Here is a 144,179-nt window from a genome sequence, read left to right on the forward strand (position 1 = left end):
TTAAGATAGAACCAAAGGTGCAGAAAGGTTGCTGACCCCCCCCCCCCCGCCCCAAACCAAGATAGCAGATAGAAATTAGCCAGGCACATTTTGTGATTGGCACGTGTCCAACTGCGACCACACGGAGATCTCTGGATGCCAGTGATCTGGTCTGACCCCTCCACCTGTCTGGTCCCCTCCAGCAGATCAGCAGAAGAGCTTATTCATTGCATTTATATTGCACCTTTTCCTTCAAGGACTACATGGTTCCCCCCCCAAAAAAGTTAATCCCTACAACGACCCTGTGAGGTAGGTTAAGGGACTGCAACAGACTCCAAGGTCACCTCGTGGGTTTCATGACAGAGGGGGGATTTGAACCCTGATCTCCCAGTTCCTAGGTCTGTCCCTCTAGCCACTACCCCCCATTGGCTTCTTAAAGGACTTCTGCTATGAAGCAGCTCTACAAAGTCAGTAAATAAATATGAGGAAAGCAAAATGTTACGTAGAAAAGGATCTGAAATATTTTCCATGAAGTTTGAATTTTATTCTGGATTCGTTTTCTTTGCTGTTTTAATGTGTTGTGAATAGCTTTGAGATAACCCCCCTTTAAAATATAAAGCCGTATAGAAATGAAATGAACAACAATAATTTTCGCAACAAAAAAAGGCACCTAGACATTATGTTGTGGTGACCACAATGTAAGTTTTAAAGTGCCACTTGGAGATTAGCTGATATATCTGGTTTTCTACCTAGAATGAGCAATTTAGGAGGCGTCTAAGCTCAGAGTTCAAACCACAATGACTTGGAAAGGAGTCAGATTGTGGTTATTTCAATGGACAGCTTCTAGTTTCACCGTAAGGGAAGGAGAGATAAATAAATAAATAAATACACTACAACACAAGAGTCTCATACAAAACAGTGAAGCCTTTTTATTTTTTAAATTTTCCTTTGTTGTTGCGGTCGGAGGCAAGGACAGCCTTATTACACTTTTAAGGAAACCTCTCACAACTAAAAAAAAGTGAATACTTTAAAAAAGGCATTGACAGTTTTACACAGGACTTGAGCAGAAAAACAGACAAGTTTTCACTTTTTTTTTTATAATTCTTCTTTTAAAAAAGGGTTATAAAGTGTCTGGACCTCGTTGGCGTCTACCAAAGTGATGCTTGCCCGATATAAAAGCACTGGGTATAATAGTAAAAACCAACAATAATAATTTAGCTATGGCTCAGAGGAAAAACGAACAAGCCAACAAAAAAAAAAATTGCCCCAAATAACTGTTCTCCGCCTAAAACAGCCTTCCCCAACCTGGCGCTCTATGTTCCGAATTACAACTCCCAGCTGAGGGCGGGGCTGATGGGAGTGGCAGGACGTCAAATTAGGGAAGGCAGACCAATGAACTAATGGCGCACCAAGTTTTTAAAAAAGGGAGCCATGGAAAATCCCACTGCTGAAGGCATCAGAAGGATCCTACGATGTATCTTTGGGAAAACACATTTAAAAAAGAAACATATTGAAGCCAGGCGTACCAGTCTGGAAACATGCCCCCTTGTGCCCTCAAGCTTACAGCAGGGATTAGAAGTTGCCCTCGATTAAAACATTAACCTTTCGCCAGCGATTTCACCAAGGTTTAATTCGCTTCCCCGCCGCCAGGGCAAGGCAAGGTGGGAGCTGTTTTTCCGTGACATCTTCCCACACTGGCCTGGGAACATTGGTGTGCCAGGAACGCTCTGCGTCGGGGCCAACTGCATGGCTGCCCCCCGCTTGCTCGGCCGCTTGGGGTCAGGTGATGCTTAAGCTAGGACACCCCCCCCCGTCGCGATAGCGCAAAAGCAGTGTGGGAAGAAGCCGGCGGAATTTAAGGCGCTCCCAGGCTGCTGGAAGATTGAACGGGGGTGTGAGGTCCATGTGGCGGAAGCCGTTCCAATTTCCTTCCTGCCAGGTCTGTCCCTTTCCTCCCCTCTCTTCCCAAAAGGCTCTTTCAATGCCCCGAAAGATGCCATCGGACCCCACCGTGCTGCACGTTCAATGCAATTGTTTGCTTTCAGGTGGGAAAAACCTGCGCATGGGGAAATGTTGGAAAAACTGTACACCCATCACTTCCAGGATGTTACATCGAGGGTGCAACAGAGGAGGGTCTGAGCAATTCTCTGGTTGCCTTGGGGTGGAACGACCCTTGGAGCTATGCTGGAAGCCCCCTTTCTCCCCTGATCTCGATCTCCTTGAACATAAAACGTCATTTCATCGCAAAGTTTGCATTAGCAGTTGGAAATCCCCCCTCTGAAACACATTATTGTCGTTTTTAATAATCATAATAATAGTAGAAAACACACACACCATTTAAATTCACATTCCTGGACATTGTAATGAGCCATATACCAGAGCTAAGAGGGTGTTTCAAATCCCCACTTTGGGCTGCAATGCCAGTGCACAGCGCCTTGAGATCTGCGGAGGAACATGATCACTTTTGCTTTACAACAGTCGGGAGAGAGAAATCACCTCTCCCAGTACCACACACACAAAAACCACAAGAGGCATTGCAAATTTATATATATGTTCCCCCCACCCTCCCTGCTAGAGGATACACGCAAGCTTTCGTTTTTTAAATTTGAATTCAAGATTTCCACACTATAAGGCTATTTAAAATGCTGGTATGTCTCGTGTCTGGGCTGAGCCGGAGCTCTGAAGTAAGGTCTGAAGACATTTTATGTGCTATGATTTTTTAAATTTTATTTTTCTAAAAAGAGACCTATGGGGGATTTTTATTTTGCAAAAGGTGCACGTTTGAGGGATAGAACAGCGCTTTTCGGAAAGGATCTTTAAAAAAAGTTGGCGCTTGTGCCCTTTTAAAGAACATTCTTGATGCAGCAGGTAGATAAAAATAACTTCCCCCTGCCTGGGCTGACCATTGCTCTCCACCCCCACCCGCCACCAGGTCGTGGTCTGCACAAATGGTGGTCACTTTTAATTTGAGGGAGGGCACTGTGTTCCCAGAGACTTCTCTTGGGCTCTGGAGCAAGCTGAGTGGCGGCCAGACTCTACCGTAAAGATGGCATCTCCAGGCTATGAAGTTTCACCACGTTTGGGTACATTATGTGCTGATGGCAGAAGGTTGCTAACTAGGGGCTAAAATGAGGAGCGAGCTTCTTGAAAGACCCCCTCAACCTGGAGGCTGGCAGTGACATACATGAACCGGAACAATGCTTCTCTCCTTGGAAGGGAAAACTACAAGCAACATTTAAAAAATAAAATTTAAAAAATTAAAACCAGGAGGTCAGGAACGGTCGGGTGAAGTTGTGTTGGCACGACCACCTCTTTCCGAGGCAGGCATCCCTTTCCTAATTTGCACCACTTGAGTCTGAGGGAAGAGGAAATCCATTATCTGAATGGTTCACATGGGAGGCAGGATGGGGGGGGGGAGGAGAATCCCAGCAGTGCACATGAAAGCCATATGCCAGAAGAGGCGGGTGGGCCGAGTCTTCTTTCTCCCTGACAGGCTAGCTGTCTACATGCAAGGATCCCATGTGCGTGAAAGCTTCCGCACAACACAGCCTCTCTGCCTGCAGCCTGAAACCCTGGGGAAATGGTGCAATCCTGCTTCTGCCACAATAGTTAGCCCAAATTCTGGCGCAGGCGCAAAGCCATGCACATTTTGTGCTGCGATCTGCTTGAGTCCACCCTAGTCAGCAAAGCTCCCCGCCCCAAGTCTCACCCCCCCAATTTGGTAGAAGCTCACCCAAAGCAGCTGCCTGCCTGCCCCCCCAAAAAAACTGTTCCATCCACCAAGTCACGCCCTTTGCAGGCTGAACAATTCCCACCCTTCCTCCACCCCATAACCTGCTGGCTGCACACTTGAGCTCTCAGCACAGGAAATCGCTCCCACCCACGCATGGAAGCTGCGAGCGATTTTTCACCAAGAGGACTGCACATTTATCGTCAACCGGAAGAAAGCTTTCTGGGCCAAGGAAGACAACCTTCAAAGTTTAAAAGCAAAAATGCTGAACTTTTTGCTTGAAGGTATTAAAAACGCAACTGAAACTTCTGCTACAAAACCAAGAGGGAAGCATTAGCTTCGCGGCATCTGCACCACAGCTGTGGGGTCTCTGTGGGCTGCGCATCTCAGATTGGGGCAAGTTCACCTTCAGAGCACTAATAATACCAAGGCTTACAGGGAGAGGCAGGGCAAATCTCAGTGCACGTTTGCCAAAAGCAAAGATCCTCAATTTGCTCATGGGGACTTTAATTCATCTATTTCCGACACGGATTACCACTTCAGCCAGGGTCTTCTGCATGCAGATGAAATGTGTGCACCTCCAAACAGTTGCATGACTGTGATAACATTGCATGCCACTCCGAAGTGCCAGAAAAGGAGGAGAGCGCACAAAAAGTGGCTATGTACTCAGAACTCCCATTTTTGGTAGCAAATCAAAACCAAGTTTCTGGATCTCATGACTTTTGAGCAATCCCTGAAGATTTTCACGATTTGGAAGTGTGGCTTCAGTAGCCAAGCTGCAAAATAGAGGACTAGGGAAACCAGAATGAGGCAAGAGGGACAGAATTATTATTCCTCACCCGCCCCCCTGGCAGTCCCCTGATTTCTTGGCCCATAATATATTGGGGGGTAGAATTGTTACCGTTGTTTTTTGCACCGAGGGGCACATAGCCTTAGTCCTCTTTCAGGGAAGAGACAGTGAGCGGCTCCCTAGAACAGCCATTTCCCTGCTGAGGAACGCCGAGGCAGAACGGATGCTTTGGGGGCTGTGATTTCTGCAATGCAGGAGGTTGGACTAGTTGACCCTTGGGGGTCCCTTCCAACTCTACAATTCTACGAATCCAGTATAGGACCAGCCGCTGCTGCTATTCTCACACAGCCCATTGCTGGGGCAGCAAATCTGCAGGAACCCAGATGGCAATGGCGCGATTTAGCTGCGCAAAGACAAAATCACCAGAAATAACTTGTGCGTTTAATAGAGATTAAAAATGTTAAGCATCAAAACAGAAGGTGTGGCTTGGGTGCTCTCGACAAGGGCAAAACCGCAGCACGGAAATGGATTTTAAATCTTCTGGTAACCTCCTCACAACCTGTGAAGAGTCAAGAGAAGATTTATTACTTCTCCTGGGTCAAGCTCCCTCTGTCTCTGAAAACTGGGCCTATGAGGTCCCGGGATCTCCCTGGGTGCCAAAATTACATCGCAGGCTCATTTATTCTTCTCCCGCGAAGTGGGATCTCCTCGCAAACTTCCCGCGACCACAGGAATAGCTGCAAGGGGCAAGAGCGGTTGCTATCTCCTGGCCTGATCTCTTCAGGCCTAGGGCGGAGAGAGGAATAAATTGTGCAGTCCTCCATGTCAAAACCCGGTGTCGTTCCATGCACGAAACAGTTTTCTCTGTCTCACGCCTCTTCCCAATTCCTGAGCCCAATGCCAAACATTCCTGAAGCCCTCTGTTCTCAGACCAAAAACCATTTTTTACTAGCTCCCTGCCTCCCCTGAACTCACTCTGTTTCTCGTGCAGGTAAGCCAAACCTTTGCCAATGAGATACAACCCTAGGATGTCCTTGCAAGGAGGGGCAAGGGTGGGAAATGGATGAGAGGAATTATAGCACCTGGGGGACGAAATCTCACAAGGTAGAACTATGGTGCCTTTGGCAGAGAGCCCGTTTGCTTTCCTGATGTGCATTGCAGAGAAATTTCCCTGTACCTTTCCCAAATGGAGTGAGGAACCCCCCCCCCTCATGGAGTTAGATCAAAGAGCAGGTCACCCAAGATGACCACAGGACTACCTTGCAAGAAAGGCTACTTTGCAAGAAGGTGGCAACTAAGCCATCACCCCATTACCCAATCGATGCCATCCCTCCGACCAAAGCCAGCTTTCCACCTGGGTTCCAGAAGGCCTGGCAAAAACTGTGGTGCCCACCAAGTCAATCTGAGACACCCCCCCGAGCAGAAAGGGGAGGCAGTGGCAGAGTGGCACTGCCAAAAGACAGCTTTTGGCTTGGTGGGTCGGAACCCACGCTGGCATCAGAGAGAGGGGAGGCAGTGGCAAAGGGTCTGAGCTACAAGAAGTCTATCCCACCCAAAGCAATCCCACTCGGCCCCTGCTGGGGCCTGCCCCTGCCTGGAAAGGAAGTTTTTTTGGGGGAGGATGTGGTGGTCCCAGATAGATACACCCCCGCACCAAGGAAAAAAAGCACAATTGCATTGTGGTTTGCCATCATCGCAAGGTACTCTTGGCAAGTGTTCTGCGAAGAGAGAGGGACCGGGGGGGGGGGGGGAACCAACAACATAATTTCTAGATTTTTTGCGGGGGGAACTCAGCCACCTTCCCTCCTAGGCTCAGATCCCAGCGCTGCCAGATTTGGCGCCGCCGAACAAGGGGAATCTGGCCAGGTGGGAAAGGTAGTCACCGCCTGTGACTTCAGAGATCAAGCCCTGTGTTTGTTTTTGCGGAGTTTGTGTGTGTGTGTGTTTTGGCAAGAGGCTATTACTGAGGTTACATGATGCAGCATTTGTTCTTGTGGTTCTGAGGGTCCTTGAAGCGCAGCCGCTGCTTGGGCCGGTACTTCTCCAGGTACGTCAGCTGCTTGCTGTTGATGGCTCCGCGGCGTTTCCTGGCGAGGCGAGAGAAGGGAGGGGATACAAAAAAAGCAAAGCTTTGGCGTGCTGGTCAAAAACACCTTGCAAGTGTTTGAACAGACACACATGGCTTCTTGACACCCCCCCCCCCCGGAGTAAAACCTTTCCTGCGGTCCTGGCCTACCAAGAGACGCTCACATGCCACAAGAAAAAGCTCTTTGCCAGCCCTAGTTGGGTGCTTCCGAGGCTGTGCAGCAGCAAAACTCTTTTCTTCCGCGGAGGGTCGGGGGAAAAGGGCTGCGGGTTGGTCGGAGCAGGCCCAGCTGCGCCCTCGACTCCAGATATGGGAGGGTGGGGCTTAGAAGCGAGACCCCCTGACGTTTACGGCCATTCAGCCCCTTCCCCAAGGTCCTTGTTCTGCCAAGAGCACGAGGGAAAGACTGAAGGAACAATCCCCGTTCCGTGGCCGGAGCAGAACACGCTAAGGAGATTAGAGGAAGGGATTGAGAACAGGGCGCCCAGCTGCAGCTCCTAAGGAGAGCTGGCTGCGATGAAGGGCTCACACAGCTATTACAGTTGCAAGCCAGGCGATGCGGCCAGATGGACAGTAATCCTCGCCGGATCCGGCCGGACAGTTTTCACTGGATTCCACACACACACACACCAGGTTCATTTTAGTCCTTCCCTAACCCCAGATGACTTTCTGGCAGGGCAACAACGCCCCTCTCCCCACAAATAACCCCCCTGAAAGGAAGAGGCGTGGGTGTGTGTGCCATGCGACAGCACAATGGGCTGCACCTCGGAGGGAGAGCAGTTGCTTGGCATGCAGAAGGCTCCCAATGGCATTGGTTATTGCAGAATTCTGCAGCTTCCCTTGCCATGGGATCAAAACATCCCTGACCCAGACTGACTGTTTCTCAGTAGATTGGCAGGGTCTCTCTTTAGATACTGTTTCTGCTAGCGATGTGGGATTTGGGGAAGGGTTGTAGCTCAGCCGGAGAGCATCTGCTCAGCATGCAGAACGCTCAGGGTTCAATCCCCCAAGGGCGTCTTAGGGTGCAGCTAGAAAAAGACTCCCTGCCCGAAAACCTCAAGAATGCTGCCAGTCAGTGTAGACAGCACTAAGTTAGAGAAGACCAATAGCCTGGCCTGTATAACACAGCTTCCTATATCGATGTGATGCTGTCACTGTTACAGGATTACAGGAATCCTCTTGCATCTTTGCATGGGAAAGGTTAGCCTCTCAGGGAGAACAAGGCTAAGCTAAATCCTACTTCTTGATACGCTAGCTTTCTCCATTTAGGTTTTCTGCCGCCGTAGGAAGGGCATTCATTAGATGTGACACACTGCTTAGGACTATGAAGCGGTACAGCCACTTCTATGACTCCAGCGGAGTAGAATGATAGAATCTTAAGAGTGGGAAGGGGCCCCAAGGGTCATCCAGCCCAACCCCCTGCTACACAGGAATCTCAACTAAGCATCCGTGACAGGTGGCCATCCAACCTCTGCTTTAAAAAACCTCCAAGGAAGGAGAGTCCACCACCTTCTGAGGGAGACCGTTCCACTGCCAAACAGATCGCTACTGTCAGAAAGTTCTTCCCGATGTTTAGCAACAGGACCAGAACTGAGATCATCATCAGGTATGTCGAGAGTTGAGTTGTTGAGGACAGGAGGAGAAAGCTGAGTGGCTTGTCATAACAAAAGCCAGCCCCCTAAAGTCAGTCCATTTACAACCCAAGCAGTATATACCCATTACCTTGATCAACTATGGAAGACCAAGGATGGGGTCCAAAAGCTGCGTCTTGAGACATGGGAGTGCCCAGAAACATTTTACAAAGTGCTTTTCAAAGTCCCCTCCGTAGCACAAGAGCAATTTTGGGGAGGAGGGGGAAGACTGCTGTTTAAATTTCCATGAGCCTTGGATCCTGGCCATAAACAAACAGCTTTGTCTGTGTAAATTTGTAGATCAAGTTCTGATTCATTCAGCTAAACCGAAATAAAGAGTTAAAGAGAAGGGGGGGGGGAAGAGACACTCGTCCCAGCCTTCTTTTATGAGTCTGCACCCAATCGGCTTTCTGAGTGGAACGCACCCATGCCAGCGAGCCGCACTCTCGTCATTTTTGGTGCGTTCCTTAGGCCGAACGACCCCTGCCTTTTCCATAAGTTCTCCCCACAAGCATCAAACCAGCCTGGGAACGCTGGGCAATTGATCTGGATCAGAGGCACTTACTGTCTAATAAACTGAATGGCATCTTCGTATTTCATCCCGCTCTCAATCAGCGCCAGCGCGACAAGAACCGGAGCTCTGGTTAAAGAGAGAGAGAGAGAGAGAGAGAGAGAGAGAGAGAGAGAGAGAGAGAGGATTAAACTATCGCACTAGAAAGAAGAAAGAGGGTTCAACTAGAGAAAAACGACTGGCATTTTTAATTTTGCAGGGGGGAGGAGGAGGAGGAAGGCACAGGACTTCATTCACAGCTGCAGTAAACGTAATTAAACACACATCCCTTTCCAACTTGAGCATTTAGATATTTACAGCTGGTTAAAGCCCTGCACAGGCCCTTGTCACTCTCCCTATAAGCCTAGATGGTTGCCTCTTTGGCATTTTGCTCTATGCTTGCACCTCACACTTTTTTCTTCCTAAAAAGTAAGGAGAAATGTCTGTGCGTCTTATGGAGTGAATGCGGGAATGGAGCTGAATTGCCCAGGGGCAAAAAGCAGATGCTTTTTTTTTTTTAAAAAAAGAAAGAGCTAAAGGCTAGCAAGAGGGAAAGAGGATTGCAAGAGATCGGGGAGGGAGATAAGGGACACTAGCTCCCTTCCGCCCCGCCCCCTTGTCCAGGCCTCCATTGTTGAATGTTCTGCAGAGGGAGGCTGTTTGTTTCCCCAGCAACATGTGACTGGCTGATTGGATATACTGGCTGATTAGATTATCAGAAGCTGCAGAACTCTTGAGTTGAACAGGATTTTTTTCCCTTTGCACAGTAACCTCAACAACTTTGAGCTGATCTTTTAAAAATGGGGCTTTCCCTCTTTCCAAAAGAACCTGCACAATTGTGAGCTGACCCCCCCCCCCAAAACGGGGCTTCCCTGCTTTCCTCCTCAGAAAACTAAGTGCGACTTATGGTCCGGTGCGTCTTATGGAGCGAAAAATACGGTGTTGCCCCGGACCGGTTTGAAGCCCGTATCATGATCTTGTTTCATAACACATTTTGGCTTCCGTCATGATCTCTTCAGCTGGGGGATGGGTGGGTTTTCATCTTGGGGGGTGGGGGTGGATAGCCATCTGTCATGGACATTTCAGTTGAAATTCCTGGAGTGCCCCCTCCCACAATATGATCTAGCTGAGATAGAACTGCAGAGTTGGAGGAGTCATCTTGACCCAACCCCCTGCATTGCAGAGCTCAAATAAATCATACATGACAGGTGGCAATATCCTTCTCCAGTCTAAACAGACCCAGCTCCTTTAAACGCTCCTCATAGGGCTTGGTCTCCAGACCCTTGATCATCTTGGTCGCCCTCCTCTGCACACCTTCCAGCTTGTCAACATCATTCTTAAACTGTGCTGCCCAGAATTGGGCACAGTATTCGCCTGAGTGGTGCATGCTCTGGTTATCTCCCGCTAGGACTACTGCAATGCGGTCTACGTGGGGCTACCTTTGAAGGTGACCTGGAAACTACAACTAATCCAGAATGTGGCAGCTAGACTGGTGACTTCGAGCGGCCACCGAGACCACACAACACCAGTCCTGAAAGACCTACATTGACTCCCAGTACATTTCCGAGCACAATTCAAAGTGTTGGTGCTGATCTTGAAAGCCCTAAACGACCTCGGCCCAGTATACCTGAAGGAGCGTCTCCACCCCCATTTTTCTGCCCGGACACTGAGGTCCAGCTCCGAAGGCCTTCTGGTGGCTCCCTCACTGTGAGAAGTGAGGTTACAGGGAACCAGGCAGAGGGCATTCTCGGTAGTGGCACCCGCCCTGTGGAATGCCCTCCCATCAGATGTCAAGGAAATAAACAACTATTTGACTTTTAGAAGACATCTGAAGGCAATCCTGTTTGGGGGTGTTTTTAATGTTTGATGTCTTATGGTGTTTTTAATATTCTGTTGGCAGCCCCCCAGAGTGGCTGGGGAATGAATGAATAAATTATTACTATTACTATTATTATTAGACAATTATTTCCCTTGATCTAGTCCTGGGTTTCCAAAACGTGGGTCTCCAGCTCTCTTTGGACTACAACTCCCATCATCCCTGACCACGGGTCTTGCTAGCTAGGGATGATGGAAGCTGTAGTCCAAAAAAGACCCAAGTTTGGGAAACCCCCATCTAGTCTGACCCCTGGAAATGCAGGATTCTTCCGTCCAATGCGGGGCCTGAACCCACGACCCTGAGATGAAGAGCCTCATACTTTCCCGAGAGAAGAATGGCCCGACTTAGACTGAGGGGAGTTCCATGTATTCACAGGCTCTTTTGAGAGTGGCAAGCTCCGGCTTACCGTCCCAGGCCAGCCACGCAATGGACAGCCACACAGCAGCCGGGGTCTTCACAGAACTTTGTTTTCAGCAGGTTGAGCCAGTCGTCCACAATCTTGGTGGGTGGCGGAGCACCGTCGTCAAAGGGCCAGTCCTGGAGAAGAAGGGGCAGAGAGAGAGGGGGGGGAGTTATTCTCAGAATTACTCTAAGCACCCTAATGAGACTGATACCGATGAACTGGAAGAATAGAGATACGATTCCCCTTAATTAATGGCTTTGGCAACCTAACAACATATGAACATAACAATATACGTTGTTGTTTTTTTACAAGCAGTTTACAGTGGTACCTCTGGTTGCGAACGGGATCCGTTCTGGAGGCCCATTCGCAACCTGAAAAGGCTGCATCCTGAAGTGCTGCGTCTGCGCAGGCATGTGACATAATTCGGCGCTTCTGCGCATAGCACGATTTAGCGTTTCTGTGCATGCATGCACGCCGAACCCGGAAGTACCCTGTTCCGGGACATCTGGGTTCGGCGCGTCCGTATCCCGAAAAGATGCATCCTGAAGCAGACGTAACATGAGGTATGACTGTGTTGATTTTATATATATCATAAACACATTTTAAAACCGTAACATCTTGCTTTCCACTCCCCTTCTTGGTTCCATTATTTTATACTTGTTCATGCACGTCTATAACACCTTATATTTTTAACAATCCATTTTTAAAACCTTCTCCGTTGTGATATCAGTTCCATAATTTCTGACCTGGCAATATATCGCAAATCAAGATGCGTGTGTTTCGTGTGCTACGCGAAAAAAACACAACGCAGGAAAAAACTGTGCAGCCAGCCAATGCACAGCTCCATCCTTATTTCAGACATCGTGATATATCAGTACATCACAATACAGATGTAATATACAGAGACTTTCTTTGGATAAATACAATGATATTTGGAGTGAGTTTTACACAAACTATATTAGGTTATTGATAACTATATGTGTATTAAGGACAGGGCATAAAGTAATAATCTGAAGGCAATCCTGTTTAGGGAAGTTTTTAATGTTTGATGTTTAATCATGTTTTTAATATTCTGTTGGAAGCTACCCACAGTGGCTGGGGAAACCCCGTCAGATGGGTGCGGTATAAATATATTATTATTATTATTATTATTATTATTCCATAACAATCTATAGAAATGTAACTTTTTTCTCCTTTTCATTTTTCCATTCTTCTTTGTCACACTATCCTTCCATAAATCAAATTCTTCCAATACTGTAAAATATATTTTTAGAAGAGCTTTGGAGAGCTTCTGCCATTCAGTGCAGACAAAACTGAGCCAGACGGGACGTGGGTCTGACTATATAACACACCGTTCCTGGTTGCTAGGTGCTATGTGGCATGGGATAAATCCGTCTGGATTTCACTGTGCAACCGTGTTGGGATCATCCACGAGTTCCAGGGTTGACAAAAGGATTTCAGCCCTGGACTGATTCCACCCCTTTGCAAACAAGAGCACACACAGGCACACGAAAAACCTTCTGCACCATAAACGGCCACCGAACGAAGACAGGCTTGGATAGGAAAGGGAACAGGGAGGAGGCGGGGGGCAGCCAAGCCTGAAGAAGGCTTTCTCCCAGGGGGCCTGCGATAAATCCACTGGTTGTGCGTAATCGGCGAGGCACCGACCCAAGGAGGAGGTTTCACAGATGCAGCTCGTAAATAGTTCATTTCTAGGACGCGGCCCGTCTTCTCTCCGGGCTACGGAGACCTGGAACGCAGGCTCTTATGAGCAGCCTTGCAGCAGAGCCCGTTTTGCAAAAATGAGAAAGAAAAGCCTGTCAGCAACAACCCCCCCCCCCCGAAAAAGCAAGATTGGTGCCCTCAAAGAGGGTTGCGGAGAGAGAGAGAAAGGGAAAAGACAAAACTCCGAGTGATCTGATTTCTCTCTGGAGCCCCAAAGCTGCATCTTGCAAACAGGCTTGCTCTCTCTTCTTGCGCACAGTGAGAAAATGTTTGCAAGCTGGCCGGTGTCCAGGGGTGGACCGAGAGGCAGCTCTCGACAAGCTGCCCATTTAGAACGGGTTTGGGGTTAGGCAGGGGGAAGAGACAGAGAGAGAGAGAGAGAGAGAGAGAGAGAGAGAGAGAGAGAGAGAGAGAGAGAGAGGAGTTCACCAACCAAGCCTCTGCGGATCCTTTCCAAGGACCGGGCGGGTCGGGGAGGAAAAGGGCTATCCAAGGTAAATAGGACAGCCAGTTTTCAGGCTCCTGGCCGCAAAACGCGATGTGAGGCCGATAAGGAGGAAACCACAATGTTGCCTTGTTCGACGTGAAACGAGAACCATGTGGGGGACGCAATCCCCACCGGCACTCGCACAAAGCAGAAACAGATTCAGGTGCATGAAAGCCCCCTTTTGTTTCGTCTCTTAAGAACAAGGAAGCAGGATGTTGAGAACGTGTGTGCAGGGGGAGGGACGATCCCAGAACGAGAGTTAAAACGGCTCCACGTGTCCAAAATTCAGTGGTGGACTTTGGGCTTTGAAATTTCAGTGGTGCCCAGTGTGACGCCAAAATTGGGTGCCTCCACCTTGCCCGCCATTGTTGGGGCACCCAGGGCAGGCAAAGCAGTCAAGCACCCCTGTATTTGCCTCTGCCAAAATTTCACTTGCCATTCGTTTATTGCATTTATGTATCACCATTTTCTTCCAAGGAGCCTAAGGTGGTGCAGATGCCACACCCCCCCTTGCAAAAAATAAAATAAAAATCCATCCTCACAACAACCATGCAAAAATGCATCGCAGGGGGTTGGGCTAAATGACCCTCGAGGGTCCCTCCCAACTCTACGAATAACAGCAGCAACATACACCCCAGCACAACAACGATGTACACACAACACAACTCATCGGCTGCAACCGAATGCTATTCTCAAGCCTAATTTCAGCGAGGGGGGGGGAGGGTTGGTAGAGGGTGTGACTATGCTAATACAACAAAGAGAAAAAAGCGGGGTCAAGTTATGTGGAAGAGGGTTCCTCCATCCTCTCAGCCACCCCAACATTTCGTGCCCTGGGAAACAGTGTTAGAAACTCGGATATGTAAGCTATTTGCCAAATGACACCTTAAACCCTAGGTTATGGTCGGTACAACCAAATGTCTAGGCACAATTTTCCCCCTTGTGGGATTTTCCCCTTGTGGACTACTGCAATGCGCTCTACGTGGGGCTACCTTTGAAGGTGACCCGGAAACTGCAATTAATCCAGAATGCGGCAGCTAGACTAGTGACTGGGATCGGCCGCCGGGACCACATAACACCGGTCCTGAGAGATCTACACTGGCTCCCAGTACGTTTCCGAGCACAATTCAAAGTGTTGGTACTGACCTTTAAAGCCCTAAACGGCTTCGGTCCCGTATACCTGAAGGAGCGTCTCCACCCCCACCATTCAGCCCGGACACTGAGATCCAGCACCGAGGGCCTTCTGGCGGTTCCCTCATTGCGAGAAGTGAGGTTACAGGGAACCAGACAGAGGGCCTTCTCGCTAGTGGCACCCGTCCCGTGGAACGCCCTCCCAGCAGATGTCAAGGCAATAAGTAACTATTTTACTTTTAGAAGACAACTGAAAAACTCCCCCTGTTTAGGGAAGTTTTTAATGTTTAATGCTGTACTGTTTTAATATTCGGTTGGAAGCCGCCCAGAGTGGCTGGGGAAACCCAGCCAGATGGGCGGGGTATAAATAATAATTTATTTATTTATTTATCATCACCATCAATTTCATTTCTATAGCGCTTTATATTTTAAAGGGGAAAAAATCTCAAAGCGGTTTTCAACACCTTAAAACTTCAAATGAACCAACCTGGAATAAAACACAAGCTCCAAGGAGAATATTTCAGATCCGTCTCTAAGTGACATTTTTGCTTTCCCCGTATTTATCTCCCTACTTAATTGATAGAGCTGCCCCATAGCAGAATGACTCTAGAAAGGCAGGGTGGTGTAGTGGTTAAAGTGTTGGACTAGGGCCTGGGAGTCCAGGGTTGAGATCCCCACTCAGTGCAGACAACACTGAGCCTGATGGACCAACGGTCGGATTCAGTACCAGACTGCTTCTCATGCTCTTAACTTGCAGGAACTACTTCATTAGCCTCAGGCATCTGAATCGGCCTTTGGAGGAGCCGATTTGCTCCAGCACAAAAAACAGCAGAGATGCTACTGGATCAGGCCAGTGACCCATCGAGTCCAGCATCCTATTCTCCCGAGTGGAACAGCCCTCTCTCCCATCCTGCTTTTCCCGGGTGGGTACACATGCCTCACTCACGTGTTGCAGTAAGCAAACATCAAGCCAAACTATGGCTTACTGGCACTGTGAGGATGTGCTGGTTCCTTCTGCTCCTCTGCTGTGCCCAGGAAGAGCTCGTTTCTCGCTCACCATGAGCTGTAGCTAAGAATAAGCCTTGACAGCAGCCCACCCCACGTCTTCCTTATTTATTGAGATTTACAAACAATGACAGATCGTGAAGCTGAAGCTCCAATACTTTGGCCAGCTCATGAGAAGAGAAGACTCCCTGGAAAAGACCCTGATGTTGGGAAAGATGGAGGGCACTAGGAGAAGGGGACGACAGAGGACGAGATGGTTGGCCAGTGTTCTTGAAGCTACCAACATAAGTTTGACCAAACTGCGGGAGGCAGTGCAAGACAGGAGTGCCTGGCGTGCTCTGGTCCATGGGGTCACGAAGAGTCGGACACGACTAAACAACAACAACACAAACAATGAACCTGAAGGGACAAGCAGTACATTATTATTATTATTATTATTATTATTATTATTAGGCAGATTGTGCAAATAAAAGCTCAAAGGGACTCTGCCGCCTGCCTCTGTGCCTTCTATTTTTACCCAAATCCTGCCCTGCCTTAGCTCCTTGACAGTTAATCGCCTTATGCCAGGCTCACAAAGTCTGGCCCGTGCCTCCGGATGAAATCTTCGCTCCCAGCTACACCCCTTCGCCTTGGCTCATCTGCCAGCCACTCGTAACAACACCCCATCTTAAGGGATTTCTCCCTCCGCCCCGATAAGACTCTGAAGCAGGTTTCTCGTGCTAATTTTGCAGTGTTTATCACAATCGATATTTATTAATCCGAACGACTGATGGATTTTATTGCATTTATATCCCACTTCCCCCCCCCCCAAGGAGATCAAAGTTGCATGCTCCCCTCAATCCTCATTACAACCCTGTGAGGTAGGTTAGACTGAGAGGCTTGACTTGACTCCAAGGTCACCCAGTGAGCTCCGTGGTTGAGCTTGGGATTTGAACCCTGGTCTCCCAGGTCCAACACTCTAACTGCTAAACCACCAGTGGCTCTACCTCTCTTGAGTGGGCTATCGGTGCCGCAAGCTAAAAATAAAACAAAAATTGTGGTACGGCACAGGTGCTAAAATAAAAAATAAATAGGCAGCACAGCTGGAGAGATGGGTGCCATAAAGTATGTTTTTCTACAGAACTCCATTCCTGATGGCCGTTTCCGGCACGGGGCAAGGGAAGTTTTGCAATCTGCTCCTGGACTGCAAAAAAACGGTCCTTGGAATTGACAGCAACCCCCCGGGTCTCCACTTAGCCAAAATCACCATCGCAGATCTAACGGTTGGATAGGCACACGCAGGAGGCTACGAAGCGAACTGCGTCAAAAAAGGTATTTCATTGTTAATCTACAGGTGGAAACCTTCGATTCCAAGTCCCTTGATCTGCTCCTGGTGCGAATGCATGCACAGGTCACAATTCCTCCGCAGCACAAAAAGCGCATTGCGCGCAGAATTATCCGCTAATTTTGGTTACTTCGAAAAATGTTTGGAAGCTACTAAGTGCGCTCCTAAAATCAACATGGAAAAGGGGCTCAGCTTTCACTCATACTTTTTTTATATAAAAAAAATAAGCTTCTAGTCCATATGGCCGTGGAGATACGCTTGAAGCTACTTGGCGACGACTGCTGAAATTGCAGGAAGTGAGAAATGGTTGAATATGTTTTTGGGTGGTGGTTTTGATGCTCTGCATAGCTCTTCCCAAAGACCAACCAAACCATTTCTTAAAAATTATTGTTACAGGTAGGTAGCCGTGTTGGTCTGAGTCGAAGCAAAATAAAAAAATTCCTTCAGTAGCACCTTAAAGACCAACTAAGTTTTTATTTTGGTATGAGCTTTCGTGTGCATGCACACTTCTTCAGATACACTAGAAACAGAAGTGTCAGACCCTATATATATACAGAGGGTGGTAGGGGTGGGTGGGAATGGGAGATGGGCTGATGGGAGTGGTAAACCTGTAGATGGGTGTTAATGGCTGCTGATGGCTGCAATTAGTCCTGGGTTGAGGTGCTAAAGAAAGCTTGATCATGCATAATGAGATAAGAAATAATGAGATAAAGCTCATACCAAAATATAAACTTAGTTGGTCTTTAAGGTGCTACTGAAGGAATTTTTTTATTAAAAATTATTATTATTATTTGCAAAATAGTAAAGATTAAAAGAGTTTTAAAACCTAAGAAGAGACCTTAACTATACTTAACTGGCCAGATACCCTGTTTCTCATATTTTAAGACATACCCATAAAATAAGCCATAGCAGGATTTTTAAGCATTCAAGGAATATAAGCCATACCCCGAAAATAAGACATAGTGATAGGCGCAGCAGCAATGCCGGCCGCGGCAGGAGGAGGAAAAAAAATAAGACATCCCTTGAAAATAAGCCATAGTGTGTATTTTTGAGAAAAAAATAAATATAAGACATGTCTTATAATATGAGAAACACGGTACCACCATGAGAGCAAATACCACCTGGAATTCTGTGTACAATTATGGGCACCGCAATTTCAGAAGGGTGTTGACAAGCTGGAACCAGTGCTAGAAGGAACCAGTGGGATAGGAATGCTAGGAGCCATGTGGCATCTCCTATCCAGTTTCAAAAGGCCGGTTGGCAGTTATAAAAAGCGACTGGTGCCCAGCTCATTTCGAACGCTGAGCATATTTAGCCTGGAAAAGAGGAGATATGATAGCCATCTTCAAATCTCTCAAGGGCTGTCCCATGGAAGAGGGAACAAGCTTGTTTCTCCTGCTCTGGAGGGTAGGACTCGAACCAGTGGCTTCAAGTTACAAGAAAGGATTCTGAAAGCAAAAGCTGTTCACAGTAGAACTGTCTCCCTCGGGAGTTACTGCTCTCTCCTTCCTTGGAGGTTTTTAAGCCGAGGTTGGATGGCCATCTGACATGGATACTCTAGCTGGGATTCCTGCATTGCAGGGGGTTGGACTAGATGACCCTTGGGGGTCCCTTCCAACTATGATTCTATGAAATCTTCATGAATGATCAACAAAATGGATGTCCAGGGGCCACCACTGAGTCTTTTGCTGGGAAGGAGGCAGGTGCTTCTCGCATTGCCTAGGTACATTGGTACCTTGGTTCTCAAATGCCTTGGTACTCAAACAACTTGGAACCCAAACACTGCAAACCCACAACTAAGTGTTCCGTTTTGCGAACTTTTTTCGGAAGCCGGAAGTGCTCCGTTTTGAGTGTTACGCTTCCATTTTGAATGTTACGCTGAGGTCTGTCTGTTTCTGCTATTTATTTTGCGTTTTTGTTTGTGTGACTGTGTGGAACCCAGCTCAGTTACTGACCGACTGACTGATTGTCCTACTGCAGGACATAGTTTATTGCTTTCATTTTATGGTCTCAATTCATGTTAAATTGCTGTTTTAGGGGTTGTCTTTAAAAATCTGGAACAGATTTATCCAAAAGCGCGCCTTGGTTTTGGAATGGACTTCTGGAATGGATTAAGTTTGAGAACCAAGGTACCACTGTACTGCTTCTCAGATATTACCAAAATTCCTGTGCCTCCCGACTTTTGGGAAGCAAATTGCCCTGAGTCCGGGCTTGAAACTAGACAGAGCTGCCTGAAAGAATACTACTGAGCTGGAAGCATGCATTCTGGAGCAGGAAGCAAAGATTACACCTGAGCGAAGCCACAACCTTCTCCCACGCCGTTCCTTGCCCTGAGCACAGAAGATTGTGCCTTAATGCCGTCTTTAATTATTTCTAATTAAAAGGGCAGAACAGGCGTTTGAAAATAATCAGTGCTTTTTCTTTTGCTGACGGCTTCAAACAATCAAAGGCAACTGCTGAAACATGCGCAATTTCATTCGTTCCCTGCGAGATAATCACAGAGGGTAACGCGAGCAGCTGGTTTCGTATACAAGCCCCTTTAAAACTCTCCGCCATTCCCTGCAGAAGTCACAGGGTGAGCGGTCATCCAGCCTTCTTCCTGCTTTTGAGGGGGGCATTCCCTGAAGCAGGAGGGGGCTGCACCCACAGGTTATTTTTCCATATTGCTCATGACTCCCGAGCACAAAGACAACCGAGATGTCTCATAAAGGTAAAGGGAACCCTGACCGATAGGTCCAGTCGCGGACGTCTCTGGGATTGCGGCACTCATCTCGCTTTACTGGCCGAGGGAACCGGCATACAGCTTCCGGGTCATGTGACCAGCATGACTAAGCTGCTTCTGGCGAACCAGAGCAGCGCACGGAAACGCCGTTTACCTTCCCGCTGGAGCGGTACCTATTTATCTACTTGCACTTTGACGTGCTTTCGAACTGCTTGGTTGGCAGGAGCTGGGACCTAGCAATGGGAGCTCAGCCGGTCGTGGGGGTTCGAACCGCCGACCTTCTGATTGGCAAGCCCTAGGCTCCGTTAGAAATGTATAGTTGGAAGGACCCCCAAGGTAATGTAAGAATCTCAACTAAAGCATGACAGATGGCCATCCAAACTCTGCTTAAAAACCTCCAAGGAAGGAGAGCCCACCACCTCCTATAGAATCATAGAATCATAGAATCATAGAGTTGGAAGAGACCACAAGGGCCATCCAGTCCAACCCCCTGCCAAGCAGGAAACACCATCAAAGCATTCCTGACAGATGGCTGTCAAGCCTCTGCTTAAAGACCTCCAAAGAAGGAGACTCCACCACACTCCTTGGCAGCGAATTCCACTGCCGAACAGCTCTTACTGTCAGGAAGTTCTTCCTAATGTTTAGGTGGAATTTTCTTTCTTGTAGTTTGAATCCATTGCTCCGTGTCCGCTTCTCTGGAGCAGCAGAAAACAACCTTTCTCCCTCCTCTATATGACATCCTTTTATATATTTGAACATGGCTATCATATCACCCCTTAACCTTCTCTTCTCCAGGCTAAACATACCCAGCTCCCTAAGCCGTTCCTCATAAGGCATCGTTTCCAGGCCTTTGACCATTTTGGTTGCCCTCTTCTGGACACGTTCCAGCTTGTCAGTATCCTTCTTGAACTGTGGTGCCCAGAACTGGACACAGTACTCCAGGTGAGGTCTGACCAGAGCAGAATACAGTGGTACTATTACTTCCCTTGATCTAGATGCTATACTCCTATTGATGCAACCCAGAATTGCATTGGCTTTTTTAGCTGCTGCACCACACTGCTGACTCCTACCAAGACTCCTAGATCCTTTTCACATGTACTGCTCTCAAGCCAGGTGTCTCCCATCCTGTATTTGTGCCTTTCATTTTTTTTGCCCAAGTGTAGTACTTTACATTTCTCCTTGTTAAAATTCATCTTGTTTGCTTTGGCCCAGTTGTCTAATCTGTTAAGGTCATTCTGAAGTGTGATCCTGTCCTCTGGGGTGTTAGCCACCCCTCCCAATTTGGTGTCATCTGCAAACTTGCTCAGGATGCCCTCAAGACCATCATCCAAGTCATTGATAAAGATGTTGAACAAGACTGGGCCCAAGACAGAACCCTGTGGCACCCCACTAGTCACTACTCTCCAGGATGAGGAGGAGCCATTGATGAGCACCCTTTGAGTTCGGTCAGTAAGCCAGTTACAAATCCACTGAATGGTAGCATTGTCTAGCCCACATTTTACCAGCTTCTTTACAAGAATATCATGGGGCACCTTGTCAAAGGCCTTGCTGAAATCAAGATAGGCTACATCCACAGCGTTCCCTTCATCTACCAGGCTTGTAATTCTGTCAAAAAATGAGATCAGATTAGTCTGACATGACTTATTTTTCAGGAACCCATGCTGACTTTTAGTGATCACAGAGTTTCTTTCTAGGTGCTCACAGACTGTTTGCTTAATGATCTGCTCTAGAATCTTTCCTGGTATTGATGTCAGGCTGACTGGGCGGTAATTGTTTGGGTCCTCTCTTTTCCCCTTTTTGAAAATAGGGACAACATTTGCCCTCCTCCAGTCTGCTGGAACTTCGCCTGTTCTCCAGGAATTTTCAAAGATTATTGCCAGTGGTTCTGAAATCACCTCTGCCAGTTCTTTTAATACTCTTGGATGTAGTTCATCTGGCCCTGGAGACTTGAATACATCTAAACTAGCCAAGTATTCTTGTACTACCTCCTTACTTATTCTGGGCTGTGTTTCCCCTGCTGAATCATCTGCTCCATATTCTTCAGGTCGGGCGTTGTTTTCTTTCTTGGAGAAGACTGAGGCAAAGAAGGCATTGAGGAGTTCTGCCCTTTCTCTGTCCCCTGTTTGCGTTTTACCATCTTCTCCTCTGAGTGACCCCACTGTTTCCTTGTTTTTCCTGAGGGAGACCGTTCCACTGCCGGACAGCTCTTACTGTCAGAAAGTTTTTTCCTGTTTAGTCGTGTCACAGGCGATGCGTTGCGACTACTCTAGAGTAACGACTCTCCAGACCTTTGCCTTTTCATGCTTTTATTAAGTGCAGGCTATTTACAGTGCTAGAGCTATACAGGATACATCCGCTCAGTCTGACCCAGAACCCTGGAATGGCACGCTCCGCGTCCTCTTCCAACATAAGAGTCTGGGCACCCCAAATCTCCTCCCGCGTTTCCTCCTGCGTAATTCCGGAACCGGAGGGAAAAAGGGTCTCCTTTCCATGTTTTCCTTCTCCCCCTCTTTCCCCTCTCTCTCTTCCTGTCCCACGTGCAGCAGGGGCTCTCCTATGCTGCTAGAGCCCCGTCTCCTCCTTCCTCCTTGGACTCTTCCCCCTCCCCGCTGACGCTACTGCTGGTGGAAGAGCTGCTCCTCATGATGGGGGGGGGCTCTCTGTATCCTTTCCCCCTCACAAGTCGGAATCTCCTTTCTTGCAACTTGAAGCCATTGCGTCCCTCCATAGCTCTTTCGCTGCCCCTGCTACTATCCTTCAGGACACACTGACCACAGGCTCTTCACCACAGAATCTCAGATTCTAAGTCTTTCCAGCAAGTAAGATTTGGGGCTATGAGATATGAAGCCAAAGCTTCGAGGAGTCTGAGTTGGCAGTTTTAGACCAAGTCAAATGACTGGTCCATATAGATCAGTGTTGTCCTTCCTGGTTGCTAAGAGTTCTCCAGGCTTTCAGAGGCAGGGGTCTTTACCAGCCCTGCCAGAATCCAAGCCTGTTTGCATGCCAGCATAGGATCATAAAAGTGTACAAAAAGCTCAATTTATTGCATAAAATCTGCATTCCACTTTGCCTGGCCGGAATGTGAACAGAGAGACTCTGGATCAGGCCAATGCCCCATCTAGCCCAGCACCCTGTTCTCACAGCAGCCAACCAGATGCTTGTGGGAAACCCTCCCCTCCATGGATATGCCTAATTCGCTTCTGAAACCATCCAAGTGGGTGGCCATCACTGCCTCTAGTGGGAGAGAGTTCCACAGTTTAACTGTGCGCTGCGTGAAGAAATACTTTCCTTCCTTCCACCGATCCTGAATGTGTTCTTGAACTGTGGCGATGCCTCTGGTTGGAGGGATGGGTGTTCATGCATATTTTTAGAAGCATCCAAGCTTTACGTGGCTGGTACGAAACGCCCCCCAGGGTCACCGCACCATTCAGTTATCTTCTTTTCTCTGCTGGCTGCACATACTGTGTTTTCCCCTCCATAAGACACACCTTTTCCCTCCAAAGGAGGAAGAGAAAAAGTAGGGGGGGTCTTATGGAGCGAATGCCATAGCTCCCACCCGTCCCTCCTCACACCTCCCTGCGAGCGAGGAAAGCGTGCCTCTTTAACCCCATCGGGGCCGGCCGTATCTGCGCCGCTGCTGCTTCCCGCTCGCTGGCTCCGAAATGGTGGATGCGCTGAGGCTGGAAGAGTCGCCCTTTCCACAAGGATTGGGACACAGGTGGAAAGGGTGACTCTTCCAGCCTCGGCACGTCCACCATTTCGGAGCCAGTGAGTGGGAAGCGGCGGCAGCGGCACGGACATGCCCAGCCCCGATGGGGTTAAAGAGACTCGCTCCTCCCTCGCTCTTTGCTGGGCAGAGGCGCTGTGCCTCACCCAGAAAAGAGCGAGCGAACATGTCCATGCCGCTGCCACCCGCCTTGCCTCTCCTAACTGCTGCTCCTATGAGAGGCAGGCAGCGGCGAGAAACGGCAGCTTTCGAGGAGCGGCTGAAACGGTGCTGCTACTGTTGCTGCCGCCGCCTCTCCTGCTCGGGACCAGCGGCGGCGGAGGGGGGGGGGGATAAGCGGAAGAGGCGGCGGCAGCAACAGCATCACTGCAACCAGCCCGGCCTTGGCCCCTCCGCGCCCTCCTCCTCGCCGCCCCTCAGCTCGCCTTTGCCCCTGCCGCCTCGCCGCCCTGCGGGGCCCTCATGCCACCCTCGCCCTCCTCCCCCTGGCCGCTTCCACCACCTCCTCACTCTCCCCACAGGTTAGGCACGCAGGAGGGCGAGCCAACCGACGTTCCTGTCTCTTTTCTCTCACCCCCCTTCAATGACAGCCCTTGGAGTCTAGCCAAAAGCTGAGCAGCTGATGGGCAAGTCATTGGGAGTGAGACAAGGGACACTAGCGATAACAGAGGCTGCCTTTGGGGGAGGGGAGAGATAAAAACACATGGATCCTCAGGCCACAGCATGAACCACAAAAAAATCATACACCCACTGTTTCGTTCAGAATATTTTTTCCCATGTTTTCCTCCTCTAAAAACTAGGTGCGCCTTATGGTGTGAAAAATACGGTGCTTCCTCCTGTAGCCCCTAGTTCACCCCTGGGAAGTGGCCCTTGCCAGGCTGGCCACAAGGGCATGTGGCCCCTAGGCTGGAAAAGTCCCCCCACCTCTTGCCAAGGCATGCCAAATTCTAGAAGTCCCAATAGTCAGTCTCTCTTGTATGCCTCTACAAAAAGCCACGTTGCTGCCTTGCAAGGGATTATAGGAAATCAATGCCATACAACATTTGAGGTATCACTTCATTACCAAAATTTTTCAGTGCCGAGTCAAACCCTTTGGAAAATAAAATAATTCGCCAGTGTCCCTATCATTCTCTGCGCTTTGATTTCCGCTGCCTCGATGGTGCCACTTCCAAGATAACACAAACAAATAATTCCAAGGTATTTTAAGGCATGGCTTTGCTCTAGTTGATCCCATCTCCATTCATATTAATAGACTCTTAGAGCTGGAAGGGAATACCAAGGGTCATCTAGTCCAGCCCCCTGCAATGCAGGAATCTTAGCTAAAGGATCCTTGACACTAAGCCATCCAATCTCTGCTTAAAAACCTCCAAGGAAAGAGAGTCCACCAGCTTTCTAGGGCAAACATCCCCAAACTTCGGCCCTCCAGATGTTTTGGACTACATTTCCCATCTTCCCCAACCACTGGTCCTGTTAGCTAGGGATCATGGGAGTTGTAGGCCAAAACATCAGGAGGGCCGCAGTTTGGGGATGCCTGATCTAGGGACAGCGTTCCACTGTCAAACAGCTCTTACTGCCAGGAAATAATTCCAAATGTTTAGTTGGAATCTCCTTTCTTGTAACTTGAAGCCATTGGTTCGAGTCCTACCCTCCAGAGCAGGAAAAAACAAGCATACTGAGAGCTACGTTTCCCCCAGAAACAATTATTTTAGTCTTGGAGGAGATGGATACCTGCATCAACCGTATTTTACCTCACAGAGAAATGCCGTCATGTCAGGTAGGGGTGAGTGGTCTATCAATAAATCGCCTGAAACCAATTTGAAGTTAAGATTGCTTGGTTGGCTTCATAATGACAGTATATCACCACGAGGGGCCATCGCTAGGAAGGACATGCTGGAGCGATTGCTGGGAACCACTGGAGGGTTATTTCGCTCCTCTTGCTCCCTCCCTCCCTAGCCCAGGACCTCAACATCATGATATACTGGTGCATTGCGATAGTGAAGTTTGCGATTTATCACAATGTTGGAAACCAGATTATTGCAAAATCCTAATGTTAGGTGGCCACAATGTGAAGGTGCGAACAGTACAGAGCTAAAAAGCACTCCTTAAATAACCAATGTACACCAAAGCATTGTACGAGGATACCTGTCTGATGGCCTGTGAAAAGTAAAACAAAACCCACCTGGTTATCAGACCTGGAAACTGAAAGACGTTTGAGACGCTTCAGCCTCCCATACGAAGTCTTCCAAAGGCTGTCTATAGGACCAAGGCACTTACCATGACGGTGATGCCATCTTTCTCCAGCGGAGTCTTGTCATAGGTAACTTCGCAAACCCTCACGACTGTCGTCGCACCGTATTTCTTCAGGTCCTGCGCAGGAGGGGAAGAAGGGGAAAGGAGACTTTAGCTCGCCTGGCCCGGCCTGAATCATGGCTTCGCAGACTGACCACAAGGGTCATCTTGTCCAATCTCCTGCTGTGCAGGAATCTTTGGCCCAACGTGGGTCTCGAACCTGCAACCCCGAGATTAAGAGTCTCACACTCTGCCAACCGAAAACCCAGTTCAGAAAGCTGTTTTGCTTCAGTGAGGCAGGAGTCCTGCGACGGTCCCTTCCAACTCTATACAGTTCTGATTCCATAAAACTCAAATGCGGACTAAATAAAACAAGAGATCTCTTATTTGAGGGGCAGCCGCAGCTCGGTGGTAGAGCTTTGCACCCCGGGTTCAATCCCTGATGTCTCCTGTTAGGTAGCAAAAGAAGGCAAAGATCTTTTGTCAGTGAGCCACTGAGATACGAGAAGTCAGAAGGCAGCCTGCTTAAGTTCAGAAGGCAAGGGCATGAGCTGCATCCTGATCAAGGGAAGTTAAAGTGCCACTATATTCTGCCTTGGTCAGACCACAACTGGAGTTCTGAATCTTAAGAGTTGGAAGGGACCCCCAAGGGTCCTCTAGTCCAGCCCCCTTGCAATGCAGGAATCCCAGCTAAAGCATCCAAGGCAGATGGCCATCTGACCTCTGCTTTAAAACCTCCAAGGAAGGAGAGTCTAACACCTCTTGTGGGAGTCTGTTCCACTGCCAAACAGCTCTGACTGGTCAGAAAGTTTTTCCAAGTGCAGTTCTGGGCACCACAATTTAAGAAGGATGTTGACAAGCCAGAATGAGTGTAGAGGAGGGCAACCAAGATGATCAAAGGCCTGGAAACCATGCCTTATGAGGAACAGTTGCTGTTTTATTCTGGATTGTTTTATTTGATGGTTTCAATGTGTTGTAAACCAGTTTTAGATTTTTAAGCTTTAAGCTACAAAGTGGTAGAGAAATGAATACAGTAATGCCAATAATAAACTCCACTAAAAAAGATGAGTAGACAGTCCACTGTGGCGACCATAACTAGGTTTAAGGTGCCGTTTGGCGATTAGCTAATATATGGGGGACACCTGGCTCACTAGCAGTACATGTGAAAAGGATCTAGGGGTCTTGGTGGATCACAAGCTGAACACAAGCAGTGTGATGCAGCAGCAAAAAAGGCTAATGCTATTCTAGGCTGCATCAACAGATGTATAGTGTCTAGATCAAGGGAAGCAATAGTACCACTCTATTCTGCCTAGGGCTTGCCAATCAGAAGGTCGGTGGTTCGAATCCCCGTGACGGGGTAAGCTCCCGTTACTCAGTCCCTGCTCCTGAGAACCTAGCAGTTCGAAAGCACGTCAAAGTGCAAGTAGATAAATAGGTACCGCTCCGGCGGGAAGGTAAACGGCATTTCCGTGTGCTGCTCTGGTTCGCCAGAAGCAGCTTTGTCATGCTGGCCACATGACCCAGAAGCTGTCTGCAGACGAAACACCGTCTCCCTCGGCCTATAGAGCGAGATGAGCGCCGCAACCCCAGAGTCGGTCACGACTGGACCTAATGGTCAGGGGTCCTTTACATTTATACACCTTTATTTATTCTGCGTTAGTCAGGCCACACTTGGAATACTGTGTCCAATTCTGGGCACCACAATTTAAGAAGGACAGGCTGGAAGGTGGAAGGACAAGCTGGAGGGAGACCAAGATGATCAAGGGTCTGCAAACCAAGCCTTATGAGGAGCAGTTGAAGGAGCTGGGTATGTTTAGCCTGGGAAAGAGGAGACTGAGAGGCGATACGATGCCCATCTTCAAATATCTCAAGGGAAGAGGGAGCAAGCTTGCTTTCTCCTGTTCTGGAGGGTCGGACCTGAACCAATGGCTTCAAGTTACAAGAAAGGAGATTCCAAATAAACATCAGGAAGAGCTGTTTGACCGTGGGATAGAAGGTGGTGTCTTTTAAGCAGAGGTTGGATGGCCATCTGTCATGGGTGCTTTACTTGAGATTCCTGCATTGCAGGGGGTTGGACTAGATGAGCCCCGGTGTTCCCTTCCATCGCTACTATTCTATGAAGCCATCAGCCACAACTTTCTCCTCTTAGGCTGTGTGCACATTTTACCTTCAAATCACATTCCATGCGCATTTGCCCCCCCCCCCCAAATTATTCTGGGCAATGTAGTTTGCCAAGGGTTCTTTGGAATTGTGCCTCTACGAGGGGTAAACTACACTGCCCAGAATTCTTTGCTGGGGGGAAAGTTATCTGATTCTGCTTTAAAAGTTTCATCATGTAAACTTAGCCATAGTTCCCCCCCCCCAAAAAAAATTATAGGGGCGGTTGAGATGCAAGTATTCAGACTACATTTGGCAGGAGTTTTTGACCGCTTTGGCGGTTGAGCTTGTCCAGGCAAGATCTCTGGGAATGCTGAATTACGTCACCTGATAACCAAACCAGGTGCCTGGCTTGTTCTTCTTCCCAAAAGCACCGCTTGGTATTGAGCAAAGGGATTTTACTTTGCATGAATGTACTTCCTTCACTCTGCTTTGCCAAAGGTCCCTTCCTTTGTCTCTCATGCCTTGCCCCCCCCCCTAAAGCCCACCCAGCTCTGCTTAACATTTGCTGGGCAGCTTTTGCCCTCCCCTTTATACCTGGGCTTATGGCCAGGATGCTGTTTTTAGCTGTTAGTCTCTTCTCTCTCTCTCCCTCCCCCCCCCGGCCCCACTCAGGCCCCCAAAACAGCTCTGTTGTCCGCAGATGTTGATCTGGTTACGTGGGCAACTCGGCAAACTTGCAGCATACCTACCGGGATTAAAAATAAATGCCCTTGTTTGCCCTTTGAGAGAGAAGCAAGGAATATTGCTGCCTTCCCTGGCTGAAGTCTGTTTTCTCTAAAGTAGGACTTGGAAGCAGAACCTTGTGGAGGGAGGAGCGACTAGGCCAAGGATGGTGGACCTCAGCCAAGTGTAGCCTTCCAGACCTCTCTCTCTCTCTCTGGCCCATGAGATCTAGTAACTTCATCCTGTATTTAAAACCCATGACATCTACTGACAGCAAAAGACAGTCGTCGATGGCCCCACTTAGGATGGAAGCTGCATCGCGGGCATAGAAATCTAGAACTATAGAGTAGGGTCGTCAATCTCAACTAAGGCATCAATGACAGGTGGACATCCATCCTCTGTTGAAAAACTTCCAAGGAAGGCGAGTCCACCACCCTCCAAGGGAATCCGCTCCACTGTCCAACAGCTCTTACTGTCAGAAAGCTTTTCCTAGTGTTTAACCAGAATCTCCTTTCTTGTAACTTGATGCCATGGGTTCGAGTCCTACTCTCCAGCTTGCCAAAAGGCTTCTTAAATTGTGGCACCTAGAACTGGACACAGTACTCGAGGTGTGGTCTGACCAAGACAGAATAGAGTGGTACTATTACTTCCCTATGTCTGTTGATGCAGCCTAGAAAAGCATTAGCCTTTTTTGCTGCAGCATCACACTGCTGACTCCTGCTGGGCTTGTGGTCTTCTAACACCCCTGGATCTCTTTCACATGGCCTGCCAGTAAGCCAGGTGTTCCCTGTCTTGCATTTATGCATCCAATTCTTCCTGCCTAAGAGCAGAACCTGACATTTGTCCTTATTGGAATTCATTGGGTTAGTTTGGGCCCAGTTCTTCAATGTGTTAAGGTCACCTTGAATCCCAATTCTGACTTCTGCGGTATTAGCTACCCCCTCCCAGTTTGCTCTTCCAGGTGCAGGTTCCATTAGCAACTTCCATGACTCCCGGCCAGCAGGGCCAAGGATGGTGGGATTTGTAGTCGAGCGCCCTCTCGAGAGGCTAAAAGGTTGACCACCCCGTTTCAAATGGGCAACTTGCTGTTTTGGGGGGCTGATTGGAAACTCTCGGGGCTGAAGAATGATGACACTTTGAGCTCTTCCACTGGCTCCATGAAGACAGCTTTAACCTTGCTGGTCTAAATATTACCTTACTTTCAAAGGTAAACTCCTTTTGACTATTGACTCTGTTGGCCCAGCCAATTACAATTACAATTCAGCCAAAAAAATAATAATCTTTCTGCCAATCAGATCCCTTGTCAAGCAGGTAAGAACCACCTCCAGGAAAACAGGGGGGGGGAGGTACCACCCGCTGGGGGACACTGGGATTACTTGGGGGTCTGTGCTAAGGGGCAAGCAGGGTGCGGAATGACTTTCGCGCTTTGAAAAGCTGGTATTTATCCAACTAAATAGTTCTAGTTGCATTCTGAATGAATGTGCAATTAATTGTTACTGTTTTGAAATTCATTGTGTTATTATCTTCCTAAGTGGCTTGTGCAAAACAATATTCTGATTGACCCTTTTTTTTACAGGGCAGGCCAAGGGGCATTGGGGATGAGTTTATGGAACTGAGGAGTCCTGAAAGTGTCTGGGAACCACAGATCTATCCAAAATGGTTTTATTTTGCAGCCTACACGGAGAAGGACGAAAGTTCAGCAAGTGAGTAACTTTTAAGTAGGCTAAACAAACGGTCCCTCCGTCTAGGAGTTGGATGTGAAGACAGCACAACAAATTTTCTGCAGGAGCAACGGTGCCAAATGTTTGTGGCTTATCTGAATTGCTGGCAGCCAAGGTCCTTGAGAATATTCCAAGTACGTCAGAACTTCAGGTAATCTTCACATACTCTGGAGCAGGCAGGGGCTCCTATGGTGACTAAGGAGGCTTTCTGAACAAGGCACCCAACATTCAAACTGAATCCCTCTCAAGTTAACAGTGAGAGAAATGTTGGGGGGAAACACACCCTTCTTTGTTTGACATGAAAGGATGTGCAACTTCAATATAATATAATATAATATAATAATAATAATAATAATAATAATAATAATAATAATAATATATTATTTATACCCCGCCCATCTGGCTAAGTTTCCCCAGCCACTCTGGCTTAAGACTCTCACCCGCTGTCTTTAACTGGGACGGGAGACTCCCCAAATTCTACTCTACAGCTGTTCCAACTCCCTGAAACCCCTGGGAGCGCTTTTGGGGTGGGAGAGAGAAAAGAGTCTTAACTCAATGTGACCTTGACCTGAGATTGGACAGGGACTAGGAATCCCCTCCTCCCTTGCAACATTCCTGGAACAGACTCCTGGAAAAGTGATGTAGTTGATAACTTTTTTGGGTTGTATTCAAAGCAGTAAGTATGGGATTCTCCCTCCCTGGTTATCGCCTAAATCTGTCCTGCGGTTTCCCATAACCAAATAAAGCAGATTTGGGGGTGGCGGTAGTGTCCCTTGCGCAGGCTCCTCGCTCCCCTCGCACAATTGGCCGCTGCCCGTTGCGTTGTCCATCCCCCTCAAAAGCATCTGCTAGAGCGGAACCCCAATATTCTGGGTGGGACCTGCAAGCGGGCATTTAAAGCAATGGGCGAACGCAGAATCGGATTCGACCCCCGTGTTTCCAATTTGCTCAGGTGGACTTACCTCGATGAAGGTGTTCATAGTGGCGTTGGTTGGGTTGTGGGTGATCAGGAATCTCATGTTCTTGTAGCAAACCTCCACAGGCGCCGGGCGGTTCATGCGGGCCATGGTGGAGGGAGGAGTGGGGGTCTCAAGATTGGGTTGGAGGAGGAGGGAAAAAAAAAACAAATGCACACACACCAAAATCCAACACGCCCCCAAAGGAGGCGAAAAAGAAGAAGATGATTTGCAGGGCGAAAAAGGAAATGGAAGAGTTTGGCAAAAAGGCTAGCCTTTTCTCCACCCCCGACCAACACAAATGTTGTGCAAAATATTCCCAGCTTTGGGGAGAGCGCAGGCTGGATTCTCTAAACCATCCAGTTAAGAAAAAAAAAAGGAACCCTGTGCTTGCTGCTGAGCAATACTTCCAAAAAAATCAAAACAAAACCAAAACCTGCTGTAGTGTCAATTTCCTTTGTGTGTGCAATTTTAGACGTCCTTTGCTGCTGCTCTGCTTCCCTGCCTGGGCTCTCTACTCTCTCTCTCTCTCTCTCTTTCCCCTCTTTAGAAAGGCCTCTGCATTCGGTTAACCCCACCGGCGTCTGTCCTGTGCCATCACGTTACCCCATCTGGATATGTAGAATATTTCGGGGCAGCGATGGGGACCCGGGGCAGCTCAGGCTGGGGCAGCAGGCGGCAAAAGTCCTCCTCGGGCTGCAAGAGCCATGCACAGGAGACCTGAATGGTGAAGCCCAGCGACTCAGGGTGCCCAGTTTGGGGCGGGGAGGCGGCGTCCTTCCTTCAGCGGGCAGGATGTTGCGCGGCGCAGTGCTCAAAGCTGCGCCCGGGACCCTCCATAAATCCACAGCCTTTCAGCATACGAGACAATCTGGAAGAAGGGGAAATTGGGGGGGGGGGGGAGAGAGAGAGAGAGAAAGAAGAGAAGGGTCTCTGGTCAGTGGAAGAGTCTCCATCGATAGGGACATGTTCAAGGGAAATAAGAGTTATAGCACAAAGGTGAAAATTTAAAGCCGTCACGGGCATCTAAGGACTTGTAGTTTCACCTGCCTGCTTCATGAGCTACAGAACTGACTTTCAGCCCAAAGTCCAATGAATGCAGAATCATATCAGAGGGACATCTAGCCCAACACACACTCACTCACACTCTCTCTCTCTGAAATGAACATTTCAAAACATTCATTTAAACCTTAAGTCAATGACTTCGCTCCTTCTCTTTCCGTGGCTCATTTTGCGTACCGTAACACACCTTTACAAAAACTAAACCATCCAGTAAATCCACTGTTACATCTATCAAAACTTATTAACGCCGTTGAATTTATCTTAACACTACCAGCGTTTTTAAATGAACACAGTTTTCACCCATGTATTCAGTAAACAGGTTCCAGTTTTCTTTAAATGTACATTCTTCTTTGTTCTCTTATTCCATACGTTAAATCTGCAAGCTGCCCAACTCTCTCTCAATGCAGACGGCAACTTCCTTTTTTAGATAAAGCTCGTTTATCTATGACGTTTTTACGCCTCCTTTTCCTCCAATGAGTTTAGGGTGGTGTATGTGGTTCTACCCCCCCCCCCCGGGCGTTTCATCCTCAGTGTTCAAAATTTGCCAGGCGCCAAGTGCATTTTGTACCTGGCTATCTATCGGCCACTGAAGATGCCAGGGCGCCAGGATGGCACCTAACACTTCTGCCATCTGGAGCTGCATGCCTGGGGATCGTTGCATCTCGACTGTTTTCGCACACTAACACTCCCATCCTGTGGAATTCGATCTGTTATATTTTATCCGCACAATCGGAATGAATTTCAGGAAACCAAAATGCTTTTTCTTTTTCAGGCTGAGCAGGATCAGTCACCATTCAGGAAAAAAAGAGGCCAATATATGTGTGGACTGTCTCTAGATCAGAGGTGGCCAACTTCCAAGAAACTGCGATCTACTCACAGAGTTAAAAACTGGCAGCGATCTACCCCCTTCAGGTCAAGCTTTTTTTTTTTTAGGAAGGAAAGCCCTGTTTTGGGGGGTTCACGTAAAAGTTGTTGAGCTTCTTTGGGAAGGAGGAAAGTGATATTGGAAGGAAAGCCCTGTTTTTGGTGGTTCAGGTCATTTTAGGGGTGCAAGGCAAAGGTGCTGAGTTTTTTTAAGGGAACCAAAGTTTTTAGCTTCTTTGGGGGGAGCCACTGATCTACCTACCGGTGATCTACCACAGACATCCAGTGATCTACCGGTAGATCACAATCTACCTGTTGGACATGCCTGCTCTAGATCAAGTAGCTTTTCTTCTTTCAGTTCTCAAAGTTCTTAACCCACCTCAAGGCTGTCCTCTGAACTAGACCAATGTTTTAACTGAGAATCAAACATTTGGAAAAAGAAGACTATAGAACCGTCTTGCCCCAAAATGGCAACCAGATGTTCCATTTCGGCGACTGCAACCTTGATTTAAAGGAGCCATTTGGCACCTAGTTTATATATATGAATTTATAGATACATAGTACAGTGGTACCTTGATAATAATAATAATAATAATAATAATAATGTATTATTTATACCACGCCCATCTGGCTGGGTTTCTCAAACTTAATCCATTCTGGATGTCTGTTCCAAAACCAAGGTGTGCTTTCCCACAGAAAGCAATACAAAATGGATTGATCCGTTCCAGACTTTTAAAAGCAACCCCTAAAACAGCAACTTAACATGAATTTTACTATCTAATGAGAAAACTGATCCATAAAATGAAAGCAATAAACAATGTACTGACTGCAGTCATACAATCAATCAATCAGTAACTGAACTGCGTTCCAACCGAACAAAAAAAGCAAAATAAATAGCAAAAACAGACAGACCTCAGCGTAACACTCAAAACAGAAGTGTGGCACTCAAATCGGAAGCGTAACGCTCAAAACGGAGCACGTTCGGCTTCTGATAAAAGTTCACAAACTGGAACGCTTACTTCTGGGTTTCCAGCGTTTGGGTTCCAAGTTGTTTGAGTACCGAGGGATTTGAGAACTAAGGTACCAAGGTACGCTGGTAGGAAGCACTATCTAAACACTTCGTTGAAAACAACAACAACAACAACAACAACAGGCACCCACTTTTCTATCCAGTACGGAGGAGTGTTGCACAGCAGATAATCTCTCCCCCGCTCTCTCTCTCTTTGCTAGGAAGTGGGACCCAAAAGGTTGACATCACTAGCCTGAGCATGCCCAGCCTATTCTGCTGTCACAGGATGTGACATGAGGTCACAATATGGACCAGGGAAGCCAGCCTCTAGCCAAGGGGGAGCAAGGTCTTTTTCTCTTTTGCAAACCGCTTTGAGACGTTTTGCAACCAGGAGGTGTACAAAGTTTACAAAATGAATAGGACTAAAACGACAGAAGTAGGGGGTGGGGAGAGAATAGGTGCCTTTCTAAATCTGCCCCCGTTCTTCATCCTCCATTAATCCTGCACTGGGAAGGGGCTGGACTAGACCAGTGTTAGAAACTCAAAGTATGTAAGATAGGAATCAAACAGCTCCTTGAACCAGGGTTACGGTGACCAAAATGGAATGTCTAGCTGCCATTTGGGGGCCAGGCGGCTCAAAGGTCGTATTTTTTCAATATGACTCTTTGGTTCCTCAAATTCATTCTTTTTTATATTTAAATTCTTATTGGTTTTATAAACTTTACACAAAATCCAATTCATACACTTTTCTTAGCGATTCGACTTCCCATCCTTACATTCATGAGGTTTTCCCCTACAGATAAATTACGTACCTCTACTTACGAATAACTCTACAGTGGTGCCTTGCTTTTTGCATTGCGAGTTTTGCATTGCGAGAGGCATTCGTAAGACGACAAAATTTTCTATGACCGCCGCTTCGTGTTATGAAGCGCGGCTATAGAAAGCGGCAAAGGAAGATCAGCTGTCAGCGCGGGAAGCTGACAGCTAACCTTCCTTTGCCAGGGGGGACGGAGCCGAAACGCGGCGGTGCGGCGGCTGCCCCTGCCTGTCTTCCCCTTGGCTCGGGGAAAACAGGCGGGGGCAAGCAGTGCCCGCTGTGATTCGGCTCCGCCCCCCGGAGCCACCGCACCACCGGGGAAGACAGGCGGCGGGGGGAGAAGTGCTTCTCTCCCCCGCCGCCTCGCTGCGCACCAGCGGCATATGACGGCGCTTCGGAGAAGGTCTCCGAAGCGCCGTCTTATGTTGGGGGAGGCAGGCGGGAGGCGGCGGCGGGAGAAGCTCTTCTCCCGCCGCCGCTTCTCGCCCCGCAAATCCGGCATGGAGCACAACTTCGGAGACCTCCGTGTCGGGGGAGGCAGGCGGGAGAAGAAAAAGTGTGGGTTAAGGTCCGTAAAATACGGTAATTTTTTTTTGCTTCTTGGGGGGGGGAAGCTGCCCCCCTCACCCCTTGCTGGGTACGCCCATGGTTGCAACTGACCCATAGCCAGTTGCAAAATCATCCTGGCAAATTTCAACTGCTGGGTTAAACGACCCTTGGGGTCCTTTCTACCTCTACAATTCTGTAATGAAGGGGATCACAGCAAATGATCCGAGAGCCCAGCGAACTCAGGGAATGGAGATGGCACCATGTTTTAATGAGTCTGTGTGTCAAAGCAAGAGGATTTTGACAGTCTGAGTGCAGCTTCTCCCAGGAAGCTACTTTATACCAGATCAGAATATCTGACCGCCTAGCGCTGTCACTGGATGTCAGACTGGATGGCTAGCAGCTCTCTAGCCAAGGTAGGTCTTTGTCAACACCTTCTACCTGGTCCTTTCTCAACTGGAGATGCCTCAACCAGTGTGATGTGATGTGACCTTTGCCAGGAAGGAAAGCATCTGGACCAAGCATATTGAGATGGTTGCCTGTGGACATCACCCCTCTCCCCCTTCTTGCCTCTGCCTGCTGCCAGGCGTATGGAATGGACTTCCCAACTGCACCCGGAACCTGAAACCTGCAACGCTAGCAAGTTTGGAGCCGACTCATACATATGCAAGCATCGGTTGCAAACAGCCGTTACTGAACAACTTGCAGCTGAATATTGTAAACTGCTGACTCAGAAGAGCAAGGTGGTTCGGTGACCTCGGGTGATTTTGAAGTTTTGCCCGTGGTTCATCAGCATGCATGAACTTGCCCTTGTCAGGGATTCAAAAGATGAGGAAATAAATATGTCACCGGATGTGGGGCAGAGACACTACACTCGCTTCCTGGCAGGAGAGCTGCGGCTGTTTGCAGGAGGAAAGAGGAGGAAGGAAGGAAGGAAGGAAGAGGAGAGGAGGAGGAGGAGTGTGGATTTGATACCCTGCTTTATCACTCCCCTTAAGGAGTCTCAAAGCCGACTAACAATCTCCTTTCCCTTCCTCCCCCACAACAAACACTCTGTGAGGTGAGTGATGCTGAGAGACTTCAGAGAAGTGTGACTAGTCCAAGGTCACCCAGCAGCTGCATGTGGAGCGGGAAACGAACCCGGTTCACCCGATTACGAAGCCACTGCTCTTAACCACTACACCACACTGGCTCTCAGTGGAGGTCAGTGCGGCACAAACACACTGGCAGAGCCTCTCTGGTGCGCCTGCTGCTGCTGTGTTTGCACCGAGCTGACTTCCCTGCTACCTCCCCACCTCCCCCGGTGAGCAGCGGTGTCCACTTGCTGGGAAAAGAGAGACATATTTTCCTGCTGCTGTGTGCATACACACCTAGACCAGATCTGCCCAGAGCCGCCCTGTTTCCTTCCAGCGGAGGAAGAAGCAGCAATTTCTGCAACTGAGGCATTGGCAGCAAGGCAAGCACAGATGAAGCAATTTGAAGACGCCTGGCTGGGGTCACACTCTCACACACATCTCAGGTCAAAATTCAACAACAGAATAGACCATCTGTCCATTTCTAGATGGTGTCCACGCAACCCCACCTGGGTTAAAAAACCTGCTCAGGTAGCAGCACACCTGAGATTCTTCTCCCTGGGCCTCTGAGTGGGATTGTGAACAGAAGGAGCTGAAACAGCTTCTATGACTGTGCTGGGTGACCTTCACAAACCCCAAGGAGCCAGCCCCAGAGCTTGGCATCCACCAACAATTCCTGACAAAGAGATTATCTTCTGCCCCTTGTTTCAGGAAACTCTCTGAGGTCCGGAGTCACCCTCCTTTCCATAGCCACCAGAACCTGCCTGGTCCGTCATCCCTGCCCCCAAGGAGGTAGGCGAGAGAATAAGCTTCACCCCCTTTGTCTCTTCTTACCCTCCTTTGTCTTAGGAATGCACCAGAGGAACACCTAGTAAATGCACAGGAATGTATTACAGTGGTGCCTCGCTAGACGAATTTAATTCGTTCCACGGGTCTTTTCTTATAACGAAAAATTCGTCTAGCGAATCCCATAGGAATGCATTGAATTTTTTTTTTGCCCATAGGAATGCATTAATTGAATTTCAATGCATTCCTATGGGAAACCGCGATTCGCTAGACGAATTTTTCATAAAACGAATTCGTCTAGCAAGGCAACCTCCGCTCGAAAAATCCTTTCGTTAAGCGAAAATTTCGTTAAGCAGGGCATTCGTTAAGCGAGGCACGACTGTACATGAATCCTGCACAGTGGCAGAGCTCCTGTTTTGCATGCAGAAAGCCCCCAGCTCAATCACTGGCGTAGCACCTGCAGCTGAAAAGGACCAGGTAAGTTGTTGATGGGAAGGACCTCTGCCTGAGATCGGAGAGCTGGAGTAGACAAGTCAAATAGTCTGATCTGCTGCAAAGACGGTGTCCTACAAGTTCCAATCTTCCCAACGACCTTATATCCTGTTCTGTTCCACTTTAACTGCAACGGCTTGCAGCACGGAGATGAATTTGCCTACAGCCTTATTAAGTTCTGATTAGCCCTCCCCTACTGGGGAAATCCCAGGCCAGGAAAGTTGTGGCAATGATGTGGTATCAGACCACGTTGACGGCACCTGTAAGAGGGAACGGCCAAGAGCTTGTCAACGCCGCTTTGAACTTTTATCTCGCTCTCTCCCGAGAGCCCTGCCAAAAAAGCAAGATCTAGCCATGGCCTCATTTCTTCCTTTGAAAAGATCTCGGCCCTGGCTACATGGGCAAGAGATTTGCATCTCTCCACCGGGCCAAGAGACGGGGTGCTAATCCGAAGCAGACCAAACAGCTTCTTGGACCGGCTACAACACCGCTGGTTCTTTTGGGAGAGATGCAAGCACTGAGAAACATATGCTCTACTCGGCAGATCGCAAATATTCACACACCCCACCCCTCCAGGAAAGAATTGCTTTTACCGAGGCTCAAAGAGAGAAGCGTGGAAAAGGGGGCACACACGACATGCCCAGAAAGCAAAACAAAAGAACAGGTTGCCCGATAGCGGAGGCTCCCAGCTGTGGGGAACGGGTGTGTCCTAAAAAATTTCCTGTCCCTTCCCTATTGTTCCCGAAATCAGTCCTGGGCGAGGCTTTCCTACCATCCCATTAACCGCAGCCATGCCCTTCCTCAAAGATGCCAGATTACAGACTGTAAACCCTCCAGAACAGGGGAATTCAGAGCATGGGTATGTAAAGTAAAAATGTATAGGGTTTTTTCTTTAATTAAACAAAAAAACCAAATTTACTTATGATGAAGGATTTGCCACAATATGCCCTGCGGTGCAGCGCTATCAGTAAAGACAGGCCAGCTGACTTAGAAGAAGCCAACAACTTTTGTGTCCCATTAACACAAGAGAAAGAAAAGAAGGTGCGAGAGAAACCAAAAAAATCTTGTTTCCTATCCGCAGTGTTGATAACCACCGGTGGGTGGGATGGGGCTAGGTACATTTCAAGAAGTCTCCAGCCTCATTAATTACCTCGCGAAACTGAGGAGATGGGACCGGGTTGAATAGAATTCAGTTTATTCTGTTGCAATGAAATGTGTGTCGCCTCGGTTTCCTCTTCTGTAGGCTCAGACATGTTTAGAACAGCTTTAAACAAAAGACCCTACAAACTACCCTGTTTCTCTTATTTTAAGACGTAGTCATAAAATAAGCCATAGCAGGATTTTTAAGCATTCAAGGAATATAAGCCATACCCCGAAAATAAGACATACTGATAGGCGCAGCAGCAATGCCAGCTGCGGCAGGAGGAGGAGGAAAAAAATAAGACATCCCCAGTGTTGTTGTTTTTTTGAAAAATAAATATAAGACGGTGTCTTATTTTCGGAGAAACACGTGTACAAGCCGAAATCCAGGATGCATAATATCGGTAAGTCTCTGACCCATCCGATGTGAAACCTCTGCAATCGTATCAGAATCAGAGAGCACTGGATTGGGACCAATACAGTAATTTTATTGGTGCTTAATGACTACCCAAGCCTCACTTTGCTTCTCAAACAATGGCAGTCTTATTCTTTCCTTTGATGCTAATCACACACACACAGAGAGAGAGAGAGAGAGAGAGAGCGCTAGCTGGCTTTTCACTGCTGAAGCAAGCCTTCCTTTTTAAAAAAAGAAAAAGGAGTTGAACTATTTTAGGTTCAATGTGCTCACTTTGCAACGAGACTAGGGGCTCTGCAGAGAGAGACAGGCCCATCCTTCTCAAGAGAGGGGATGCCTTTTGAAGGAAATCACGCACCAAAAACGAGTGTGCGGGGATGACAGCCGACGGACGCCTTACCTTCCCCTGTTCAGAGATTCCCAACACAACGCACATCGAACACTGGTGTGGCAAGCCGAGGCACGCACTACAATCCTCACACGGCTCCAAAAGCACTGGGTAAGCCTCGGGACGTGGTTCTGTGAGCAGGTTCCGGGTCCATTGAGGGCAGAAGGCTCCTAAAACTTCCCAATGTTACCTTCGCTTTGCGCGAAGGTGCTTCTCCCACCTCCTCAGAGGCATTTTGCTTCCCAGTCCCTGCCTCTTCTCTTCTCTCTGAAGTAGGAGAGGCACTCCTGCGAGCGGCCAGAAAGCCTCTCCGTGCGTGGCGGAAGGAGCACCGGCAAGCGTGAGCCTCGGGTGCGCTGGGGCTCGCTCTGGCAGCGACTCAAGAGCTCTGAAGCTTGCAACGTGCTAAGAATAAGCCGGAGGCAAGCATCAGCTATGCGCGCCCCTCCTACGGAAGCCTTGGGTGTGCCAGGCCCTCGTCACACCAGCAGTTTCCTCTTATTTCCAACCCAGAAACTGCTGTGTCGAGAGAGAGAGAGAGACGAGCGCACAAACATCCGCAGACCAGAAACACGCTGAATCGGAAACGGACTGGGATCGCTGCCAGCGACGCCGGCTCGCTTGGGTAGCCAGGGCCAGGAATTGGGGTGAGAGAGAGGGGGGAGGGTTGGTGTTGCTCTAAGGATCCCAGGGCTTTTGGGGAGGAGAACCCCCTCGTCTTGCAGATTCTAAGTCTTTGTAACAAGTGGGGTTGTGAGAAAAGACAAACTGAGATATGAAGCCAAAACTTCGGGGAGTCTTGGTTTTAGACCAAGCCAGGCCACGGGGTCCATATAGATCAGTGTTGTCTGTCCTGACTGCCAAGGGGTCTCCAGGGTTTCAGAGGCAGGGGTCTTTGGACTGAACCCAAGACTTCTTGTACACCATGCATAGATAGGATCATAGAATTGTACAGTTGGAAGGGATCCCCCGAAGGTCCTCTAGTCCAACCCCCTGCAATGCAAGAATCTCAACTACCACTATTCGTTATCATTGCTGTCAAACTCATTTCAGGTAGAAAAGGAGGAAAGGATTCTGTTCTTACAGTTGTATTTTTTTTGGGGGGGGTGTATGCATGAGATCATAGAATGCTAGGTTTGGAAGGTACCCTAAGAGTCATCTAGTCCAATCCCCTGCAATGCAGGAATCGCAACTAAAGCATCCATGACAGATGGCCATCCAACCTCTGCTTAAAAACCTCCAAGGAAGGAGAGTCCACCACCTCCCGAGGGAGACCGTTCCACTGTCAAGCAGCTCTGTCAGAAAGCTCTTTCTGATGTTCAGTCGGAATCTCCTTCCTTGTAATCTGAATCCATCGATTCAGTTCCTACCCTTCGAACCAGCAGCAAACAAGCATGATCCGTCTTCCATGTGACAGTCTTGAGATATTTGAAGATGGCTATCATATCACCTCTCTGTTTCCTCTTCTCCAAGCTAAACATGTCCCGCTCTGTTCCCCCTACGGGGCTCTCCTACAATTCAAATTCTCTCCTACTAAGCGATGGACCTTCCCCAACAGAAGAACCCGCCTGGGACTTTGAAAATACCCCCCCCCCCCAACTTGGCAACTTTCCCCCCACAATGTATTTACTCCTGCTTTCCTTTTTCCAGAACCCCTACCAGCTTGCTGCAACATGTTGCTTTGACGAGCTGGTAAATTATAAATTTGGAAATCTGCAAACCCATAGCTTAGGAAGAGCTGCGTGTTAACCAAACCTGGGTTTGGTTAAAGGAAGGGAGGAAGAAGCAATTTTGAAAGCAGCTTTAAGAAGGCATCGCCCGTCCACGCAGGAACCTTCTGTTGTAGGAAGTACAAAGCGTTCGTCCCAGGGTGGGGGAAAGAGGCTCGGGAGAATCGCTCGCTGAAGTTCCTCTCCTACAATAACAGAACCCGTCCCTGGAGTCTCACTTCCGACACCCGAGGCTTACCTTTCAGAAGAGGAGCACCCCCAGGTTGCCCAAACGCCTCTTGCAGCCAGATTTTCGCCCTGCTGAGGACTGCTCAGTCCCCCTTCGAAGAGGCTGCCGGCTAAGCCAGTGGCGTGATCTGCCTGACAGCTCTTGTTTTGCAACGCTTACCTTCAGCAGGGTCATCGGCTGCTTAGCACCGCGTGCACACAGCCTCAAAATAGAACACAAGGGCTAAGCACATAAGTAAACGGGAACAGGGAAGCCGAATGAAGCGAGGGATACGCCAGCCGGCAAGGGGGACGGATGGACGAGAGAGAGAATCTTTGTCGATCGCTCCCCCTCTGCACAAAACAGCAGCAGCAGCAACGAAAAAGGAGAAGGCAACTTTTTTTGTTATAAAGAGAGTCCCATGCCAGCTGTTGTTGTTGTTGCTGCTGCTACAGGCTACTTCCTGCTGCTAGCAACTTTGCATTTTGGTGGGTGCCTGTGAGAGGCAGGCGATATAAAGGCTTCAGAATGTGGCAGGGAGGCAAATGCCCAAGGAGGAGACCCCTTCCAACTTTTGCAGCCCTTGGGAAATATTATTGCTGTTTCTAAATCCCATTAGCTTTTAAGTGCAAGCCCTGTTCATCTGGCTCACCCTTGCTACCAGTGTAGGTCATGTTAAATCTACACACACACACACACACACACACACACACACGCCAAAGCTCTAAGCTTGAATCTCAGAAGCCAGGTCTCTCTCTCTCTCTCTCTCTCTGTGTGTGTGTGTGTGTGTGTGTGTGTGTGCACATTTGCAGTAGCATTTTTTTTTTTTGCGGGGAGAGGGAGCGATTCAGTGTTGCACAAATCTAACTGCCCTCTTCTGTGACTAAAAAAGAGAATCTTGCAAATGAAGCTTACTGGTGCAGATCTGCTTATTTTAGGTAACGCGTGCAGGTCGCAAGCAATTCAGTGTTTCCAGGTGCAAAGATGAGCTCTGCGTTTGTGCTTGTAAAATGTGAGAAGGCATGCGCATGCCTGAGTGTGCACAATGCGCAAACTGTTCCACCAGCGGTCTCTAGAGTTACCCGTTCCCAGCAAGGTTGCATCCATATCCCATTTTACAGTAATTATGAGCAGTACTTATAACAACGACAGTACCTTGGAGAGTTTTACAGCGGCGATAGTAATGGAAAACCACTATTAAAAAAATTGCAAGCAGTTACTCCCAGTGGTGCTATACCACCGCCTCTGGCAACTTAGGGATAATGTTGATAACCAGCAAGCCCCAAAGGCATATAGGGCTTATAATGCTAAGGAAGAAATTATCCCTTGACCCATAGTTCTTGATGATGTGATTAAACAGCCCTACACGTGGGACGTGGAGCGGGGAGCAAACCGGGCGAGAAGTTCTGGTATCCCCCTTGGGAGAGAGGGGAGCAAAGCGGAGCTGCTTGGCCAGGGGTCTATTTATAACCGTAAATCACATCGCCGAGCCTGCCAGAGCCAGGATGCAGCCGCTGGGCTAAGGCAGCTTTGAAGGACATGCCCTCATATCCTGTGCAAACTTCTCAGGGCTGTTTGAGAAACATTGGCAGGCTCCTCTCTCGCAATGGACACCTGCCCCACAGCTGCTTGGCGCACACATCTGGCTTTTGTTTTCAAGATGGCAGGGGGAGGGAATCGCTTCGATTTTACGAAAACACTTAAAGAAGCTAAGAACAGCCCTGTTAGTTTCGACCAAATAAAATCCACCTAGTTCAGCATCCTGTTCCCACCACAACCCCTCAATAGCAGACAAGCCTATCCGGAAGCAAAGAAGAAAAGCACAAAGGGGGCGCTGTTCCCTCTTTGCTGTGCCCAGAATTGGAGAGCTGGAAGGGACCCCCGAGGGTCATCTTGCTCAGCCCCCTACCATAGCTGCCAAGTCTCCTGTATACGCCGGGAAATCCCCATTTTTCCAGCTGTTCCTAGCTGGAAAAACGGGTTTCCCCCCCCCCCGGTTTATTCTGGCGCGGCGGCCATTTTGGAACTGGGCAGAGCATGCTCAGAAGCGACTTTTGATGCTGCTCTGCCCAGTTCCAAAATGGCTGCAGTGCGACTTCTGGCGCGGCGGCCATTTTGGAACTGGGCAGAGCAGCATCAAAAGTCACTTCTGAGCATGCTCCGCCCAGTTCCAAAATGGCGGCAGTGCTACTTCCGGTCTGCTACTTCTGGCCTGGTCCCTTATTTCTCCGACAGCAACTTGGCAGGTATGCCCCCTATATGCCTATAATTCAATTGTGTCTGGGATCTACCATGAATGCAGCCTCCTGAAAATCCAAGCACGCTTGCACAGACCAGTGGACAAGCATGCCTTGAAAACTTCACCGGGTCGATGAAAACAGGAAACAGAGTGCTAGTTGGCTCCGCCGCCAGCCTCTCCAGATTTGGAAAGGGTTTATTTGCTCCTTCACCAGGCTAATTTCATCTGGGTCAGGCTCTCTTCTCTTCCTAGCCAGCCTGCCCCCCATACAGATGCACAGAGCCTGCATGGGGTTTCGTAATCCCAGCCAAACCAACAAGCGCCCCTTTCCCCACAAGGCTAAGCTTGCGAACATTCCGCTGACAGTTCTATCAGTCACAGAATGCCCACAAACATTTCAACATCACTTGCAGTAAACAAACCAGCGTCCGAACGCTTCAACGCCGGCAAAATGTACACTGTGCAGGCGGGCACAAAAGACACACACACACACACACACACACACACACATACATACATACAGGCAGAGCCAACAATGACGCCAGCTCACCACCTGCCAAGCTATTATTCATCTGGCACCTCTCTGCATGCATCACAGAAGGAGTAAGTGCTCAGGAGGACTTAGGGAAGGATCACAGGGAGATCAAACTCTTAACCAACTTGATCCAGATTTCAAACACATCGAAAGCTACTGAAGTGGAAAAGGCTAAGGAGGCATCTTCTCCCCACCGTTCTCTGGGGAGAATTTCGCCCTGAAACGTGGACTGGGGACCCCAGGGAATGCACGGCGCATGTGTTTTCTTTGCACCATGTACATTGCGTCGTGACGCAGGGTATTCCAGAGCAATATACTCTGAAATGGAGCAAACTGCATGACTGGCCCCTCCTGCAGGTCACAGAGCAAACCTCCTCCTCCTGTTGCCGCCACACCCCCTGCGGAAAACCAGAAAGCTGTCAGATAATGGGAAGCAGTGTTCAAAACTCCCATTGTTCCAGGCGCATTTTGCAGCAGGGAATTTCATTAGCGCGAGCAGCTTCTGAGCTCTGGGCTCAGTATTGGGCCTACGATTTCAGATTAAAACTGCAGAGTGGAAGGCAAGGAGGGCCTTTATTCTGCCTCCTCACTTCCAGCTACTCTGTGAAGACTGGAGAAGAGACCCTCTTAATAATAATAGGGTGTGGGCAGGGGAAGGACTAGACCATGTGGAAAATGAACATATTTTAGCTGCATTTCATTCATTTTCATGTTCTTGTTATAAAAAAAGCATGCCTAGACGTTCTGTTGTTGCACCCGTAACCTAGATTTAAGCACTTAAGACGAGCCCCTCGCCCGCCAGTGTTAGAAATTCCCCAGGCGCCAGGCACATTTTGCAACTGGAACGGGTCCAACTGCGACCATGTGGAGATCTCTGGGTGCCAGGCTGGTGACAGGTGTCTCCACCTGGCTGGTTTCTCCAGCTTTCTTAAACAGGTAAGCAGAAGAGCTTATTCACTGCCTTTATCTCCCACTGCATTTTTCTCCAAGAAGTGCCTGGTTCACCCCCCTCCTCAAAAAATCCGCACAACAACCTTGAGATGTAGGTGAAGAGGCTGTGGATGACTACAAGGTCACCCAGTGAGGTTCATGATGGAGTGGGTATTTGAACCCATTATCTCCCAGGTCGTAGTCCGGCACTCTAACCACTACAGCCCGTCAGCTTCCAACATTGCCAGGGGAAGAAGTTGCAAAAGGCTGTATTTCAAGTTTCACACAGTGGAAAGGCCTAGCCTTTCATGTCTCCTCACTACTACCCCATGTGAACTCTGCAGGAATCCTGCAACATGCACAAAAAATGCAAGCATGCACTGGCGGGAAAAAGCTTGCAGTGGCATGGAAGATGTCGATTCTCGTTTCTCCCCGGACATGTGGCCATCGAGATCAATACCTTTTAAACATTAGCAGAAATTATGCTGTTCATCATCAGCACCATGGGCCTTCCCTACCGAGCCCCTTTCCCACCAACCGGTTCTGAAGTTTGGAGACAAAAATCTGGAGGAACAGAAAAAAAACAACCATATGAAGGTACTGGAATATTTTAGCCCCGGAGGCCTGGACCAGTTTGAACATGGCTGAGAGGAAACCATTCTGCCTGCGTGCAGAAAAAGCTTTTCATCAAAGGCTGGAAAGAGGAAAACTCATCACCTGGAAGGCAGGTAGGGACTGCCCCTGTTTTGTATGCAGAAGAACAAGTTTCTGGCAGAGTCAGGAGGAAAACGCAGGACTCCGAGCCCTGTGCTTTGTCGCGAAAGGCGTTGGGGGAACTCAACACGAAGAGACGTGTGTGTTACTTCACACAACGCATTATGATTAAGAAAGCCAAAAGCAGGTTCATCTAGGGCAGTGGTCCTCAACCCCCGGGCCACGGACCGGTACCGGTCCATGGATCAATTGGGACCGGGCCGCCCAAGGAACATTAAATACAATTAAATTAAAATTATTAAATCAAAACAATATAAATAAAATATAAACAATCAACATCCCCTCCTCAGCGGGCTGTGAAACAATCAACGCCCCCCCCCTCAGCGGGCCACAGTAAAATTATCAAACGTTGACTGGTCTGCGGCGATAAAAAGGTTGGGGAGCACTGATCTAGGGCAGCTGGAAGTTTCGGGACGGATCAAAGAAAAGTCCTTCTTTATGCAGCACATAGTTCAACTATGGAATTCGCTTCCGCAAGAGGCAGTGGTGGTTTTAAAAGATCAGACAAATTCTCTATTAGCAATGGCGGCTGTGCTCTTGTCTCCACAATTGGAGAAAGCGATGCTTCTTGTGCTAGGACAGGCTTCCTCAACCTGGGCCCTCCAGATGTTTTTGGCCTACAACTCCCATGATCCCTAGCTAGCAGGACCAGTGGTCAGGGATGATGGGAATTGTAGTCTCAAAACATCTGGAGGGCCGAGGTTGAGGAAGCCTGTGCTAGGATCCTGCATGTGGGTTTCTCACGGGCACCTGGTTGGCCACTGTGAGAACAGGATGCTCTGATTCAGTAGGAGGCAGAATCCTACGTTTCTTCCTGCCTGGAACATCCATAGGCATACATCTCTGCAACTCTCCCAGTTTGAGCTCCAGCAGCTCCTGCTTGGGGAACTGGATGCCAGCCTTAAATCCTGCACAGTAAACAATGCTCAGCTTGACAGGTGAGGCGTGGGAAAGCCAGCGGCCCCAGAGAGCATGACGCCACCATGCACCTTGGCGGTGGATGACTTTAGCCTCAAAGGCCACCCTGGAAACTAATCGTCAGCCTGACAGCTGCCACAGATGTCTGCATGTCCCTGTAAACATAGGCAGCGTCGCTGGGATAATTGCAAGGTGATGGCTGTCTAGGCTTTGCACCAAGGATATAGAGGGGATCAGTGACGCTCGACAGTTTGCAGGAGCAGCTATAAAGCTGTTGCCTTCTAATGTACAAACGTCAGTGCTGACTATTGCTGGGTCAATCCAAGTTTCATGCAAGTGCCCCTGAGAGAGGTGGAAGAAGGAACTTAAACTACATCAGATTGCAATTGGGGAAGATAAATAATAATAATAATAATAATAATAATAATAATAATAATAATAATAATAATATATTTCTACCCGGCCCATCTGGCTGGGTTTCCCCAGCCACTCTGGGCAGCTCCCAACACAATATTAAAAACACAATAAAACAACAAACATTAAAAACTTCCCTAATCAGGGCTGCCTTCAGATGTCTTCTAAAAGTCAGATAGTTGTTTATTTCCTTGACATCTAATAGGAGGGTGCCACCACCGAGAAGACCCTCTGCCTGGTTCCCTGTAACCTCACTTCTTGCAGGGAGGGAACCGCCAGAAGGCCCTCGGAGCTGGAAGCTCAGTGTCCGGGCTGAACGATGGGGGTAGAGACGCTCCTTCGGGTATACTGGGCCGAGGCTGGTTAGGGCTTTAAAGGTCAGCACCAAAACTTTGAATTGTGCTCGGAAATGTACTGGGAGCCAATGTAGGTTTTTCAGGACCGGTGTTATATGGTCTCGGCGGCCACTCCCAGTCACCAGTCTAGCTGCCACATTCTGGATTAGTTGTCGTTTCCGGGTTACCTTCAAAGGTAGCCCCATGTAGAGCACATATATAAAAAGAACCCCCAAAACAACAGGAGGAAAGTTTCCATCCCAGCCTCTTCCCTGCGATGCGGTCTGCGAGGTCCCTCCAAACTCTAAAAATTATTTGATTCTATACTTGCAGGGAGGAATTACTGTTCTTGCGGAGGGAGTTATTGCTTCCTCCCACCTGAAGTAGGAACCTACTGCGTTCCTATAACAGAGCAAGATCCATTATTCTGCTCCCAATAGCAAACAGATGGGGTAGAGCAGTGTGCATTTACTGCTTTGAACACAAGAAGGGTACAAAGCTTCTCTCTAAGAGGTTGGTTTATTTGGAAAACGCAGCCCAATTGCAAGAGGAAGTTTACCATTACACCAGCCTTGTTTTAAAAAGTGTTTTCATTTGGAAGTTCATGCATCATGGTAAACTATGAACCACGCTTTACTGTACGCAAGGAAACCGAATCTGCTCAGCTTCTTGCATCTGGGAGGAGGAAACAAACCATGATGCTTAGCAATATGCCCAGAGGACGGATTAAGACCTGTAGCCAAGGTGTGTGCTTGGCTTAATGATAGTGGGGTTGTTGGAAGGGGACACGAACCACAACCCCTGGCTCAGACACAAGGCTAAAGCCAGGGATTGTGGTTTCCGAAAAGCCATGGTGATGTGTGTTCACAGTAAACCGTTAACTGTTAGTGTAACGTGCGCTCTGGACTCTAATAAGGTGTTTAGGCAAAGGAGAAGGTTACGTACTTAAATAAAATGGGGTTCAGACCAAGGTTAGCTTACGAGCAAATCCCAGGGTCAGCATGCAATTCTTAAAATTCTTAAATGTGGGACGGGATGAGAGTCGCCACACACAAATTACGTCAACCCCTTCAGAGCCTAGAAATTACTATTAATATATTTTTATTTATATACCCACCTTTCCCCCCCGACAGGGACTGAAGGTGGCTTACAGGTAAAAGAAAGAACAGCTAAAGACATAGGGGTGAAAAACCATTAATTAAAAAGCAATTAAGTCACATTCCTTGCACTTTTGCCTTTCACATAAGCAAGATGGAAAAGTTGAGCTCCCTGTTTTTTTCTGCTACTGCCAGGAGCTGTAATGCATTTTATGTGATCTTGTATCTGAAGAAGTGTGCATGCACACGAAAGCTCTTACCAATGACAAACTTAGTTGGTCTCTAAGGTGCTACTGGAAGGAATTTTTCTCTTTCATTTTTATTTTGTAATCTTGTTATATTTATATTGCCGAAACATTGGGCTTTTGGGGGTGGGGGTGGGGAAGGGGTATCCTTGTCATATTTGCTGTTGTGTTGTTCTACAGATGCTCAAAGAACCTTCCCTTAACCTGGCACCGTACAAGTGATTTGGCCTTCAACTGCCACCAGCTCCAGCCTGCAGAGCCGTCGGATTCTGTCAAAAAACCCTGTGAGATTCTGGCACCAGCAGAACAATTTTATGCCTCCTGATTTATACAGGCACAAGCAGTAATTTTCAGGTACGGACCAAGTGAAACTCCAGGAAATGCCGAGCCTTTCATTTTCTCCTTAACGAAAGGCAACAGACACGCAACGGGCAGGCTGCTATTAAGTTTTGCCGCCAGCTCCTTTTCCAGAACCCTCAAATTGGCCGTAACTGCAGAAGCCGCGAACAGGATGGGACAGGGGAGAGGGAGAGAAGAGGGTGCCATCTAAAAGCAGCCCACTCACCCTGTAACTACCACTTCCCAGATTGCCTTGCTTTGAACTAAGGTGCATGTTAAGCAGGGAGGAAACTTTCCTTTGGCTTTGCTACCCCTGCTGGGATAACCACCCAGAAAGAAAAGCAGAACTCTTTTGACCTATGGAGGGTCGGTGAAGCCCTGGGTTCAAATTCTCCCCGTCCTGAGGCAGAAAGGTACATTAGGAAATGCAAGGGAAGGGAAGGGAGCGGTGCAAGCAAGCTGTGGGTGCAAGCGGCTGCCTTATGAGGAATGGTTGAGGGACTTGGGCAGGGTGGATTTGATTTAAATCAAACTGATTTAAATCACGATTTAAATCACGATTTAAATCACTAGTCAGTAAGGCTTGATTTAAATCATAGTTGATTTAAATCATAAAGACTAATTCTTGCTGGTATAACTTTAATATGCAAGTAGATGAAGATTTTTAGAATAACAACTTTTCATATTAGTTTTTTTTTATCCCCAGTTTAATAGGTTAATCATTCATATTTGGACAACTTTACTGTTGTACTTAGGAAGGAGAAAAATAATCATTACCTTAATAATAACAATTTAAATAGATTTATTCAACTGAAACAATAACATTTCAGCAAATGTTATTTGCTTAAACAAACATCCATGTTTGTTAACTAATTTGGCTAAACAAAAACAAAATATATATATTATAAGAAACTTAGACTGTCAGCCCAGCCTACACATGAAAAACTTAAATACTGTCCACTCCAAACAATCAGAAAAATATTGTTTCTATTCTATTCACTGAACTTCTTGAAACTTAGCACTGAAGGGGTTGTTTCTGTATTCATAGGTTTGTAGAACAATAGGAGTAAGGTATTTTTCTCAACTCTGTTCATGTTATAACATTTTTGCTGTGAAGAAGAGGCATGTGATCTCTGTTGAGTCAAATTCAGTTTTGAGAACTGCAAAAGTAAACCAAGTACCTGTGATAATATCTTGTAGGCAGAGAAACTGCCCAATAATCTTACAAAAACCTCTGGAAGAGCATGACATTGTGAATGGATTAATGGAATTTATTTACCCCCCCCCCCAAATTAAACATATACAACCTTATACTACAAAATTAAAAAACTAATCTTTATTTCATGATGGAATAACCTTTGGATGGTAATATGTTTTCCTCAAAAAGCATTTTATTAAAAAAAATCCAATTTAAATTAAAAAAATCGATTTAAATCAAAAAAATCTGATTTAAATTAAAAAAATCCGATTTTTTTGATTTTTTTAAAAAAATCATTGATTTTTATCCACCCTGGACTTGGGTACGTTTTGCTTGGATACGGCGGCTGCCTTCAAATACGTGGGAGATGGAGCAAGCTTGTTTTCTGCTGCTCCAGAGGGCGAGACTGGGAAGAAATAGATCCAAATGACAAGAAAGGAGATTTCGACTAATCACGGATGCAGCGATTGAAGTGCCATCACATTTGCAAAGCGAAGCAAGGTCCGGTATGGTTCCAAATTGGCTCTCCTTCCTTGGAGCTTTTTAAGCAAAAGTTGGATGGCCATCTGCCGGGGAATCTTTAACTAAAATTCCTACACTGCAGGGGGTTGGACTAGAGGACCCTCGGGGTCCCTTCTCACTCTACAGTTCAATGATTCTATATGCGCTGCAGCTGAGAATAAATGAGGTTCCTAGCCAGCTGTGTGTGATAAAAGCAAAAGCAAAAAACAAAAAAACATGCAGCCAGGCCTCCACCTCTTGCCACAAGGCTGACCATGTTAATCTCATTTATCTCCCTGCACCCAGCTGTTGGGGAAAAAAAATCAACAAAACGTAGAACTCTGGGGAGTAATAGAAAATGCCTAGGACGAGAACAAAGGGTGAATCTTCAATTTTCAATTCCTGGAGAAGCCTGGGAAGTGTAGTTTACCCCTCACACAGTTCCAATTCCCAGCACCCCAAACTAAAGCTCCCAGGTAGTGGTTTCTTTCCTTAAGGGGGTGGGATGTGCTGTGACCGCACGGCAGGGGCATAAAGGAGGAAAGATTCATCCCCCCACCTCCAAGAATGGCAGAGCAGGAGGTTGGGCATAATATACAGTTGGAGGAACAGGAAAGATTATGGAAAACAAATTTAAAGTTTGAAGATTGTATGTTATTAAGAGAAAATTATTTGAAAATGATATATAGATGGTATATCACACTGGAAAAAATTGCAAAAGTACATAAAACAGGATCTAAGGTATGTTGGAGATGCAAAGATGTATGGTGGGAACGCAAGAAGCTTAAAGAATATTGGGAAATGATATATAATGAATTTTTTAAAATGTTGAAAAAAAACCTTTGTTAAAAAACCAGAATCTTTCCTGTTTGGGATTTTCGATTATGATATAAGAGAGGGAAACTGGAGATTGTTTATGTATGCGACAACAGCAGCAAGAATTTTATTAGCACAAGTATGGAAAACAGAGAAAACGCCAGCAAAGGAAGAATGGCAAGCCAAGCTTATGGACTACGCGGAACTGGCTAAACTGACCGAGAGGATACATGAGAAAGACAACACTGATTTCAAAAAGGAGGGGGAACCATTTATAAACTACTATATAAAAAGACAGTACAGTCAAGTACAGTCATACCTCGACATCTGAAGGCTTCGACTTCCGAAGTTGAAGCCTCTGGAAGTCCTCCTGGCGCACGTTCGGCGCATGCACAGAAGTGCAAAATCGCGCTTCGCGCATGCGCTGTAGCAGCGCTTCGACTTCCGAGGACGGCCGCGGAACGGATCGTCTTCGTAAGTTGAGGTACCACTGTATAAAGAGTTGGACTCATTGGCAGGTTTTGACTAAACTTTCACAACTATATAAGAGGTAAAACCAGCAGGGTATAGAAATTGTTTCATAAGTCAATACGGAAATACGGGGGAAGCCAAAGAGGGGGGAGGGGAGAAATATGGATATATAAATTGTTTAATTAAGATTTGTGGAAAATTTGTTGTTCTAATTTGAAAATTCAACACACACACACACACACACACACAAGAATGGCAGAGCAGTCAGGAAAGGGTGCAGCAGAAGGCAACCAGGTGGGCATCTCGCCAAAAGTATAACCTGCAAATCAACCTAGATTTGTGCATGACCCAGATGAACAAAACTTGGGTGCTCCTAAGCCATCAAGGGGGGGGGGGGAGAGGCAGCCGCATTAGCTCTCTCTTTCACCTCGCCCAGGTACAGCCACATCTTGCAAAAATCCTAGGATTAGATTGCTCACTGGAGATTAAACTGTTGAGACACAGCACGTCCGCTCATTCCTCCTTGGGCTCCAATTCCCTTTCCTCTCAAAGACGGCTTCCTTTGAGATGAAAGATTTATCTGCCCCCATCACCCTAAAGCTGTCGCAGCACAGCCTGACGAGCTGCCTCCTATTCAGGGTGGATAAAAATCAATGATTATTCTTTTTATTAAAAAAAATCAGATTGTTTTTATTTAAATTGGATTTTTTAAATAAAATGCTTTGGAAGGAAAAACCTTTCTAAAGATAGATTTCTATTTAGGTTGCATTATAGTCCAAAGGCTATTCATTAGGAAATAAGGATTTGTTTTAAGATTTGCATCATGTGTGCTGAAACTCCATCTAGGGTTTTGTCGTGGTTATTTTTTTAAAAAAGTTTAACCACATCGGTTAACAAACATGGATACATATGCTATAATGTCATTGTTTTATTTAAATAAACTGTTTAAATTGTTATGGAGGAAATGATTATTTTTCTCCTTCTAATCAAGAACAGCAGAAAAGTTGCCCAAATATAAAGTTAACTTATTAAACCTCACAATAATTTCATAATTATCTGTCAATCAATTTCTAATGGCATAACCAAATCAGTAATTTTTGATGTAACTGCAAAAGTTACTCTGAAAATTTATTATTCCAAAAATGAAACCTTCATCTGGTTGTAAATATTAAGATTATACCAGCAAAAAAAGAAAAGAAAAGTGATTTAAACCAAGTCTTACTGACTAGTGATTTAAATCGGTTTGATATAAATCAAATCCACCCTGGTCCTATTCCTCGCCCAGGTGCAGGTAAAACTGTGCCACCTTGGCGAACTTCGGCTCAACTGCATCTCAAGGCATGGCCTGGAGCCACCGCTCCCAGGGGCTCAACCCTACGCCAACGTTACAAGGCCAGAAAAGCAATAAGTTACAGCGACATCCTTCCTTTCCCCCTCCATCCTGCTATATATATATATAAAGGATACCGGGCAGCTGGAGAAGGTTCAGAAAAGGGCCACAAAAACGATCAAGCGTCTGGAACATTGGTAGGCAACCTAAGGCACGTGGGCCGGATGTGGCCCGGGAATCAGCGTGTTTTTACATGAGTAGAATTGTGTGCTTTTATTTAAAATGCATCTCTGGGTTATTTGTGGGGCATAGGAATTGGTTCATTTCCCCCCTTCAAAATATAGTCCGGCCCCCCCACAAGGTCCGGCCCCCTGCTAAAAAAAGTTTGCTGAACCCTGCACCAAAACGATCAATTGTCTGGAACAACGCCCCAATGAGGAATTCTTTCTCCGAGTTCTCCTTTGTGTGCCTCCTCCACGAGAAATCTGAAGGGTGGTGTAAGGGGGGGAAAGTACAGAGAACCTCCCCCTTGCATCAGAAGTAGCTCCTCCCCAGGCAGTGATGGAAGGAAAGAGAGGGGGAGAAGGGAGAAAAGGAAAGCATGGAGTGTAGACCCTTTCCTCCGGTTCCGGAATTACGCAGGAGAAAGAAAGGGAGGAGATTCACTGTCCCGAGACTCCTATGTTGGAGAAGATCATGTGGGGGGGGGGGGCAGTGCCGGATTCTGCATCGGAATGAGCAGACATGTTTTACACACCCGTCTCACTGTAAATAGACTGCAATAATAAAAGCTGTTTAAAGACAAGCATGCGGAGTGTAGTTACTCTGGAGTAGTCGCAAGAACCCCTGACAGGTGGCAACATGAAAACGGGCCTTTTCTGTGGTGGCTCCCCTTTTGTAGAATGCTCCCCCCAGGAAGGATCGCCTGGCACCTTCATTCCATATCTTGAGGTGCCAGGCAAAAACATTCCTCCCCTCCCAGGCCTTTGGCTGATCAACATCCAATACACTTTTGAATGTGTTTGGGGGAGTATTGATTTGTTCTTGTTGATTTATTTATTTTTATTGATTTATTGAATTTATATACCACCCTATACCAGGAGGTCTAAGGGCAGTTCACAGAAAAGATCACAACCTATAAAATCAAAATAAGAGTAATAACCCCCCTTCCCCCCCAAAAAAGAGAGCCACATTTTAAAAGGGCATAGGATGTCAATCAAGTCAACCAAAAGCCTGGTAAAAAAGGAACATTTTTGCCTAGCGCCTAAATGTGTCTAATGAAGGCGCCAGACGAACTTCCCTAGCGAGAGCATCCTACAGACGGGGAGCCACTGCAGAGAAGGCCCTGCTCTCATATTGCCACCCTCTGGACCTTGTATTTCTATGCAGTGAACAGCCCTGAAATCTATGGATGAAGAGTGGCATACAAATCTAATAAATAACAACAATAGATGTTCTGTGCTTTGTGATATTTTTAATTTTTTTAATTGGATTTTTAAAATAAAATGCTTTTGGAGACAAAAATCTTTCTAAATATAGTTTTCTGTTTAAGTTACATTATAGCCCAAAGGCTATTCATCAGGAAATATGGATTTGTTTTAAGTTTTTCATGTGTGCTAAAACTCAGTCTAAGTTGTTGTTTTTTAAAAAGAAAAACCAAACAAAGTTTAACCACTTCAGTTAACAAACATGGATACATATGCTATAATGTTATTGCTTTAGTTAAATAAATTGTTATTAAGGAAATGATTATTTTTCTCCTTCCAATGAAGTACAGCAGAAAAGTTGCCCAAATATAAACAGTTAACATTAAACCTCACAATAATTTCATAATTATCTATGTATTTCTAATACTGTAGTATAACCAAATCAGCAAATTTTTGATATAACTGTAAAAACTACTCAGAAAATTTATTTTTCCAAAAATGAAACCTTCATCGGGTTGTAAATATTAAGATTATACCAGCAAGAATGAGCATTTCTGTAAAAATAAAAAATAAAAATTAAATCCAGTCTTACTAATGATTTAAATCAAATCCACCCTGCTGAACACGCAGATGAGACCTACATGGACAACAATAATTAAGGCTGCATTTTATTTAATCTTTTTTTGCTAGCACAACTTACTCTGTTGTTGCTAAGTCTGTCAAGGGGGTGAGGAGTTCTGGAGGGGAATAAATGGGTCCTGCCTCCAGCTATGAATAAACTTAATTCAGGTGCCCTCTCCCCTTCTGTGGTTTACCACAGTTTGCCTACATATTCCCCAAATAGTATAGCAATTGTGACTGAGGCGAAAGAGGGCCAGTTCTTAATTTAGGGGCCTTGGGGCAAATGGCGGTTTCTGCGACAGCTCCTTGGACCACATCACTCTGCTCATGCAAAAATTCAGAAGCCTTGCAAGAAGACCCACAACTGACCCTCCTTGCTACCTCTTCCTCTTTGCCCTGCTTTCCTGTCCGTTTTTATCCTACAAAAACATTGGAAGAGGAAGAAAGGGCCTGGTTTTGTCCCCCCACCTGCTAAACTCTCTCATGCATGCTAATAATAGCGTGCAAGTCAAAACTGGGCAAGGTCTGATGGTACCTGGTATTGCAAACTAGCTGAAGTCAAAAGGGTGTATCGGAAGCTAATTCATAACCCAGGCCAGGGGTTGGCAAGGTTTACCGGCCATGGGCCGAATCACTCCCACAGAGATAGTCTGTGGGCCGGACTGGCGCAGCACGCTGCCAGAAATCGTGTCAGTGCATGTCCGCGGCGCCTGAAATAGTTTCTGCACATGGCCAGACGCTGAAAATCTCACTTGCACAGAAGCCATTTCCTGCGTCTGGACATGTGCAGACACGATTTCCGGTATCTGTGCGTGCGCAGACGCGATTTCCGGTGCTGCTAGGTAAGTCGTTGCGCCAGTTTAAAACAGCGCTTGCCGAGGGGCTCGCCGAGTGGGCGGCTCAGTTCGGGGCGGCTCAGGGGCCAGTAAAACGGTCTTCGTGGGCCGCATTCGGCCCATGGGCTGCACGTTGCCAACCCCTGACCCAGGCAGACAATTTGTCCACCAAGTGCGTCCTGACTGGTGGCTGCTTTGCAAGCAGAAACTGCCCTCTGTCCCATGCTGCCCGAGACCCTCTTACTAGAAAGAAAGAAGATTCTACCTAAACTACAAGAAAGAAGATTCCACCTAAACATTAGGAAGAACTTCCAGACAGTAAGAGCTGTTCGACAGTGGAACTTGCTGCCAAGGAATGTGGTGGAGTCTCCTTCTTTGGTGGTCTTTAAGCAGAGGCTTGACAGGCACATGTCAAGAATGCTTTGATGGTGTTTCCTGCTTGGCAGGGGGTTGGACTGGATGGGCCTTGTGGTCTCTTCCAACTCTATGATTCTATGATTCTAGAGATTGTCTGCAGCTGAAATTTTGGGGCTTTCTGCATTCGACGCATGTGGTATACACCACTGAGCTAATCCAGGGTTGTCCAAACTTTTTTCAAAGAGGGCCACATTTGATGAAGTGAAGGGCCGTGAGGGCCAACCAAAGTTGTTGAGCTTTTTTTTTAGGATTGAAGTTGTTGAGGTTTTTTTTTAGGATTTTACCCCAGGAAATAAACTGCCACAGGGGCCACAGATTAAACCGACCAGCAGGCCGATTAGGCCCCTGAAACGGACTTTGGACATGCCTGCGCTAATCTCCAGGTCTGGAAAGAGTACAGATGGGGAAGTATGTGGGAATCCTATGGATGTTTCCTGTGTTCCCATTAAAAAAAGAAAAAAAAGAATCTGCTGGATCAGGCTGACCGCTGTTAGAAACTCATAGTTGTATAAACTAGGCACCAAATGTCTCCTTAAACCAAGGTTACACTCACCAAAACAAAATGTCTAGTTGCCATTTTGGGGAAAGGTGGCTCTGAGTCTTATTTTTCAAATGATGGACTGGTTGCAATTGATTCTCAGTTAAACATCTGGTTAGTTTACAGCAGTTTTCAGGGGGGGATGGGATCATAGAGTTGGAAGAGACCACAAGGGCCATCCAGTCCAACCCCCTGCCAAGCAGGAAACACCATCAAAGCCCACAAGTTGAACAATGCCCACAAATTGACACATCCTTCTGAAAAAGCCAGTACAAATAAAATGGGTGGGGGTTTTTTGCACCCAAAGAAAAGAGTGTTGGAGCCCGTCTAACTTTAATCACGGGGGCAAGGCCCCACAAAAGGCAGCTCGACCACTGCTACTCAGTCACATGCACACACCCCAAATCCACTGATATATTGGGGTGTTCCTTGGGGGAGGGATCACCCTGTTCATTCAAGGCACTAATCACAATGGCTCAGTGCATCTAGCTGTTCACCAGAAGGTTGGTGGTCCGAGCCCACCCAAGGGATAGCTGTGGGCAGGATTCCTGCATTGCAGGGGGGGTCAGACTGGATGATCCTTGGGGTCCCTTCCATCTCCAAATTTCTAAAATTCTAGTGGAGCCCAGGAGGCAAGGCTATGCACCAAGGATACTTGCAAAGGTCATGAAGCAGGGAAAGGAAACCAGAAGTAATAAAATGAACCACAGTGTCAAGATATGATAGTAACCTCCAGTGGAATACAAAATAAATGGAGTTACGAATCGTATCTAGAAAGAATTAGGAGTAATGGGGATAAGAACAGACAGCATGTGGTTCAAGAGGGCATCGTGCAAATGAAATTTAGCCTGTTTATCTATTTACTGGCATGCCTTTTAACCCTGATCAGGCACACAAATTTATACTAACAATTTTATACTTTTGCTCCGATATTTACAGAAGACAATGATAATGATGTTTGGATTATTTATGCAATTGCATATTTAAAATACAGAGAGAGTTGTGTTAAAGGAAAGAGGCGATCTAATACAGTCATACCTCGGTTTAAGTACGCCTCGGTTTGAGTACTTTCAGTTTAAGTACTCCGCAGACCCGTCTGGAACGGATTAATCCACTTTCCATTATTTTCAATGGGAAAGTCCGCTTCAGGTTAAGTACGCTTCAGGTTAAGTACAGACTTCCGGAACCAATTGTGTTTGGAAACCGAGGTACCACTGTACTTATTTACGATTTGCTCTTTAAATGACCCTCTTCAATTCTGAATGGATTTTTGTGCGTCAACAGGCATAATAAAATTTAAGTTTAGCTTTTTTTTTATTAAAAAAGAGAGAAACCAAACTGGGGATGTTTTAAGAGCCGGCACAGGAGCAGCAAAGGATTGGGACCCACCCTACTCTATCCTGAGGACCTCTGCTTGCATTCACTCCGGTGGCGGCTGGATTCCTCGCTTGCAATTTCGAGGACTGTTTTGCAGACAAAAGAAAAAGGGGGGAGAGAGAGAGAAAAGGGAGAAGCAGCTGGGTGCGTCTGGCATAAGGAGGGGAGCAACAGGAAAGCAACTGTTCGGCCCAATTCCCAGTGGGTGGAAGGGCGTGGAGAGGCAGGATGTCGAAGATGAAAGGGTTAGAGGGAGTGAGGAGAGGCGGGGACCCAACCGCCCCAAACATCTGCAAGTGGAAGCCGGAAAGATGGGAAGGGAGCGCGAGAGGGGGGCGGAGGAGGGGAGAGGAAGCAACAGTGTCATCCGCCCAGACGTTTCCCCCCCTCAATGAACAAAAGCCACCAATAGCCGCAGACATCTGCCCCTCCGGCAGGAAATGTGCAGGACAGCTCCAAAGAGAGAGGGACTGTCCAGAGAGCCTCTGCATTTGGAAGCAAAAGGAAACGGCATCTGCTATAAAAAGGACGGACGTTCAAAAATGCACATTCCGAGAGTTCACCTTCCTCTCCCCACCCTTTCTCTCCTTCTGCTTCCTTTGGGGGTTTTCCTTTCTTTCTTAAAAAGCAAGAAGAAGATGACCGAACCCGCAAACGCACACCGGCGTGTGCTCACAGTGACCTGGTCGGAGGAGGAAAAGGAAGCAGAGACGCATGTACCTTCCTGTCCCTCTGGATGACTCACGAACCGGAACCTCTGTCCGGCGCTCCACCCCTGCACTCGGGAGCATGTGCCGTCCTTGGGATAAACTTCCATGTGTTAGAAAGGAGCAGGGAGGGAGTTTCGTTGCTCTGTAGGAGCCGGAGGGAGAGAAAGGGCTGGAGGGGTTGGAGAAGGGAGGGTTAGAAAGAGGAAAGGGAGCGGAGGGGATAAATAAATGCAGGAATGCATGCGCCAAATAAATGCAGGCATGCACCCATTGCTCCATGCGCCCTTCCAGGATGGAGAGGAGCACATGAAAGAGAGAGCGCTTGCCGTTATTGTCTCCAGGGGTCCACCAATGCGGTTGCTAGGGGAGGCAGTGAATTTAATTTCGGAGACTGCTGCGTGCTGGAAGCCGGTCTCAAGATGAGTCAACCTGTCTCCCCCACAAATACCTTCCTCTCCAAGACATCCACACATCTCAGACAGCTTCCTGCGCAATCACTGCGGTGAACAAAAGCAGTGGAGTGGAAAAGGGACCAGAGGGTCATCTAGCCCAGCCCCCTCCTGTGCGGGGACGAGAAGCAGCAGTCCACGCTCCGTGTTCTGCTGCTGCTTCCATGCCGCAAACTTGACGCCAGAATCACACTGTTCTGGTGTCAGGTGGTGGCAAATCCCCAGTGGGAGATTTGAACCCGGATCTCCCCGGTCCTAGTCTATCACTCTAACCCAGGCACAGGCAAACTCGGCCCTCCAGATGTTTTTGGACTACAACTCCCATCACCCCTAGCTAACAGGACCAGTGGTCAGGAATGATGGGAACTGTAGTCTCAAAAACATCTGGAGGGCCGGGTTTGCCTATGCCTGCTCTAACCATTAGACCACCCTGGTTTCCTAGACTTCTTCTGCTATGGGGCAGCTATATAAATGAGGCAGGTAACTATGTATGGAGAAAGCAACCTGCCACTTAAGAGAAGAATCTGAAATATTACCCTGGAAGCTTGAATTCTGTTTCATTCGGGATTGTTTCATTTGGTGTTTTAATGTGTTGTAAACCGCTTTGATATCCCCCCCCCTTTAAAATATAAAGCGGTGTAGAAATGCAAACAACGACAACAACTCCATGGGGGGGGGTGGCACCTAGACATTCCGTTGTGGCAACACTAACCTAGGTTTAAGTGCCATTTGGCAATTAGCTGAGATTCCTGTATTGCAGAGGGTTGGACTAGATGAAGCTTGGGGTCCCCTTTCCGACTCTACAGTTCTCTAATTCTATGATCCGAGTTTCTGTTGCTGATGATCACCTATGTTGAAGCTCTCTGAACAATGAAAGCTATATGCAAATAAAAGAGGAAGGTTTGCCGATGAAACTCGCAACCCAACAGGCTCATTCCCCCCACCACAAGATCAATAAAAGCGAAAACCATAAAATATTTGGGCAGCCGGGGGGAGAGAAGTCCCCGGGGTGGCTTCACAATAAATAAGCTATAGAGAGCAAAACGGATTAAGACAGCGAACCAGAAAATAAAAAAAGGAATATAAATAACAGCAGTAAATGGATCTCGCAGCAAAACTCAATCCCTGGCCTTTTGTCCATTTTATCAATCTAGCACATCGATTCTCTTTCATTTGTAGTCCACCTTTTCACCATCGTGAAACCCATCTCAGCAATGAACAGGTGCAGAGCTGCTTGGCTTCAGCCAGGCGGCGTGGCGTAGTGCAGATTCATGGGATTGCAGAATGGGGAGGGAACACCAACGGTCATCTAGTCCAACCCCTGGCAATGCAGGAATTGCAGCTGAAGAGTCCCTCCCTGGAAAGATGGGCATCCGGCCTCTGCTTAGAACTCTCCACCCCCCACCCCCCTTCCGAAGGATTCCTTCCTACCCTCAAACAGCTTTTGCTGTCATACCATCTCTGCAACAGACAACACTTCCTATCTCCTTCTTCTACAGCGCCTAGCACGGGGGCAACGTAAGCCTCGCGCAAGCGGCTGCAATGCTCAAATCAGGGCATGGTTGAAAGGGAACTTCCTGCAGCATGCATTTATTTCCTGCAGGCCCCTTCGACTACTCCAGCTTGTAAGAATTAAGGCTGATCCGGCAAAGGCACGCACAGCTCCGGCGCTTTGCAGAGCCTGGAAGCAGATAACGTCAGGGGAAGAGAAACCCCCACCAATGGCATTTTCTGGGATTTCCCCGCCAAGCCGCCACCCCCCCCCCCGCCTTGAGCCAACAGCTGCAAGTCCTCAACCTCAAAGGGAGAGACTTTCCCAACCCTGATAGTTCTCCAATAAATCTCCCAGCGCTTCCAGGAGGCTGTGGACGACCCGCAAAAGAGCTTTCAGAGAAATTCCGCCTGCGCACTCCGGGGACCCACGGCTGGCTTCTCCTGACGTGGCCGAAACAGGCGTCCGGACCTACCTTGAGAGTCGCCCCCACTGCAGACAGCTGTCGCTTCTGCCGCCTCCCCCCCCCAAAGCAGAGCGTCGCCTTTGGGGACGGGAACCTGCGGGGCGTCTTCCAGAGAAAAGGACGGGAACGCGAGGCGTCTCTCCGTCCTGTCCCGAGCGGCGGTGTCTGCCTTCAATTAGCAATCTCAAGTGCCAATTTGAAGAGGAAAGGCAGCGGCGGGGAGGGAGAGGGGAAGCTTAAGAAGGGAGAAGAGGGAGGCCAACTCTACGGGGAATCGTAACATAATCATTTAAACTGGCAGCTTTGCAAAGGCAGAGCACTCCAGCTCTGGGTGGCAGCCTGCCAAGGCCTGGAGCAGCAGCGGCAAGAGACAGAGAGAGAATGTGAGCTACCAAGGGGCCTGGCAGGGGGGGGAAACACACCAAGGGGGGCAAGCTGGATCCAAATCAATATGCAGCGAGGGAGCGGAGGAACAGGCCAGTTTGCTGACATGAGCTCAGCCTCCACAACTGGACAAAGCAACGCTTCCGAATCTCACTTGCGGGAAACCACGGGAGGGGAAACTAGCTCTCGCACTTGAGGGTTTTCCCTTTGCAGTATCTGCTTGGCTGCTGTGAGAGCAGGATGATGGGCCGTTGGCCGGATCCAGCAGGCTTTTCTTATGCTCTTCTGGAATCTCCATTAATTCTCCCAATCCTGGCTTCTTAGCTCCATTGGGACCGGCACATCCACTTGCCGGTTTTCATCTAGGGAAGAGAGTTCACTGCAGGGCAAGTGCTAGAAACTCATAGAATCACAGAATCTAAGAGTTGGAAAGGTCATCTAGTCCAACCCGCTGCGATGCAGGAATCTCAACTAAAGCACCCATGACAGATGGCCATCCAACCTCTGCTTAAACACCTCCAAGGAAAGGAGAATCCACCACCTTTCATGGGAGTCTGTTCCGCTGCCCAACAGCTCTTGCGTCAGAAAGCTTTTCCAAATGTTGGTCAGAATCTCCTTTCTTGCAACTTGAAGTCATTGGTTCGAGTCCTACCCTCCAGAGAAGGAGAAAACAAGCTCTTCCATGTGACAGCCCTTCACATATTTGAAGATGGCTATCCTATCTCTTTTCCAGGCTAAACATACCCAGCTCCTTCAACTGCCCCTCATAAGGCTTGGTTTCCAGACCCCTGATCATCTTGGGTCACCTTCTCTGCACACCTTCCAGCTTGTCAACATCCTTCTTAAATTGTGGTGGCCAGAACTGGACACAGTATTCCAGGTGTGGTCTGACTAAGGCAGAATAGAGTGAATAGAATAGAATAGAGTGGTACTACCGTATTACTTCCCTTGATCTTCTGGACCCTATACAGTGCTAGCTCTACTTACGAATTTAATGCGTTCCGAACGCACATTCGTAAGAAGAAAAAAATTGTAAGTTGAATCCCATAGGAATGCATTGGGAGAAAAAATTCGTAAGTAGAAGCAACCCTATCTAAAAATTCGTAAGTAGAAAAAATCCTATTTAAACAGCATCCAAGATGGCGGACGGAGCTCCATTCGTAAGTAGAGTTATTCGTAAGTAGAGGTACCACTGTACTTCTGTTGACACAGCCTAGAATAGCGTTAGCTTTTTTTTTGCTGCTGCATCACACTATTGACTCATGTTAAGCTTGTGGTCCACCAAGACCCCTAGATCCTTTTCACATGTACTGCTAGTAAGCTAGGTGTTCCAGATGCATAAGCTAATCGCCAAACGATACCTTAAACCTATTTATGGTCGCCACAGTGGACTGTCTACTCGCCTTTTTTTAGTGGAGTTTATTATTGGCATTATTCATTTCATTTCTATACCACTTTGTATCTTAAAAGTAAAAAAAAAAACCTCAAAGCAGTTTTCAACACATTAAACCATCAAAGAAAACAATTCAGAATAAAACAGCAACAAGACATTTCCACAGATCAGCCGGCTGGGCTGTCACGCAGCGGCGCTTTTTGACTGCTGGGCGGAGCGCAGAGAGACGAAACGCCCTGGTGTATCTGCAGCAGCTCAACCAGATGCCATCATGTCCCCAACTGCAACAAAACATGTCTCTACGGCAGTGTAAGAAACTCAGGTGTATAAGCTAGGCGCCAAATGTCTCCTTAAACCAAGGTTACACACACGAAAACGAAATGTCTAGTTGCTATTTTGGGGGCAAAATGGCTCTAAAGTCTTATTTTTCAAATGATGGACTAACTCTGATTGATTCTCTTTTTTTTATATATAACATTTTATTAAATTTTCCAATTATTGCACATTTAAACATACAAATTACAAAATAACACCTTAACCTACATTCTACTGTGACTTCCCTCCCTCCCCTCATCGGGTTTTCTAATCAGAGCTTATCTCGCAGTTTCTTTATTTCTTCCCCTTAAGTTCGATTCGCAGGATTTACTTCAACCCTGCAAAAGTTTTTAAACTTCTACAGTTCTTTTCCATATAATCCACATATTTACTCCAGTCTTTTAGGAACTTTGCTTCCCCCTGGTCTCGGATCCCGCTAGTGAGTCTCGCTAGTTCTGCATAGTCCATCATTTTTGTCTGCCACTCTCCGATCGTCGGTAAATCCTGTGTCTTCCACTTTTGGGCTAGTAAAGTCCTGGCCGCTGTTATTGCATATAAAAATAATACATTATCTTCTCTTTTAATTTCTTGACCTCTCATTCCTAACAAAAATAGTTCAGGCTTTTTGGGAAAAGTATATTTAAAGATTTTCTTCAGTTCATTATATATCATTTCCCAAAATTCTTTAACTTTATCGCACTTCCACCACATATGATAAAAATCTCCCTCCCTCTCCTTGCATTTCCAGCACATTCTATCATTCATTCTATACATTTTAGATAATTTCACTGGAGTTAAATACCATCTATATATCATCTTCCAAGTATTCTCTTTCAGTGCGGTACATGCAGTAAATTTTAACGATTGATTCCACAGCTTTAACCAACAATCATAATCTATGTTCTGCCCAACATCTTTTGCCCATTTGATCATCACCTCTTTTGTCAGTTCGTCTTTTGTATACCATTCTAACAACAAGTCATACATTCTAGACAATAATTTTGTTTTGCCTTCTGATTGATTCTCAGCTAAGCATCTGGCTAGTTCAGATGACAATCTTGAGGTGGGCTTTAAGAGCTCTGAGATCTTAAAGAAGGAAAGTCACTTGACTCAGGGACAGTCCATATATAGGCCTATTCAGACCTCTTTTTCTCAAAATGGTGACACGGATCATAACATTCACAACTGTTAGCAGGGCAGTGGGGTAAGTCAATCTGCAACAATTAGTTATAACGCTGTTCACTTCTCCTGCTCAGGGTGCACCAAAAAAGCAAACTGCTTCCTGAAATTCATTCTGACCGTGCAGATAAAAGGTCACTGAGAGAATTCTACAGGGTGGGGTAGTGGCGTGTGAAAACAGCCCTGATCCAATGGTCCCCAGGCATGCACCCCCAAAAGTTGGAGATGTCAGACGCCATCCTGGCACCCTGGTATCTTCACTTGGTCCCAAGCGACCAATAGCTAGGCGCATGCAAAATGCGCCTGGCTAATTTCAAACATTCTTAAGGAAATCATATCCATTCTTACGGAATATCTTTAATATTAATGGATATTAAGGAATATCCATTCTGAAGGAAATCAGCCCTGAGTGTTCACTGGAAGGACAGATCCTGAAGCTGAGGCTCCAATACTTTGGCCACCTCATGAGAAGAGAAGACTCCCTGGAAAAAAAAACCCTGATGTTGGGAAAGATTGAGGGTACTAGGAGAAGGGGAGGACAGAGGACGAGATGGTTGGACAGTGTTCTCGAAACTACGAACATGAATTTGACCAAGCTGTGGGAGGCAGTGGAAGACAGAAGTGCCTGTCGTGCTCTGGTCCATGGAGTCACGAAGAGTCGGACACGACTAAACGACTGAATAACAACAATTTCAAACAATGATCTAAAGCGACAGCAGGTGCTACGACCTTCCAACAGTCTGACTTCACCCCCAGAAACACACCCTTCCATTTTCTCCCAAGACAGATGGATGCCAACAACAACAACAACAACAACTGATGCTATAGGTCACTCTTTACCAGCCGGGTGTCTTCAAGATCTTCTGGAGTCCTGTATCAGGTCCCAAGCTTCCAAATGCTGTAAGTAACGCGCCCAGGCCTCTCCTTCTCTGCCTACTCATGTTATTCCTTCCTCTTTACACATGGAGTGTCTTTCCAAAATGCCAAGCAATGATCTGGACCTTTCCAATGCCAAGCTCTCCCACACCAATGCAAACAAATGGAAAACGTCCCTGGTTTGTTTCCTCCCAATGCTTCACTTGCCAGCTTCTCCATCTCCCAAGCTATATTTGCTAAGCATCGCCCCCTTCCAGCTTTGCGACTTTGTCATAGTCCAGCTCCAAAACTCCACTGGGGGGAGGAAAATGGGGGGCTGCGTTCATTGCTTGCCAAGTGTCTCTCTGTTTCTGAACTACTCAACTCTGGGAGCCAGTGAACAGCTCAAGAGGATGAGGAATGGAAGTGGCTTCCATAAGATATTGTGGAAAACCCATCCTTGGTTCGCCACAAAAAAAAGGATGTTGCAGAGCTGGGAAAGGTTCAGAAAAGGGCAACCAAAATTATCAAAGGGATGGAGCAAGCTCTGCAATGGTGAAAGCTTGCAGCATTTAGGAATTTTTAGTTTAGTGAAAAGGCAAGTAAGAAGTTTATGGAAAGTGGATAGAGGAAAGTTTGAAGGTCGGCGGTCTGAATCCCCACGACAGGGTGAGCTCCCGTTGCTCTGTCCCTGCTCCTGTCAACCTAGCAGTTCGAAAGCACCTTAAAGTGCAAGTAGATAAATAGGTACCGCTGCGGTGGAAAGGTAAATCCCGTTGCGCCAGAAGCTGCTCAGTCATGCTAGCCACATGACCCGGAAAAACTGTCTGCGGACAAACTCTGGCTCCCTCAGCCTGTAAAGCGAGATGACCGCCGCAACCCCAGAGTCGTCTGCGACTGGACTTAACCGCCAGGGGTCCTTTACCTTTACCAATATCTCTAAGCTCTTCACAACACATCAAAACATTCAATGAAACAATCCAGAAAGAATCAAATGCAAGCTTCAAGGAAAATATTTCAGGTCCTTCTCCAAGTGACATTTTGCTCTCCCCATATTTATTTATTAACCTACTTAAAATTGACAGAGCTGCCCAATAGCAGAAGGACTCCAGGAAGTCATGTGGCACAGTGGAATAGGACCTGGGAGATCGGGGTTCAAATCCCCACTCCGTCATGAAGCTCACTGGGTGACCTTGGCATCAGTCACAGCCTCTCCTCACCTACCTCACAGGGTTGTTGTAGGGATTAACTGAGGAAGGGGGTGAACCATGTACTCCTTGGAGGAAAAGGTAGGATATAAATGCAATTAACAGGTTATTCTGCTTACCTGCTTAGGAAAGCTGGAGGGGCCAGCCAGATGGAGACATCTGTCGCCAACCTGGCACCCAGAGGTCTCCACATGGCCGCAAATGGAGCTGTGCCATTCGCAAAACGTGCCTAATTTCGAACACTGGTGCAGACGACATAGAGTTGGAAGGGACGCCGAGGGTCATCTAGTCCAACCCGCTGCAATGCAGGAGTCTCAGCTAAAGCATCCATGGCAGGTGGGCATGCAATCTCTGCTTAAAAACCTCCAAGGAAGGAGAGTCCACAACCTCCCGAGGGAGACCGTTCCACATCTTAAAGATAGCGCCCATCACTACATTTTCTGGCTGCGAGCTCAATCCTTACTTGCTTTTCTCAGTCTCTAGACTCAAAGGAAAGGAAACTTTGTGGAAGAAGAAAGTGCTAGGTAGGAGAGCGCAAAAGCATTTTTTTTGGGTTTTTTTTTGCACCCCTCCAAATGTTGGTAAAAATATACCAGCCTTTTCTCTGCTCTTCTTCCCATGCTGGCCACTTTACTGGCACAGCGGTGTGAGTGTGTGCTATGTTTATTATATAACCCATTGTGCAATATCTAATTAAATCACAGACCACATAATTAAAACAAAGCCCAGGCTGCAGAACTAAAACTGCACCAACCAATAATTAGGGCACTCCTGTGAAAGCTGGGCGAAACAGGAAGGCCTTCCTGGGTGTTTGCAGGGCCAGGAAACTTGGGGCAGAACTGGGTTTCCAATGTAACATGCGCAAATCTGTGGTTCTGCAAGGGGCCTGCCTCAACATCCAGCTGGAAGGGACTCCCAGGGCAGAGCATAATGGATTGGATGAGTGCAAAAAAGGTAAATGTAAAGGAACCCTGGATGGTTAAGTCCAATCAAAGGCGACTATGGGGTTGCGGCGCTCAACTCGCTTTTCAGGCCGAGGGAGTTGGCGTTTGTCCACAGATAGCTTTCTGGGTCATGTGGCTAGCAGGACTAAACCGCTTCTGGTGCAACGAGACACCGTGATGGAAACCAGAGCGCACGGAAACGCCGTTTACCTTCCTTCCACAGCCGTATCTATTTATCTACTTGCACTGGCATGCTTTCGAACTGCTAGGTTGGCAGGAGCTGGGACGAAACAACGGGAGCTCACTCTGTCGCGCAGATTTGAACTGCTGACCTTCTGATCAGCAACCCCAAGAGGCTCCGTGTTTTAGACCACAGCGCCAACCGCTCCCTTTGGATGAGTGCATCCTGTATGGAGAAGAACTGGTCAAGTTCACAGAGATCTGGCCCGAAAGCCAATGGGCCACCCATTCCTGTGACCCAGTGTTTGTATCGGACATATACAGTACACATGTACACACACACACACACACACACACACACACACACACACACACACAAAGAGGGAGACAAAAGACCAACCTCAATGACCCATCTCCAAGTGACCAATGTCAAACAAACCTATCTGAGGAGCAAACTTTCAATGAAACTCTATGTGCTCTCAGCGGGCAGGACTTTCAAATCTCTCGAGACGATGAGAAGTCGTCTCAAGGGATGTTCTGCCTGGGTGGGATCCAAATTGGAAGCTTACCTCCCATGCTAAACTGACTCTGATTAAACCACACTTTGCTAGCCAGCAATGAGCATGCTGCAATTTTCAGGTGCCTGAGTAAGCAGGCGATTGTGGGAATTTTGCACCCCGGATAATTCGTCTGCTATATATTTTGGAAAGCTGCCGGGCTCTACCTTTGGACACCTCTTTTGGCACGGTGCCAATCTGAATCAAGATGGCGGAGGAATCTTTTCAGAATGGCACTGATTTTAACCGGCGATTTCAAAATCGGATCTTCTGGTTTCTGGGAATTCCCATGCAATGCCCGGCACAAGGCCGCCAGCTAGAAAGCGACTTTGCAGCCTGTCTCAAAATGGCTTGGTTTTGGTTTAACAGCATGCTCTGAAAATGCACATCCTCTCCTTTCAAATGGTTCGTGGGATTTAACAGGCAAGAACAAAACGAAAAGCAAACACGATGCTTGACCCAAACAGTGAGGTGTTTTTTGTTTGCTTTTTGCACCGCACATCTTTAACTTGGCATATAACCATAGTGAACTAAGACTGCTGGTGCCTGTTACGGTAGTACCAAAGATTCCAAGATAGGCTGCGGCAATTTTCATTAAAATGCACACTGTGTTGCAGGAAGGCGGGGGAACGCACAGGCAATAGCCCACCTCTGGCAATTTTACTGACATTTACGGCTGAACTCAGTGGTCAAAAGCAATAGTCCTCACATTGTTGACTTCAACAGTACACCTGCTAGCGTTTATTCTGATATTAGTAACAGATCCGCCGTCCTGAGGCTCTTGGAAGGCTACCTGTCAAACAAGGCTTGGACCCTGCAAGACGTATTAGTTATTTTCCCCTGCATTCCTGCAGAAACGCGAGATCACTTTGCATCCTTTTGTCTCATTTTTCAAGGCCTCGCAATGAGATTAAACACGGTGCCAACTTTCACGGTTCTGTGCACACGTCACTTAAATATAATAGCTTCCCACATACTTGCAAATCAGTATTTCTGCCAATAACCCCCCCCCCTTTCTGAATGTTTCTGCTGACGCAGCCGGGATTGGAGGGGGGGGGGGTTGTTGTCAGAAAGCTGAGAGGGAGGCAAAAGTAGGAGACGATGCCCATTGCTGCTAAGAAACACAAGTGGGGGGGGGGGTGCCATTTCCTGCAAAGTTAGGAACAAAAGCTGCCTTTGTGTCAGCAAGACCACTCCACCAATCCCTGACCTCATCTCAGTGCTATTTGCCTGAACAGAAACCAAGGGGGAATGACAGCCACGCCGAACAGGCCCAATACCATGAAGTCAAGAACAAAAGATCAGCCGCCACGGGAACCAGCAACTGTCTAGAAATGCAAATGGCACCAACTTGACTCGCTGCAGAATGAATTCCAAATCACAGAGCATCACACATGCCTGCTGGCTGCCTGGCATGTCCACAGGGTGGGCAATAGTTGCAGAGCAAGGAGCTGAAGGAGGCGGCATTCGGTAGAGCATGAGACTCTTGATCTCAGGGTCGTGGGTTCGCGGCCCACGTTGGGCAAGATTCCTGCAATGCAGCAGCTTGAACTACATCAGGGTTTCCCAAACTTGCATCTCCGGCTGTTGTTGGGGCTACAACTCCCATCACCCCTAACTTAGCAGGACCAGCAGTCAGGGAAGATGGAAGTCGTGCAGCAGACATCAATGCTCTGAAGATCCAAAGCAGCAGGGCTGTTTCTGGCCTTGCAAATTCCTCAGTTGAACCTAAATGCAATAGGTCGCAAGGCTGCAAACGACTTCAAAAACGCCCATCGGGAAAAAAACCCCAATACTTAGCTATGCATTGCAATAAACTCTCCTGAGATCCAGAACGCTAAAGAACGCCGCTTGGGACATTTGCGGACTAAAAGAGGGAGAAGAAAGACTGCGAGACAGAGCACAGAAATTAATTGTAGCTGCCGAAGATTTGGGGTTTGGTACTGTTTCCTCCAAGATCCTTTGCAGCAGCTCTTCAAGCTCTGCCATAGCGGAGCCCAACCGAAAAGATCACCACTTTGAGTCTGGAAGCCACCCATTGAAGCTGAACTTTGGAAGAATCAGGACAGGTAAAAGGAAGTAACTCTTCATGTGGAAATTGCTCCTCTCAGTCTCCTCTTTTCCAAGCTCAGCATACCCAACTCTCTCAACCGTTCCTCCTAGCAGGAGTGCCCAAACTTTTTTTTTCCAAAGAGGGCCAGATTTGATGGAGAGAACATGCGTGAGGGCCGACCAAAGTTGATTGGCTTTTTTTAGGTTTTTACCCCAGGACATATGCTGCCACGGGGGCTGGATTAAATCAACTGGCGGGTCGGATTAGGCCCCCGAAACAAACTTTGGACATGCCTGTCCTAAGGCTAGGTTTCCAGACCCTTGACCATCTTCGTCCCCCCCTTGTCTGCACACCTTCCAGCTTGCCAACACCCTCCTTAAATTGTTCTGGGAGCAGGTCTCCAGGTGGGGTCTGCCCGGGGTCAAATAGAGAAGGATGAACGAAGGGCAGGGGAGGATCAGACTTGTAGAGACGGAAGGGGGCTCTGAGGATCATCTTAGCCTAACCCCCCCCTGCAATGCAGGAATATGCAGCTGTCCACAGCGGGAATCAGCACCGTGCTCTAACCGACTGAGCTATCGTTTTTTGCCCCGTCCCATCAAGGCCACCTCGCACCTTGAAGGTTGCCCAAAAAGGGAATGCAACACCCTGCTAGGGGTAGGAAACGTTTTCAGCATTTATTTTGGTTAACTGATCCAAAAGCTGCAGGGCTTAGGCGAACGGGGCTGATGCTCCGTTCAACACAGCTCAGGTTCCCTGCGTGGTTTGTTTGTTTTTAACATGAGGTCCAGAAGGGAAAGTCCTTGGCAGGCACAGTTCCTTCTAACCCACCCAGACAGCGCTTTTCTCCTGTGATGCAACAGAGCACCCTTCGATTAATACCGTGAAAGGCACGGGGAGGTCATGCGAGGTGAAGATCGCTGGCATCCCGCTCAGAGAGGGAGCACCTGACTCAAGCTAATAAAATTGGGGGTGGGGGAATATAGGTGGGGAATACCCTCCCTTGCAAACGTTTGCCTGCTTAAAGGAATATAGCTGGCGGGGACTAGGTCAGACAAGGCCAATTTTTGGATGATCAAAGGTAGGTAGTATTGTACGTTGCAATTAGGCTCTGAAGCAGTATTCTGCAGCTGCGGGAATAAAAAATAATAATAACAACCCAGAGATGCATTTTAAATAAAAGGACACATTCTACTCATGTAAAAACACGCTGATTCCCGGATCATCCGCGAGCTGGATTGAGAAGGCGATTGGGCTGGATCCAGCCCCCGGGTCTTAGTTTGCCTACCCATGCTCTAGCCTTTAAGTGATCACAGTTGTTGGGCTTTTTTGGGTAAATGCCATACACCAAAAACTAAAAGAATACAAAAGCACGCAATGATTAAAACAATCATCGTATCCACAATCCACATCTACAAACGCCAATTGCAAGGAGGAACAAAGAGAGGGGGTCAGGGGTCGGAAAAATTCACACACACACACCCCGTTATTTTCATCTCGCGATTGATAAAGGGTCCCACGATCAACAGCAAAAACAACAACTTCAAAACGGTTTACAAAAACTATACAAACGATCAACAAGCACTTCAGACTTTCGAAAATATCAAATAGCGAAAGGTTAAAACTCGCATCAATGTTGTAAATATCTGGACAGGCTTCTCTAAACAATAATGCTTTCAGCAGGTGCCGAAAAGGGTAAACAAAGTTGACTTCCTGATGTCAAGAGGCAGGGAGTTCCACAGTGCAGGTGCTGCCACACTAACATATGGAGTTCTCACAAATGGGGAAATGGGTATTATGTGGTACTTGCAGCAGTGCCAGCCAAGTTAGAAACTCATATATAAGGTAGGTGCCAAATGGCACCTTAAATCTGCCACCACGCTATTCGTCGGGGGTTGGACTAAATGACCCTCAGGGTCCCCTGCAACACTACAATTCTATGATCTCAACTATATTGCTTGACTGTAGCTTGCTCTTACAACAATCCACTTGCCCCTTTATGCAAGGATGAAAAACACACACCACAGAGATGGAAAAGGAATTAACTATGGAATTACCAGTAGCTAACGGTCTTATTAACTAAGACAGGGGCTTTTAAACTGTGATCACCAACCTGGTGCCCAAAAATCTCCACGTAGTCATTAAATTAACTGGACCTATGCTAGCAGCAAGATGCTCCTGGCGCCTGCCTAATTTCTAACACCGGCGCCAGTTTCTCCAACTGAAGCGGCTGTGTGAGCATATATAAGGGTAAGGCGATCTCGTGATAGTAGTCATGCAAGCAGTGTGTTAGAAATTCTCCAACTCTGCAATCCTGAGCATTTACATGGGGAATGCACATGGGAAGAGCGTAACGCCTGAAAGTGGTTTTGCGCAGACAATTGTGCGCGAGCTCAAGAAACGAATGCCCTGTGCGTCTCCCGGCGAGATTTCAAATTTGGGCGCCACTGCAAAACTGTGAGAAGTACCTCGCCCTTTCAGCCGCCCATTGGTGACGCTTGCTGTGACATTCCGAAGGCGGTCTTGGCAGAATTCCAAGTTTCCCGGGTAGGAACGCATTAAGTGCCCCTGCCGGATTAAAATCAGAAGCGATCTCCGTTGACATTTAACTTTTGAGGCCGTAGCGTTCCTCCTCACATATCGACACAAGGAACATGCTCTGCGCATGCAGAAACCATGCCAGCCTCCCTGACAAGCAGGCGGTCCTATCCTACGCTCCCTGCCCTTGGCAACGGATGGCAGCGCCAAGAACTCAAGAACGACTGGCTGTTTCTCTCTCACACACACACTGCCTGTTTGCAGATTTCCTGGTCTGCATCTGGGCTGTCAACCAGAAACAGAAAGTAGGTTACTGTCTCATCATGCGCCCGGGCCTCTGACTCGAATCTTCAAGTGCCTTTTGCAATTCAGCCGGAGCGGCACTAACAGTGACAATGAGACAGTGAGGCCACAAAACGGGTCAGCAAACTTTTTCAGCAAAGGGCCTGCCCACTGTCCCTCAGACCTTGTGGGGGGCCGAACGATATTCTTTTTTGGGGGGAGAATGAACGAATTCCGATGCCCCACAAATAACCCAGAGATGCATTTTAAATAAAAGCACACATTCTACTCATGTAAAAAACACCAGGCAGGCCCCACAAATAACCCAGAGATGCATTTTAAATAAAAGCACACATTCTACTCATGTAAAAAACACCAGGCAGGCCCCACAAATAACCCAGAGATGCATTTTAAATAAAAGCACACATTCTACTCATGTAAAAAACACCAGGCAGGCCCCACAAATAACCCAGAGATGCATTTTAAACAAAAGGACACATTCTACTCATGTAAAAACACCAGGCAGGCCCCACAAATAACCCAGAGATGCATTTTAAACAAAAGGACACATTCTACTCATGTAAAAACACCAGGCAGGCCCCACAAATAACCCAGAGATGCATTTTAAACAAAAGGACACATTCTACTCATGTAAAAACACCAGGCAGGCCCCACAAATAACCCAGAGATGCATTTTAAATAAAAGCACACATTCTACTCATGTAAAAACATGCTGATTCCCGGACCATCCGCGGGGCGGATTTAGAAGGCGATTGGGCCGCATCTGGCCCACGTGCCTTAGTTTGGGGTCCCTGCCACAAAACAACACACACACAAACACACAAAAGCTGCTGCGGTTTCGCTTTCTTTGCAAGCCAGGACTTCACGCGGACTATTTTAAAGGCAGCCAATGAAGAGTTCTGCAATTTCCCATGCAAACCATACCTCGAACTCCGAATGTGCTCTGATCGGAACAGAATCACATTTTGAATTTTTGCAATACGATGTGACACTCAAAAAGTGCCCCCACCCCCAAAACAAAAATCCCTATTAGGAAAAATTATGTATAGAAATGAGCACAAGGAGAAAAGTGTGTTCAGTTCTTGCCTGCATCCCATGGCCCATCTAGTCCAGCATCCTGTTCTCACAGTGGTCAGTCAGATGCCTGTGGGAAACCGGCAATCAGGATTCGAACACAAGAGCCCTCTCCTCTCCTGTGGTTTCCGGCAGCTGGTATTCAGAAGCATTGGTGCGTGCAACGGTGGAGGCAGAACGTAGCCATCCTGGCTAGTAGCCATTGAGAGCCCTTTTCTCCTCCACAATTTTTACCAATCCTCTTTTAAAGCCATCCAAGTTGCTGGCCATCACTGCCTCCTGTGGGAGGTAGTTCCACAGGTTAACGATGCACCTAATTAGGCTTCCAGCAGGCTCACAACTGTGGGCTGTGCTTCTTGGGAGCGAGCATAAAACGTGTTACCTCCAAGGAGCTTGAGATGGTACACATGGTTCTTTCCCCCTTCCTTGTTCATTCCCAACAAAAGCTCTGTGAGGTAGGGTTAGGCTCAGAGAAGACAGAAACTGGCCAACAGTCACCCAGCGCGCTTCATGCCCGAATGAGGATTTGAACTCTGGTCTCCCAGTTCCTACTCCGAAAACTCTAGCCACTACGCAACACCTCCTCTCACTTTTAACAGGTATCTGGTGCTTGGCAAAGCATGGCCCTCCCTCAAGTTCTCAGCACGCAGCTCCCATTACCCTTTGGAACTCCCCGCCTCTTGACTCCAGGCAGGCATCTTCCGCAAACGTCATTCGTCACCTGCTAAAAACATTTTTGCTTAGGCAAGTCTGCCCATATATTCAGAATCCCGGTGTGTGTGTGTGGTTTTCTTAGGTCATTGCTGGCTTCAATTCTTTGAACATTACGTTTTCACTAATAATATTGTTTCGTAAAATGCTTTGAGGTTGTTGGTTGTTGTGTTTTAACAATCAAATGGTACGTAGATTTCATGAAATAAATCAGAGGTCAGCAAACTTGCCTACCCATGAAGTAAATAAACTGGGTGGAGGGGGGGAAGGGGAGGGGACAAGCCCAGGTCATGGGGTTACCTGTTCGGTCAGGATATGTGGGCACCTGGAGATATAGATGGGGCCAGTGGGGGGGGGGGGATAAAGACAGTTTCGTGTCTTTTAAGTGCACCAATGGTCAGCTTAGCAGAGAGCAGAGGTCTGCCACCTCATGACCTCTCAAAGCCCTGGAATGCCTCCAGGATTCTAGCAGATACCACCAGCATATTTGCAAAGCTGCTGAATGTGATTTCTTAAATGCTAGCAGCTCTTATCTGGAGAGAGACAGAGAAGTGGGGGGGGGGGGACAGAGAGACATGGGGGGGAGAGAGAAAAACAGGATGAAACACAGATGTTGAAACCCTCTGGCTGCAGACCCTTGATAATTGCTGGTTAAAAAGCAAAGCAGGAAACTCACAGCTTATACCTCTGTGTGTGTGTGTGTGTTGCTGTTTTTTTCCTCCATCCAAAAAAAGAATCACACATCCAGCTGTTAGTGACTTTTGTCAAGGCAAGTGCCAACCAGAACCCCCCCCCCCGCACACATTTAAAAATCACTTCCCCTTTGTCACAGCCAATTCTGAAATGCAAAACTCTTTTTTTTTTAAAGTGCTTAACGCCGCACATCTGCTTACATTTTTAATTCTATTTGCATGAAGAGCGGAATCCTTGGAGAAATGCAAATATCTTACGGGAAAAGAAGCTACTCGAGCGGCACAGAACTCGAAAAAGGCAGGGGGGCCTTTTGCTTCCGCAATGATTTCGGCGCTTACGGTAAAACCCGGCTGGCCCGAAGAAAAAGTCCCTGCAAATGTATGGCAGAGGACAGTTAATGAGCACCTGACACACCTCAGTGTCTGATTTTCTTGTACTTTTTGATTCATTCAGAATATTGTTTCTCTTTCATATTGGGACCTGCTGATAGCATTGGGCAAGGATAGCCATCTCAACCCACTTCCAATGTTTACGCTCACCCAATGAAGGGTTAATCCGAAGGCAGAATAAGGAAAAGGCAGCTCCAGGGGGATTTACCCTGTTTTGCGTCTAGTGAATTTGCTGATCCTTGAGCCAAAACGCCGAGAACTTCTACTGCCATGGCTACGTACAACGGCAGGTGTTTAATCTTATTGTAGGCGCTTCCGAACTGCAACTATTTGGGGGGTGGGAGTTCATTCACATACCAGCAAAACCAGGTGGCACAGGTAGGAGTGATTGGAAGGTCTTGAGCAGGGGTCGGCAACCTAAGGCCCATGGGCAATGAGCAGCTCATGGGGGTCGTTTAACCGGCCCACGAGCCACCCCCAAACCGAGCCGCCCACTTGGCGACTCCCGGCTGCTGCACTAAACCGGCACAGTGCGGCGCCTCGCTTCCACGGCGCCGGAAATTGTGTCTGCGCGTGCGCAATCCGGCCCATGGAGGGTTCTCCGCTGGCGAGGTACACCTTGCCGACCCCTGGTCTTGAGCAAAAATCCCACTTCCCCAAAAGATGATTTTTTGCAGGAAGGAAAGCGACAGGGAAAATGCACAGCATCACGGTCACTGCATCTCAGACCAGGACAAATGTGTTCTCTCTAAACAGTCAACTAACCCAGTGGTTCCCAAACGTTTTGGGGGCAATGCCCCCTCAGTGCCATAATAAACGTCATCATTCAAAAATGGCAGTTTGCCCAAGGAAGCGAGTGACACACACACACACACACACACACACAAATTTAAGCAGTGACAATTAATTGCACATTTATTCAAAATCCAAATGAAACTATTTAAGTATACAGTTTTAGCAACATAGATTTTGAAGTCTGCAGAATCCGGGACTGGCAGCCGTGGGACACCGGACGTTGCGTCGACGTAACTTCCGGTGTCGCTTTGCTCATCTATGGGCACCAAAAATGGCCGCCGCCGACACCGGAAGTCGCATCTATGCACTTCTGGACATGCATAGATGCGACTTTTGAAGCCGGCGGCGGCCATTTTTGGTGCCCATAGAAGGGCAAATCGGAAAGAAAAAAAATGGCCGCCGGCAGGAGAAAATAATGGAGAAAAACGGGAGACGAAGTGATACGGGGGACCACCGGGAAAAGTAAAAACGGGGGGTTTCCCGGGGAAAACGGGGTACTTGGCAGCTATGTTGACACCCCCACCACACACTTGCCTCAGCGCCCCCGCTAGGTAATCCCACTGCACCTCTGGGGGAGGGATGGCACCTTTGGGAACCACTGATCTAACTTCGCTGTAAACCAGGCCCTCCAGCTGTTTTGGGACTACAATTCCCATCATCCCCGACCACTGGTCCTGTTAGCTAGGGATGATGGGAGTTGTAGTCCCAAAACAGCTGGAGGGCCAAGTTTGGCCATGCCTGCTGTAAACAAATGAGGATGAACCATCTGTAAATAAGAACATCAGAAGACCTTGCTGGGCCCATCTGCTCCACTGTACTCCACCCACCCTCTTCTCACAGTGGCCAACCAGAGGCCTGCAGGAAACCAGCAAGCAGGATTCGAACACAAGAGCCCTCCTCCCTTCCCACAACCTGTATTCAGAAGCATTTCTGCCTCCAACTGCGGAGCACAGCCATCACCAACAGCTAGTAGCCATCGATAAAGACTTCTCCTCCACGGAGCTGTCCAATCCTCTTTTAAAGCCATCCCAGTTGGGTGGGTCCTTCCTGTGGCAGCGAGTTTCACAGATTAACCATGTGCTGTGCGAAGGAGGATATTCTTTTTACCTGTCCTCGAATCTTCAGCGTTCAGCTGCCTGGATCTGCCCTGCTTTCTCTTCCCCGAGCCTTATCACTTACCGGCAGATTTGGAGCAGTCTGCATGCCTCAATCCAGAGCACGAGAGAGAGAAAGAGAAAAAGACTTCCCCTAAGAGTCAGACGCGGCTGTTCGCATATCCCTGGCAGACGAACAGCCCTGCTCTTCCAGCTGCAGTGGGAGAGAGGGAGAGCCGGCAGGCGTGCGAGAACAGGAGGGGAGGACACCGGTCTAGCAAGATCCTTATCGGAAGGTCATTTGTTTGCCTCTCGCAGGAGGAGCTGTGGGAAACAGAACGCGCCTCCTGCGCCGCCAACCGCAACACAGCCTCCCCGCCTGGCACCAGGTGCGCGGCTCCAGTTAGGCAGCTTCCCGGCAGGGCGAGAACCTGTTTGAGGTTCTCCTACTTCCCCCAGCACCGCACCCCACCAAGCCACAGAGAGATCGGCACTTTGATCCCCGGCCTGCCAACTGCAACTCGGAGTCTGGCAAGCGAGCAGCCAGCCCTGTGGCTGCAGATCCCTGAGGAATGAATTTAATCAAGCCTGGTACTATTTGGCTGAGCTGGCTGGCACGCTGAACGCTGCCTGTTTCAAAAGGCCGGGCGCGCATCACAAACTGGGGAGGGGAGAGAGAACCTGCTTATATACCATATAACACCGGTCCCGAAAGACCTACATTGGCTCCCAGTATGTTTCCGAGCACAATTCAAGGTGTTGGTGATGACCTTTAAAGCCCTAAATTGCCTCGGTCCTATATACCTGAAGGAGCGTCTTCACTCCCATCATTCAGCCCAGACACTGAGGTCCAGCACCAACGGCCTTCTCAGTGGTGGCACCCTCCCAAAAGATGTCAAGGAAATAAACAACTATCTGACTTTTAGTTTGGCATGGAGTCTACAGGTTTCAAACAGTCACTGTTGATTTTCGGATCCCTGTACCACACTTGAATCAGCGCCTGAATTAGCTTCTCCACAGTCATACAGTCTACAGCACAGAGGTGACTTTTGCATATAGCCCACATATTCTCTTTTTTTATTTTTTTTAAACATAATTTTTATTGATTTTACAAATTACAAAAGATGGTACATACATATACACCTTTTCCACCTTCTTCCCACCCCCCTCCATGGGTCCTCCCCTGCCACAGAAGTATCCCACGCAGGTGAACAGTCAGAAGTGGTCCATTTTATGATTGGGTTTCTGTCCTCCTCCCCCTCCCCTGCCTCCGAAGCCCCCCCCTGCCACCAGGGAGCTCCAGTGAACCAGGGCAGTACGCAGGAGTTCATCCATCCAACCATCTATTGTCATACCAAAAAAAAAGAAAATACAAAAAGAGAAAAAGAGAAAAAAGAAAAGAAAAAAAAAGACAAAAAGGAAAAAAGACAAAAAAAAATTCATCATAATTGTTAAATTCATAATTGTTAAACCATATTTTGTGGGCTTCCCCACCCTCCCCCCTTCCCCGGTTTTCCTCCCTTATTTATCATCTTCAACAGTTTCATAGTTCATATTTTATAACATACACCTTTATATCTTGTACCACTTTTAAACTAACTATTATCATTTTCGCCTATTGTCCAATCACTGAGAAATCAAACTCCCATTTTTTCTTCCCGTGCCTAATTTTTACCCCTCTATAGGCCTCCATATTTTCACCTTTTTCCAGAATCAATTCACTTTTTAAACCTATAATTATTCCCAAACTAACCTTACACCCCCCCGAGTACTGGCTCCACCCCACCAATCCAGCAAGTTCCATAGTCAGCAGTCCAGTTATAGTCCTATTAACCCATCCTTACAATCACAACTTCACTTTCCCTTCACCCCACCCCCTGTTTACAGTCTTTTGCCATCCAGGCCTCCATATCAGACCCCTGAGCTTCTTCTCTTCTCTGCTTAATTTTTCCTTCTTCCCTGTGGTCATTCTGGAGTTCCAGTAAGTCCAATCGTGCCCCCCTCGAAGGGGAGGCACTCCATCCAACTTTTTGTAGAGTAAAATCATCATTTTTTTCGTGATGGGCTTCATTTTGTGTTAAGTCATCACAGTCCTCATCATTGTCATTCTCACATTCGTCTTCTTCAGTTTCAAAAGCTTCATCTTCTAAGAAATCATATTCTGCCATCGTCATCTGGAATTGTTGCTGTAACACTTGCCGTTGTGTCTCCTCTTGACATAGTTCTATTCTTGCTTCCCACATTAAGGTCAAAACAGTCCGCTGAAACTCAGGCGGGTACCTTTTTGTTGACATAGTTCAGTCCTGTCAAGGTCAAAACTTGTCACATGGGGTGGAATATAATCGCAGTCTATTTTCTCGACTCCATTTTAACAAGCTGGCTGCATTCTTAAAAATAAAGTTCGAACTCACATTTCAAAAGTATATAAACCAAAAAAGAATTTCCAAAAAGTCCAGAGATAAAGATAGAAATAGAATTTAACTATAAATCCTGATCAACTCACTGGATTGTCTGTAGCCCACATATTCTCAATGGGATTTACCGTACGTCCGGGGAATTCCCTGGCCAATCAAGTACCTGTATTTGCTGCTCTGTCATTACTTTCTTTGCCATTCTATAGCACTTCTGATCTGGAACAGCTCTGTGAATTAAGGAGGTAAATAAATATGGGGAAAGCCAAATATCCCTTAGGGAAGGATCTGAAATATTTCCCTTGAAGCTTGCATTTGTTTTTATTCTGGATTGTTCTGCCTGATGTTTTAATGTGTTGTAAGCTGTTTTGAGTTTTTTACCTTTGAAAGGTAAAAGCAGTATAGAGAAATGAAATGACTAATACTAATACTAACTCCACCGGGGGGGGGGGGGGGAGAGATGGCGCCTAGGCGTTCTGATGTTGTGACCGTAACCCAGGATTAAGGCGGCATTTGGTGATTAACTTATATATCTGATTTCCTAACACTGATCTAGTCCAACCCCCTTCATTGCAGGAATCTTTTGTCCAGCGTGGAACTCGAACCCACGACCCTGAGATAAACTGGCTTGAGCCTCTTAATAGGAGGCATAGGAATGTCCTCCTATTACAGCAGGAATGTCCAACAGGTCGATCTAACAGGTCGATCCAACAGGAATGTCCAACAGGTCGATTACAGGAGGAATGTCCAACAGGTCGATCGCAATCTACTGGTAGATTCCCAGGACGTTTTGGTAAATGCTGCTTTAAAATAGCGGAGGTCATATCCGTTACTAATGTACGTACAGTGGTACCTCGACTCACGAAGACGATCCGTTCCGCGGCCGTCTTCATAAGTCGAAGCCTTAGCTTGTCGAAGCGGGGCTTCTGCGCATGCGCGAAGCGCAATTCCGTGCCTCTGCGCATGCGCCGACCGCACGCGCCGCTTTGTGCAGGCACGGAACACGCGCGTGGGGCACGCGCAGCAAAAAGACTTCGGGGTTGTCGACTTCGGAAGTCGAATCGTTCGGTTGTCGAGGTACCACTGTCTATGTGAGTTTTGTACAATAAACTACATTGTTTGTTTCAATTAATTTGCACAAGGGTGTAACTGGGGACAGGCAGGGAAGAAAAGCAAGAGTTGGGGAGGGATGAGGAGGGGAGTAAGACCCCTCCCAACCCTCCCCACCACGAACATACAACCCCCTCCCCGCAGTCTCTTAAAGCTCCCCAGTGGAAAGGGGATGTAATCTGCCAGCAGTCGAGGTCGTGTGGAAGTATTTAAGATTTAAGCTCTCATAAGGGACACATTTTGCCAACCCTGCTATTCCCCAGCGCCGTTCCAATTTAATGCTGTGCCTCCCCCCCCCCCCCCCGCCTGCTCTCCCTGCTTTGGTGTTGCAGCTGCATTTCTGATGTGGTTTAATAGCTTGCTTTGAAATTCAAATCGCCAGCTGAGTCGAGGGGGGTGGTCCCTTGTGTGCCTGGATCCTTCCACCGCTCTCAGTTACGTGCACCCCAATATGACGCATAGGAATTGCGGGTTCCCTTAAGCATGTGTGATGCATTACACACAAACATGCTTAAGTTTTCAATGCATCCTTTCCTTATTGGACCCGTAACTGAATATACAGGAACAGATATGCTAAATGGGCACACCCTCCGTCTTGTTTATTTCTGTTCCGAGCTAAGCAACTTTGCCTTTTGCACACTGTATCGGCAAAGTTTCTCAAGACAGCACGGTTGTCTTTGCCCTAGGCATGGCACAACTGTCAGCAGAAAGGCCACATATTTTCGAATTGCATTGCCCTACTCAGTACTTCGCTTGACCCATCGTCAAAAATGGACTCCTTCAGTAGTTGCCACTTCTATCCCTGTTCCAATTCCATTTTTTAAAACAGAACTTTGTCTAATGTTGCTAAGTTATATTTCCAGTTCCTGGCAACTGTTGAATTCTGTTTTTCACAATTAAGCTAGTTACAAAAATCAAATCAGTTCAAGCGCCCAGGCTATTGCAGATTCAATAATCTTGTGTGTTGATCCAATGAACTTAATGCTTTTAAAAAGCACTTGACCAAATAATTTTGGCTTAGAATCATAGAATCACAGAGTTGGAAGAGACCACAAGGGCCATCCAGTCCAACCCCCTGCCAAGCAGGAAACACCATCAAAGCATTCCTGACATATGCCTGTCAAGCCTCTGCTTAAAGACCTCCAAAGAAGGAGACTCCACCACACTCCCTGGCAGCAAATTCCACTGTCGAACAGCTCTTACTGTCATGAAGTTCTTCCCAATGGCTTGTCGAAGGCCCAGCACTGGTGTATCCACCTCACAATGCAATTACCACTAGTACCCACCAAAGTCATCTTCCTTGCTCCAACTCTGACGCTCTTTAGAAAACTAACAAGGCAGGCCCACGAAAGTTAAGGTACGGCTAATATCCCCTAGGAACCAAATAGCAAGCCATTTGTTGTGCAGGGGGGGGAAATCACGTCGCGCTTCCTGACTGATAACCCGGAGAATATTCCGCTCGCCTTAGGCGAGCAATGTAACAACATGGAAGCACTCTTGGGTATTTTGGATGTGTGGGGAACCTTCTTTGCCACGGGGGCCACATTCCCTTATTGAAAACCATCGGAGGGCCACATGCCATGGCCAGGGCCAGAGGGCAAAAGTGTGTGGGACAATGAATTGAAGTTTTTTCCCTAAGTAGGCTACTTTCCACAGACAACCACAACCACGGAGGCATGTCAGTAAAAGAGTGATCTCTACCCTGATCTGCATACAAGCTGGAATCCTGACACAGAGGGAGCCAGGAAAGGGTAAGGGAGGAATAGAAAAGGGTCACAAAGGATGAGTGCAAACCTGTCGTGGGGAAGACTTTAAGATCAAGGGCCACACACCCACACCTGGGTAACCTTCCAGGGGCCAGATCTCAGAGGCAAAATTCAGCACAGCAACAAATGTGATTTTAAAAATCATTTTTCACTGGGGTTGTTTCAACAAACTCAAACACCTCTATTCTTCATATGGGGGGGAGGAATGCATGACCAGAGCTCAAGAACACCTTCCAGCCAGGTAGAAAAACTCAAGGAGGATGTGAAGCCAAAGGAGGGCCAGGCACAGAAGCCCAGAGGGCCACATTTGGGCGCAGGGCCCCCTGCTTTTGGCCCTTAGGAACATGACGCACCTTCAGGTTGGTAAAAATACCTCTGAAGACCAACACACAGGGAACCGCGTTTCAAAACTCTTTCTCCTTCTCTAACGGCGCAGAGTCAAGACAGGAAATGCCCTTGAACCGTTGCCCAGAATGCTGACCGTGGGCTGGACCCAAAACGACAAGCGAAGGAAAGATGCGCAGAAGTCAAAACTCCGTCAACACGGGGCCTGCGCATAGGAACGGCGTCAGGTGTGCTCCAGAGGCAGCGTGGACCACAACCATGTTGTTTTAATAATAAAAACATAAGTAATAAAAATAAAAGTTACTTACCTAAATCAGCACACGCATCCGAGAAAGCTCCCAACAGACTCAAATGCCGGGAGCAGGAAATTCATCTCCCTCCAACAAATTCCATGCTCAGCAGTTTCCCAGGTCACCATCCAAGCCCCACGCCTGTAAAGATATTGACAACAGGAACAATGATTTGTATTATTATTGTTGTTATTATGTTTTTGGGGACCCAGGTGGCGCTGTGGGTTAAACCACACAGTCTAGGGCTTGCTGATCAGGTCAGCGGTTCAATCCCTGCAACGGGGTGAGCTCCCGTTGCTCGGTCCCAGCTCCTGCCCACCTAGCAGTTGGAAAGCACATCAAAGTGCAAGTAGATAAATAGGGACCGCTCCGGCGGGAAGGTAAACGGCGTTTCCGTGCGCTGCTCTGGTTCGCCAGAAGCAGCTTTGTCATGCTGGCCACATGACCTGGAAGCTGTCTGCGGACAAACGCTGGCTCCCTCGGCCTATAGAGCGAGATGAGCACCGGAACCCCAGAGTTGGACACGACTGGACCTGATGGTCAGGGGCCCCTTTACCTTTTTATTATGTTTTTAGATATGCTGTAAGCTGCCAAGAGTAGATGGGGAAACCCAGCCAGATGGGCGGGGTATAATAATAATAATAATAATAATAATAATAATAATAATAATAATAATAAATAATAATAATATCTGCTAGGATGGATCTTTAGGATTATCTTTAAAATCCACCTCTGCCCTAACCACCTAACTTGGCTCACTTTTTCTGATCTTGCTGTTCTCAAGCACATCACTGCCAGTTACAGACCAAAGTAGATAGTGCACTAGATATTGCCTCCTGCTGCACGAGGCAGCCAAGGTTAGCAGAATTAACACTGCAGAAATCCTGGTGTCCCAAAACATATATTTAAAACCACCCTGCTCTTTTTCTTTTTTGCCACAAAGATTCTTTACGAAGCTGCGAGGCAAATGCATTTAGCACAATCCCAAGTTAAAATACGGATTTGCAGGGAGAGCAGAATGTACATGGATGGCTGCTGAGAAAGAGACACACACTTGACTTTTTAAAGATGGGCATGAATACAGCCTGAGATTCTATGACAGACAACAACATGGAGACACTCAAAAATTGCTACGGGTTGCAGATGACACACATGCATTTCCTGCAGTTAAGTAAGAAGACTCAGGGGCTCTGCTTCACGGCAAGGTTTCTAAACACAGGAAAACTGTTCAGAGCACACAAGGTTTTGCATGTTACATTCTATTTTGATATGGGAACACTCTTGTCCCTACGTTTAAGCAGTCGAGTGAGAATCATCCCCAACAGGTTTCTGTTCTGCGGGAGCCCATGATCTCACCTTACGGGATGCTATGGTGAAAGCTGTCGAGTCAGGTGAGGCAATACTTGCAAAACAACCTACAGCAATATAGCCCAACAGGAAGAGGCTAGTTACAAGCAAGAAACACAGATTGCAATCCCTAGCAGAGCCACGTTCATCAGAATCAGTGCCCCCTCATTTTTCACTTGAAAAATAAGACTTTAGAGCGATGTGATGACCCAAAAATAGCAACTAGACATTTCGTTTTCGAGAGTGCAACCTTGGTTTATGGAGCCACTTTGCTTATATATCTGAGTTTCTAACACTGTTGGTTTCTCATTCTAGGTTTGCTGCCTGATTGCAAGCCACGGTTTACCCGTTCGGACACCACACTAAACTATGGCTGAGCTAACTCAGCAATGGTGTGGATCGACCCCTAGATCAGTTTAGTGAACTTGGTTTGCTTCTTTGTGAAAGAAAGGGGACAAAATAGGTCTTGCGTTGTTGCATCAAGTTATAAGCATTTATTCCTGTCAACCGAACATCATGATTGCTTTAAGACACAAGTAAAGTCATTTTAAACTTGCAATGACTTCAGAGGGAGAGAAACAGGAGTTTGCTTTAATCGCTCACAGGAATCAGTGGTATTTAAATAGCCCTAACGTCCCGTTGAATTATGGCCATACTGTGTCTCATAGAGAAACACTGGCCCCCCAATACAGCCTGATATGACTAACTCTCTTTGAAAGCAGTGGAGGTTAACTTTATTTTCAACTAACTTCTATCAATTAAGCCAGTGGGACTTAAGCATATGCTAATACAGTGGTTCTCAAACTTTATTCTCAGGACCACATTTTCGGAATAAAAATTTGCTTGCACCACACCATTTTTTTTTTATTGATAAGAAATGCACTTGAAAACAGAAAAGCAGCAACTCTTAGCAATGCTTGATTTATAACATAGAACGCAGCGACTTTATAATACTACCATGGGACACCCAGAAAGTACAAAAAATGCAGCTACTTAAGAACATGAACCATTTCCAAAATATAATTATAAAAGAGTCATCTCTAGCGCTCCTTTTGAACAGCGAATCTGGATCACAACTCGGATTGCCCTCAGTATCACTTGACGCTCTTTGCTCTCATTTTGAAAAGATGCTTATTCATATTCTGAAAATAAATAAAAAATATGAGCAAAGACCAATTTATGCGCAGCCACGCACGAACGCTGAACCCGAAAGTGACTTTAAAAATTGCAAAAGCCCCCAAAATAGGCCAGAAACGTCAAAAAATGTGTGAAAACAGCGCCTAGTGATCCCACAAGCCTTTGCAAGTGCAATCCCGGGGGTCCTTGTACTGACCATTGAGGCCTGTGCTGCTGGTTTTTTGAAGGGTTTTTCGAGGGTTTCCAGAGGCTTAGAGGGTGTTTGCAGGCTTTCCGAATGGCATTTCAAAACGTATGTGATTTCCCGTAAACGTGCGTGCCTCGGGACGTAACCCGCACATAAACGGGGAGTTGCCTGTAATATACTACACAGAAACGTCTAAATGTTTCTTTGAATGTCCTTGAATCTTCCCATCAAACTTGCCATCCTCTCCTGCCACACCCTTTGAGAACCACCGTACTAATATATAATGGGAAGGAAAATGTAATCTCCAGTTTCTGTTGCGGAGAGGGGGTCCTTTGGTGATTTAAATCAAAGTAGCTTGCAAAGAGATGACAAATAAGGTTGTGGTTTTTAAAAAAACAAATCATTTTCTTAAGAATTGCAGCTACGAAATAAATTTATGCAATCTCTGGCCAGGTCACTTCCTGGGAACGTTTTCAGGACTTTGCAGCTCAGCATCACAGGAGAGTTCCCGCAGTAACCCAAAAATATTGCCGTCTAGTCAAGTGTTTTCTTCCCTTGCGATTCAAGAGGTCAGGTCTCTCTAAGACTAGGGCAGGGGGCTGAGGAAAGTTACTGGGGAACAAACCATGTATTCAAACATTTGGCCTCTTCGAAGCCTTTGGACTGCAGAGAGATTCAAAGAGCCCTTTTTTAAACATTTATTTTGCAAAGCGAAAATGCACCTCTATAAAAGAGAAATTGAAAACAAAATGAGAACATAGGCACAAATAATAATAATTACAATTTATTACCCGCGCTTCACCCTAAGGTCCCAGGGCGAGCTACAAGAATTAAGACACATCAATATTAAAAGGTCATATTAAAAACTGCTTAAAACAACTCTACATTATAAAAATGCAGCGAGTCCTAAAAGTACACCTTCAGCATCAAAAGCCAAGGTGAACAGGCGTGTCCAACATTCAATGAAAGATGCAATTACATATTTAATAAAATGTGCTATTTATTTAGAAGTTTTGCTTATGCTGGTCTGTGACCATAATAAAGTAACTTCATTCATTCATTCAATAAAATGTACATACCACCTGATTGTAAATAAAACCTCAAAGCAGTTTTTTTAAAAAAAGATGAAATGAGAAAATCAAGAAAAATCCACAACCATCACAGTTAAGGTGCTAAAACAGATTAAAATTACCTGAATAATTTTTTTTTAAAAAAAATTGACTAGTAGCACCTTAGAAACCAACTAAGTTTCTTCTGGGTATAAGCTTTCGTGTGCACACACACACACACACACACACACACACACACACACTTCACTTATTTCGACTGTGTCAGACCAACACGTCTACCTACCTGAATCTTAAAATTACCTGAACTTTCTAAGCATCTGGGTGGGCTTGTCTAAAAAATCTGAATGTTTCTAGCAGGCGCTGAAAAGAGTACAGGAAAGGGGCCTGCTTGATCTCAATAGGCAGGGAGTTCCAAAGTGGAAACAATACAGCGCTTACAAATGCGGAATGGGTAGTATGGAATCTCAGAGATGGATTAATCCTGACATGTGCTCTTAGTTGGGGGGGGGGCATTTTTACTCTTTACATGTCACACACAGAAGCCTTTATTTTTGTAGGGACCAGATGCCTGGCTGCGCAGGAAAACTAATGGTGGATCGCATTGCCGCAGCTAGCATGGAAGGTTTCTCTAAGCTGGAGATCTGCTAGGGCGAAGAGAAATTGCGCATTGGTGAACTCCACAAGCTTGCGATGCGCCCATCTTTTCCCACCTTGCATTTACATGGGAAACCCAGCCAGATGGACAGGATATAAAAATAAATTATATTATTATTATTATGCAGGAGTTTCCAAAACTAAGCCAGCCTGCTCCGTTCTCCGGAAGAGGGCTGCAAAATACCACGCCTGACTTTCGAAAAAGCTTGCGCCACAAGAACATCTGCCCTCCTACGCCTGCTATAAGTCCGCAGTAAGTCTGACTGTTTTCAGTGGGGGCTCTCGTCAAGTAGAAAGGCATCAAAAGCATCATTCGTATCTCCAGACAAAAAGAGGGAGAAAGCACCTCCTGAAACCAGCATCTGTTGCCCTGCGCAAAAGTCTGCAGCTGTCTCTTCAAGGCCTGATAAAAGTGGGAGCTGTGTTCTCGAGTGCCGGGCCAAAGTGGTCCTCCCCTGCTATAAGCTGCTACTACTAATCAGTTCAGCTCATTAACAGAGCCTCCCAGGTTTCCCAAGCTTTCCTCCCCACTGCGCAACAAGGACGCCAAGCTTGCAATTAGAAAGTGACGTTGCAAACAGCATAAAGACATCCCTGCACCTCGATTGAGTGCAGTGGCTCTGCAACGAGAACAGGCTGCAGAGCACGGGGTGTTTTTAGTTTAGAGGAGAGGAGAGGAAGAGGCAACAGGTTTGTAAAACTTATGCACGGCATGCAGGACGGTACAATGAATTCTGCTCCCCTCTACCCGCAATTACAAAGACACCTGGAAACAAAGAAAAGAGGACAATTTAGACAGCAAGACACTAAATTGAAGCTAGTGGTGGACATGAACAGAGGGTGAAAATAAATCCAATATCCCCTCCCACCCAATGCAATTTTAGAATTATATATTGGAGAAGCGAGAGAAACGAAGGACAGCAGACTCTTTGGCAAGCGTAGTGGGCAGACTTGCAGAACTACAAACGAGCTGGGAGATTGCAAAACTGTTATGCTTACATGGGGAGAAAAAAAGCAATTTGGAGTCTTAAAAAATAAATCAATGGGGAGTTTTAATGTCCGAGTACAGATACAGGAAACTTGTTTCTCTGTCCAGCATTTGCTATCCTCTACCTCCTATGACTGGCTTCCATTTTGCTACGGGAAAATTCATCATCAACTTCAAACAAATTTGAAAAACAGCACTAAAAAAGGAGGGCCATGGGGAAGAGGTCGTGATGGGGGAAACGAAATAAGAAACCCAAATAGGAAATACGCAAAAACCCAAATAGGAAATTTGCTCAAATGAGTGTCATCTTTGCAAATAATGCATTCCACTCCAGCTCTACGGCAAGAGTGAGGAGAATTAGCTTCAGGTTATTATGAGGGAGAGCTTGCTGGCAGCGCGGGATGGAACGAGCGGAGGGAGAAAGTGGCTTCAAATGTTCTGTCTGATTACATCCAATGATGACATCAATTTTGGAGAGAATGAAGTATCCATTCTCCCCGCACCCCGGGAGAAGCCGTCGTTCTTCCAGCAACAGCAGAAATTAGTAATCGACAGGCTGGAGAGGACCCTGCAAGGTTCGGAAATGAGCTTCCCAAAGGTAGGAATGAAATTGTGACTACATCAAAGGTTTCTAACAGAGGTAGAAGCATGGCTATGGAGCAGATAATCAGGTGTGGGAGAGGACGACTGAGTCAGGGACATAGAAAGCCTGGTGCTGATAATGCCAAGGTTGCAGGTTTGATCCCCGTATGGGGCAGCTGCACAGTCCTGCATTGCAAGGGGTTGAGATTTAAGAATTGTGCCATAAGGGAAAGCAAGCAAAGCCACAATGTGACTGGGAGCGGCCGCTGAGACCGCGTAACACAGGTCATGAAAGGCCTACATTGGCTCCCAGTACGTTTCTGAGCACAATTCAAAGTGTTGGTGCTGACCTTTCCAGCCCTAAACGGCCTCAGTCCAGTATCCCTGTTGGAGTGTCTCCACCCCCATCGTTCCGCCCGGACATTGAGATCTAGCGCCATGGGGCTTCTGGCAGTTCCCTTGCTGCGAGAAGCCAAGTTGCAGGGAACTAGGCAGAGGGCCTTCTCGGTAGTGGCACCTGCCCTGTGGAACGCCCTCCCACCAGATGTCGAAGAGAACAACTACTACCAGATTTTTAGAAGACATCTGAAGGCAGCCCTGTTTAGGGAGGTTTCTAAAGTTTAATAGACTATTGTATTTTAATATTTTGTTGGAAGCCACCCAGAGTGGCTGGGGAAACCCAGCCAGATGGGCGGGGTATAAATAAATTTGTTGTTGTTGTTGTTAATCAAGCTTTCCAGTTTAGCCAAGCAGCTCAGCAAAAATCAACACAAGATATTTGAAAGTTGTTGAGCTCATTTTAGAATTGAAGTATTTAAGTGTTGAGCTTTTGGGGGGGGGGAATCTCCCGCAGTTGTTGACCTTTGGGGGGGGATTGAAGTTGCTGACCTTTTGGATTTCACCCTTGAAATAAACTGCCACAGGGGCAGGATTAAACTGACCAGCGGGCAGGATTAGGCCCCCGGGCCAGACTTCGGACATGCCTTGGTTAAATGGTGTCAGCAAGTTACACCCCATTAGGGGACAAGCACCGGACAGGATAGGTGCACATTAAGATATATGGCCTCAGCAACTTTAAATAGGGAACAAATAATGCAGGATCCAAACTCATTTGGCAATGTCTACCCGTGGGAAGGGTATACCTGCTTTTATAAACATACAGGGCCCAAATCGCACTTTACGGTGAGATGCGAACATTTGACAAATTAACAGAGCTGTTTTCTAAACATCAGATGTATACCAATCTTCGGCGCTGGAGTGAACATGCGAACCATGAGGGCATCACATCACGGATTAGTGATGTGATGGCTCTGGATGCGGTGGAGCCAGTCACCTGGCAAATTTATTTGCTGATTTTGCAGGTCTTGGGAGATGAAATGCGGAACAACATGCAGGTAAGCTAAAGAGAGGGCGATGAAGCATCACTGAACGCTCAGCACATCTTGCATGGGAACCGAGGTTCCAATCGACATGCGCTCTCACGGAAATGTAGTATCATTTGCGGATGCAGGTGCCGTTTGCGCCCCTGAGCATCAAACAAACCCACAGCTCCCATGGCTCAACAAAACCAGAGATGGGAGGGAGCGAGTTTGTAATGCAAGCCCCTGGCTGATGCAGAAAACCCAGAGCTGGAGCATCCCACAGGTGGCACAATGTGAATTAGCCTGATCCTCTATTCCCTTTCCCTTTCATAGAAGCATAGAGTTGGAAGAGACCACAAGGGCCGTCCAGTCCAACCCCCTGCCAAGCAGGAAACACCACCAAAGCATTCTTGACATATGCCTGTCAAGCCTCTGCTTAAAGACCTCCACCACACTCTTTGGCAGCAAATTCCACTGCCAAACAGCTCTTACTGTCAGGAAGTTCTTCCTAATGTTTAGGCGGAATCTTCTTTCTTGTAGTTGGAATCCATTGCTCTATGTCCGCTTCTCTGGAGCAGCAGAAAACATCCTTTCTCCCTCCTCTATATGCCATCCTTTTATATATTTGAACATGGCTACCGGTATCATATCACCCCTTAACCTTCTCTTCTCCAGGCTAAACATACCCAGCTCCCTAAGCCATTCCTCATAAGGCATCATTTCCAGGCCTTTGACCATTTTGGTTGCCCTCTTCTGGCACGTTCCAGCTTGTCAGTATCCTTCATGAACTGTGGTGCCCAGAACTGGACACAGTACTCCAGGTGAGGTCTGATCTGAGCGGAATACAGTGGTACTATTACTTTCCCTTTCTGGGACCCCACATTTAAATTCTTCCCTGGTCTCCTTGCTGGCCCTAGTAGAACCAACTTGGCCAGTTAGCCCTGGTGATCGTTTGATGTCTACTGACTGGGGTTCCCCCCCCATGACCCCTGAATTTTTGAATTTTATTGATATTGATGCTGCATTTTTTGTTGCATTTTATGCTGTTTTTAAGTCACATTTTAATCAATGTTGTATATTTGCTGTTAGCCACCCTGAGCCCGGTTTTTAAACCGGGAAGGGCAGGTATAAATAAAAATTATAATTATAATTATAATTAATGTGTCAAGAGAATCTCTGACTGTTAACCAGAAGGCTGGTGGTTCGAGCCCACCCAGGGAAAGGCTTTGGGGCAGGATTCCTGCATTGCAGAGGGTTGGACTAGATGACTCTGGAGATCCGTTCCGACTCTACAACTCTGTGATTCTATTATCTCCATCAGGTGGTTGTCCTGCCGCATCTCTTCCCTCTTCTGTGTGAGCTGAGCTCCTATCATCCCTGCTTATTCCCAGGCTTGCTTTTCCAGGAGACATTTGCGATACAGACGCCACAGCTGCAAAGCCAACTCCCAGAAATGCCTTTTCTCTCCTTAACCCTGGGATTTAAGAGCAAGGCGTCGGACACATAGAGGCTACAGCTGCCAAGGAGTTCAAAGCCAGCCCCCTGACTCACAGCCATTCTTTTTGATGCGCAGACACCCACTTCTAGGTCTCCCACGGTGCCCAATTGGCGCTTAACGCCGTCTGCAGACAGCGTAGGGTGAATTACACGCGAAGACCTTCGACGGCAATGCTTTTTAAGGAAAGAAAAAGCACCCAAAGGGTTTGGAGGTCCGCATGCCAGATTCTGCACCTAGGGCTTAAGCGGGTAACATGATTTCACCAAAATGTCGGAGAAACTGGAAGGGTTCTCACCTTTCACTTTAAGAAACGTGAACCTTCCTAACCAGTGTTTCCCAAACCTGGGTCTTCAGCTGTGGGTTTTTTTTGGACTACAGTCCCCATCATCCCAGACCACTTGTCCTGCTAGCTAGGGATTATGGGAGTTGTAGTCCTGAAAACAGCTGGAGACCCAACTTTGGGAAACACTGTTCAAGACCAAGCATTAGGAACCTCCAGGTGCTAAGAAGGGCCATAGCTCAATGGTAGGCTTATCTGCCCTGCAAGCAGGTCAAAGGTTCGATCCTCAGCATCTCCTCTAACAGAAATCCTCGAGAGCCCTTGAACTAATGGTATAATAAGGCACACACATACACACAAGCCCCTTAGGAAACGAAGCCTGATGAGGAACGGTTGAGGGAGCTGGGTATGTTTAGCCTGGAAAAGAGGAGACTGAGAGGAGATAGGATAGCCATCTTCAAATAGTGCAAGGGTTGTCCCATGGAAAAAGTGGCATGCTTGTTTTCTCCTGCTCTACAGAGGGCTGGACTCAAACCCATGGCTTCAAGTTACAAGGCAGGAGATTCCAACTTAACATGCAGGGGAAACTTTCTGACAGTAGGAGCTGTTTGACAGTGGAACAGTCTCCCATGAGAGGTGGTGGACTCTCCTCCCTTGGATGTTTTTCTTCTTCTTTTTCTTTCTTTGGCGATCCCTCATAGCCGAGTAAGATTGTCTTCCATAAACACAATTTTAACAATGGGTCCGTAAGTGACTGTGGAGGCCAATTCTGGATCCACACGTCCTTCCACAGTGGGGACATTGGTTTCTGGGTGGGAGTTGATCACGGTGTGGATTTTTAAGTAGAGGTTGGATGGTCATCTGTCATGGCTGTTTTAGCGGAGATTCCTGCATTGCAGGGGGTTGGACTAGATGACCTTTGGGGATACCTTCCAACTCTAGGATTCTGTGCTGCAGGGCTCAAAATACCAGCATCCCTGGCTAGGCCTGATGGGAGATGGCGTTCAATAACATCCGCAGGACGACATGCTCCCTGCTCCCATCGGATGTCAAGGAAGTAAACCACTACCTGACTTTTAGAAGACATCTGAAGGCAGCCCTGTTTAGGGAAGTGTTTAATGTTTGATCATGTTTTTTAATATTCTGTTGGGAGCAGCCCAGAGTGGCTGAGGAAAAGCAGCCAGATGGGTGGGGTATAAATAAATTATTATTATTATTATTATTATTATGTACTTCTGTTCTAGACCGGCTGTGAAGAACGTTTGAAAGGATGCAGGAAATGTGTGCTAAGGGCTCAGAAGTCATTAACAGTTCCTAGCCTTTTGCCACATTTACTAAAAGCATGTCAACTGTGCAACCCAAAATGCTTTCACTGTTATCTTGCGATGCTTGTGCAGGAATCTCCCTCTGCCCGCCCAGCATCCAAATGAACCCCCTTCTCCAGTTTCAGTGACGTGGGCTTTTTTGGGGGGGGGGGAAACTGTCTATACAAACTAGGCTTGCATGGGGAAATTTTCTGATCCCCTAGAGCAGGCATGTCCAACAGGTAGATCGTGATCTACCGGTAGATCACTGGACGCCTGTGGTAGATCACCGGTAGATCAGTGGCTCCCCCCCCCAAAGAAGCTAAAAAACTTTGGCTCCCCTAAAAAAACTCAACACCTTTGCCCTGCACCCCTAAAATGACCTGAACCACCAAAAATAGGGCTTTCCTTCCTAAAAAACAAACAAACCTCAATGTTGCTTTCCTCCTTCCTAAAGAAGCTCAACAACTTTTACGTGAACCCCCAAAACACGGCTTTCCTTCTTTAAAAAGCTCAACTTTGACCTGAACCCCCCAAAAGGGGGTAGATCACTGCCAGTTTTTAACTCTTGTGAGTAGATCACTGTCTCTTGGAAGTTGGCCGCCCCTGCCCTAGAGTAATCCAACTTGGTGTGTTTGTTTTACAAAGCTATGGTTTTCCCAGTAGTGATATATGGAAGTGAGAGCTGGACCATAAAGAAGGCTGATCGCCGAAGAATTGATGCTTTTGAATTATGGTGCTGGAGGAGACTCTTGAGAGTCCCATGGACTGCTAGAAGATCAAACCTATCCATTCTTAAGGAAATCAGCCCTGAGTGCTCCCTGGAAGGACAGATCGTGAAGCTGAGGCTCCAATACTTTGGCCACCTCATGAGAAGAGAAGAATCCTTGGAAAAGACCTTGATGCTGGGAAAGATGGAGGGCACAAGGAGAAGGGGATGACAGAGGATGAGATGGTTGGACAGTGTTCTCGAAGCTACGAACATGAGTTTGACCAAACTACGGGAGGCAGTGCAAGACAGGAGTGCCTGGCGTGCTATGGTCCATGGGGTCACGAAGAGTCGGACACGACTAAACGACTAAACAACAACAACAAGTAAACAAAGCTAAAAAACTTTGCAGTGGCCAAGCTTGCCAGATATTGCAGTAGCAGCGGGCACCCACTCATTGCTACTAACGAACTCATGAAATGGAAAACCTTGCACAGAAAAATTAAAAACCTGGAAAATTTCCTGCTCCAAATCTGGAGCTGAAAAAGGGGCAGTGTTAGAAACTCAGGCATATAAGATAATCGCCAAATGGCACCTAAAACCTATAGTCACCACCACAGAAAGTCTAGGCGGCTCCCCCCCCCCTCCAATGGGATTTATTAATATTATTCGTTACATTTCTATTTCACTTTATAAAGGAAAAAAACCTCAAAGCAGTTCACACACATTAAACCAGCAAATAAAACGATCCAGAATAAAATAAATTCAGGCTTCAAGGAGAATATTTCAAGCCCTTCTCTTAAGAGGCATTAGGCTTTCGACCATATTTATTTGCCTACTTGATTTATAGCGCTGCCCCATAGCAGAAGTCTTCTAGGAAGCCGGGTGTGTGTGTGTAGTGGTTAGAGCGTTGGACTACGAACTGGGAGATCGGGGTTCAAACCCCCCACTCCATCATGAACCTCACTGGGTGACTCTGGAGTCGGTCATTATAGGGGTGGGTGGGTGTGAACCATGTAGTCCTTGGAGGAAAAGGCGGCATTTAAATGCAATGAGTAGATACAGTAATAGATAACCTTTATTGTCATTGTCCCATACAGAACGAACGAAATTGAAAAAACTCTACATCAGACATTCAAAAACCAGCAAGCCTGCTATCCCATCCTGATTAGCCCCCCCCCAGACTCTGATACCCCATAATTAAATACAATATCCTCCCATAGAGACTACCTTACACTGCATTTAAAACCAAAATTGCATTTGGATAGAAACTGTTTCTCAGGCAGCTAGCCCTCGTCTTCAAGCTCTTTTGCTGACCTGCTTATGAAAGATGGAGGTGGCAGCCAGGTGGAAATGTCAGTTGCCAACCAGCCACCCAGAGATCTCCACATGGTCGCCATTGGACCCCTGCCAGTCACACACACAAGGGATTTTTTTGCACTTTTTTCCCTTTATAATATAAAGCAGCATAGAAATGAAATTACTCTATTACTAATTATTCACATGGCACACAGCCAGGGTTCAGCAAACTTTTTCAGCAGGGGGCCAGTCCACTGTCCCTCAGACCTTGAGGGGGGCTGGACTATATTTTGGAAAGGGAAAAAAACACAATTCCTATGCCCCACAAGTAACCCAGAGGTGCATTTTAAATAAAAGGGCACATTCTACTCATGTAAAAACACGCTGATTCCCAGACCGTCCGCGGGCCAGATTGAGAAGGCGATTGAGCCGGATCCAGCCCACGGGCCTTAAGTTGCATACCCATGGTTAAAACTATAGAACTCACACGAGGAAGGGTGGCCACCACCCTCACTTAGAGAAGGATCTGAAATATTTTCCTTTGACGCTAGAATTTGTTTTATTCTGGATTTTCCCTTGAAATGTAAAGCGGTATAGAAGTGAAATTAATAATAATATTATAATACCCATTCACGGAGAGAGGGCAGTGGGTGGCTAAAAGCCACGGTGGCTATGCCAGTTAGTAATGCTCCCAAATGCCAGTTGCTGGAAACCACAGGTTTCCACTACTATTGGGCTCAAATCCTGCTTGCTGGTTTCTCACTGGGGCATCTGCTTGGCCACTGTGAGAACAGGATGCTGGCCTGGTCCAGCAGAGCTCTCCTTATGCTCTTAAACTAAAGTTTCCCCTATTGGCTGCAAACCTCAAGACTGAGCCAGACAGCTCGATCAGCGCATGGAGGACATGGAAAACGTCCGTCTCTGTGGTGTTCAGTATGAACTGAACTGGGCCTTCCCTATCCATGCGCAGCAACATAATGCATCCTGCAGGCAGCAGGCCTGGAAGAGCAAAGAGGAACCCCACAGGCCAGTTGGGTGCATCTCACGCCAACCCGTTGCCACATGGATGCCCACAGCCCACATTCCATGCGCTACGGGTTCGTAAAGGAGGCAGCACTTAAAATGAAGAGCAGCTTTCTGCCCTCCAGAAAATCCCCCGTCCCCAACCCCAAAATCAGGTCCTTTGCATTTATGGAGAATCATACAGGTGGCGCAAGGCTGGTGCAATCCAGGATGAAGGAAAAGGTGCGCTTGGTCACAAAGAACTAGCATGCAAACTGTCTGTGGGTTGCATGGGCCACAGCCACCCTTTCTCCCCACAGCAGCGATCCTCTTTCAACCTTCACCTCACCCGCTTGTGCACTCTGGAAAGCCAGGGGGCGAGAGTGAAGGCGGAGGCCGGGGGGGGGGAATTATCTGCAGGATCGCCTGCTTCCACCCCCGCCCCCCCCCGTTTCTTGAGTCCACCGCATGGCACAGGCGCGCGCCCTCCCTCACCCCGCCACTCCTCTCCTGCACGTCAGAAACACGTACGAGCCATTTTTTTTAATTTTGCAAAATCTCTTCTCTCTCTCTCTCTCGCTTGCCGTTTTGCAGCCCCGCCCAACGCTTTCGCGACGCACCCTCTTCCGTGGCGGCGCCTTCCCTTCTTGCAACGATGCATGCGTTTTGAGGTTCTTGCAACCCGACCTGGCTGGGGACCTGACGCCGGCGGCGGCGGCACGTGCGCGCGCAGCGAAATGCAACGCAGACAAGGGGCATGCATTGCAACTGCAGACGGAGCCTCTCTTCTTCAACGTGCGCGCGAGGCGCCCTTGCCTTTGCAGCGCACACAATGCCGTTGCCGGGCGGAAGGAGACACACAAGGCGCAAAAACAGCAATGCGCGCGTGTTGCAGCAAACGCACAGACGATGCAATGCAGCTGCATGGACTTATTACAATAGATTGCAAAACACATAGGCACTGCAATGCCGTAAAACGCGGTGCGACTCTTATTTGCAAGCGAAGGGGGAGGATAAAGGCGGGGAGACCCCCCCCCCCACTGATGCACACAGCCCAGCTTCCACTGACCTGATTTGCCCGCTGCCTTGCAAGCCAGCCGGCCGCCCCAGCAACAGCAACGCAGCCTCGCGGCTCCCGCATGCCAGACCCGGGGAAAAAGAGAGAGAGTGAGAGAGAGAAAGGGCGGCGTGCGCGCGTGCGCGCGCCGGGCTCAGCGTTCCACGGCAGCGCGCGGCCGGCCGCACAGGGGCGGGTGTGCGGCGTGGGAGGGAGAAACAGAGAGCCAGCCGGAGCCAATCAGCGCGCGCCCGCCCGCCCTCCTTTTCCGCGAAGGGACTGGCAAGGGGAGGGAGGCGGAGGAGCCAATCAGAAGTAAGACGAGGGGAGGGGAAACTGTGGGAAAGGAGGGAGAGGGAGCCTCTCGCGCCTGCAGGCAGAAATCCAACAGGTCAGGCCAATTTCCCCCCCACACACACACACACATGCAAAACCACACAAAAATTGCATACTCATTCACTCTCTCACTCCTAAAGCATTGAAGTCGCAGTGGATGGAGGCGGTTTTAACCTGTTGGACTTCTGCCTGGCATATTGCTGTAAAAAGGAAGTGAGAAAACCCCGGAAACAAACACACACTTTTCAAGTACTGAAAACACAGAAGAACATAAGTTTAAAGAAGATTGGAAAACGTTTATTGACTATATAGGAAACTCTGGCACCATTAGGATAAATTCAACAAATCAAATCAAATCAATAACCTTTATTAGGCATGACAAATTCAGAAGCTTCAGAACAAAATTATGAATAAAACATTCGCATTATAAACTTCATGAAATAAAATACATATTAATTGAATTAGTATTTTAGAACAATATAGATAAATTCAACAGTGTAAACTTGATGGATGCAGTAATGGAATACTGTATGGTATAGTTTTTGTAAGATTTATGATATATAAAATGAACCATGGAAAGAGAAGAAAGGAAGTCATTGATATCTTAAGGATGTAAAATGTGTCTTTTAAGTTGCGAAACAGAAAAATAAAATAAAATGTATATACAAAAAGAAGACACAGTTTTGGAGGCGTCTCTTTTAACCTGTTGGGCTTTCTGCCTGGCATATTGCTGTTAAAAAGGAAGTGGGAAAGCCCTTGATCTTTTTTTTTTTAATGTAGGTAGACACAAACACATTTTGCTCAAGTACTGAAGACACAGTTGATGGAGGTGTCTCTCTGAACCTTTTGGACTTCTGCCTGTCATATTGCTGTTTAAAAAGAAGCAGGAGGGGGAGTCACCATGTTAGCTATTGCCAGTTAACAGATTTGAATAGGGTGAGCATATATTCACAGGCCATTTTTCCTTAATTCTATTTTTTTCTCCTCTCTCGCACAGAACTTTTTGCACGTGGCTTAAGACTGAGGACCCTGAGGTTAGGAGTCACCTGCCTTCTGCCCCAAACCATGTTGTCCCAAGGACTGGGGTGATGGAGGAGGAGGAGAATGATATGTTTGCAAGTATCCTGGGGTTGGTGGTGATGGTGGTTCTGGGGTAGCATGAGGCTTCTAGGATTCTGGTGCCGTTATGTTGGGTCAGCACCGGAACCAAGCCTTGGCAGGTCAAACAGCAGCTAAAAAGGAAAGGAAAAGGGGGAAAGCCTTATAATTTCCTAAGTTATGCTTGAGCGTGCATTTCCGATGCTAAGTGAATCGTCTCCAATTGGAGGGGGGTCACTACTGTGGAGGGAGGGGTGATTTAAAAGCTGCCAAAGCTTGCCGCTCCAGGGCGGAGGGTCCTTGTCTTAGCCTGTCCGTCTGCCTATAAATCATGCCGGGTATCTAAAGCCTGGAACAAAGAGCCCTAATAAAGTCATAAGAAATGAGAAGAGGCCACCTCGCCACTTAACTCCGTTCCGATTTACAAGGCAGTCTGCAGGACTGTTCACGAGAGATTTGGTTTGCCGCACAGACTTTTATCTTTGGATTTTGTGGCACTGATTCTGAACTGGCTGTGCTGGCTTTCCGAAATGTTTCCGGGCTCGGTTCAAAGATGCAGAACATCTCTTCCCCTGTGACCTCATCTGGATGCTTAGTTTGGCATCGGAGAATCTCCTCCAAGATCCCCCTCTGGCAGGGCTAAAAGAGAGAGGGCCTTTTCTGTGGTGGCTCCCGGGCTATGGAACACTTACCCAAGGTTTTTTTCTTTTCTTTTCTGGAGCCAGTTACAATTTTTTCCTGGAGCCAGTTCAAGACTTTCCTCTACCCCCAGGAATGCTGTCCTTCCTTTTCTCTCCTGTTGCTTGATGGTTTCTATTAACTTGTTTTAATGGTGATCATGCTGGTGTACTTGGGAAGGTGGGCTTAACTGTTGGAATTAGTGTGTGATTACTTTCGCAAGAGGCTTTTGTGCCAATCCTATTCAGGCTTTATTTATTTAAAGTGGTACCTTGGTTCTCGAACTTAGTCCCCAAAAGGTTCAAAAACAAAAGGCACGGCTTACGATTGGCTGCAGGAGCTTCCTGCGCTCAATCGGAAGCCGCGTCCGACTGCAAACCGGAACACTCACTTCTGGGTTTGTGGCGTTCAGGAGCCAAGCCATTGAAGAACCAAGGTACCACTGTATTTATTTTATGTGTTAAATTTATAGACCGCCCAGGATCACAGAGCTGTTTACAGTCTGGAAACTAAAAAATGGATTATAACCAGTGCTTTTTTTCTGGAGGGATGCTAGGGTACACACACCCCTAAACATTTTGGGACGCTTTGTACTTTTGTCCATTTACTGTATTTATTCTTCCCGATTTGAACTATAAAATGGTGATTTTCGTGAGTCAAAATGAGAGTACGCCTAAACATTTTTTAAAGGAAAAAAGCGCTAATTATAACAAACAAAACAATAACCCAGCCGAAACAGCAAACCTCCTCATAGTGTAACTTTATTCCCCAGTACTTCGGTTGTGTCTTTATTTTATATTGCAATTTTATTCCCCAGTACTTCCGTACATGCAACCAAGGGAAGATGTGAGTGTGGAGTCCTGATTACCCAGCCAGCTGCCGCTGGATGATCTAATTTCATCCTGGCTCTCCTTGCATTGTTGAAGTTCACTCATTTTTGCACCCGAGGCAGACAACAGGCAGCTAGACGGTGCCACTGCTTGAATTGACAGTAAGAGCTGTTCAGCAGTGGAATTTGCTGCCAAGGAGTGTGGTGGAGTCTCCTTCTTTGGAGGTCTTTAAGCAGAGGCTTGACAGGCATATGTCAAGAATGCTTTGATGGTGTTTCCTGCTTGGCAGGGGGTTGGACTGGATAGCCCTTGTGGTCTCTTCCAACTCTATGATTCTATGAATCTGGACAGGGACTCGAATGAGATGTTTTTGTTGTACATAGAAAACGTTAGTACATTAGTCCCCACTGGCTCAGCCTTGTCTACACTGACAGGCAGCAACTTGCAGAAGGACAAATCTTCGAGATCCTATATAGGCAGTTTTGCAACAGAACTTCACTGGGGTGATGATGCAGCAATACGAGGTGCAACTAGGGGAGAAAAATCTGAACTAGAAATGGGTTGATTTGCAGTTGCACCTCCTAGATGTTCACCTGTTCGTGGTGCAGAGCAGGACCTACTCGGTGCTGGCACCTGCCTTGTGGAATGATCTTCTGGCAGAGATTAGGTGGCTGCTCATGTGGGACGATTCCCACAGGAAGTGAAAAAATGTGCTTGTTACCCAGATGTATTCCTGACAGTTTCTGCTGCTGTTTATTATGACCATTATTATTTATTTTTATTCACAAACAAACAAGCAAAGCACTGAAAGTAACGGGGAGGGGAGAGACAGTCATAAGGGCAGGAGGAATAAAATTGCAATATAAAATAATCATCATTAGAAGCTTAAAAAAGAAAGAGTGGCATAAAATATATTCCAAAGTGCAATGCAAGGTGCACCAAACATCAAATAATCATGCAGGTTGCCAAATAAACTCATATTCAATGCAAATATGCTTGAGATTGTTTGGTGATGTAAATAACAAAGTTTCCCCAATCAGAAGCAAAGTTGGAGGGGTCCATATCACCCCGGGCGATATGTATTTTATGAGTCAGGTCCCCCCCCCCCAAAAAATGGCAATGGTGATGACTTTTTAAAACCATAGATCTATTTAATAGCAAGATGTGTCCTTCCCAGGGTTTTTTTCAGGGGGAACTCACCAGAACACACTGGTCCTTCCACCCTTTGAGAGCTTTGAGGTAAGTGTTGGTACTTACCTTTAAAGCCCTAAATGGCCTCGGTCCAGTATACCTGAAGGAGCGTCTCCATCTCCATCATTCTGCCCGGACACTGAGGTCCAGCACCGAGGGCCTTCTGGCGGTTCCCTCGTTGCGAGAAGCCAAGTTGCAGGGAACTAGGCAGAGGGCCTTCTCGGTGGTGGCGCCTGCCCTGTGGAACGCCCTCCCATCAGATGTCAAAGAGGAAAACAACTACCAGACTTTTAGAAGACATCTGAAGGCAACCCTGTTCGGGGAGGCTTTTAATGTTTAATAGATTATTGTGTTTTATTTTTCTGTTGGAAGCCGCCCAGAGTGGCTGGGGAAACCCAGCCAGATGGGCGGGGTATAAATAATAAATTATTATTATTATTATTATTATTATTATTATTATTATTATTATTATTATTATCATCTCTCTTTGGTGATCACTCGTAGCCGAGTAAGATTGTCTTCCATAAACACGGTTTTAACAATGAGTCCGTAAGTGTCTGTGGAGGCCAATTCTACATCCACACGTCCTTCCACAGTGGGGACATTGGTATCCGGGCGGGAGTTGATCATGGTGTGGATTTGCCAAGTGTTCCGTCCTCTTAGCACGTTTCTCCCTTGCATCCTGAGTTCAAGTGTCTTCAAAGCCCATGGCACCTTTGGTAAAGGCTGTTCTTCAATTGGAGCGCTCGCAGGCCGGTGTTTCCCAGTTGTCAGTGTCTATACTACATTTTCTTTAGATTTGTCTTGAGACAGTCTTTAAACCTCTTTTGTTGACCACCAGCATGACGCTTTCCATTGGATACCAAACCAAGAAACACCAGGACTGGTTTGATGAGAATGACAGTGAGATTGAACGCATGATCACTAGGTGAGCAGCAACCAATAGATATAAAATTGATTGTTGAGAAGTAAGATCCATCAGCACCATCAAAAATAGATAAGAGAAATAGCCTAGTGTCCAATGTAACCTGTTTGCTGATACTGTATTGACTTAGTTTCCCCTCCCCTTTCTTTCTGCTGTTCTGATTTGGTTTTGATAATTGGGTGTTAATATATTACATTATATTTTATATGCAAACCGCTGCAATCATCCACGGAATCAGCAGCTGCCACAGAAGTAAAAAGACGCATATAATTCTTCCAAGTAAATAAATAAAATCCTGCTGTTTTATGTTCCCAGACCTTGATTTGTGCTCGTTTTGCTGCCAAACAATCCTTGCCCCTAATGAAGAAGGCAGAGTGAAGGTGCCACTGGTCTTCAATTATTATCAAATGGCTACTTTCTTTTTAAAAATAAAAATAATAAAGCTTAAAAGAATGGGACAACAAAGAAAGAGAGTGCAGTTGCCTTGGCAACTACCGGTAGTTTGTTTGAGAAACCGAAGAATGCAGACGTGAATAAATGGATGCCTGCGTATTTATAGTGAAATTTCACGTTGGGAAGATGATGTGGTACAAACAACCAGTTTTAAAAATTCATGTCCCCTCTACCTATTATGAACACATCTCCTAGATGTTATTTTTAAATATTCATTCCAGGAAAGCAAGGAGGGAGGAGAAGAAGAAGAATTGGGAGAGGAGGAAGTGCCTCATAGCAAATGTCAGCCTGATGAAATAAAGATGAGCCAAACATCAGATTATAGATACACAACTCATCAGGGCAGGAGCGAGCAGCTGTTGGACAACAAACCTTCATGAATGGACTTCGCAGGCAAGGCACAAGAGAGCAGCCCTGACATCTTTGAGTTGAGGAAAGAGCTCCCGATTTGTCGGAAACCATTCCTTCTGTCCCCAATGCTCAGGATGTGAGTCTCATTGCTTGTGTAACCAAAACAGCACCACTCATACACAAACGGGATGCAGGGAACATAATCTGCAGGTTCAGGGCAACCCTAAGGTTTGCCGAAGGGGGTGCAGGTGGCGCTGTGGGTTAAACCACAGAGCCTAGGGCTTGCCGATCAGAAGGTCGGTGGTTCTAATCCCCGCGACGGGGTGAGCTCCCGTTGCTCGGTCCCAGCTCCTGCCCACCTAGCAGTTTGAAAGCATGTCAAAGTGCAAGTGCAAAGCTCCAGTGGGAAGGTAAACGGCGTTTCCGTGTGCTGCTCTGGTTCGCCAGAAGTGGCTTTGTCATGCTGGCCACATGACCTGGAAGCTGTAGGCTGGCTCCCTCAGCCAATAATGCAAGATGAGCGCTGCAACCCCAAAGTCTGTCATGACTGGACCTAATGGTCAGGGGTCCATTTACCTTTAAGGTTTGCCAAAGCACCAAAAAATTGCTTTAGGGAAAATCCTTAGCTGCAGAAACACTCTGTGCTGCAACATTTTGTTGCAGATCACACACACACACACACACACACACACACACACACAAACACACACTTCACTAATTTGCACAAACTGTCCTTGCTCTCTTTTCTCTTGCTGCAACCTAAAGGATCTCCAGGAGAGAGATCCCTTCATCCAAAGGCAGCCCAAGGTGGGAAAAAAGATGGCAGTGGAAGAGATAACATTGGAAACATTTACTGGGAGGTGAGGTTATGATGGAAATGTGCCCATGATTGGAAGCCCCGACGCTGGCAATGGGACGACACATTCTCCACAGACTCCTGAAGGCAGCAGGCCATGGTCAGAGGGCACAGGGCAGGCTAAGTGGTACACACAGCTCTACCCTCCAGCCTCTCTCACCTGATCCCCACCCCTGAATTTGCCACACGAGGCAGCTGCCTCATTCTGCCTAATGGCAGAGCCGGCCCTGAACAAATAAGAAATTCAGTTGTGCAGGACACAAGCAACTGCAAATGGGCGGAACATTTGCTGATGCGGTTCGTATGCTTCCAGATATTCGCCTTCATGAGGGCAAGAACCTTCCTTAAAATCTAAATGTGAGCACTGCACCGGATAAACAGGAATCCCTTGCGGGATAGGTTCAGGAAGACACAGTGAGGTTTTCTCACTAGCTTTAGCCAATGGGCACAGATTGCAACGACTGGGAAAGGAGAAACCACACCAAATGTGACTGGGGGAAAAGATTTGACCTCACTCTGCACCGTAATGTCATTCTGTCTTCTAGCCTGGGATTGAATGATCTTTTCTTTGTCTCCTCTTGAAAGTCTGCCTATCTAGTATTTTGCTTAGTACAGTTGCATGATTGCAGAAGAGGTTTCTTTCTTTGGTGGGTATTTCTGTTTCCCTCAAGATAAGGACAAGGCCAGAGTCCCGCGCCTGGGTGTGCCATACAGCTTCTCACAGAGATCAAATTATCTTAAGCTTTGACCTGTGACAGCCTCAGAGACTTACCCTAATCTTCTTAGCTCCTTATGAAATGTGTGGCTCCTTACAGGCTTCTCCTTTCAGGGAGAAGACCTGCTCCTCCTTTCACAGTTAATGAGAAATAGGAAAATGGACTGATCCGCACTGGAATAATTAATGCCACCCCCTACGACATAGGATTTCCCTCCCCTCTCTTTCCCAAGACAAGGGTTCTGGTGGATGAACTTCTTTGAATCAGCTAATGTCATGTCCTTGTTTAGGTCCATGGATTCATTCTGTTCTGCCTTGGAATGCTGTGTCCAGTTCTGGGCACCACAATTTATGAAGGACGTTGACAAACTGGAACGTGTGCAGAGGAGGGCGACCAAGATTATCAGGGGTCTGGAAACCAAGTCTTAGGAGGAGCAGTTGAAAGAGCTGGGTGTGTTTAGCCTAGAAAAGAGGAGACTGAGATGAGATATGATAGCCATCTTCAACTATCTCAAGGGCTGTCACATGGAAGGGGGAACAAGCTTGTTTTCTCCTGCTCTGGAGGGTAGGACTCGAACCAAAGCCTTTGTTATGTACTGAGCTGAATCATAGAAAAATAGGATCCAGAATCAGCAGTCTGATTGGTCCGCAGGAGCCACCCAATCCAACTCCAGGTGGAAGTGAATCCGCAACCTGATTGGCCTGCAGGAGCAGCCAATCAGGTGGCTGGCAGAAGTGAATCCACAACCTGATTGGCCTGCAGGAGCAGCCAATCAGGCTGCTGGCAGAAGTCAATCCACAAACTGATTGGCCCACAGGTGTAGCCCTGAAGTAGCCAATCATGCAAAGCCCATTGTGTAAATAATGTATATAAGCAGATGGTTTGGGGAAAAGGGCATTCTTCTCTTCTTCTCCTTGATGACTATGAGCTGAATAAAGAGCATGAAATTCACTCTCGACTCCGAGTATATTTCAGCCTTCAAGTTGCAAGAAAGGAGATTCTGATGAAACCTCAGGAAGAACTTTCTGACAGTAAGAGCTGTTCAACAGCGGAACAGCATCCTTCGGAAGGTGGTGGACTCTCCTTCCTTGGAGGTTTCTAAGCAGAGGCTGGATGGCCATCTGAAATGGATGCTTTAGCTGAGATTCTTGCACTGCAGGAGGTTGGACTAGATGACTCTTGGTGCCCCTTCTAACTCTACAATTCTATGTTTCTACGATCCCACCCCAACCCCCTCTGATCACAGAAGGACCACTGACATATGGCCCATGGAATGTTACCCTTGGGTGAATGCGGCCCTCAGTCTGAGAAAGATGTCCCTGGCTATAACAACAATAACAACAACAACAACAACAACTTATTATTTCTTCTACCCCACCCATCTGGCTGGGTTTCCCCAGCCACTCTGGGCAGCTCCCAGCAGGATATTAAAAGCACAATTAAACATTAAAAACTTCCCTAAACAAGGCTGCCTTCGGATGTCTTCTAAAAGTCAGGTAGTTGTTTATTTCCTTGACATTTGATGGCGGGTGTTCCACAGGGAGGGTGCCACCACTGAGAAGGCCCCCTCTGCTTGGTTCCCTTTAACCTTGCTTCTCGCAGGGAGGGAACCACCAGAAGGCCCTCAGAGCTGGACCTCAGTGTCCGGGCTGAACGATGGACTAAATGGAAGTGGCAGCAGAAGAGGGAAATTTACTTAAGCAAAGGGTTCTCCTTATGCAGCAGTAAAGCAATGGAACCCCTTCATGGATCAATGCCTTGTCGTGGCGAAGGGGCTTGAATAACTCAGAGAAGCTATGAGCTATGCCATGCAGGGCCACCCAAGATGGACAGGTCATAGTGGAGAGTTTTGACTAAACGTGATCCACCTGGAGAAGGAACTGGCAAGCCACTCCAGTATCCCTGCCAAGAAAACTCCATGGACAAAGACAACAGGCATATAAAAGTTATGACACTGGAAGATGAGCCCCTCAGGTCGGAAGGCGTCCAACATGCTACTGAGGAAGAGCGGAGGACAAGTACAAGTAGATTCAGAGCTGATGAAGCGGCTGGGCCAAAGCCAAAAGGACGCTCAGTTGCGGATATGCCTGGAAGCGAAAGGAAAGTCCGATGCTGTAAAGAAAAATATTGCATAGGAACCTGGAATGTAAGAACCATGAGTGGAGGTAAGCTGGATGTGGTCAAAAATGAGATGACAAGAATAAATATCGACATCCTGGGCATCAGTGAACTAAAATGGAAGGGAATGGGCGAATTCAGTTTGGATGACTATCATATCTACTACTGTGGGCAAGAATCCTGTAGCAGAAATGGAGTGGCCCTCATAGTCAACAAAAGAGTGGCAAAAGCTGTAATGGGATGCAATCTCAAAAATGACAGAATGATCTCGATACGAATCCAAGGCAGACCTTTTAACATCACAGTAATCAAAGTTTATGCACCAACTACCGGTGCTGAAGAAAATGAAATTGACCAATTCTATGAAGACCTACAACACCTTCTAGAAATGACACCAAAGAAGGATGTTCTTCTCATTACAGGGGATTGGAATGCTAAAGTAGGGAATCAAGAGATAAAAGGAACAACTGGCAAGTTTGGCCTTGGAGTTCAAAATGAAGCAGGGCAAAGGCTAATAGAGTTCTGTCAAGAGAACAAGCTGGTCATCACAAACACTCTATTCCAACAACACAAGAGACGACTCTACACATGGATATCACCAAATGGACAGCATCGAAATCAGATTGATTATATTCTCTGCAGCCAAAGATGGAGAAGCTCTATACAGTCAGCAAAAACAAGACCTGGAGCTGACTGTAACTCAGAACATCAGCTTCTTATAGCAAAATTCCAGCTTAAACTGAAGAAAGTAGGAAAAACCACTGGGCCAGTAAGATACAATCTGAATCAAATCCCTTATGAATACACAGTGGAAGTGAGGAACAGGTTTAAGGATTTAGATTTGGTGGACAGAGTGCCTGAAGAACTATGGATGGAGGCTCGTAACATTATACAGGAGGCAGCAATGAAAACCATCCCAAGGAAAAGGAAATGCAAGAAAGCAAAATGGCTGTCCAACGAGGCCTTACAAATAGCGGAGGAGAGGAGGCAAGCAAAATGCAAGGGAGATAGGGAAAGATACAGGAAACTGAATGCAGATTTCCAAAAAACAGCAAGGAGAGACAAGAGGGTCTTCTTAAATGAGCAATGCAAAGAAATAGAGGAAAACAATAGAATGGGGAAAACCAGAGTTCTGTTCAAGAAAATTGGAGATATGAAAGGAACATTTCGTACAAAGATTACCATAATCAAGGACAAAAGTGGTAAGGACCTAACAGAAGCAGAAGACATCAAGAAGAGGTGGCAAGAATACACAGAGGAATTATACCAGAAAGATATGGAGGTCTCGTACACCTCAGGTAGTGTGGTTGCTGGCCTTGAGCCAGACATCTTGGAGAGTGAAGTCAAATGGGCCTTAGAAAGCATTGCTAATAACAAGGCCAGTGGAAGTGATGATATTCCAGCTGAACTGTTTAAAATTTTAAAAGATGATGCTGTTAAGGTGCTACACCCAATATGCCAGCAAGTTTGGAAAACTCAGCAATGGCCAGAGGATTGGAGAAGATCAGTCTACATCCCGATTCCAAAGAAGGGCAGTGCCAAAGAATGCTCCAACTACCGCACAATTGCGCTCATTTCACACGCTAGCAAGGTTATGCTTAAAATTCTACAAGGCAGGCTTAGGCAGTATGTGGACCGAGAACTCCCAGAAGTGCAAGCTGGATTTCGAAGGGGCAGAGGAACCAGAGACCAAATAGCAAACATGCGCTGGATTATGGAGAAAGCTAGAGAGTTCCAGAAAAACGTCTACTTCTGCTTCATTGACTATGCAAAAGCCTTTGACTGTGTCGACCACAGCAAACTATGGCAAGTTCTTAAAGAAATGGGAGTGCCTGATCACCTCATCTGTCTCCTGAGAAATCTCTATGTGGGACAAGAAGCTACAGTTAGAACTGGATATGGAACAACTGATTGGTTCAAAATTGGGAAAGGAGTACGACAAGGTTGTATATTGTCTCCCTGCTTATTTAACTTATATGCAGAATTCATCATGCGAAAGGCTGGACTAGATGAATCCCAAGCCGGAATTAAGATTGCTGGAAGAAATATCAACAACCTCAGATATGCAGATGACACAACCTTGATGGCAGAAAGCGAGGAGGAATTAAAGAACCTTTTAATGAGGGTGAAAGAGGAGAGCGCAAAATATGGTCTGAAGCTCAACATCAAAAAAACCAAGATCATGGCCACTGGTCCCATCACCTCCTGGCAAATAGAAGGGGAAGAAATGGAGGCAGTGAGAGATTTTACTTTCTTGGGCTCCTTGATCACTGCAGATGGTGACAGCAGTCACGAAATTAAAAGACGCCTGCTTCTTGGGAGAAAAGCAATGACAAACCTAGACAGCATCTTAAAAAGCAGAGACATCACCTTGCCGACAAAGGTCCATATAGTTAAAGCTATGGTTTTCCCAGTAGTGATGTATGGAAGTGAGAGCTGGACCATAAAGAAGGCTGATCGCCGAAGAATTGATGCTTTTGAATTATGGTGCTGGAGGAGACTCTTGAGAGTCCCATGGACTGCAAGAAGATCAAACCTATCCTTTCTTAAGGAAATCAGCCCTGAGTGCTCCCTGGAAGGACAGATCGTGAAGCTGAGGCTCCAATACTTTGGCCACCTCATGAGAAGAGAAGAATCCTTGGAAAAGACCCTGATGTTGGGAAAGATTGAGGGCACTAGGAGAAGGGGACGACAGAGGACAAGATGGTTGGACAGTGTTCTCGAAGCTACGAACATGAGTTTGACCAAACTGCGGGAGGCAGTGCGAGACAGGAGTGCCTGGCGTGCTATGGTCCATGGGGTCACGAAGAGTCGGACACGACTAAACGACTAAACAACAACAAAAGCAATGGAAGAATTTCATCTGTCAAATGTATGACATCTATACCGTAAATGAAACTGAGCAGCAATGCATGCATTCGATCGCTTCAGCGGCACGATTTGCAGAAGTGACCCCCAAAGTATCTTTCTTACGGAATAATGCAATTTGGCTTTCCAGTTTACTGTGCGATAAAAGTTGGAGGGCAAAGAGAAGATTTTTACGAGAGCCTTAGGAAATCGCACCATCAATGCAGGATTTTCTGGGAACAGTTAGAACATGCCATTTAAAAAGTTATGGCATAATAAAAAAGCGACTTAGACTATCAAGCAGCCAAGAAGTAAAAAACTGCAGATCCTCGGAGCCAGAAAAGCCAGACTGGAAAGCAGATGTGGTCTCCCATTCTCATGGTCGCCAACTTTTTAATTACTATTATTATTTATTAAATTTGTATATCACCTTTCATCTGCAGATTTCAGGGCAGTTCAAAGCATAAAAATGCAAAATGAAAATACAAAATACAGAATAAAAATAAGAACAAGAACAGAACAAAACAAACCAATAATCCGTGCTCCCTCTACCTATTCCCACAAACAAATTTCCCATGCGAAATGGTCGTCGACTGTACTGCACTGAAATATTTCCTTGCTTGTCCTTGAATCTTCCCATATAATATTGAGCCTGAGAACATGCATTTCCGCAGCTTAATCCTATGTATGTCTTAATTAGCAGTACATTCTCAAACCTTCCAAGTGTCTCTGATTTCCAGGGATAGTCCTGGATTTACAGAAGCCATCCCAGGTTCTGATTTGATCCCGGAATGTCCCGCTTACCTTAAAATCTCCGTATTTTCATTGGAGAAATGTGGGAGGGTATGGAGTTATTTGGACCCCAAGCCGTCTGAAGGCAGCCCTGTATAGGGGAGCTTTTTTTAAAAAAATGTTTAATGTATTATTATGTTTTTATATATATTGGAAGCGGCCCAGAGTGGCTGGGGCAACCCAGTAAGATAGGTGGGTTAGAAATAGAAAATAATGATGATGATGATAATAATAATAATAATACAGTGGTACCTCTACTTACGAATTTAATGCGTTCCGAATGCACATTCGTAAGTTGAAAAAAATTGTAAGTCGAATCCCATAGGAATGCATTGGGAGAAAAAATTCGTAAGTCGAAGCAACCCTATCTAAAAATTCGTAAGTAGAAAAAATCCTATCTAAACTGCATCCAAGATGGCGGACGGAGCTCCATTCGTAAGTAGAAACATTCATAAGTAGAGTTATTCGTAAGTAGAGGTATCACTGTGGTACCTCGGTTTAAGTACACAATTGGTTCTGGAAGTCTGTACTTAACCTGAAGCGTACTTAACCTGAAGCGAACTTTCCCATTGAAAGTAATGGAAAGTGGATTAATCCATTCCAGACGGGTCCATGGAGTACTTAAACCGAAGCGTACTTAACCCAAGGGTACGACTGTAATTGGTTCCAGAAGTCCATACTTATCCTGAAGCATACTTAACCTGAAGCGAACTTTCCCATTGAAAGTAATAGAAAGTGGATTAATCTGTTCCAGACGGGTCCGCGGAGTACTTAAACTGAAAGTACTCAAACCGAAGTGTACTTAAACCGAGGTATGACTGTAATAGGATAGGATATCCCTATTTTCATTGGGGAAATATTGGCGGGTATGCATTCCGTTAAATTCAGTGGCACTTACTCCAAGGTAAGACAATCTAAGTACTGTCCCATATTTTTGATTTCAACAGGAAAGCTCATGACACGCTTTCATTGAAACAATCACAGCTTTGCTTTGATAGCCATGGGGCAAGATCCAGCTCACTGAAACCAATGGGCCCCCCCCCTTACCAAAATCGCTTTACCCTGGCTGGATCATCCGATACGTTTCTTGCACTTTGAAGCTATCCATGTTTACTTGGGGAAACTCCTGCTGAGTTCCGCAGGCCTGTCTTCTGCATGTAAATGTTGAGGGCTGGAACTGTCATTTTTGCACTCAGCAGCGAGGTTATGATCCGGATTGACATTTTCAGCCAAAGGGAAAGTCTCTCGGGCCCTCGAATGGCATTAGGTTTCCATGCGTTGGCATGGAGAAAGTTAAAAGAAAGAATTCTCACAGTGTATGTTACTGGGGGTTTATTTTAAGTCCCTCCCCCGCCTCCCCGCGAATTCTCATGGTGGGTTATCCCGAGAAATCATCGGATGAGAACACAGATTAACAAGCAGCTGGGTCTTCCTCTTCTGAGCCTCTGGGACACCGGACTGACGTCACTCCCCGGCGTAACCAGGGTCCACCACTGGCTCTGATGGCCCCAGCCTCCCCAGGGAGTGTCTATTTACTGCTGTGCTCCCTCCACGATGCAGCAAAGCCTCTGAAATCGGAGGCTTGGGAAGGGGTGAGCTGGCCTCCCGATGGGTCTGAAATGCCTGTTGAAGGGCCCTGCAAAAAAAGTGGATGTTATTGTCTCCGAAGACCTTCTTTTTTCACCTGCTTGCTGCTCATGCACACCTCTGTGGCTATCGGTGCCATAGAGAGAACTGGGCCCTTGAAGCTAGCAAAACAAATTTCAACAGGGACAAATTTAAGGTTCTGCAATTAGGCAGATGCACAAATACAGGATGGGGGACACCTGGCTTACTACCAGTACATGTGAAAAGGGTCTAGAGGTCTTGGTGGACCACAAGCTTGACATGAGTCAACAGTGTGGTGCTGCAGAGAAAAAGGCGAACGCTATTCTAGGCTGCATCAACAGAAGTATACTAGTGTCCAGGTCAAGGGACGTCATAGTCCCACTCTATTCTGCACTAGTCAGACCACACCTGGAATACTGTGTCCAGTTCTGGGCACCACAATTTAAGAAGGATGTTGACAAGCTGGAAGGTGTGCAGAAGAAGGCAACCAAGAGTGATCAAGGGTCTGGAAACCAAGCCTTATGAGGAGTGCTTGAAGGAGCTAGGTATGTTTAACCTGGAAAAGAGGAGAGTGAGAGGAGATATGATAGTCCTCCTCAAATATCTGAAGGGCTGTCACATGGAAGAGGGAACAAGCTTGTTTTCTCCTGCTCTGGAAGAAAGAACTCAAAGTTACAAGAAAGGAGATTCCGACTAAACACCGGGGAAAACTTTCTGACAGTAAGAGCTGTTTGACAGTGGAATAGACTCCCATGGGAGGTTGTAGACTCTCCTTCCTTGGAGGTTTTTAAGCAGAGGCTGGATGGCCACCTGTCATTGGATCCTTTAGGTGAGTTTCCTGCATTGTAGAAGGTTGGAATGGATGACTCTTGGGAGCCCCCTCAACTATGATTCTGTGAATCCCTTTAGAACTCAAAAGTGACCCTGTGAGGCTAGGCTAAAAGCCAGTGACTGGCCCAAGGTCTCCTAGTGAGCTTCATTACTGAGTTGGGATTCGACCCCTTGTCTCCACACTCTAACTGCTCCACCACACCACAGTGGCTTGTACCATTGACCCAGTAGTGTAGGAAGACTGGGGCGGTGGGGGCACACCGCCCCGGGCAGCGTGATCCCAGGGTCACCATAGTGGCTGCCCGCCCCCTCCCGTGCTGGGAGCCCCGCCCCCCAGAACGCGCGCCATGTCCCTGGGGGCAGCGCGCCTGCCCTCCACCCCCGGTGGCGGGGCATGAAGCTCCGCCACTGCATTGGCCCATCAACCCCAGTAATGTCTTCTGCTCTGAGCGGCTCTTCAGAATCTGAAGGTGCAAGGAATCTGGGCACTGCTGTGTCTGAGAATGCCTCTCCTGGCATGCAGGAGAATATATGGCTCTTGCATATTTCCCACTGTGGTTCTAATAGCAGCCTGGGAGGGATCTGGATCAGGAAAACAGCCTTGAACAGCTCCTGCCCAGTGCTTTATCCACCTGCTGCTTCTCCACTCAAAAAAGCCACCCAAGAAGGGTGCTTAACCCTTTCTCATTTCTTGTTCTCCACTCCAAATCCCCCTTAGATTTGGGACGGGGGTGAGAGTTGAGCAAAGAAGCTGTAGTGGGTTAAGTACCTCCTTTCCTCTCTCGAGCTGCTTCTCAGTACCAAACGGTTACCTCCCAATGCAGTTTTTCATATACATGTTGAAAAGCTGCTGGGAATATCGTTCTGCTGCAGGCAAAATTTCTTTCCCAGCCCAGAGATTCTTTCAAGTGGAGCTTTCAGGAACTGAACCTGGGACGTGATGCATGCGAAGAATGTACTTGGCTACTGAAATCTGTCCCCTTCTCACGACCTCCTGCACCCTCCCCGTGGGCCCTTCGCTGCTGAGTTCTCAATTTGAATCAGAAACTGAATTCCTGCACTTGTGGAAAGGCACCAGAGCTGCTCAACATGTCCTTGAAAGGCAGGTGGCTCTGCGTCAGAGTATAATGCCTGTTGCCTGTGATAATTCGCAGGTGTGCAGCATCATGTGGAGGAAATGCCACGGGAATGGCCGTTTTAATTTTTGCTAGTTAAAAGGACACCGTTAGGATTGGCTTGTGTCAGTGCAGTGGCGGCAACACCTTGGAGAGGGACAGCTTTCATGAACATCAAAGTTCCCAGATTCTTTCTCCTTTCGATATCGTAATTTCAGTTTTTGAAAAACCCAAATTGTTTACTTTGTCCCATAGATAATAGCAGAAGCCACACGTAACTGTATTACCCCACATCTATCAGCTCCATCTGGTACGCAGGCTGAGACTCTACCTGCCTGCAGACTGTCTAGCCAGAGTGGTGCATGCTCTAGTTATCTCCCGCTTGGACTACTGCAATGCACTCTACGTGGGGCTACCTTTGAAGGTGACTCGGAAACTACAACTAATCCAGAATACGGCAGCTAGACTGGTGACTGGGAGCGGCCGCCGGGACCACATAACACCGATCTTGAAAGATCTACGTTGGCTCCCAGTATGTTTCCGAGCACAATTCAAAGTGTTGGTGCTGACCTTTAAAGCCCTAAATGGCCTTGGTCCAGTATACCTGAAGGAGCGTCTCCACCTCCATCATTCTGCCCAGAGACTGAGGTCCAGCACCGAGGGCCTTCTGGCGGTTCCCTCATTGCGAGAAGCCAAGTTGCAGGGAACTAGGCAGAGGGCCTTCTCGGTGGTGGCGCCTGCCCTGTGGAACGCCCTCCCAACAGATGTCAAAGAGGAAAACAACTACCAGACTTTTAGAAGACATCTGAAGGCAGCCCTGTTCAGGGAGGCTTTTAATGTTTAATAGATTATTGTGTTTTATTTTTCTGTTGGAAGCCGCCCAAAGTGGCTGGGGAAACCCAGCCAGATGGGCGGGGTATAAATAATAAATTCTTATTATTATTATTATCTTTGTTTCTGTAGTATCACTATGGATTCTGTGCTTAGTCAAACTGTTGTTGTTGTTTAGTCGTTTAGTCGTGACCCCATGGAGCAGAGCACGCCAGGCACTCCTGTCTTCTACTGCCTCCCGCAGTTTGGTCAAACTCATGTTGGTAGCTTCGAGAACACTGTCCAACCATCTCGTCCTCTGTCGTCCCCTTCTCCTTGTGCCCTCAATCTTTCCCAACATCAGGGTCTTTTCCAGGGAGTCTTTGCTTCTCATGAGGTGGCCAAAGTATTGGAGCCTCAGCTTCAGCATCTGTCCTTCCAGTGAGCACTCGGGGCTGATTTCCTTCAGAATGGAGAGGTTTGATGCAGTCCATGGGACTCTCAAGAGTCTCCTCCAGCACCATAATTCAAAAGCATCAATTCTTCGGCGATCAGCCTTCTTTATGGTCCAACTCTCACTTCCATACATCACTACTGGGAAAACCATAGTTTTAGCTATGCGGACCTTTGTCGGCAAGGTGATGTCTCTGCTTTTTAAGATGCTGTCTAGGTTTGTCATTGCTTTTCTCCCAAGAAGCAGGCGTCTTTTAATTCCGTCTTTTAATTTCATGGCTGCTAAGAACCACGAATTCTGAGCTAAATGCAGCAGTGCCCTGACTGAAGGGATATACAATTTTCACAAAAAACACATTCTGCTCCACTGCGACAAAGGTTTCCATGCCTAAAGCATATTGTAAATGGCTTCAGGGTGCCTGATGGTAAGTAATTCATGACTGAAACAAATGAACTAATAATCCTCCTTCTTCTTTGTAAGTAAGATTGTCTTCCGTGAACATGGTCTTAATGGTGTGTCCGTAAGTGACTGCGAAGGCCGATTCTGGATCCACACATCCTTCCACAGTGGGGACATTGGTTTCTGGGCGGGAGTTGATCATGGTGAGGGTTTGCCAAATGTGCCTTTCTCGTTACTCCCTTTTGTCCTAAGTTCGTGCTTCTTCAAAGTCCATGACGCCTTTTCGTAGAGGCTATTCTCCAACTGGAGCGCTCGCAGGCCAGTATTTCTGAATTATCCATGCTTAAACTGCATTTGCCTTCAAATAATATCCCATACTTGATTTTGCTTTACAAACCTGAGCTCCGAGAAATTCATATACGAAGAACCACCGAAACAATCTGCATTCCTTCGCATTGGTATCTGCTCCTGTTTGCTGAGATGCAGGGCAATTTTATTCAAGGCCCATGCTTGTGTGGGTGCATTCTGCAAAGTTTTCTCTTCCCACACCCCCTCACTTCTTTGTTTATTGATATATCTGCAATGTGAGCTGATCCATCTTGTTCCCAGGGCCAGGAGAAGGCCCTTTGAATTGCTCAAGGTACTGAAAGAGGCCGTTTTGTCTCTGGGGCGCTTCCAGGGTTTAGTATAGTGGTACTTTGGTTCTCGAACAGAATGCATTCTGGGGGTTCGTTCGATTCATGGAACCGTTCAAAAACCAAGAAGCGGCTTCCGATTGACTACAGGTATGTCCTGCAGCCAATCGGAAGCCCGGGAAGCTGCGCCGGATGTTTGGCATCCCAAAACTGTTCGAAAACCAGAACACTCACTTCTGGTTTTTGATCGTTCGGGAACCAAAATGTACGGGTTCCAAGGCATTCGGCAACCAAGGTACGACGGTACTGCAAACGGGTCATTGGGGTGTTAGGAACGGGGTGCAGGAAACAGGGTGGTTTTTTAAAAAATGTAAATCTGAGTTAAATGCCGGGGTGCTGGGTTGAGAATACAGACGACTGACATTTTGTTGCTAAAGAAGTTTCATAGATGCAGCAAAAAAAACCCCTCACATGTGTGGGATGGACTTTGGTAATATGGTGTCCTTTGCGAGGACAAAATTGGGCACCCTCCCCAAAATATTTTCACAAGAATTCCATTTGGTACAGCTTCTTTTAAATGGACAGCTTCTTTTAAATTTATACAGGTACCTGTATAAATATAGGTTGCTTGTTTGTTGTTAATCCCCTTAGCTTTGCATTCTGTGGGAGAACCAATCGCACGCTGGGGAGTAACATCAACTCCACCCATAAACACACACCTAGGACAACCCTAGGAGGTTTAGCAGAGACTGAATTTACAGAAAGTCCTTGAAACAGGTGGGAGATAAAGGTGCTAGCTAAATAAATAAATAAATAAATAAGTGTGCATTAGGAGAAATTTGCAGTAAAATTTTGATGGGTTTTCAGGAGGACTTGAAAAAAACAGGAGTATGGGCAGTGCTATCCCCCCCCCCTAAAAATGTTTAGGGGTACTCTCATTTTCCTACTCATATTGAAATACTGCCCCTCAATGAGCCCAAACTTAGATTCACAAAATGTTTAGGGGTATGCGTACCCCTGCATCCCCCCCAGAAAAAAAAGCACTGAGTATGTGTATTTGCAAGGTAGTGTTATGAGAATTATAAGGTCTAAGATATAAAATAAATGTACCAAGCAAACACATACATAAATAAATAAATAAATATATAAACCGCATGTCTGAAACAGTTCAGTGGTACCTCTACTTACGAATAACTCTATTTATGAATGTTTCTACTTACGAATGGAGCTCCGTCCGCCATCTTGGATGTGGTTTAGATATGATTTTTTCTACTTACGAATTTTTAGATAGGGTTCCTTCGACCTGCAAATTTTTGTCTCCCGATGCATTCCTATGGGATTTGACTTACAATTTTTTTCGACTTACAAATGTGCGTTCGGAACGCATTAAATTCGTAAGTAGAGGTACCACTGTACAGGAAAAAGTCCTGAAACCATTTTGTCCCTCCCAAATTGACCTCAAATGTTTCTCTGCAAGGAGGGAAGAAATGAGAAAAACCTCCCCATTGTCTCTTTGCTCACAAATCCTGCCTTAAGGGCACATTTAAGATATGAATAGGATGAGCCTGTGACCTGGAAACAGGAATTAAGTAGTTATTGAGGTTGAATCCTGACAAGACGGAAGTACTGTTCTTGGGGGACAGGAGGTGGGCAGGGGTGGAGGACCTCCTGCTCCTGAATGGGGTAACTGCCCCTGAAGGACCAGGTGCACAGCCTGGGAGTCATTCTGGACTCACAGCTGTCCAGGGAGGCGCAGGTCAGTTCTGTATCCACGCAGCTGTCTATCAGCTCCATCTGGTATGCAGGCTGAGACCCTACCTGCCTGCAGACTGTCTCGCCAGAGTGGTGCATGCTCTGGTTATCTCTCACTTGGATTACTGCAATGCGCTCTACGTGGGGCTACCTTTGAAGGTGACCCGGAAACTACAACTAATCCAGAATGCGGCAGCTAGACTGGTGACTGGGAGCAGCCACCAAGACCATATAACACCGGTCCTGAAAGACCTACATTGGCTCCCAGTATGTTTCCGAGCACAATTCAAAGTGTTGGTGTTGACTTTTAAAGCCCTGAATGGCCTCATCCCAGTATACCTGAAGGAGCGTCTCCACCCCCATTGTTCTACCCAGACACTGAGGTCCAGCGTCGAGGGCCTTCTGGCAGTTCCCTCACTGTGAGAAGCAAAGCAACAGGGAACCAGGCAGAGGGCCTTCTCGGTAGTGGCACCTGCCCTGTGGAATGCCCTCCCATCAGATGTCAAAGAGATACACAACTACCTGACATTTAGAAAACATCTGAAGGCAGCCCTGTTTAGGGAGGTTTTTAATGTGTGACATTTTAATGTACAGTATTTTAATCTTTGTTGGAAGCCGCCCAGAGTGGCTGGGGAAACCCAGTCGGATGGGCGGGGTACAAATAATAATAAAATATCATCGTCATCATCGTCGTCATCATCATCATCATCATCACAAAAGAATAGCCAGGTAAGCCCATCAACAGGTTTTCTGCCAGACAGGATTCTGTTGTAGACCGTCCCTTCTCTGATGTATGTATGATGCTTTGGGGGTGGTGGGGGTGGTGGTCTTGGGCTCCAGGGTGGATAATTTCAAATGTCTATATAAGGGCTTGCACACCATTGTCCTGGGTTCTGCCTCCCTCCTGTGTGGGGTTGTGAGCACCCTGTTGCAACAGTTAATAAAGATCAGGCTTACTAGCTGCTTTGCTTCTCAATATTCTCTTGTTGGCCTCAGTTATTTTCTCCTAGCGATAGAGAACCTACAAAAGGACTCTATATGGGCTCTTGGGTACCCCATAAGGGAAAAGGAGGAGTTTTTTCTTATAACAGTAGAAATAGAGGAGAAGATAGAAGCAGGAAGAAGGTGTTTTAATATGCTTTGGGTCGTTAAAGTATGCAGACCGAGCTTGTTCTACCCTCATATAATTTGGGTACGTATGTCTTTCTCTGACATTGCCTGCCTTCTAAGTGGCTTTAAAAAAATCATCTAATGTCCATTGTTCCAACTGCACATTATCGCCCAGCTGCAAACTTGGAAAAAGAAAAAGAAAACTGAAAAAAGCCCTGCTCATTAAAACTAGCTCACATTACGTGCTGGACCCCCTGGGCAAATAAATATGCTTTCACCTGATGTCAGAATGACATTGCAGCTGGTGCCAGGAGCTTTCTGCCAGCATTGGATGGGCAGGCAAATTGCCCGTGGGAAACTCCTGGCAAGGGGGAATGCAGGCTTTGGCAGCGGCGCCCGGATCAGCAGATGGGGGAAGAGTCGCAGCCAGCTTTCTGCAGGCACTGGGTGCACAAGTGACTTCCCTGCAGGGGAACTTTCTTGCACAGCTGATCTGGCAGGGTTTGGCTCCACTGCCCATCCGTTGAAGGGCGGCAGAGCCAAAGCTCCCCTTACGATGCTATTGTGCAATCAGGACTTATGGGTTCAGTGGCAGATTTACGTATAAGCTAAACAAGCTATACAGGTGAAACTCAGAAAATTAGAATATCGTCGAAAAGTGCATTTATTTCAGTAATGCAACTTATTATTATTTATTTTTCTTTGAATTTTTACAAAAGCTTTCTTTCGGAAATTCTACAGTAATAAAGCAAATAGTTACAATAATACAAAAATAAACATCGCTATTACATTTCATTAGTTACATTCCATTTATAATTGACCCGCCTAACAACAAATAATTACAATTACAACAAATAAAGGCTTGGCATATCTTGCTTTGCATGTCATGCATCTTTCTCAAATATTGGTTTCACCTTTTAAGAGCGGCATCCCGTACAGACTGTGCACATGCGGTAGCCCGTATGGTCTCCATGCAAGAGGCAGCCTGTACGGGCATCCGTACAGATGCCGCGTGAACGGCGCACATACGTACTGTGCGTGCCCTCGGCTGCTCTATATCTGGGGGGAGGCAGGAGCCATCTTGTCACCCCTCCCAGAATGGCACCTGGGGCGGAGCGCCCCTCCGCCCCCCTTCCTACACCCCTGCCCACACCTGACATCATCAGGTGTTGATGGGGTTTTTTTGTGTGTGGGGGGGGGGAGGAAACAGCCTCACAGGCCAAATCTGAAACTCATGTTTAGCCCCTGGGGCAGAGTCCTGGCTCCCTACCCACTAAATATTTTATGTAGTTGGTTAAGGCACATCATAGAATCATAGAGTTGGAAGAGACCACAAGGGCCATCCAGTCCAACCCCCTGCCAAGCAGGAAACACCATCAAAGCATTCTTTGACATATGCCTGTCAAGCCTCTGCTTAAAGACCTCCAAAGAAGGAGACTCCACCACACTCCTTGGTAGCAAATTCCACTTCATCTTGGGCAGAAGAAACCTGGCTAGAGAAGCAGATGAGCTTGCTGTTTCTGTTGGCATCCGTCTGTCTCAAGAGACAAAAGGAGTGGACCTCCAGGGTTGAAGTCAAACCACTGTGTTAGGAAGCACCGAAGCGACCTTCCCAGATTGCAAGCCTGGGCCGTGTGGATGGAGGTCTTGGGATGCCTAGACAACAAGACCCCCATCACAGCCTTGCTGATGTGCTTCAAAGGAAGGCAGAGCAAGACGTTTGGCACCAGCTTGGCTGCAGGAGTTGCTAGACGATGGCATACAAGGCGCCATCCAACTGCCTTAGGGACTCCACTCCGGATTTGTGTAGGGTTTACTCCTGAGCCTTTTCTTCTCCCAAAAATGCCCCACAAGGCAGCAGAGGTTTAGGATCAGAGTTTCCTTTCCCCTAGAAGATAGACTACCTTCCCACCCCTCACTTTCCCCCACAGCACTTGCAGTCACCGCCTTATTGACCATTGGACCCACTCTTGGTCTCGTCCGCTCAATCCATCGGTGTCTGTCTTTGCCTGCAGGGAAAGTGCCTAACTCACAGAGGGTTTGAGACCCATCGGCTACCCTCACCTGGTTTAGCCAGCCAGTTGAAGCCTTTCCCAGGGTGTGGCCACTATCTCTTGCTGACAGCTTCTTGGAGCCACAGGTGAGAGGTGAGTTCAGGGTGAGGACCAAAGGTGGAGAAGCTACCCCAGAAAAAGGAGCATGATTTGCCCCCCATCAAAAACTACAGCTCCCCACCCTGGTGTTTATTGAAACCCAGACTGACATAAGAACATGAGGAGAGCTTGCTGGATCAGGCCAATGGCCCATCTAATTCAGCTTCCTGGACTCACAGGGGACAAGCAGATGCCAAGCAGGATTCAAGCCCAAGAGCCCTCTCCCTTCCTCTGGTTTCCAGCAACTAATATTCAGAAGCATTGCAGCCTCCGACTGTGGAGGCAGAGCCCAGCCATCCTGGCTAATAGCCTTTGATAGCCTTGTGAGTTGAAAGAAGTTGCTGAATTGGAACTCATTACCAAGCTTAAAACCATGGAGCCACCTGGGATGAATAAAGACATTGGATTCTTATCTCATTATGCATGATCAAGCTTTCTTTAGTGCCTCAGCCCTTGCTTTTTCCACCGCAGGACCAATTGCAGCCATCAGCAGTCGTTAACAGCCATCTACAGGTTTACCACTCCCATCAGCCCATCACCCATTCCCCTCACCCACCCCACCCTCTGCATATATAAGGGTCTGACGCTTCTGTTTCAAGTGTATCTGAAGAAGTGTGCATGCACACGAAAGCTCATACCAAAATAAAAACTTAGTTGGTCTTTAAGGTGCTACTGAAGGAATTTTTTTTATTTTTGCTTGTGAGTTGAGTTCAATAGTTTAACTTTGTGACATTTTGACTTGAGGAAAGTTAGACAGAGCCCACCATTCCCATATTTCTGGCAGATAGGAGAGTTGCAACCCTCTGAGGATGTTCCGCTTACTGCTCCCTTCTTGAAGAAACATATTAAATATGAGTTAAGGAGTTTTTAATCCACATGAGAGCGGGTAAGACATCGGGATATCTGCTCCTAAGTCCTAAATCCCCAAACATCCTGGATAATCACAGGCAAGCAACTGAGCTTCTCTGCCTTGTCTTGTCGGTTCCAAAAGCATCCTTCTTCCTGTCTCTAAGAAAATGACGCAGCTGGTTTTACACCTCACTTGGACTGGCAAGGTGGATGCCACCTCCTCCCTGCTCCCACAGAAGCCAGCATCTTCTGCTTATGTGGTTTGGATGGGTTTTAGAAATTATACTGACTGCACCTCCTAACGCTTTAAGCTAGTTAAATACACATTTGCTGATTAATTGTGTGAGTTCCAATAAGCTAACTGAGCAACTAAGATAGGGTTGCTATACCTGGCCTGGATTTCTTGCTAGGACCACCACTGCCTTGGTTTCTAGAGGACTAGGGCTCAAAGTGGCAGCCCAGTGTTATAAGAAAAAACGGTTCCTTTTCCTTTATGGGGTACCCAAGAGCCCGTATAGAGTCCTTATGTAGGTTCTCTATCGGTAGGAGAAAATAACAGAGGCCAACCAGAGAATATTGAAAAGCAAAGCAGCTAGGAAGCATGATCCAGATCTTTATTAAATTGTTGCAACGCAGTGCTCACCCCCCCCCCCACATGCAGGAGGGAGGAGGAACCCAGAATGGTGCGCCCTTATATAGCCCACTTTTGAAATTGCCACCATGTAGCACAAGACCACCCCCCAATACATCATACATACATCACAGAAGGCGAAACAAAAAATAAAAAAAAATCCTTCCAGTAGCACCTTAGAGACCAACTTCTTCAAATACCTGCATGCACACTTCTTCAGATAATGCATGCACACGAAAGCTCATACCTATGACAAACTTAGTTGGTCTCTAAGGTGCTACTGGAAGGATTTTTTTTAAAAAAAATTGTTTCGACTACGTCAGACCAACACGGCTACCTACCTATCACAGAAGGGGCGGTCTACAGCAGAATCCTGTCTGGCAGGATACATCAACAAGTGGCATTGTACAAAAGTGCATTGCAAGGCTAATAGCATTCTGCACAGCACACTTTCCCAGCACATTTCCAACAACCAATGCACATAACACTTTCCTCAACTCCTTACTGTTTCTGCTTTTGAACACCTGTGTCGAAAGAAGAATCCCGTGATGTTTAATAGCTTTGCTTTTTAAAGCCGCTGAAGGGTTCAGTGTGAGGTATTATCCAGTCTATGCCTGATGCTCTGTGAGATGAACTACGGAACACCTTGGTTAGGGGAAAAAAACATTGAATGTACCTTGGATAGATTGACTGGACTTGTGTTGAAACTGTTGCAAAAGATGGTACCTTAAGCAATGGTGCCACCTAATGTCCGTTTTTCAAAAAGCAGACAGGAAAAATAGACGCATTATGCATGTTAGAGATATACAAAGGTGCCGGACCACTGGCCCTTCCACCTCTGGTTAGCTGAGGCTCTCCAGATAGGCATCTTTCTGGGTGCTGTGACCAATTCTCTAGTTCAAGAAGGCTACAGCATGGAGACGTTGCTTCAGCAATGGAGCAGCTCAGACTCAGAGCTTATATATCAGCTGGGGATCACGCTCCTTCCTGGCTCTCAGCTAAGCCCTGATGCTTCCCCTGTTTCTCCTCTGAGAAGGTAGGGACATGGGTGGTGCTGTGGTCCAAACCACTGAGCCTCTTGGGCTTGCCGATCGTAAGGTTGGCAGTTCGAATCCCTGTGACGGGGTGAGCTCCCGGCGCTCTGTCCCAGCTCCTGCCAACTTTGCAGTTTGAAAGCATACCAGGACGAGTAGATAAATAAGTACCGATGCAGCAGGAAGGTAAATGGCGTTTCTGTGCGCTCTGGCACTCGTCACAGTGTCCCGTCGTGCCAGAAGCAGCTCAGTCCTGCTAGCCGCATGACCCGGAAAAGCTGTCTGTGGACAAACATCGGCTCCCTCGGCCTGGAAGCGGAGCGCCTCACTCCACAGTCAAATTTGCATGGACTTAACCGTCCAGGGGTCCTTTACCTTACCTCTGAGGACAGATCGTGAAGCTAAGGCTCCAATACTTTGGCCACCTCATGAGAAGAAAAGAGAAAAGACCCTGATGTTGGGAAAGATTGAGGGCACTAGGAGAAGGGGACGACAGAGGACGAGATGGTTGGACAGTGTTCTCGAAGCTATCAACATGAGTTTGACCAAACTGCGGGAGGCAGTGCAAGACAGGAGTGCCTGGCGTGCTCTGGTCCATGGGGTCACGAAGAGTCGGACACGACTAAACGACTAAACAACAACAACACCTCTGAGAAGGAACAACAACAACAACAACAACAACTTAACAACAACAACAATTATTTATACCCCCTCCCATCTGGCTGGGTTTCCCCAGCCACTCTGGGTGGCTCCCAACAGAATATTAAAAACACATTAAAACATCAGACATTAAAAACTTCCCTAAACAGGACTGCCTTCAGATGTCTTCTAAAAGTCAGGTAGTTGTTTATTTCCTTGACATCTGACAGGAGGGCAGGCGCCACCACTGAGAAGGCCCTCTGCCTGGTTCCCTGTAACTTCACTTTTCGCAGTGAGGGAACCGCCAGAAGGCCCTCAGAGCTGGACCTCAGTGTCCAGGCTGAGCAATGGGGGTGGAGGTTTTGGTCTGGGGAAGGCCAAGCACTGACATGCCTCCACCCAACATCCACTTCTGGGTGGAGATGCCAGGGAATGAATTTGAGATTTTCTGCCTTCAAAATGTGCCATCTCCCAATGAGCTAGGAGCTCCTGCCCCCAGCAACTCGACTCTGTATGGGGGATCTGCTGCTAGGCTGCTTCTCCTTCCCCAACTTTCCACCAGATGGTTATTTCACACTTCCCAGCAACTGTTCCAGAATGGATGCCGCTATCCCTATGCAAGCCCATGATCTCTAGAAGATGGTTTCTTGCCTTGAGTGCTGCTGCTGCTGTTGCTGCCGGCACTGCTGTTGCCAGCCTGCAAAATGAAAGCATCGCCAGTTCCTTTAGATCAGGCATGGCCAAACTTGGCCCTCCAGATGTTTTGGGACTACAACTCCCATCATCCCTAGCTAACAGGACCAGTGGTCATGGATGATGGGAATTGTAGTCCCAAAACAATGTGGAGGGCCAAGTGTGGCCATGCCTGCTATAGATTAAGGATGAGGAAATTGTGGACCTTCAGATGCTGTTGAACTACATCTCCCACCACCTCTTCCCATTGGCCATGCTGGCTAGGGAAGATGGGAGTCGGAGTGCAAGAACATAAGAGGGCCAATGGTTGCCCATCCCTGTTTTAGATGTTCCAAGATGGTGGGAGAGAATGCAGACTTCCACATATAACAAAAAATGAATTTCAATAGAGACAAACGTAAGCTTCTAGGCAGGAAGAACCAGCTGCACAAAGAGGAGATGAGGGACACCTGGCTTGCAGTAGTACATGTGAAAAGGATCTAGGGGTCTTAGTAGACCACAATCTGAACATGAGTCAACAGTGTGATGCTGCAGCAAAAGAAGAGAATGCTATTCTAGGCTGCATCAACAGAAGTCTAGTGTCCAGATCAAGGGAAGTCATGTTGTTGTTGTTGTTGTTTAGTCATTTAGTCGTGTCCGACTCTTCGTGACCCCATGGACCATAGCACGCCAGGCATTCCTGTCTTCCACTGCCTCCCGCAGTTTGGTCAAACTCATGTTCGTAGCTTCGAGAACACCGTCCAACCATCTCGTCCTCTGTAGTCCCCTTCTCCTAGTGCCTCAATCTTTCCCAACACCAGGGTCTTTTCCAGGGAGTCTTCTCTTCTCATGAGGTGGCCAAAGTATTAGAGCCTCAGCTTCATGGATCAATGCCTTGTCGTGGTGAAGGGGCTTGAATAATTCAGAGAAGCTATGAGCTATGCCATGCAGGGCCACCCAAGATGGACAGGTCATAGTGGAGAGTTTTGACTAAACGTGATCCACCTGGAGAAGGAACTGGCAAGCCACTCCAGTATCCCTGCCAAGAAAACTCCATGGACAAAGACAACAGGGAAGTCATAGTCCTGTTCTATTCTGCCTTGGTCAGACCAGAAGGATGTTGACAAGCTGGAACATGTGCAGAGGAGGATGACCAAGATGACCAAGGGTCTAGTAGCCAAGCCTTATGAGGAACAGTTGAAGGATCTGGGTATGTTTAGCCTGGATAAGAGGAGACTCAGTGGAGACAGGATACCCATTTTCAAATATCTGAAGGGCTGTCCCATGGAAGATGGAATCAGCTTGTTTTCTTCTGCACCAAAGGTTGAGGCCCATACCAAGTTACAAAAAATGAAATTCTGACTAAACACCAGGAAGAACCTTCTGACAGTGAGAGATGCTAGACAGTGGAATGGTCTCTCTCCCGAGGCTGTGAACTCTCTTTTCTTGGAGGTTTTTAAGCAGAGGTTGGCTGGTCATCTGTCATGGATGCTTTTGTTGAAATTCCTGCATTGCAGGGGGTGGGGCGATGAACACCAGGGTCCCTTCCAACTCTACAATTCTGTGGTTCTATGACATCGACTCTGCATGCCCCATTAAAACAGGGACTCTTAATTGGCAGGCACCCCAGGCAGTTAATTGAAGGCTAATGAAACCTAACGACAATGTGGGATGCTCCACAGGGGCGCTAATTCTCTTTCTCCTGTGCTGCCTTAATTCACAGCACAAGATTTATTGGCTGCCGTTTGCTCCTCTGGCCTCCTGGTTGGCGGTGCGCCACAATGCTACCAGCTCCGGGGTGCCCACAGACGGTGCCAGCTTGACTGGCAGGTTGATAAATGCCACTCATCTCATCTTCTTGGTGCAAAAGGTCGCTATGAGCGCTGCTGTCGCAGCCAAGATAGGAAGAAGGGATGAAAATCTGGGCATGCTGGCTTTCTCTAGTGACTCATTCCCATGCAAGCTGGGAACCTAGAAACCACCTTATGCCACCTCAGCCCACTGCTCTGGTCTAGCTCAGTATGGTCTATTATTATTTAATTAAAAATATTATGCTTGGGGGTGGGGTAGGGGAGGGGGGTTATTGCTTTGTTTCGTTCTTGTTTTTAATTATGCATTTTGTGTTTTTATTTTGCATTTTTTATGCTGCAAACTGCCCCAAGCTCTTTGGATGAAGGATGGTATACAAATCTATATAAATAAAAATGTAAATGTCCGTTTGTACATAACCAAAAATCTCCGAAAGTACTTGTCCGATTGCCTTGAAATTTTGACACAACGTTGCATGTGAATATGTGAGTGTTTGCATATACTTAGATTATATAGATATCACACCTGTGACAGGTAAAAACATGATTTTGTGTAAAAATAGCGCCATCTGTTGGATGTCAACACAACAGACGCTATAGTACATTCTTTACTCTCAGGACACCGCGGGGAACGTGGCGGCATCATTCCGATGTGAGTGCGCAGAGGGTGCTGGGAGCAGGTGGCCAACTGCTCCTTCTGGGAGAGCGGGGACGGGATCCTCTCCCTCCACTGCCGGCGCCTCAGCTCTCCCTGCCGCCCTCGATATGTCTGCCTTCGGTAAGGACCTGCAGCTGGGCCGCCTGCCCCCTCACCTGCCAGAATCCGCTGGGGGAACTGGGCAGACCCTCCCCAACATCTCCATACGATATGCAAAGGGGGGGGGGAAGAGGGTATGGGGTGGAGGGTGATGTCACGCGGGGGGAATATGACATCACCGGCCGGGGGAACAGAGGGAGGGGTGTCGTTACGTCATGCCTCTGTCTTGGTAAACAGGGGCCCTGATGGAGCCACAGGAACACGTGGTCAGGTACAGCTAGTTTAATAAATAATAATAATGATACAGTGCTGATCTGTGTCCCTTCCAATCCTTGAAGGTTGACTCCAGGTGAGCTTTTCTGAGGATGCATTCCAAAGGTCAGGGGTCCACAGCCCCAAAGCCCTATCTTGGCTGAGGATGGCTGAATCTGTCACTTGGAGTTTCTCTCAGTTTCTTGTCCTCCACCCCAGGGTTTATTATATGCATATGCTTGGAAGAAGAAGAAGAGGAGGAGGAGGAGGAGGAGGAGGAGGAGGAGAAGAAGAAGAAGAAGAAGAAGAAGAAGAAGAAGAAGAAGAAGAAGAAGAAGAAGAAGAAGAAGAGGAGTAGTTTGGATTTGATATCCCACTTTATCACTACCCGAAGAAGACTCAAAGCGGCTAACATTCTCCTTTCCCTTCCTCCCCCACAACAAACACTCTGTGAGGTGAGTGGGGCTGAGAGACTTCAAAGAAGTGTGACTAGCCCAAGGTCACCCAGCAGCTGCATGTGGAGGAGCGGAGATGTGAACCCAGTTCCCCAGATTATGAGACTACCGCTCTTAACCACTACACCACACTGGCGTTCACACTGCCATTTCCCAAAACGGAATGGATTCTGGTATGTTGTTGTCACTCAGATTTGAGTGTTAAGGGGCACATTCCCCAAATACAGGAGTGGGGAACCTCAGACTGGGAGGAAGCAGAGGCAGAAAATGTGCACACACACACCCCCCGTGCCTCTCTGTCTGGCCCGTGGGACTCTCTAAAGACTATGCTTCCTTTCCTCAGGCCACATCTACCAGTGGCATAACGTGGGTGGTCAGTGTCCAGAGATGGGGCAAGTGTTGTGTCCCCTGGTGGACTGGGGAGCTGTCCTGCCACCACCTTCAGGCACTGTCCTGCCTTCTTTTTCCTCCCCCCTTGGTGTGTCAGCCCTCCCTCCCTCTTGGCCAGGCTGGGCAGCACATGGGTGGCAGTGGCAAGCCATGGGGGGGGCATGCTGGCAACCGTGGTGAACTGCGGGGAGGAAAGCTGCACCTATGCAATATTTTTGCCATCACCTATGCCATCACTATGGATGATCATGGGTTCCATGATCACTGCAGATGGTGACAGCAGTCACGGAATTAAAAGACGCCTGCTTCTTGGGAGAAAAGCAATGACAAACCTAGAGAGCATCTTAAAAAGCGGAGACATCACCTCTTTGACAAAGGTCCGTATAGTTAAAGCTATGGTTTTCCCAGTAGTGATGTATGGAAGTGAGAGCTGGACCATAAAGAAGGCTGATCGCCGAAGAACTGATGCTTTTGAATTATGGTGCTGGAGGAGACTCTTGAAAGTCCCATGGACTGCAAGAAGATCAAACTTAACCATTCTGAAGGAAATCAGCCCTGAGTGCTCACTGGAAGGACAGATCGTGAAGCTGAGGCTCCAATACTTTGGCCACCTCATGAGAAGGGAGGACTCCCTGGAAAAGACCCTGATGTTGGGAAAGATTGAGGGCACTAGGAGAAGGGGACGACAGAGGACGAGATGGTTGGACAGTGTTCTCGAAGCTACTAACATGAGTTTGACCAAACTGCGGAAGGCAGTGGAAGACAGGAGTGCCTGGCGTGCTATGGTCCATGGGGTCACAAAGAGTCGGACACGACTAAACGACTAAACAACAACAACAACAAATAATTACAATTACAACAAATAAAGGCTTGGCATATCTTGCTTTATCTTCCTTTACCGTTACCTTACCTCTGAGGACAGATTGTGAAGCTGAGGCCACCTCATGAGAAGAGAAGACTCCCTGGAAAAGACCCTGATGTTGGGAAAGATTGAGGGCACAAGGAGAAGGGGATGACAGAGGACATGATGGTTAGACAGTGTTCTCGAAGCTACCAACATGAGTCTGACCAAACTGCGGGAGGCAGTGGAAGACAGGAGTGCCTGGCGTGCTCTGGTCCATGGGGTTACGAAGAGTTGGACATGACTAAACAACTAAACAACAACAAGCTGCACTTGGATTGGGCCTCTGCCCTTTGTGGCTAGGGCAATCCCCTCCCCCTCCATAGGAGCAGACTCTTCCCAGGACTGGCCCTAGTCCACCGCTTGCACCAGAGCCCAGCGCCCCCAGGCCATGCCACCTCCATCCTCACTTCCTTGTGGGCTGGGAGAGCCCTCGCCTCTCGGCCATCTGGGGCAGGGCATGTGTGGGAGAAGGATAGGGGCATTTCAGTTTGTGAATTGCTCTGGGAGCAATTAGGTTGTTTTGCATAAAAATGTGAACTGAATCCAATTCCCGCCCCCATCTTGCAGCGGTGGCAGGATCCGAAGGACGACCTCTGGAGCAGATTTCAAGGTCTGAAGATTGGAAGCCAGCTGAGGTAGGCTGAGCATAAGCCACATGGGGCTTTAGTAAGTCAGAGCCAGCACTTTAAAGTGTCCCTGGAAGTGGATACGAAGGCAATCCAGTCAGACTGTCTTGAGTGACAATGTGCCTTCATTTAGAAGATTATTTCTCTGATCGCTGTATGTCCGAAATGCTGAAACTCAGCTAAATTCTGGCTCCCATCGTTGTCCACTGGAGGGCACCGGAGGGCCACGACAAAGCAGACACTCTCAGTTGCCTGCCCTCATTTCCCCCCTGCTAAAGGGTTTAGCCCGAGGGGGTATCTCAAGAGGTGCCTGACGAGGAGACAGCATTAAGGCGGGCACCACCGGAGTCGGAGGGTGGGTGGAGAGCTTCCAAGGAGAAACGGTGCCGGGAGAGAATGGGAACTGCAAGAAAACATGGTATTGCCATGAGAAAGTGCAAAAGGAAGAAGTTTCAGGAAGCATCTTTCCAAGAGCAGCAGGTAGAGGAATTCTGATGCCTGGGCCCTCCCTGCATGGCTAATTCTGGGAGCATCAGGCAAGCAAGGGCCAGGGATGCAACAGAAATGCATTGTTTCTGCCAGTTCAGAGGAGGGCAGCCTGTGGCCTTCCAGAAAGAATAATAAAATCTCTGACCCTCTGCAATGCAGGGATCTCAGCCCAAACATACATGACAAGCTTGTGACAGCCCTTGAGATATTTGAAGATGGCTATCCTCTCTCCTCTCTCCTCTTTTCCAGGCCAAACATACCTTCAACCGTTCCTCATAAGGCTTGGTTTCCAGACCCTTGATCAGGGGTTGACAAGGTTTACCTCAGGCGTCGGCAACGTTTCTCGGCCATCGGCCAGAGGATTCAAACGGACTATCGTCTGTGGGCCGGACATGGGTGGGACATGCGCAGAAACCATTTCCGGCGTCCTGGACATGGGCAGCGCGGCACCGGAAATAGGAGCATGTCCGCAGCTGGGCAAATGTGATTTCCAGCGTCTACGCAGGTGCAGGCGTCATTTTCGGCACCGTTCGGCGAGTCCCTGAAGCGTGCTGCGCCAGTTTAGCACAGCATGTGGGGGACTCGCCGAGTGGGTGGCTCGGTTCACAGGCGGTCCGTGTGCCGGATAAACGGCCTTCATGGGCTGCGCATTCCCGACCTATGGTTTACCTCACCTGGGCCGGTTCACTCCAGCGGAGATCCCTCTGTGGGCTGGATTGTGAGTGTGTGTGAACGTGCCTGCGATTTCCAGCGCCTGCACCTGCGATTTCTGGCACCTGCGTCTGTGCAGATGCGATTTCCGGTGCTGCAGAAGTGAGTCCCTGTGCTGTGGTGTGCCAGTTTAGTGCAGCGCGCGGGGACTTGCTGAGCGGGCAGCTCGGTTCGGGGGCCGGTTACATGACCCCCGTGGGACACTTGTGGCCCATGGGCCTTAGGTTGCCTACCCCTGCCCTTGAACATCTTGGTCACCCTCCTCTGCACACGTTCCAGCTTGTCAACATCCTTCCTAAATTGTGGTGCCCAGAACTGGACACAGTATTCCAGGTGTGCTCCTTCAGAGGAGGTGTAACCCCATCAAGAGCAGGCGACCCCCCAGCCATCTGCTCCCACCCCAACAAAAATCCTGGCTACACCCATGCCCTAGCCTAGATCCTTTTCAGATGTGCTACTGACAAGCCAGGTGTCCCCCATCTTAAATTGATGCAACTAGTTATTCCTGGGTTACTGAGCTAGGTTAACTACCAGGTTGGGATCAAGGTGCTGCTATTGGTGTGCAAAGTCTTATATAGTTTGGGACCAGGATACATAAAAGATCACCTTATCCCCTGCATATCCAACCAATCGCTGCAAGCTATCTGCACTCCATAACAATGACATCACCAGAAGACTTTCCACCAGCTTTATTGAACCCCGCATCTTCTCCCTGCCCCAGGACATTATTCTTTGCCAGAATCACTTCAAATATTGATTCTTCCCAAGTGAGCAGCAGTGTTCTGGGGAGTTTAGCAGTAGCAGAATAGAAGAGAAAGAAGTTTTTATGCTTAAAATTCATTTACCGGTTTGAGAGGCCCATTTCATTTAAACAGCAGTGATAATTGCAGCTAAAAGCACCTCGCCATTAGAGCGCGTCTCATTAATCACCTTGGCCTGCCAGTATGGAGTGGAGGAGGCATCTATCCGTACAGAGGACGGATCGGTACTGCTCAGCCTGGCCACCATTCATAGTAATTTGATAAGGAAAAGAAAAGAAAAGCACATTTATCTCAATTAACGGCAATGAGCTGTAAATTATAGGAATTTGCTTCTCCCCCTCCCCGGCAGGAATGTTTTCTCCCCAATTACTTTTCAAGTGGCAATTTATTCTGTTAAGAGGCTGACATGAAGAACTTGCTCTCCTTTGGACTAGTTTAAGTTCCCCCAAAACACAAGCAGGGCAGCTGAACGCCATAAGCATTACTTGCACCATAAGAACCAAATAGATAGAAGATATTAGAATATATTAGGGACGCGGGTGGCACTGTGGTCTAAACCACTGAGCCTCTTGGGCTTGCTGATCAGAAGGCCGGCGGTTCGAATCCCCACAACAGGGTGAGCTCCCATTGCTCTGTCCCAGCTCCTGCCAACCTAGCAGTTTGAAAGCAAGTAGATAAATAGGTAGGTGGGAAGGTAAATGGTGTTTCAGTGCGCTCTGGTTTCCATCACGGTGTTCTGTTGCACCAGAAGCAGTTTAGTCCTGCTGGTCACATGACCCAGAGAGCTGTCTGCGGAGAAATGCCAGCTCCCTTGGCCTGAAAGCAAGATGAGCGTTGCAACCCCATAGTCGCCTTTGACTGGACGTAACTGTTCAGGGGTCCTTTACCTTTACTTTTCTTTTATTAGAAGATCTTTGGGGGGGGGGAAGGCCTTTTGGGCTGAATTGGTCCACCTGGTGGTTCAGGAGGGGCCTGCGGAGTGGAGTTTCTTGGTGCTAGAGGGGGCACCAAGAAGCCCAGCACATACCCATACTTCAGGGTCTACCTGGTGTATCCCTACTTTCCTGAGAAAAGGATGACAGAAGAGGACAACCAAGATGATCAAGGGTCTGGAAACTAAGCCTTTTGAGGAGCTGTTGAAGGAGCTGGGTGTGCTTAGCCTGGAAAAGAGGAGACTGAGTTGAGATAGGATAGCCATCTTCAAATATCTTAAGGGCTGTCACATGGAAGAGGGAACAAACTTGCTTTCTGCTGCTCTGGAGGGTAGGACTCAAACCAATGGTTTAAAGTTACAAGAAAGAAGATTCTGACCAAACATTCGGAAAAACCTTCTGACAGTAAGAGCTGTTTGGCAGTGGAACAGACTCCCACAAGAGGTGGTGGGCTCTCCTTCCTTGGAGGTTTTTCAGCAGAGGTTGGGTGGCCATCTGTCATGGATGCTTCAGCTGAGATTCCTGCATTGCCAGGGGTTGGACTAGATGACCCTTTGGGTCACTTCCAGCTCTTAGATTCTATAATTCTCTTCCTCTCCTGAATTCAGGACTGGCCCAAGACATTTTGTTGCCTGATGCAAAGGTAGAGATGGTGCACCTCCTGGGCAATGCACAAAAAGATGGTCGGATTGGCAACTGAATCTGACTTCCATGCTGCTGAGTGGCTACGTTCATATGGCAGTTCATTCCATTTCCTCGTTCCTCTGTAAATTCCCACATTATATTTGAGCTATCACGCAATGCGAAAGCCACTTGCAGAAGACTAAGAGACTATTGCACATGTTTAACACTCATTTTTTGTATTTTGGATTCCAGGAGGTGGGGGATGTTTGCAGCCCCCTTAACCCAGAAACCACAGGAGTAAAGTGGTGAACAGTGGGGTGATATTCCAGCATACAGCATACATACTACATCAGCAAGGCCGAGAGGAGTGGGGGGGCTTGTCATCTGGGCAGCCCAGGAGCTCCATGCAAAATGCTCAGGTTTGTGACATGGAGATGTCACTTGGCTGCTGCTAACACAGCAAAAACAATGCAGGAGGGAGCAGTTATGAGTTGCCGGTCTCTGCAGCCACAGCAGCTGCTGTGATTCTCCAGGGTTTGACTTCACCCCCAGAGGCCCACTCCATTGCCTCTTGAGACAGGAGGATGCAGACCTCTAAGTGTTTTCCAGGGGCAGTCCCTGATTTAGAGAAGCTGTCCCGGTTTCTAATTTGATCCCAGAATGTTCTGTTTTTCCCTTAAAGCTAAAGGTACCCCGTGGACGACTCTGGGGTTGTGGCACTCATCTCACTCTATAGGCTGAGGGAGCCAGTGCTTGTCCGCAGACAGCTTCCAGCTCATGTGGCCAGCATGACTAAGCCGCTTCTGGCGAACCAGAGCAGTACACAGAAACGCCGTTTACATTCCCGCTGGAGTGGTACCTATTTATCTACTTGCACTTTGATGTGCTTTCGAACTGCTAGGTTGGCAGGAGCTGGGACCAAGCAACGGGAGCTCACCCCGTCGAGGGGATTCGAACCGCCGACCTTCTGATCAGCAAGTCCTAGGCTCAGTGGTTTAGACCACAGCGCCACCTGCGTTTTCCCTTAGGACACCCGTATTTTCATTGGAGAAATGTATGGCATTATCCAATCCTCGAGCTGTCTGAAGGTGGCTCTATATAGGGAAGCTTTTTAAAAAAAATGTTTAATGTCTTATTATGTTTTCATATATGTTGGAAGCTGCCCAGAGTGGCTGGGGCAACCCAGTCAGATGTGTGGGGGTATAAATACTAAAATTATCATTATGGATTGGAACGTCCCCATTCTCATGACAGAAATGTTGGAGGGTAGGCAGATGTCAACAACAAATTTCATGGGGGAAGAGAAGCAAGAATGTGCAGCATGGCTATGTTGTCCAATGACGTCCGTCACTGTGTCACCCCATGGACACAGGTGTGAATGAAATTTTAGCATGGCATGCCAGTATGTTGGTAGGAAAAACCACAGTTCCATAACACAACAGATACTGCGGTGTGAGAGCAACAAGGTAGATAGACATGCTGGCATTATAATCAGGAAAGCTTACACATGTCTAAATGCACCCAGTGTCTGACTTCCCCAGCTCTCGCTGATGGTCTCTGCTCTACAGCATTTGCCCTCCTGGGCAGCTGTCTCACGCTGCCTGATGGTAGGGTGCCTATGCTTTGAGCGGAGGGATGAGCATATGAATCGCGTCCAATTTAAGTAACTTGTCTTGTTTGTGGTGGGCTCCTTCCCCCACTCCCAACCCCAGCTCAAAAGCCAAGCCGACTTCTCCACTTCCTGTCAATAAAGCGGCTGGGGAGGGAGATTGGCATTAATGATTCAGAGCAAACAAAAAGCAGTCGAAAGAAACCTTGTTGGTAATTGCACAATGAGAAATCCAGTAGTCCTCTAATTTGTGCCCCAGAGCTCTGATTGCTCCTATTAACGGGGCTTTGCCCACGCAAAAGAGTTTCTTTCCACTGACTTAACTGCTCCCACATCGGGGCTGGGAGCTGTGTAAGCTCAGTTTCAGGGTTTGCATTCCAAGTATATACATGCGCTGCTCTGACTTAAAACTAGGCAGCTCGCCTTGAGCCAGGTTAATTGGACTCTTTGGCCAATGCGTTGTTGTGCTAATAATCCCGATGAGTTTGGCGTGGATAGTGTCATTATACAGTTTAGCCAATAGGTGGCACTGGACTAAGCTGAATAAGTTCGTAAAGAACATAAGAAGAGTCTGCTAGAACAAGCCAATGGCCCATCTAGTCCATCATCCTGTTCTCTCCATGGCCAGCCAGAAGTCTCTATTGGGAAACCCTTAAGCACAAGCGCACCCTTCCCTCCTGTCGTTTCCATTAACTGGCATTCAGAACAGAGACGCCAGCTTCTCTAGAGCAGTGCTCCCCAACCTTTTTATCGCCGCGGACCAGTCGACGTTTGATAATTTTACCGCGGCCCGCTGAGGGGGGACGGGACGTTGATTGTTTATATTTTATTTAGATTGTTTCGATTTAATAATTTTAATTTAATTGTATTTAAATGTTCCTTGGGCAGCCCAGTACCACTTGATCCACGGACCGGTACCGGTCCGTGGCCCGGGGGTTGAGGATCACTGCTCCAGAGGATTGTGGGGTGGGGTGGAGTGATACACAACTTTGTGCAACATCCTCTGAATATTGAGGGGCCCAGCCCCCTAAAAAAAATTCAGGGAGCCAAAACTGCCCCTCGGCCCCTAGGAGTCAGCGGCTACGTTCAGAAGCATGACTGTGTCTGAGCCTGGAGGCAGGGCATAGCTGCCATGGATAATGGCTGCTGAGAGCTTTTTCCTCCAAAAATTAGCCTAATCTTTTTTTAAAGCCACCCAGTAGCAAAAGGGTAAGGGAGCTTGTGCTGTGCTGTTTTTATTGCAATTATTTCTATGTTTTTAATAGATATTGTATCTATATATATAAAAATGTAAACTGGGCGTGTGGGTTAGTCTCCACTTTACTCCGAAACCGCTTGACCGATTGCGTTCAAATTTGGACACAACGTCCCAAGCAGATATGCGAGTGATCATATACAGGTTGCATAGATAGATGTCACACCTATGGCAGGTAAAGCAGGTAAAACCCACAGTTCCAGAACACAAAACCCAGTCAGCCGGGCATGCTGGGAGCACAGGAGAGGTTGCAAAACAGCGCCCTCTAGCAACGGCTACTGCAGCTAGGAAACCTTCCCTCTCCACAGCATCTCGGCTTGGCTTTGCAGACTGGGCCAAGGGGCCAGGATAGGTCATGGGTTAGGACAGGGTTGGGACAGGGTGGGCCCAATCACAGGGATGAGCCGGGGGAGGAGGGGGGCATAATAGGTCATGGCTCGGAACAGGGTGGGGGCAGTCACAGGGATGAGCCACAGCAATGCGTGGCCGGGCCAGCTAGTATTTATATATAGTTTTAATTCTGTTGATGTTCATTTTTTAATGATGGTTTTTCTCTCTATGTTTTTAGCTGTTCTTATTTTGTTTGTAAGCTGCCTTAAGTCCCTGTAAGGGAAAGAGGCGGGTATAAATAAATGAATCATTGTGATCAGGACTATTTTTCTAGAAAAAAAGGAACTCACCATAAACTCCTCCCTTGTTCTCATATAAAAAAGGTAAAGGTAAAGGACCCTTGGACGGTTAAGTCCAGTTAAAGGCGACTATGGGGTGCAGCGCTCAACTCGCTTCAGGCCGAGGGAGCCAGTGCTTGTCCACAGACAGTTTTCCGGGTCATGCGGCCAGCATGACTAAACCAAATCTCGTGCAACGGGACACCGTGACGGAAACTAGAGCACATGGAAACGCCGTTTACCTTCCTGCCACAGCAGTACCTATTTATCTACTTGCACTGGTGTGCTTTTGAACTGCTGGGTTGATAGGAGCTGGGACAGAGCAACGGGAGCTCACCCATCATGTGGATTCAAATTGCCAGCCTTCTGATCGGCAAGCCCAAGAGGCTCTGTGGTTTAGACCACAGCACCACCCGCGTCCCTCTTGTTCTCATATAATGGCAGTGGTGCCCACCTGATAGGTGATGGAACTGAGTTATTGTGAGTTCTGGCTGAAATAATAATAAAAATAAAATAATAATAATGATGATAATAATATTCACCACGCTGCAGAAAGGATTCCCTGCTTTGAGCCTCTTTGCCCTTAAACATGGCAGAGAGGACACAGATCCACTGACTGCTTTTCTGATGCCAACAGCCTCCCCACCTCCCCACTTCCCATGAGTGGCTGTTCCGTATCCAGAATCCCTGAGCCAGCAGGACGTTTTGACTTTAATGCTGATGGTACATGACTCATATTCTCTTGCAGGGCTCCCCGGGGACCCATTGTTTCCTGATTACCAAGGTGGATGCCAGCCCAAATGGCGGGGTGATTAACACCTGGGGCTGGGCCCCAGTGATGGAATCCTCAGCTGGGATTTTTATCAGCAGCTGTTGGCAGTAAATTGCGGCTAATGCAGGTGTATTATGGAGGCGTGAGGACATTGCGGAGGGGAGGGGGGAACTGGGAAGGGGACTAAATCTTGCAATCAGCCAAATGGGATGGGTATGCATTTCGGAGGATCAGGAAGGTTAAACCTTTTGCAAGCGAAGGAACCCTTAATCCCTCTGCCCCACATCAGGAGTGACCTGGTGCAGATCTCCTCCTTTCAGGACGGTTAAAGACAACCCCGCCATTCAGTGCTTCCCATAACTCTTGCTGAACTGAAGGCAGTGATAAATGCAAGCCTGCGTCTCCGTGGGACACTTTGGAGTCAAAAGATCAATTGCTTAAGGATTTTGGCTAGGCAGAATGTTTTAGGCCACTGGGGATGAAGGATTGCAGCTGAAGCTTTTGGCTTAGTGGGCAGCTTCTGGATCAAGGAAGAGCTAGGCTTGGGACCCAAAGCCCACCTCCCCTTAATTCCTTCTCTGTGTGAGAAGAAGATGGGAGTCAGAGGGGGATTTGGGGTAGATGGTGCAGTGAGGCAACTAAGAAAATCAGAGCAGATGCATTAGAGGATGAGAAAAATTAATGGAGGATAAATCTGTGCATGACAAATGAAATCTCCCATTCAGAGGCTACATATCTCCGATGGCCAGATGATGAGGGGCAAGGAACTGGGAACAGCCGTCTCATTTGTGGCTTGATTATAAGGTTTCTGAGGGGTCTGGCTTGCTGTTGTTGGAGCCACAGTGCCAAGTCAGATAGACTTTTGGTCTAATTTGGCGAGAGGAATCTCAACGCATCTATGAACTGGGGAGAAGAGATAAGGAGCCAGGAGCATGTCTACCTCCCATAAAGCCTGAATGGAGGAGGACTGGGAGGCAACGGGAAAAGTTTCACTGGATTTTTCTGCTTCTCGGGGTGCCAAGCTGGGGTTTATTCCTTCAGATTGCCACACGAAACCAATCGTGCCAACATAATAATAATAATAATAATAATAATAATAATAATAATAATAATTTATTATTGGACAGTGTTCTCGAAGCAATGAACGTGAGTTTGACCAAACTGCGGGAGGCAGTGGAAGACAGGGGTGCCTGGCGTGCTCTGGTCCATGGGGTCACGAAGAGTCGGACACGACTAAACGACTAAACAACAACAATAATTTATAACCCACCCATCAGGCTGGGTTTCCCCAGCCACTCTGGGCGGCTCCCAATCGAATATTAAAAACACAATACAGCATTAAATATTAAAACTTCCCTGAACAGGGCTGCCTTCAGATGTCTTTTAAAAATAGGATAGTTGTTTATTTCCTTGACATCTGATGGGAGGGTGTTCGACAGGGTGAGTGCCACTACCAAGAAGGCCCTCTGCCTGGTTCACTGTAACTTCGCTTCTCGCAGGGAGGGAACCGCCAGAAGGCCCTCGGCACTGGACCTCAGTGTCCAGGCTGAACAGGGGGGTGGGGGGGTGGAGACGCTCCTTCAGGTATACTGGACCGAGGCCATTTAGGGCTTTAAAGGTCAGCACCAAGACTTTGAATTGTGCTCGGAAATGTACTGGGAGCTAATACAGATCTCTCAGGACTGGTGTTACATGGTGTTGGCGGCCGCTCCCAGTCACTAGTCTAGCTGCCGCATTCTGGATTAGTTGCAGTTTCCAGGTCACCTTTAAAAGTAGCCCCACATAGAGCGCAATTGCAGTAGTCCAAGCAGAAGATAACTAGAGCATGCACCACTCTGGGGAGACAGTCTGCAGGCAGGTAGGTTCTCAGCCTGCGTACCAGGTGGAGCTGATAGACAGCTGCCCTGGACACAGAATTGACCTGCGCCTCCATGGACAGCTGTGAGTCCAAAATGACTCCTCTATCATCTAACTTGCTGGCAACATCACATGTATCTGGCCCGGCATCAGGGGAGCTGCTGTTCTGACAATTAAAGAGTCAGACTTTGGATAATGGGAGGCTAATAGAATCTCTTCCTGTTTTTATGCCAAGCAATGCAGAAGTTGTGTGAGTAACTAGCTTTGAACAGGGTAAACCCTCACTCCTTTCTGACTAGTATCATAAACCAGATTGAAAAGGTTAGATCAGGGGTCAGCAATGTGCGGCCCATGGGCTGGATGCGGCCATGAAGACCATTTTACTGGCCCACGAGCCGCCCCTGAACCGAGCCGCCCTGCTAGTCTTCCACCCAGATGTCCCCTGGACTCAGGCTCAGGGCACAACCCCTCACAGGGTTGACCAACCCATGAGTCCATGGATTCCTTTAGCGGAATACCCATCACATAGGGATGGCTAGAGCGTTCTGCCACCCCTATCACCTGAACCAGAGCCTATCCGCAACCTTACAAGTTGTGACGATTTGCTGTGTGGCAGGCGAAACCCAAATGGCACCAGCCAATCAGCCAAGTGGGGAAAATTCATGCCGTGCCCCTGTCCCAATGACAGATGACACACGACGGCAAAGCAAGGTCAAGCGCAAGCCCTAAATATAGGGAGAGGTGGGTGGGTCTTCCGACGCACTGAGCCCAAAAGAGGAAGGTCAGGGACACATGCATGGGCTTAAATAGAGGTCCCTCGATCGAATTAGCTGGCATCCCATTGGTCAGATTACACCCAGGATCGAGGGACCTCCAATAGGGTGTTGTGGCCATCCAAACGTTCCCACCCACAACACAGGGTCTGGTTGTCAGGTCGCACTATAACATGTGCCCTCTTGTTAGGGAGGACCCAATAAACCGAGGTACCACTGTACTGTCTTGTCTGCAGAAAGAAAACTGGAATGTGTGAGCTCTGCAGAAAAGTGCTTCTCAATTCTCCACGATGTAGAGCTCTAATTGTTTAATCATGTAAGCTTATTTGCTCATGGACTTTAAAGATGCTCCTTTACTTACGCCTGTGAAACCCTGACTATTCAGCAGCATAACTGCAATATTCTTGGCTGTTTTTACTTCCTTCCCATCATACTTACTTGGGCTTAGAGATAATCCTCAGACACAATCTTTCCAATTCTTCCTTCAATATTCCTTAACTTGTCTGAGTAGAGCTCTTACCTGCTATTGGATGTCAATCGAAGAGACTTAGGCTCTTTGCGTGTGCTTATGCATATTTGGATAAATTCTCCTAGAACTTCAGTGCAGAAATGTAGGCTTCTGCTTAAAGGGTAAGAGAAGGAATAGTATATTTCTGTTGTCCCGCAGGAGAGGAACTAGTCAGAAAAAGTGCCTTATCTTAAAAAGGGCTTCTTGATGCAGCGCAGATGATTGATGGCTGACACATCATTCCTTGACAGCAGGAGAGCATCCATCATGGCACAAGGGAGGTTGGAGGGCAGGAGACAACAACAACAACAACAACAACAACAACAGCAACAACTTTTATTTGTAAGATATTGATGAGCAGGGACATGTGCAGGGAAGGTGATCAAGAAGATAAAAGCTCTCCAAACCAAGCCTGATGAGGAACGGTTGAAGGAGCTGGATATGTTTAGCCTGGAGAAGAGGAGAGTGAGAAGAGATATGACAGCCATCTTCAAATATTTAAAGGCTATCCCATGGAGGATGGCACAAGCTTGTTTTCTCCTGTTCTGGAGCATAGGACCCAAAGCAATGACTTAAAGTTACAAACGGAGATTCCGACTAAACATCAGGAAGATGTTTCTGTTCAACCATGGAGCAGATTCCTTCAGAAGATGGTAGGCTCTCCTTCCTTGGAGGCTTAAAAGCAGAGGTAGGAAGGCATTATGTCATGGAGGCTTTGGTTGAGATTGCCACATTGCAGGGGGTTGGACTAAATGACCCTTGGGTCCTTTCCAACTCTTTCCAATTCTATGATCCTACGATTCAGCTGCCACAGAAACAGTTCAAGGGTAGGAGATAGCCTGATGGACTTGGTCTTCCAGCAAAACGTATGGGGTTATCACACCTTCCCTGTGAGGCAGGTTTTATCTAACCCAGGAGTCAGCAAGGTTTTTTGACCATGGGGCGGATCACTCCCATGGAGATAATCCGTGAGCCGGACTGGTGCAGCGCGACGCCAAAAATCACATCTGTGCATGTCTGTGGCGCCAGAAATTGCTTCTGTGCATGCCGAGATGCCGAAAATCGAGCCTTCGCAGAAGCGATTTTCAGCATCTGGACACGCGCAGATGCAATTTCCAGTATCTGC

At 47.3% G+C, this 144,179-nt stretch overlaps 1 protein-coding gene across 5 annotated transcripts; it reads right to left on the minus strand.

Annotated features, from left to right (window-relative positions):
- Positions 1–883: 883 nt before the first annotated feature.
- On the minus strand, positions 884–99,207 carry PTP4A3 (protein tyrosine phosphatase 4A3). 5 transcript variants are annotated; one of them, XM_060277567.2, is made up of 7 exons: positions 99,032–99,207; positions 84,563–84,685; positions 30,959–31,823; positions 25,438–25,530; positions 11,049–11,179; positions 8,782–8,856; positions 884–6,586 (listed from the first exon to the last, which is right to left on the minus strand). In XM_060277567.2, the coding sequence occupies exons 3-7, from the start codon at positions 31,061–31,063 to the stop codon at positions 6,469–6,471; spliced, it is 522 nt and encodes a 173-aa protein (XP_060133550.1). In that variant the 5' UTR covers positions 31,064–31,823; positions 84,563–84,685; positions 99,032–99,207; the 3' UTR covers positions 884–6,468. The 5 variants fall into 5 exon arrangements, with proteins under 5 accessions (XP_060133550.1, XP_088532170.1, XP_088532169.1 ...); XM_088676044.1 differs by lacking the exons at positions 84,563–84,685; positions 99,032–99,207 and adding an exon at positions 78,708–78,840; XM_088676043.1 differs by lacking the exons at positions 84,563–84,685; positions 99,032–99,207 and adding an exon at positions 61,967–62,171.
- Between the last annotated feature and the right edge of the window lie 44,972 nt (positions 99,208–144,179).

This window comes from Zootoca vivipara, chromosome 8 (assembly GCF_965207765.1).
Source record: "Zootoca vivipara chromosome 8, rZooViv2.hap1.1, whole genome shotgun sequence".
Taxonomy (NCBI): domain Eukaryota; kingdom Metazoa; phylum Chordata; class Lepidosauria; order Squamata; family Lacertidae; genus Zootoca; species Zootoca vivipara.

Coding starts and splice junctions, on each gene's coding strand:
- PTP4A3 (XM_060277567.2), bottom strand. CDS start 31,063: ATGGCCCGCATGAACCGCCCGGCGCCTGTGGAGGTTTGCTACAAGAAC. Junction 11,180..25,437: donor AAGATGGCATCACCGTCATG/GTAAGTGCCTTG, acceptor CTTCTTCTCCAG/GACTGGCCCTTTGACGACGG. Junction 6,587..8,781: donor GCCATTCAGTTTATTAGACA/GTAAGTGCCTCT, acceptor TCGCCTCGCCAG/GAAACGCCGCGGAGCCATCA.